We start from the raw sequence: 144,179 nt of genomic DNA, 5'->3' as shown, positions 1-144,179 counted from the left end.
TGAGCAGGACATGAATTTTGTGGGACTAGAAGTGGAATATTATGAACTAAATTATGTCCCTCCAAAATTCATAGGTTGAAGTCCTATCCCCCAACATGACTGTATTTTGGGATAGGTTCTATATGAAGGTAATTAAGATTAAATAAAGACATTAGGGTTGGGCCATAATCCAATAGGATTGCTATTCTTATAAAAAGAAGCTCTCTTTTTCTCTTTCTCTCTACATGTGCACAAAGGATATGTGAAGATGCAACAAGAAGCTGGCCATCTGTGGCCGGGTGCGGTGGCTCACGCCTGTAATCCCAGCACTTTGGGAGGCCGAGGCAGGTGGATCATGAGGTCAGGAGATTGAGACCATCCTGGTTAACATGGTAAACCCCGTCTCTACTAAAAACACAAAAAATTAGCCGGGCGTGGTAGCAGGTGCCTGTAGTCCCAGCTAGTCAGGAGGCTGAGGCAGGAGAATGGCATGAACTCAGGAGGCGGAGCTTGCAGTGAGCGGAGATCACACCACTGCACTCCAGCCTGGGCGACAGAGCGAGACTCCATCTCAAAAAAAAAAAAAGGAAGTTGGCCATCTGCAAGCCAAGAGAATAGCCCTTGCCAGAAACCAAACTCTCCAACACCTTGATGATGGACTTCTAGAACTGTGAGAAAATAAATGTCTGTCGTTTAATTCACCCAGTCTGTGATTTTTTTTATGACAAGCCAAGCAGACTAAATACATTGTGTCTATTGTCGAACAAAATCCCTATGGTTTACTTTATATGCTGCTATTAAGACATATCTACCTCACATATTTAATGCAATGTGAGAAAGAGTTAGAGGAGAGAACTTGCTCTTTGTGAATGCAAGTGCCCTACACTACCTTTTTAATGACTCACAAATAATTCTTTCAACCACCTGTAATAGAATCTTACCCAGTACCTATGTCAGCTCATCAGATTACAGTTGGTAGAATCATACACTTATTAAAAATGGAACCAAATTTGCTTATCTCCAGGCTTCTGGAACGTCTCCATTCTCCTACCTTTTTCCTCAATAATAATAATAATAATAATAATAATAATGGCACCCATCATTTGGCGTGATGCTAAGTGTTCTGAGGGATTAATCTCTCTGTGCCTCAGTTGTCTCACCTATAAAATGTGGATCAGAATAGACCCTATCTTATAAGGTTGTTGTAAAGATTAAGTAACTTGGACAAGGCTGCACAGCTATTAGTGGCACAGTCCAGGTTCGAACTAGCTATTGAACCTTGAGTAAGTTATTTGTCCTCTTTGTGTCACATTTTTCTTATCAATAAAACAAAGACAATGATAGTACTTACCACATAGGGCTATCACAAGGATTAAATAACATAATACATGTGAAATGCCTAGAACTCATACACTGTCCTACACATCACCAAATTCAGGCCAGCCTAGGATAGAACCGTTAGCTCCATGAGGGCAGGGAGCTGTTTCTGTCTTATTCACTGTTGTGTCTCTGCTCCTTGTGTAGTGTCTGACACACAACAGTCATTCCGTGGATATTTGTTGAATGAGCTAAAGGCAGGTACCACTCAGTTCAAAGCTGTGGAAAAAAAGGTCAAGAATAGGAAAACAGATTCTGGGGAAGATGTTGGAGGAGTCTTTTATCTCCACCTACGATGCCTCTAGTTTTTCACATTTCTTGTTTTCATTATACAGCCCGAGGTTTTTCCTGAGAAATTCTCCCTCCCCTGGGAGGAGCAGTGTCCCAGTTGTGTACTTGTATGGTTTCCCAAACTTCCTTATCAACATCCATGTCATACCACACTTGCCTACTTTTGTCTTCCCTGTTGAACTGTAAATACTAGGAGGACAAGGACCCTACTCAGCCTACTCACCAAAGGATCTCCTGTGTTCTGTGCATGAAAGTTGAACAATAAATATTTACAAAAGAAAGAAATGAAGGCGGGATGGAGGAGCAGGAGGGGAAAGGAACCTAAAGAGGGAAGGAGGGAAGGAGTTTCTGGGAATTTTGTCCAGCAGGTAGGACTCTATGGTGGGAAAAGCAAGGAAGGAAATGACTCAGAAAACAGAGCAATTGATATAGAATTCATCTAGGCTGGGGGACTTGAACTTATTGCAAACAGCCACCTATTCTTTTACACTCACCTCAGTATTATGGGTCTCAGCTTATCACTGACAATATTTGATCTCAATTTTCAACCTGACGATGAGCATCTCACCTTATACTGGATACACCAAAAACACACATGTGGCATGATGACTAATGATGCAACACAGAAGGCAAGCTCTGGCATCCAGGAGAAAAGTCCTATAGGAGTGCAGAGATGGGAAAGATGGCTGTATGGTGGTGGGGTCAGGGAGTCTCCACCAAGGAGGGTGTAAGAGAGAGCTCAAGAAGAGGTCATGATAAAGAGTGAGCAAAGATGAGAAGACTGGAACCTTCATTGTCAGCCTCATAGAGGAAGACACTTGAGGACACCTTGGTGATTATGGAAATGAAATGATATTAATAATGGCTAACATTGGGCACTTACTTTGAGCCAAGAATAGTGTTAAGTGTGTATCAACATATTAACTTCCGTTAATATATATTATAACTATATATACACACATACTTATTTCACGTGTATATATAGCAATAATATGTACATTATAGGTATAGCATATATAATATATGTCAGTTATATATATTATACACGATTATTATCATGACCATTTTACAAGAACAAACCATATCACAGAGGGGTGAGGTAATTTGCCTAGGAGCACTTGGTGGATAAATCCTCCAGCCGGGATATGGAGCCCGATAGTCTGGTAGACAATGAGTACACAGATTGTCCTGGAAGAGTGCAGACTCTGTAGCCAGATATGTCACAAAATAAAAAACTAGCTGGCTCACTTCTGTAATCTCAGCTATTTGGGAGGCTGAGGTTGGAGGATTGCTTGAGCCCAAGGGTTTGAGGCTGCAGTGAGCTATGAATGTGCCACTGCACTCCAGCTCTGGGAGACAGAGGTGGACCTCATCTCTAAACAAACAAACTAGAAATGTCAAGGCCTTGGGGCTTATATTGGAAAACTGGGAGAAGCAGGAAAAGCTGCTTCCACAAAATGAGGATAAGAGGTAGTGGGTAAAAGAGATTAATGTTTACTGTGTGTCCACCTGACCTTACACCCCATGTTCCTGGGGTGTAAACTGACACAGAGACAGAACTAGTTACTCAAATTTCCCTCCTTCTCTCCAGGTTGAGAGAATTTTCCAGTTGTGTGTGCATTTGTCTAGAGAGAGTAACACACAATGAAAGTAATGTCCAATTATGGAGGCACCTGGAAGCATTGTCCCATCACCCCACCTAGCGGAACTGGCAATGCCTTGGATGTGTGCAATGAGAATTTTTAAAGACCAAGCTTCTTTTTGCCTTGAATCCCTTTGGCTGGTCATAGCCCTGTTTTACAGCACAGGTCATGCTCTCTTCTTGTTTAATAAATTGATGAATATAATGAATATAACCAGACAGAGGAACCTATCTAGATAGGCTCAACATTTTGGGTAGGATTCATCTTCAAAAAATGTGAAGTTTGTGGAATAGTGACATGGAGTTTGGTTCAGCCTGAGCAAGGATCTGAATTGGATGCTGTGATGTACCAGCCCAGATCCTCCTTCAGCACTGAAGAACCTCTTCTCCCAGCTGCTGGGGGTTTTGTTGGCACAGTGCCCTTGGCTGTCAGCCTCTCTGGGAAGATCCTGGCTGAAGAGAGCTTCTCTACACAGGACACCTCGTATCAAATTGATTGATGTGTGGTTCATAGGTCCTGGCCCATCTAAGCACCACTCTGAAGAACCATCTTCACTCCAGAGCTCCTAGGAGGTCACCTGAGACATTGATGCAGACTGTATCACAGTCTAACTTCTCCCACTTGCCCAGTCCTCACCCTTCCCTTTCCACGGTTGTTGATCCCCAAAGCATTCCTAATAAACATGCCGTGTATTCATCTCCATTTCAGAGTCTGCTCCTCAAAGGACCTTACTTGTGACAGGATCTGATCGAATTATCTTTATAGAAGATATGTTTTAGCTGCCTCTCCACTCCCCCAGCCTGGGAAGAGTGTTTTAGAAGAAATATTTGACAACTGGGGTAGGGAGGGGGGACCTAGTTGCTGGCTTACCCCATTAGAAATAGATCTCACTTTGCTTTTCCCCCATATCTCTGGTTCTGATGCCTGTTCATTGTATTGCATTGTGAATTGTTGAAGGACAGGGCCATCTCTTAGACATCTTTGTGGTACCCATGGTGGCTAGCAGAGATCAGAAGTGCTTAACACCAGACTCAGTACCCATGTGTCCTTTCACCTCATTAAATTTCAAAGGCATTCATGTCTTATTCCTGCTACTTTCCAGTGGGTCCTCATAAACAAGGTAGAGGCTAAGGTGATTTGGTGGTAAATCATATGAGAATAATTTATATATGCCTTTAATAACTAGAGCCAGACTTTCTATGCTACTGTTTAGAACTCTTGGGACAGAGATTAGGTGTACAGAGCTGAATGATGCCCCTAAACAGATACGTCCACATCCAAATCCCTGGCACCTGTGAATCTTACCTTACTAAGATTGAAAAAGGGATCTTTGTAGGTATAGTTAAGTTAAAGGTCTTGAGAGGAGATCATACTAGATTACCAAAGTGGGCCCTAAATCCAATAAGTATTCTGGTAAGAAGAGAAGACACAGAAAGGCAGAAGAGGAGGCAGTGAGTGACCACGTCAACAGAGATGGGAGTGATACAGCTGTAAGCCATAGAACGCCTGGAGCCACGGAAGCTGGGAGAGGCCAGGAACAGAATCTCACCTGAGCTTTTAAAGAAAGCATGGCCCTGCTGCCCCCTTGACTTCAGACATCTAGCCTCCAGAATTGAGAAAGAATGTTTCTGTTAGAAAGAATAAGTTTCTATACCATCCAATTTGTGGTCATTTACACAGAAGCTCTAGGGAACATTAGGATTGGAGGGCTAGAGAATCCAGAGTGAGTTCCACCTATACTATGAGATCCATATGTTGAGACTTGGATTTCTACTCTGACACCCACCAGACACCACCCTGTGCCTCTCCCATCGCAGAACAGACCTCTGCAGTATGTTCATAGGTAGGACATTGAGATCACCCAGAAGTCTAGAGTAGTGACTCTGAGGCCTGTGGCTCAGCACTGGCCATGCCAGGGCCTGAAGAAAGGCCACAGCCCTAAACACACCAGAGGAGGGAGATGGAGCCTCATTTGAGCAACTTTCCAAACGTTTAACAAAGATGTCCTTGAATTCATGATCCAACTGCTCAAAAAACTCTCAAGCAAATGCAATCCTATGAGATAATGTAGGATTTACTGGAGTAAAAACGAATTCTTAGCACTCATAGAATAACTTTCAGTTTAGATGAGAAAACGAAGGCAGCAATGTTTTAATGTGACCTATGGCCGTAGTCAGAGGTGGAGTCTGAAGTCGAATTCAGGACATTCTTCCACCATGCCATACCAATGTACGTTCTTAGAACATCTCTGTTTTTGGTTGTTCCAACATTTTTAAATTACCAAAGATAATTGCTTATCTATGCATTTTAAATGAGTTATATAAAAGTCAAGTATTAGTCCTAATTTTAAAATAGCTGTGTTTTGGACAGATATTTAGAATTCCAAACCAGTTTGCATCCTGGTGACATTCAGCTAGATGGAAATAGAAGCAAACAAACAAAAGGAAGGCTTAGAGAACTGACCTCCCAGCTGCACGGAAAAATGGCTTTGAGGCTGTTCACCCCAGCTAGGAAGAGCTGCGGTGAAACAGCGTGTCTACACCATATACATACATATTCAGACGCTTTGTCAAAAAAGCCCAGTGCTAGAGCATTTCAATTAACAAAGTGGGATGGTTTACCTGATAAAATGCTCCCTGTGTGAGTGTAATTACATATTTATACCCCACAGAGATTTTTTAATTTCTGTTTGGTTTGTTTGCCTTGAAAGTGTTTGTCACTGGGAGTGTTCTTCATGTGCAATTTTAAAGCAGTGTTGGCCAACTGTGTGGCTTGTTTTCATTTTAGATTCATTACAATTTGAAGATGATGCTTTTCCCCCTGTATACACACAATATTGATACTTCCACAAGAAGACAATACATCAAGGGACAGGAAAAGCATTAAAGGAAATCTGTCAAGTACCTGTTTTTTGGTTCTCCCCTTGTTGCTTTCTCTTGTTTAACTCAACCAGAGGCTACTAATTGAATCTGAAATGCTTGAAAACATGTTTTCTTTCTTTGCAAGTATGCTTGTTTCTCATCTTCTGCACATAAAACTTTTCCTTCACTTCACCTCCCCGTCATCAATATAGCAAATAAAGCTGGAGAAACAGAGGTCATTTCTGTGGTTCTTCACCCTGTCCTTCCCTGATGAGTACAGAGACACGTGGATCTACATTGCTGATTAATTGGGGCTGTTTTCATTCCATCAGTAAGCCTCAGAGTCCCTGCTGTGTCCTGGGTACCACTGTCCAGCTTTGGGTATACAGAGATAAGTTGTAGCCCCTGATCTCATGGAGCTTGTGTGCTAGTAGAGAAGCCACGCATGGAGAGAAGCACTTACAGTCCAGCAAGGCAAGTGCTGTAACCGAGGTGTACCTGAGGCATGGGGGGAGGCACTGTGGAGGTGGAAATCAATTCCGCCCAAGGCAGGCTTTATGGAGGAAGTGGTGGCTCTGGAGGTGGGTCTTAAAGAGATCACTCACACACTTGAGAACTCATCAGTTGCTCAGACCAGAGATAAAGCCCTGAGTAAGACCAGAGTAAATGCTAAGATTTACTACATTAAACCTGTAGACTTACAGATCACGTAACATGCAGCGAAGTTTGATGGCCACTATTCTCCTTCCACCCTGGGTTACACAATTTGTGTTCATGTCAGATAATCAGATCTTAGCTGATCTTTCTCATTGTTCCGCCTCAGACCGCAACACACTCCAATGCATTCTTCACAGTTGCCAATCAGGTCGTGTTGGGCCATGATCAGAATCCTTCACCAGGACTGCCTGGAGAATAAACTCTCCAGATAGATTCTCCTCCTTCCTCTCTGCCCCATGCTCTGGGAATCAAATGACCTAGAATTCCCCATTTCAACTGTCTATGCTTTGCACAGTCATTTCTACCTGAATGTCCTTCCCTCCATGAGATGTTTTTCAACTGTTTGCTCTTTAGCGTGCCTGCCAATGCCATCCCCCAAAGGAGACTTGCTGGGTTCTTCCTTCCAGCCACCGTGATGTCTTGTATACAATCAAACTTGTCTTAGTTGGCTCAGGTTGCTATAGCAAATATGTCATAGACTATGTGGCTTAAACAACAAACAATTATTTTTTACAGTTCTGGAGGTTGGAAATCCCAAGATTAAGATGCCAGCAGATTCACTGTCACTCATAATCCATATATCTCCTTTACATTTTGCTCACTTTAGGAATGTGATTGAGTAGAAATTAAATATCCACATTTATTCTCTTTAGATGTTCTATTTCCCTAACACAATTGTAAAACTTAGAAACCTACAGCCCTCCAGAAATGAAAGTCCACGTTCTGTGCATGTGCATTTCTTTCACATTTTCACTGGCTCTAGGTGTAGGATTTTCTCCCACTGACTCCAATTTAAGGAAATGTTCAGTGGTCCCCTGGCTATTGTGAAAAATTGACTTAAGGTCTCTCCTATTGGTACGCAGGCAATGACGTCATTTTACCTGGTAGTATATGAAGTTCAAATGCTTGGGAAGTCTGCCGTATAAATCAATAAATAACAATAGTAATTGCATATTTATCCACTAGGCCACCTGGAATATAGTCGTGTGATTTTACTCAGCATTCAGGGAAATGCAAGGTTTTCATTTTCTCTCTCTTTTTGGAAGGAAGCACACTGCTGAGACTATTAGAGAAAATGCAAATCTCCTCGCTGTTTGGGAAAGCTCCAAAAGAGTGAAAGTGAGCAGTTGTTACCAGCAGTGTTTGGATGAAAATGTAAACTCTTTGTCTTTAAAAGTGTTTATTTAACTGCGGAGAGTTTACACAGCTTGTGGAGAATTACAGTGGAAGAAATTACATTTCATTTCCACCATCGTCAGTTTTCTCCACCTGCCAATGGTCCCCACTTCAGTATGCTGGGGCATTAGTAATACTTAAAATGATTACAAAGAAATACCAACATTTCCTATTAAGATGAGGAAGAATGCAGTGGGCTCAAAATGAGGAATTTGCATCCCTCCTGGTCCCTACACACTGAGAATAATTTCTTCTAAAATAAGTTTTCCTATCAGATTTATGTTCTACTTTCTCCTCACCCTGTTGCTAATGAGGAGGACAGAGAAAGTTGCTAAAACCACTGACCCCTTGACAAACAGAACTCTGCTCCATAAATATGTGCTGAGTAAATATTTTTAAAGTGAATGATTACATTCATTAGTGATCGATTAATGATTACTGATTAATTAATGGATTTATTCAAGTTATTTTTGAGAGGGAAGATATTCCATTTGAGGCAGAGGTAAGGTAGGGAATGTTTAGATTTCCTATCTCCTCCTACCTAAACTCTTTCCCTACTTTCTGCCAACCCTAAACATGGGTGCCACAAGTAGATGCCAATTAATAATGGGTGAGCTGATGATCACCAAAATGACCTCCCTGCTTTGAGTTTCTAGAATCTAAGTCATAATACTCACATTAACACTTTGTTCTTCTCCTATTAACATAGAAATTATAAATCTCAGAAAAGCATATCCACTCCTTATCCTATTGAGATGATGATGTGGCCAAAAGGAAACATGCAATCATACCACATCATGTTTTCAAATTGCAATGAGTGAGGCCTCTGATGGTTCCTAAACCAGATGGTCAATTCATGTGGGGAAGCTTTAAAGAAAAAAACAAAAACAAAAACAAAAACAAAACCCTCATAATTCTTGGGGCTATCCTCAAAAAAATCCGATAAAATGGATCTTCATGAAACCTAGAGACCTATATTTTTTAAAACTTCCCCAGATGATTCTTGCGATCAGCCATGCCTGGCAATTGTTTCTTCACACTGCAACAGTGTGGTCCCCAGCAAACATTCAAATATGTGTGATATTTGGATGACAAATACAAAATGAAAGATATGGACATGTTATAAAGAATATATTTGGTTTCCTGTGCAGCAGATGCTTGGCCGACTAAAAGGCTGATGACCAGATTCTTGATTTCATTCACCTTACGTTGATTATTCTGCAATGGCCTGGAAAATCACCGAGTTGTTTTGAAATAAGCACCTTTACACTCTATCAAGGTCAAACCTTTTACTTGATGTACTTAACTAACCATGTAAAATATTACATCAGCAAGCCTACGAGGCACTTAGAGATATATTCACATTTGCATAATGTCCTCTGTAAGTTAGTCTTTGGTCCTTAAGGGTGTTTAGAATAACTGCATGCAAGAATATATTTAATCCAATCTCATTTTAGCTTTTGCTCTTTTAAGATTTCAAAATTAATAAATCCTCCTGATACTCCAAATTACCATGAGCTTTTATAAGCATAACTTTGTAACTTTAACCCATTTATGAACATACCCCACAGGCAAATGTACTAATGAATAAGAAATAACATTAGAAGTTTAAAAGATGGTCTCTTTATGAAGTAATGTAAGAAAATCCTGTTAGCTGGATCAAGTACAAAAGTGCGATTTCTTAAAAAATAGAAAATCCGTCACAAAATTACATGTAATTACAATAACCAAAGGATAGAAAGTAAGAATAGTTGAAGTACCATGCATTATTTAACTTAGTACATGTTATCACTTGCTTGCATATGGATGAAAGCAGGGGAAAAAAGGAACTGACATAAACTCTCCGCCTGCAGCTAAAGAAATTGTGGTATTTTGTACCTGACTTCCTTGTATGTGAATTCTTGGCCAAAACCATCAACACACCTGATACGTAGAATATGCTTCAGGTTTCTTCAGTCATTACCTGCTGGCTGCTTCTCTTCTTTAACCCCCTTCTCACTGTCTACCTTATTCTAAGGTTACATTACAAAATAAAGTCAGTGTTCAGAGCTGAAGAAAATACTAAAATCAGCTTGGTCAACAAACTAGGCCACTCCTTCAATCTGGGCAACAAAATTACGAGCCATATCTTATTATCATAGGCACACTTACATGTGAATTTATATCTTCCAAATTATTTCGTGGTGTTTTTATTCCATTTGTTGGTACTAACTGCCATACTGCAAAACAGCCTCTCTCACACCCTCTAGTTCACTGAGTAGGACACTGTCGCATACAAGGGATAAATTGCTTGCCCAATGTCACATGCTAGTGCCTGCCTGGGCAGAAAAGAGAATTTAGATTCACTGAGATGCTAATCTTACATGGTTCACTAAGGAGATGTCTGAAAAAAGGATGAAGTACTGCCTTAAAGCATTTGAACAGAAGATTGTGAAGAGCAGGAAATGATATTATGTGATAAGCTGCGAATACGGAGAGAGTCTTGCATGTGGGCCAGCGGAGTCTTCACGGCAGAATGTCTAGTATGTTATCTGCAGCCGAGGGCATGAGGAGAGGGTGGGGAAGCAGTGATGGGTGGGATGTTTCCAGATGGAAAAAGTGGGGCTGACTTCTGCAAGCCATTCCTGGAATGGGTGCCCTCTGATGTTGCTGGCAATCTTCCTGGAAAGCGCCACAGCATCAAAAGTTTCTATTCTTCCTGTGTTAAGTAGAACTGAAATGTTAGCAAAATCCTATGTTCAAAAATTAGATACAGACTTATGTTTATGATGAAAAATTAGGAATAACTTAAATAACCAACAAATGGAAAACAGTAAATGATGGTATATTTATGTGATAAAATATTTAATGTCATGGGCAAGTGCTTTTTCTATAATATTATATTTAAAAATATAAGTGTATCAAGTAAAATAATCCCCAATGAAACACATTAAATTGTTAGTAATGATTTTATCTCTAAAGGGTAGGGTTAGGACAGGGTTTAGTTTTTTTGTCATTTTTTATGTTTTTCAAATTCTTTATAATAAGCATGTATTACTTTATAATCAGAAACATAACTTTTTTTTTTTTTTTTTTTGAGACAGGATCTCACTCTCGCCTGGGGTGGAGTGCAGTAATGCAATCACGGCTCACTATAGCCTCAACCTCCTGGGCTCAAGTGATCCTCCCATCTCAGCATCCCAAGTAGTTAGCACCACAGGTATGCACCATCATGCCTTGCTAATTTTTATACTTTTGTAGAGATGGGGTTTTGCCCTGTTGCCAAGACTGGTTTCAAACTCCTGGCCTCAAGTGATCCTCCTGACTCAGACTCCTGAAGTGTTGGGGTTATAGGCATGAGCCACCATCCTCTGGCCACATTTTTAAATTACTATACAAGATTCTTTCACACAGTTGGTGGAAGGATGAATTAGTATCATCACTTAGTGTGCAAAGATATATGTAAGGATGTTTATTTTAGCATTAATTGTAAAAATAACAAATTGGAGAAAACAAATGTCTACCAGCAAGGAAACGGATAAATAATCACTATAAATATTATAATTGTTATTATTATTAAATAAGTAACATTTATTGGTTCTTATTAAGTGCTAGACATAGTTCTAAGTATTTAAAGTGTCTTAATCTTTTTCATCTCCACCATAATTTTTTGAAATATATACTATTATTATCCTCATTTACAGATGAGATATTACAGACATAATATTCATTACATCTAGCTTTTAAAGCTTGAGATTCTGATGCACTGGCATGGATGCCCATGATAAAGCAAATCACAAAAGACAATATTTCAGATAATTATCTTTTTGTTTTTAAAAAACGTGTATACAAAAATGTAAGCATTTGTGCATTTAAACAGGTCTGAATAAACAAATCAGATTCTTGATAGGGCCTTCTGGGAAATAAGTGTAGAAGTGATGAAGGAAGTTTTACATGTTAGTTCATATAGTTCTCAATGTTTTATATTGATTCTTGTAATTAATATATTATGTTTTTAAAAGAACAATGGCTTGGCAATGCCTGTAATCCCAGAACTTTGGGAGGCTGAGGTGGCAGATCACCTGAGGTCAGGAGTTCGAGACAATCCTGGCCAATAAGACAAAAACCCATCTCTACTAAAAATACGAAAATTAGCCAGACGTGGTGGCAGCCGCCTGTGATTCCAGCTACTCAGGAGGCTGAGGCAGAAGAATCGCTTGAACCTGGGAGGCTGGAGGTTGCAGTGAGCCAAGATTGGGCTGCTGCACTCCAGCCTGGACAACAGAGTGAGACTCCATTTCAAAAAAAAGAAAAAGGAAAAGAAAATTACACTATCTTTAGACAACTTACATTGAGGAAAACAAAATGCAAACCAGCTAGAAGAATTCACAAACCACCAAACAGAACTTGAGCGTGCAAACTACAGGATGGTTGATATTATCTTAGCCAACACTACATGGATAAGAATAGTAGGGGCACATTTGAGCAAAGTTACTCAGAGAATAATGAGAACTACAAGTTTGGGGTCACAAAGGAAATGGCTTAGTTAAGCAAAAGGTATATATTAGGAAACCAGCAAAATGAACTTGGTAAGGTAATATAGTCTGTTAATGGAGATCCCTGAATAGCAGGTTCACAATGTGGGGCTTGATTCAGTAAGAGGTAGTAACTACTGTAAGTTCTAAGGCAAAGAAATAACATGTAGGACACAGAATATTTTCAGATTCATCTTACAGATGATTCAGATGGATTAGCAAGAGACAAATCCATAGGTAGTTAGGGCTAGATTAAAATCAAGGCATAAAATAAGAAAGATCCAGGACTAAGGCAGAGACTTGGGGAAAGGAGAGGAAGAGCCATCTCAAAACAGCTCCACCCTTAATCCAGGCAAGAAGGTCCCCGCCTGGGATCCAAGGTTTTAGAAGCCTCCACATATTGCAAAAATTCAAACAACTAAATTTAGTCAATTTAGTAATGAGCACATGGACATGTCTTTCTGGGTTGAATGTTCTCTAAAAATCCACTCTGTAGGCCTCAGGGAAATGCTTTTCCACCCTTTTTGTCCTATTCCCTTAAGGTGAATGAAATGCAGTGATGTTCAGGCATCAACCATGAAGGTTTGCGGTTTGCACTTCTGCCAACATTAGAAACATACTGCTTTGCAGTACAAGAGGGCCTGAGCAGCAGAAGTGCTTGCCATCAAGAAAATGCAGTCACTTCCTCGCCACACAGAAGACACAGATTTTTGCATAACAAAATATTTTGCTCAGCAGCATTGAGCGTGCGTTTTTGTGCTTCTCTTTGTGTTTCCATCCATGGTTTCAGAGTCCTCATGATTAGTGAGAGCTGAGGAATATTTTGTATTAAATAATTTATATAACTCTCACATTTGAGGATCTAGATATAATATCTATGTAATACACTAAAGATTTTGTGCACAGTTTCATTCTTACAAAATTATTTAATAAACTTGTTAGAAATGTAAATAAAAATTGAATTAACCTGTCAGTTTTATCAAAATAATTTTGCTTTAAAATATTTATATTTACTATTTGTATTTTAGCTTTTAACTTTAATAAATTTAAATATTTTAGAAAAAACCTTTTTTGAAAACACATTGATAAATAAGTTTTATTTTTGGTAAAAATATCTTAATTTGTCAATGTCTACCTCAAGTTATACTTTTTCTGAAAATGCATTCAAATGTATTCTTGAATACAACTTCATTTTATTTTTAATCTTTCAGGTAGTTACTATTAATACAAATTGCATGAAAATCTTGATTATAACAAAATAATTGGTGATTTGACTGAAAAGAAGCCAAGAAAAATTAATTGTATTAAATTCACACATAATGACTTATGAAATATGTATATCTTTACTTTATCACTCATCTAAACAGTGCCAGCCCATCAACAGAACACCCAGACATGTATAATTACAATTAAATTCTATTGCCTTCGACATTTGGCCAACTTTCAGTCATATGTAAATTATAGCTTTACCCAAACCATGTTATCATGAAGGTATTTTTCAAGGGAAAAAGGAATGTAATTTAGTCAATGGTTTGTAAGCTTGATTTTTTATAACTTTCAAATGCTTAGATATGGAGTATACACGCCACTATTATATTCTTGCCCTAGGTCTCTAAGATGACACAGACGTCCTGGATTAAAGAGACATTAAAAAGAAATGTCTAATAAAGGACATGGGAGCAAAGGAAATGGAGGCATTAATGATAAAAAGATGACTAATCTGGTGTCCCCACCGACAGAAGGAGGGAAGTTGGAGAGCGCAGCTTGAATCCACCTGTCCTTTCGTAAAGCCTGGTGAGTATGAGTGGTTGTAATCAGTCATAAACCTCAGGCGTCAGCTGAGGAACCACAAACTCAGAATCAATAGTATCAGTCAGGAGTAGGAGGGTCAGCTGACCCACATCTGACCCAGCCCTGTGAGGACAGCAGCTGTGGAGTAGTCCCTGAGCGTGGTGGCTGGAATGGACAGCACTCTGCTGGATGGAATCAGATTTCAGTACTTCTACTATGGACAATCTCACAGTGGATTTTAAACTGAGATTCAGAAACCAGTATTATTTCAGAACACCTAATCACATCATAAGGTTGCCAGAAGCAAATTTTATTAAATAAAATCTCTAGATCTTTTGTGTTACTGTTCTCTAAAAATCACTTCCTTCTCTCTCAGCTGGCCTACACATCTGGGCATTGCCTCACACTGTGGTGCTCTGCTGACCTCGTCTTCATGTTCTTTAGGCTTTGTGTTAAGGTTACCTTTTTCTTTTAGGTTATCTAACACTTTAAAGGACCAATCACTCTCTCCTCTTGGCCTCAGGCTACTTTTTCCTCCTTGTCACATTCACCACCCACATAGGCATTGCCAGTGGCAGCGGGGCCAGCACACTGACCCTTCTCACGGCCTGTATGACTGTTCTAACCCATCTCAGTCTCCTCTGGCTCTGCCCTACATGGAGCAGGTCTGCATATGACCCTCTCAGATTTGAGTGAAAAAAAAGATTAGGATTTTAGCAAAGAGCCATGAGGAAGGCTAACCCCACCCTAACAGTTGATTTCAGCTTTTCCTTCCTTTCAAATTCCTTCCCTTCCACCTCAGCCACTTCTACCACCTAAGGCATTAGGAATCTTCCGGGGTCAAAGCAGTGCTTTCCATAACTGACACACACACAGTCTTTAAATAAGACTTTCAGGCTGGGCGTGGTGGCTCACGCCTGTAATCCCAGCACTTTGGGAGGCTGAGGCGGGCGAATCACCTGAGATCAGGAGTTAGAGAGCAGCCTGGCCAACACGGTGAAATCCCATCTCTACTACAAATACAAAAATTAGTTGGGTGTGGTGCTGCACACCTGTAATCCCAGCTACTTGGGAGGCTGAAGTAGAAGAATCGCTTGAACCCAAGAGGTGGAGGTTGCAGTGAGCCAAGATCATGCCACTGCACTCCAGCCTGGGAGACAGAGCAAGAATCTATCTCAAAAAAAAAAAAAAAAAAAAAGACTTTCAAAAGGTCTTTCAATACATTTGAACATTTTGTAGACTGTCTTACTCATTTTATGAGGTTAAGATGTAGTGACACTCACCCCTACCCACATTCAATTCATGCTATTTTAAAAATTCAGTTCAAGTCAATTAATCATGCATAGGATAAGACTTACTAATGTATTCCCAGTCTCCATTCACCACCAACCCCCCACCCATCCACACACACATATCACCCCCTTACCAGCTAAGAGACTGTTGTCCATTTCTCCTCATTCTGTCATCCTCTAAGCACATTTTGGCATTTGCCAAACCAGTTTGGGCTCTTTGTGGGACAGAATTTGAGGAATGAGTAGACAGAAAAAAGACCTGAGAAAGAGAAAAACGGGAAAAAAATCTTGCTAGCTGAGCCACTTCCCTTGCTCTCCTTTGTTGTTAAAAATTGAGGTGATAGGTAAAGCTGAAAAGGAATTTTTTAAAAAAAAAAAAAAAAAAAAAAAGGTCTGAGCTATTTATTTTCTTACTTTTCCAAATGGAAAGATAGAATTTCAAAAGTCTTTTCTTACATGAAAAATTTACTATAGAGAGGCTTCCAATATTCTATTTCTTGGCTTGCTGGTGGATCCACAAATGTTCTTTGTGATGGATCACTGAGCTAAATATTTTTTATTTTTGCATTTTTCTGATATGAGAAAAAAGTTAAAAGTTATTAAAAGCATGACTTTCTGCTGTGTTGTTCACTAATAACTGAAACTCAAAATGTTGGGAAAAGTGTAAAACGATCTTTTATTCTTTTTGATAGTCTCAGAGTTGGGGAACAGCTCCTAAATTTGGAAACATCTAGATTTGCACATTCACTATTACTGTCTCACCCATTAAGAAAAGACTGACTCATTTAAAAGCTACTTTTTACATATTTAGAATTTAGGGAAATCCTGGAAATAATTTACCAAACACTATCCTGCTCCTCACTTTACTATTGAAATGTATTTACATTTTAAACATAATACTATCCAGATATTTGCTCATAATTCTGCCATGCTTATTGTTCCAAGAAATGTGGATTTCCATCCATCAGAGAGTTTGAAATCAGGTTCCAAAACAAGGAGCCTAACTCTGAACAAGAACCCATCATTTATCATGAGGATATAATTCACCTCAAGAAGTTGCCACAGTTTAAGTATGCCAGATTTAGGGATAAAATCCCTTTGGGTCTGTGGAGAGGGTGGAAATTTTAATCAACTATTTTCTAGCTCATAGAATCCCATATGGTGTTGGGTCATTGTGAACATGGGAATGCTTTGACATTGCACACCGCTTTTGTTTCTTCCCCTAAAGTAAAGCCACAACATCCTCTGTTTGAGGAGCTGCATTGGGTGGAAGTTACTCCCAAGAGCCTGTTGATATGTGCTGGCAAAGCTACCCAAGCAAGTCACGCGTGAGTAGTCTTCTTGCTAATGTTTTGGCATGTCATGATTATGCACTGCTAAGTCTTTGTCAGGAATAAACCTGTTGCCAATATTTGTTGTTCATGCCTGTTGTTATTAATTTTCTTTCTTCCCCATCCTTATAGCAATCATGCTCTATTGCAAAGGGGAAGGAGAAAAAGGAAGGAAGATGAAGATTGCTGTCCTTCCCAATTGCTTGCAAGAGCACAGGGAGATGAAGTCTGGGAGAAGGAGAGGAGGGTGTATCAAACGACCTCCAGAAAGGAAGGTCATTGGCATGAATTCCTAAGCCTAAAGCAGTTGTACTCTACCTTGGCTGCACATTGGAATCACCAGGGGAAATTTTAAAAGGTTGATGTCTGGGCCCCTCCCCCATGTTTAAATGTGTCTGGAGATGGGCTAGAGCATCAGGACTTTACTTAACTTCCTGAGGTGATGCTGATGTGGAATCAAGATTGAGAGCCACTGCTCTTAACTCAGTGAGCAATTCCTGCCAGGATCTACTCTTCAATGGTTCCTTGTCTTCCATTCTGACTCATGAAATTATCCCCTTTCAGATGTTGTAGGATCACGTGATATTAGAGCCATCCAAGATCTGCAAGACCAGTTCATCTTGCCCTCGCTTTTGAAGTAGCTATGATGTGCCTGGATCTGGGTCACTCTTCTGCCTCTTACTTAAATGAGCTATGACAAGTCCCGATGTCTCTCCCAGCCTCTTTTATCTAAGATACTGGACATTTGAGAAATTCAGTGGCCATTATAAAGGCATCAGATTCAGTTTCAGGCATAGTTGGTTAGTAAATGATCCCTGTTTCTGTTTTTATAGATGGCAGTATACCCCAAAGGGGTAATTGTCTGGAGCTCTTTCTATTATCACTGATGCTGTCAGCAGTTTCTTGCTCAAGTGCTGATTTTTTGTTTTTTGGTGGTGTTGTTGTTGTTGTTGATGACAGAGTCTCCCTCTGTCATCCAGGCTGGAGTTCAGTGGTGTGATCTCAGCTCACTGCTGCCTCTGCCTCCCTGGTTCAAGCAACATTTGTGCCTCAGCCTCTCAAGTAGCTGGGATTACAGGCATGCACCACCACACCCATTCAAATTTCGTGTTTTTAGTAGAGACAGGATTTTGCCGTGTTGGCCAGGCTGGTCTCGAACTCCTGGCCTCAAGTGATCCACCCGCCTTGGCCTCACAAAGTGCTGGGATTACAGGTGTGAGCCACCGCACCTGGCCTGTTTCTGTTTTTTAATAGGACCAAGTGAAAACACATCATTTGAACTCTATCCATTGGTCATCTCTCATCCCCTTCTCCCATCACCAAACAAACACACATACCCACAAACTTGGTTCAAGAAGATTTATAATACAGGGGCAAACAGAAATGTTAATACTGCCTTGGGATTTCTAGGGCTGGGACTGCTCACTGACTCCAGCTCTGAAAATATTTCCACTTTGGAGTCCCAGACAATCTATCCACACCTTCTCTGTTATCTCCTCCATCGACAAAATGGAAAAATTCCACCAGAGATTAATTCTTGCCTGCATGGCACTTTAAAGATTAAAATGCACTACATTAAAAAAGCAAAGCATAAACCATAGGGAGGAGTAGACAAAATCACCAAGGGAAGAGGTAATAACAAGTGAATCAACTAGAAGGTAAGCCTTTACTAAAAATGAGTTACACAATTGCTATAAACTTAGATTTCCTGTCTTGATCCCTTGAGTATCTGTAGTTTGCCTGATTGAGACTTAACTGAAATCAAAATTCCAGGCAAAGCTGTTGTGCTTATATAAAAGGAAAAGCCTGGTTTTTTAAATTAAAAAATCCAAGATAAGTTAGTTCTTAGGTGAATATTGGGATTCTCTCTCTCTCTCTCTCTCTCTCTCTCTCTCTTTCTGTGTGTGTGTGCATGTGTGTGTATGTGTCTTTCTCTCATTTGTTGGGCCTTACATCCAAACATGTCACAGTTGATGGTGTCTTAAGTCATGGATGGATACAGCTAAATATCTACCCGTGAAAAGCTTTTTCTCTACTGCCAAAAATTTTAAAACACTATCAGGTACCAATATAGACTCTTGTCTATATTGGAATCACTGCATCTTTCCTGGAAGTCCTGCCCACCACAGGACCCAGATGCTTTCCACGTATCTTTAAGCTGGAATGGACACGTGCCACCAGGTGACACTAAACTGTGGCCAGGATCAGGACGGAGGTAGACGGCACAGACCGCTGCAACTCCCAGATGGTTGGCTAGTTGGGCAACCTCATTCTAGTTGTTTCAGTAATCTTGCATATAACATCAGATTTTAAGTCAGTGAATTTTCTGGATTATGCTTTTCTTATTATGGAGAGAGTTTTACTCTACTTCTTCTTCTCAATTCTATACAGTATTATTTTTAAATTTGTATGTTTTAACCTTCAACCAAATTGCAAGTCCACTGAGAGGAAGAATCATACATTCTATGGCTCCTGCATACCTCAAGCCCAAAGCATCTAGCGTGGTATGGATAAAGGAGAGACACTCAACAGCTGCTGGTTTCGTTGCTTGTTGAAGCTTTAGTGCACTATGCAGTATCTCCACACAGATTTCTTTAACCGCCTGGAAATAAACCTGTCTGCCACAGATACTCCTCTCTGAAATATACCCCTGTATACACAGGAGGCTCTTGCAGTTAGCTCTATCATTGGCCAGATTTTCAGAATACAAGTAGTACATTCCTTTATCAGAGAAGTAAACAAAAGTACAAAATATCTTTGTGATTCAATTGCTTGGTTATAAATACAGGCATCAACTTTTTCTGATTATCTGGTTTTCCACATAGCTACTTATGAAACCTCTATTTATTTTTCCTGCCGATGCTAAGGTACTAGGGAAATAGAACGTCCCCCACAACACACCTCCCCAACACACACACTAGCAGTGTGTCCTTCTCAGGGGGAGCCACCAGCATAAAAGTCTGGAATGTGCTTGGCTTTGCACCCATCACAGCAAGGCATTAGAAATATTGGATTTAGTGTTGTGCGTCCACAGATATAAAATTAGGCCGACAGAAGTCTGGATCTGGGCCTCACTCCATACTGCTAACTTGTAGAGCACCAGTAGCCAAAAGGGTTTGGAACGGTTGTCTCTCTACAGATGCTGCCATTCATTTCTGTGGGAACAAGACCACTTACATCTAATTACAGTTTCTGCTTAAATTAACAGGACAGATATGACAGCAAAAACTTCTTCAGACTAACTGGTGGGGAGACCTTTAGCTGACACAGCTTATGAAGTAGTTGGCTTGCAGCAAAGCAATGTCAATTTTTAAAAGTAATTTAGAATTCATATGATTCCACCCAGCAATTTGTGGCAGCAAAATACTTGGGGTGGGGAGGTGGGGCGGTAGGTGGGCAGGCAGGCACACACAACCTTTTAGAAAGAATAGACTATCTTACAGAGTAGATGATTTGAGAAAGATTGGGTTATTTTATACATTACCATTACACACTAATAAGTGGTGGAGCTGCCATTTGAACCCTGAGAGCCAAATGGCAGAGCTCTTGCTTTTAACCTTGACTGCCTCCAGGGATACCTCAACCCCTAATACATGTTGAAAATGCCACTAACAAACAATTAAAGGAGATTTTGTGCTTAATACTGGTTTGATGACAGTTTTACCAGCGTTCATTCTGGCCAGTCCACTTTATTCTATGGAATCCGAGGTGAACTGGATCCCTCAGGAACCTACAAATCCCTAGAATGGGTCACTGCATAACCCTCAGGATAGTCCTTATGAAAGCCTGCCTCCAGTCAGGAAATGGTGCCAGGACAACTTTGCAAAGTGATATCCCAAAAGACATGAAATTCAGGGTTCACAGAATTTGCCTCTGAACTGCTCTCTTACCAGTATTACACCTTGCTCCATCTTCCTTCTTTCAGTTTGCTAAACCTCTCTTATCCATCTACCTAACTTGTCCATCTGATAGCCCTTACCAGACTCCAGTTCTTGCATTCATGACCTGAGCTCTGACTACCATCTCTTTACTTTGATCAAACAACTGAGCAAATGACCACTTTGGCAGGGGGCAGTCTTAGCATAACAGATACCCACATACTGCCCTGTGGACAGCTCTCACCTGGAGCAGACCAACTCTGGAATCAGACATATGCTGGATTTGGGATGTCTGTTTCACTTGGTGCCTAGAGAAGGACAAGGAGGAACCCAGTCTTGTTATTTGTGAATGCAACTAACAAAAATAAAGTTTGCAGCAGTCATTATAGAGTTTCCAGCATATTAGACAGGTATATTTTAGAAGCATAGATAACTGTATACAATGGAGATATACATATAAACATGTACATATGTGATACATTTTTTATGAGAAACAAACCCCATTTAAAAGTTGTATTTTTAAATGAATCACTTAAAATTCTCTTAATCACTCATTCTAATTCCTAATTCAAGAGCAGGAAGTCTCTCTTGTTAAAGCCTAGTTCTGGAGACTGAATCACAGAAGTCAGAGTTGTGAAGTGATAGCTTCTTGTCTACAGCTGACTGACCTTCATATTTTTCCTCCAAAGCAGAATAATATAACAAATTTACCCGAAAAAATTCTTAGATTAGAAGTCAGCAAACCATGGCCCTTGGGCCAAAATCTAGCCCACTGTTTTTCTTTGTAAATGTTTTATTGGAACACAGCCATGCTCCTTTATTTATATATTGTCTACAGCTACTTTTGCACCACAGTGACTGAGTTGAGCAGTTATGACAGAGACCTTATGGCCCACAAAACCTAATATATTTACTATCTGGCCTTTTATAGAAAAAATTTGCTGACCTGTGTCCTAGATGAAAAATACAGGACACAGCTTGCAACATGGATTTTTATTATCAAAAAGAAGCTTCTTAGTAGGTCTACTCTAAGCCTAACAAAAACACTACACTTGATGTACAGAACTCAGGACACACTGTTCTAAACAGTTGATTTTTTATTCCTATACTTTAAAGTCAAATCATTGAAAACTCAACCTTGAACTCAGATACTAAGATATTTTTACCAGTTTACTTTCTGCAGAGTGTACTCAAGTTATAAGATCAAATCATTCATTCTTTATTCCCATAGTCTCAGACTAGAAAGATTAATATTTGCCTGGTTGATTTAAATAATAAAGAATAAGTGAAGAAAAGCAATTAACAGGTTAATATAAAATCTTGGCTAGGCGCAGTAGCTTGTAATCCAAGTACTTTGAGAGGGCAAGGTGGGAGGATCATTTGAGCCCAGGAATTCAAGATCAGCCTAAGCAACATGATGAGGCCCAGTCTCTACGAAAAATAAAAAAAATTAGCCAGGCATGGTGGTACACACCTGTAGTCCCAGCTACTCAGGAGGCTGAGGTGGGAAGATTGCTTGAGCCTGGGAGGTCAATGCTGCAAGGAGCCCTGGCCGTGCCACTGCATTCCAGCCTGGATGACAGAGTGAGACTTCAACTTAAAAAAATATATAAATCTCCATTTCTTTGAAGGTGAAGATAAAAGAATTGGGGAAATAAATAGTGATAAAATTGATTCTTCCTTAGAGGAAAAAAAATACTGCTTTGGACTACTTTAAATAATTGCTCATTTAAATAGCATTTGGCTATGTGATAATGAGACAGGTTAATGTTTTCCAATCCATTCCAATCTCTCCTAGACACAAAATAATTTCAAAACATTCTCAGTAAACAAAATGAAACACAGCTTTACCTATCAACTTAAAGAAGGTAACAAGGGGGACTTCTTGAGGTTGAAGCACACTGGGGTTGAAGAAGCAGAGCTTGGGAATTACAAAAGCATGTGCTGGACTCATGGCCATGAATAAAACCATCTCTGAAACTTTGGGCACATACATAAAAATTTGTCACCTTTTGAGTCCAATTCACATTTGTTATTTTAACAAAGTGTTTCTGTTTTTATTAATGCTAGACCATTGTTTGGACTACTTCTTTGTGTGGGGGAGGAGAAAAAAATGGTCAGCATCTCAGATATATAACTGACATGCTACCTGACATTCATTGCTTCAAAGTACAGGTGGAAAAGGATTTGGGCTAATCGCAAGCAGTTACTCTCATCTCATCTCCACTGCTGTCTTGCTGTGTTATCTTGGACAAGCCATTTGCCTATTCTGTGCCTCAGGTTCCTCATCTGAAAAAAAGGAGATCATGAAAACGGCCACAACCTACCATCATGTAAAGCTGCAACAAGAAAATGAGATAGAGAATAAATTAAAGGTTTAATTAAAATTAGAATTTTTCTTTCAGGAGTATGTTACTTGTATTTGCAACTCAATTTAAACATAACTGAAGCATTTTCTTACCTCTAGTTGTGCTAGCAGTCTAAATAGAGAAAACCCTCATTAGTTCGAATATACCAAGATTGGCAATGAGGTCCTGTCTTCCCCCAGTCCTCATGCTCAGATGGGCCTGGGCAAAGTTCTTATCTTCCCTAGGAAAAGGGTGAGGCCTCAGGGAAAACTCTGGGAAGCAGGGACATAAAGAGTGGGACCCCACCTTCCAGGAGCCTCCCAGGCCAATCTCGAAACCGGCCAAAGAAAGGAGAGGTAATTATCTGGGAGAATTTTGGAACTGCTGTCATTGTCCTGTCAGTCCTACACAGTCACCAGACCTAAAATTATTCCTATTGATAACATAAGTCAGAGTGAAAAAATCACCACAGGTGGTGCCAACCAAAGTTGGCAAAGGGATGGATGTGGATGGTTCATTTTTAGTACTCAGCAGCTAGTCGAACAAGCTTGCTCTGGCCATTTTCTTGTAACCCTGTGACCCATATTTTAGCCAATTTACTTTTTTCAGCCCCCACTTGTCACATTATGATGGGTAATGATGACAAAAGAAAGGCTTAAAATGGGGTGAAAGCCAGGGATCACTGTCTCTCTCCCTTAAGTATTTGTTGGCGAAGAAATGAAAGAATCTAGTATTTTCACTTTGCCATTAAAGCTTTGATACAGGGCTTGTTACCACACAGCAGAGTCTTGAATTCATTATTAAATGAAGAGGGAAATCTTACTTAGTCCTGGACTTATCTCATAGAATCTTAGAGTTGAGTAACATTCAGAAACTGCCTTTGAATTTGTAGGTCTTGAATTTCTCTTTGTCTTATCAATTAGAACCTGAGAAATAATCTTTTAGGACTCAAGAATAATAATAAAGTAAGAAAAGTGTTTTTCCTATGTCTCCCTAATGTGACTAGTCGGATGTTAATATCAGAGGGGTGATCATATGCAAAACAAGAAAATATACATTATTAGCTATTGCTAAAAAGTGCCATTTTACACAGATCTCTAGCACATTCTGAAAGCTGAAACTGACACAGAGCCCTACTTAGAGAATATGACCAGCAGTCCTTCAGATAGCCACTCCAGTGAGTAAAGTGATAGAAATGGAAATTTTAGCCTTTAGCACACTGGTACTATCCTCCTTGAGGCCACCAATATGCGTTATGATCAAAGGAAAGGCAATTTAAATTTGTTGGGCTGAATTCTTTTTCCCAGCCTATGGGCAAACCTGTTTTATTTGCTTGACCCTCTCTACTCCTAAAACTATTTATGGTCAGATATTACCAAACGTGTGAAGAGCCACAGAACAAAATTACATTTCTTTTAACCAAGGGTAGGGGAAAGAAGTTAATTTCATGCTATTTCTTGAGGTCAGATAACAAAATGCACATTTACCCAGGAAGAGAAATGATAGGCTTTTCTTCCCAAAATTGTGAGTCCTGAAAGTAAAAGCAGCTGAACCCAGGAAGTTGATGAAACTACACTTTGAGAGAACAGCTCCTCAGATGGAGAATCCTATGGCAGCCATTAAGTTTGTGCCATTAAGAGGGAAGCAGACAACTGAGATGAGTACCAAGTACTTTTGGGACATAGAGGAATTAATCCATGAACTTCAGAGCTGGAAGAGAGACCTGAGGGATCGTGGAGTCAAACCCCTTTTTACAATTGTGGGAACAAAGGTCCGGAGAGCTGCCTTGCCCATTATACACAGCAAGCTGGTAGGAAGGCAGGACTAGAACACATGGCTCTGCACACAGGTCAGTCTTCTTTCTATCAAGTTACATTGTCTCTAGTTCAGGAAGGTTAAAGTGACTTTAAAAATAAAGGAAATGCTTTCTACTTATATAACATTCTGATCAGAAATTAAACTCAACTAGGCAGGCTGTCCTAGCCTCTGTTCTTTACATGTCTAAACCTTGGAACTGAATCAAAATTATCACTCTATTGGTGGGAATGTAAACTGCTAAAGCCATCATGGAAAACTGTATAGATATTCCTCAAAAAAATTAAAAATAAAATAATCATGCAATCCAGCATTTACCCAAAAGATTTTAAATCAGTATGTGGAAGAGATGCTTAAATCCCATATTCACTGTAGCACTACTCACAATAGCCACGTTATGGAATCAACCTAAGTGTCTGTCAACAGATGAATGGATAAAGAAAATGTAGCATATACAGACCATGCAATGCTATTCAGCCTTAAAAAAGAGAAATGTTATCATTTGCAACAAAATAGATGAAATTGGAGAACATTATGCTAAATGAAAAGAGCCAGGCACAGAAAGCTAAATGCCACATGTTCTCACTTACACATGGAGTCTAAAACAATCAAACTCATAGAAGCAGAGAGTAGAATGGTGGCTACCAGGGGTGATGGGATGGGGGAAATGTGGAGCTAATGGTCAAAGGGCACAAAGCCTCAGTTAGATATGATGAATAAGTTATTTTCTTTTGAGAGCTATTGCACAGTGTGGTGAATTTCAAAATTGCTCAGAGTAAATTTCAAATGTTCTCATCACAAAAATAATAAGTATTTGAAGTGCTGGATATGTTACTTAGCTTCGCTTAATGATTCCACATTGTATTCATAAATCACGACATTACTTTGTACCGCATACATACAACTATAAATTAGATCCATTTATAATAAAAATAAATTAACTAACTTAAAAAAACATTTTCTTTTTTGAAACAGAGTCTCGCTCTGTCCCTCCCAGTTCAAGCAGTTCTCCTGCCTCAGCCTCCCAAGTAGTTGGGATTACAGGTGCGTGCCACCATGCCCAGCTAATTTTTGTATTTTTAGCAGACACAGGGTTTCACCATGTTGGCCAGACTGGTCTCAAACTCCTGACCTCTGGTGATCCACCTGCCTTAGTCTCTCAAAGTGCTGGGATTACAGGCCTGAGCAACCATGCCTGGCCTAAAAAAACAATTTATGACTCTAATCAAAGCCATGCTTTGTCACAGCCAACTATCCAAGTAAACAGGACCCACAACTTCTTACTTCTCTGGCATCCCAATCATCCTCCCACTCCTCAGTGGATTCATTTGTGAACTACAGAATTCCTCACTTTTTCCTCCTAATCCTGTCTTCTTCTCCCACTACTACCAACCAGGATGAAAATTTTGCCCTGGGATTTACTAGATTAAAAGAATTGAGGCATACTCTAAGAAAAGACACAGTTTGCAAATTCAAGTAGTTTACAACTTTTTATCAATATAGTATACAGCAACCAATACATTTCAAATAAAGCTCAATTCCCCAAGGGGGTGACTACAACGAAGGTACCTGAGAGAATACCCTGAAGATCATCATCTCTACTTCTAAAGAACCAAGAGAAAACACAGGTGGCAACAGCTTCTAGATCAGTGGTTCTCAAACTTTAATAAGCATCAGCATCACCTGGACGGTTTGCTGAACACAGCTGAGCCTCACCCTCAGTGTTTGTAATTCAAGAGATCTGGGGGTGGGGCCAGTGATTTATTTGCATTTCTAACACATTATCTTGATGTTGGTGCTGATGTTGATGCTGATACTGCTGGCCTGGGCATCATACTTTGAGAATCACTGCTGTTTCAGATCAACACTAGGAAAGCCTTCGAATGGGAAAATATAAACTCCTGTTTCCTCCTGAATCGTATTTACGTGTCAGATTCCATCATATAATATTGATGAACAACCTCAAATCCTAACAATAAAGCTCTTGCTTGAAGTTTGCTTTGTATTGAAGCCTTGGTAGACTCTCACATCCCCAGGGAGTTATATATCAAGAATGGGGTCCTTTAACGGCTGAGAGACAGGTAGACTACAGCTAAGATGTTGATTCTAAGAGGAAACTCTAGTCTGACATCCTCAAAATCTACACAGCTCCCTGTCTGATTATCACAAGCTAGAATGACTTAATCTAGAGCCCTACCTAAAGTCAGATCAACAAAACCCAGTAGCCCATACAAATCTGATGCCAGATTCTGGGGCAGAGCATCCAATGGATGATGTTCCCAGAGGCTGGTGCCAAGGACCCTTGAGCTGTGACCTCAGGCAGGCTAGACGATGATCTCAGTAATTCTGTTCTGAAATGATGCACAGACCAGGAGCTGATGCCGTAAAAATATCCCCAAACAATCCAGGCTTTTTTCATGTGCTTCTGAAGAACTTTTAACAGTTCTTCCCTGTGGGATGGGCCAATGAAGGGGGAGAAAAATCCCTTGCACAGCATGCTATGGTTGACAGAGTAATTTTCACATGTATTCTCATTCAATTCTTACGATTCTGTGAGTGTTAGTGTTAGTATCATTCCCATTTTACGGATGAGGAAATAGAAATCCAATAAAGTTTGCCCAAGGTCAAAGATCCGAGATTCAAACCCAGGCCGCACAAGCTTGATGCATGATGCCACACTGCCTCTCAGAGGCCGAGGAACAGATGTACAACAGCAGCCCTGAGAAATGGTTCTGAACAAGTCAGGAGAGCAACCAACAAAACTCACTAAAATTCTTCACGCCAAGCAAAGTAACAAGACAATAGGGCCAGGGGCAAGCTGTTTGGCCAGCAAATGATGGAGAAGTAAACAAAAACAAGATATAACTGGAATGCTTTAAAAAAAAAAAAAAAAAGACAGATGTTTACATAGTCATTTCACAATAATAGATTGAGACTTATTTCTCTGAGAGCACACTTAAAGGTTCTTACATAAACTATCCCGAGAGATCCGTAAGCAGAATGCTCACCACTCTCCCAGAGACATACTTTAATTCTCCATTTTGCTAAAATTTTTTAGAGTTATCCAGGAAGAACAAGTGCTATAGGAACTAAAACTGCTGTAGTTGAAGGTGGTCAGTTTCCAGTGCTGGAAACTCAAAGAATAATTAAAAGAATACTTATTGAGACAGATTTAAATATGTATTCATGGCTGGGAGCAGTGGGTCACTCCTGTAATCCCAGCACTTTGGGAGGCCGAAGGAGGCAGATCACCTGAGGTCAGGAGTCTGAGACCAGCCTGGCCAACCTGGAAACCTCATCTCTACCAAAAATACAAAAATTAGCTGGGCATGGTGGCGAGTGCCTGTAATCCCAGCTATTCGGGAGGCTGAGGTAGGACAATCACTTGAACCCAGGAGGTGGATGTCGCAGTGGACCGAGATCACACTACTGCACTCCAGCCTGGGCAACAGAATGAGACTCCCTCTCAAAAAAGAAAAAAAAAATGTATTCATGAAAATGCACTTTTCTCATAAGCTCATTCTCCTCCTTGCTTCTTATCACTATTATGTCCTGAGTCGAGCCAGCCCTAGGCAAAACTGACAAACAAAAGTTTATTTTCAGCACTACCTCTCTTCCTAATCTCCACTTTCCCCATCTCTTATAAAAATCCCAGGTACTTCTTCCTACCTCCTTTTGGCTAAAGACTCAGTTTTCTTTCCTTCCCAGTCAAAATCTGCCCTCCAGGAAGAATATGATGTTTTTCACACTCTAGACCAATGGGTCCCAACTTTGGCTGCATATTAAAAATCACCTAAAAACAACAACAACAACAATTTGTTGTTGTTCTCCACCCTAAACTAGTTAAATCAGAATCTCTGACAGTGAAGCTCTAGCATTGGTATTTAAAAACTAACAAACAAAAAAACAACTCCTCTCTTCCAAGTGATTCTAATATGCGGCCAGGGTTGGAAATCACTATACATACATTGATAAGAAGGCTTATTATATGACTCTTTCCCAAAATATTTGTATTTTATATCATAACAAAGTCTTAGTAGTGGGACATTTAGGCAAGCTACATGATCAATGAAGAAAAGAGGAAGAGTTAGAGAAGACTCCTTTGTTGAAATTACTCCCTGCAGGCCGGGCGTGGTAGCTCACGCCTGTAATCCCAGCACTTTGGGAGGCCAAGGCGGGCAGATCACAGGGTCAGGAGATCGAGATCATCCTGGCTAACACGGTGAAACCCCGTCTCTACTAAACAAAATACAAAAATCAACCGGGCATGGTGGCGGGCGTGTGTAGTCCCAGCTACTCGGGAAGCTGAGGCAGGAGAATGGTGTGAACCCAGGAGGTGGAACTTGCAGTGAGCCGAGATTGCGCCACTGCACTCCAGCCTGGGCGATAGAGCAAGACTCTATCTCAAAAAAAAAAAAAAAAAGAAAGAAAAAAAAAGAAATTACTCCCTGCAGAGGTGGATGTCATCTTAATTAGTGAGCTTCATGAGTTCAGCAATGAGGTCATTCAGACACCTGCCTTTGGTTTAGAATCATTCTGTCTCATGGTTTCCCTCTCAGACACACCATCCTTTGACTGGTGTTCATGTTGGTGGCAAATAGACCGTTCAGTTATTTCTTTTTTCTCTCCATGATGGCAGGCTGTTTTCCTTCTTAGGTCTGACCAAATCCCTGTCTATAACTTTTAGCATTCAGCTAAGGGAGTAAAGTGCCCTGATTTATTTAACATAGTAAATGCTTTGGAGATGGTTCCCAGGTCATTCTCTAGAAGAGATGATCTGAGATGGCTGTCCTTTTCTTGACAAGCCTCATAGGATAGCAATTTGTTAGGATCACTGAGAAAGCAAGGTGTGGTTCTCAGTTTTGCAGGCTCTGAACCAGAGTTTTACTATTGCACCAGAGGGTGATCAGGCCCTCGTGAGCTGGCTCATACCAATATACCACATAAGTCATAACCCTGCTGTACTCCCTTTTACTGAGATCTCTGACTGTCAAACGGACTACTCCTCTTGGTCAGCCTAACAAAGTCAGGAGCTTACAAAGTCAGGAGCTCTCTTTGTGAGAATAAGGATGGAGCAAAGGTACATTTAAAAAAGTGCCTCCACAAAATCTTCCAGAGGTCCCATCTAGAACTTCTAGAAAACCAGAGAGTCCAACATTTTAGCCATACTCACTGCACTCCTTTCTTCTTGCCTTTGAAACAGAGGCCTGCTTATTGAGAGTTAGGCTTCGAGAGTGGCAGAAAGAGCAATCCAAGAAGATACCTTTGTTGAAAGGAAATTGCCAAAAAGAGTCAGTTATTCCAGGTCTAATGCAGTCTCTTCAACCAGACCGGTGGTTCTTAAACTCTTCTGCACATTAGAATCACCTGGGAGCTTTCAAGAATCCTGATACCTGGGCCACGCCCCCAATCAATTGGATCAGAATCCCCAGAGATGGGAGCCCGTGGCATCAATATCTTAGGGATGCTAAAAATACTACAGAAATGTGTTGCCAATGAACTCAGATTATGGTTTTTGCGGATTTTTTAAACTACCATAGGTGATTCCAAAAAAAAGCCAAATTTGTGAAACCACTGAATTATGTCTGTGCAAATGATTTGCATAGCCCCAGTCAGATTCCCCTCTCCCCCAGACAAGGCTGGAAATAAATCCTTACTGTCTTTTTCTATCTGCCATCCTACTTAGGGAGTTTCAAGGTAAGGAAGGTTTGTATTTATATTTATATGCCAGACACAGAAGAGGCCTCTATGTACTTTGTCTCCTTAGTTCTGGACACAGTCTTCTCATCCCGATTCATAGGACTGAGTTACTTTAAAGTACATGTGTCAACCGCAACCCTCCAGTTCTCCTTAATCAGAAACTCTGAGATTGGGTGCTGGGAATCTGAAGATTTTTTAAATTCCCCAAATGAGCTGATTCAAAACTAGGGCTGAGAATCTCTGAGCCAAGTAGATCACCTGGCATTTGAGACATTTTTTGGCACTTGTCATAATATCATTTTTTATTCAAGGCCAGATTATAGGGTGGTTCAATCAGACAAATGCCTGTGGCACTTATATATTAGAAATGCTAAAAAAAAAACCACAAAAAACAAAACAAAACAAAAACATGGAAATATGTTGCCAGTGAACTCAGTTCTTTATGCATCCTAACACAAAGGACAAAATATAGCATGGTCCCATTTCTACTAAAGTAGATCACCTTTCAGAAGAGATTAAAATGGAGAAGGGAAAAGAAAGGAAAACAGGCCAGGCACGGTGGCTCACGCCTGTAATCCCAGCACTTTGGGAGGCCAAGGTGGGTGGATCACGAGGTCAGGAGATCGAGACCATCCTGGCTAACATGGTGAAACCCCGTCTCTACTAAAAATACCAAAAAATTAGCCGGGCGTGGTGGCGGGCACCTGTAGTCTCAGCTACTCGGTAGGCTGAGGCAGGAGAATGGCGTGAACCTGGGAGGCAGAGCTTGCAGTGAGCTGAGATCGTGCCACTGCACTCCAGCCCGGGCAACAGAGTAAGACTCCTTCTCAAGAAAGACAAAAAAAAAAAAAAAAAAAAAAAAAAAAAAAGGCAAGACAAAACATCCTTGCTAGTATTGATCACTTCTCACTAAATAAATGTTGAACCATGATTTTCAACATACTTGGTGCTTACATATCTCAATCCAGCCCTAATACCATGTCTGATTTTCAATGATGCTATTTAGACTGGTTGTTCTGAGGGAGACCATACGATAAAATAACAAAGCCAATAGCACTGCCATTTATTGAGCACTTGCTATGCACCTGGTGGTAGATGCTTACTGTAACTTCTTACTTACCATAGCTTCTTTAATAGAGGGGAAGCATTCATCACTCATTCATTCAAGTATTGACTGCCTCCTGTAGAAAAAGGCAGTAGAATGTTTAATATTGCCAAGTACCTAAGCTTTGGAATAAGACAGCATGGGTTTGAGTGCCTGCCCTGTGAGCTATTGGTTGTTACCTCTTCTGTAAAATATGGATAGCAATAAGATGACCATAAATGAGTAATTCATTAAAGCACTGAATGCAATGTCTGGTAACTACTCAGTAAAAGTAATAGCATCAGAGATGGTCATTGCTCCTATGTGTACTATGTGCTAGACACATGCTGGGTGGTGGGTACCCTTATCTCATGAGCAAATTCAACCATCCGTTTGTTTATTCATCTATTTTAGTAAGTCATTCAGTCAACAAACCATTTTTTAATGCTGTGCTAGACTGTGAGAGCTCACAGGTAAGGAGGAGACAGACAGTAAACAAATCATGGAAACCAGAGGTGATGAGAGCTGTGTGGAGGGGGTGTGTGTGTGTGTGTGTGTGTGTGTGTGTGTGTGTGTGTGTGTGTGTGTGTAGTGCCCTGGCAGTGGAGAGGAAGGGGCCAGGACCTTGGGGAGGGGGTAGTAGCCAAAAGCTTCATGGAGACACTTGAGCAGTTTCTGGAAGGAAGAGCTGCAGTGTGAGACCTGAGGGTGGGAAGTAGGTAGGAGAGCATTCTAGGCAAAGGAAAAACCAGGCAACAGTGTAGGTTTCTAGGATGATGGCCATCGCTGGCTGGAGAGAAAGGGCCTTGACTTTTCTCTGGATTTGGCAGTCTAAGGGGTTGGGATTTGATTTTTGAGCTGTAGATTTAGATCCAACTACTATACTCCTCTATATCCAATCTTCATTAAGATTTAATGAATTACCTATGTTGTCATTATGAATTAATTAAGCAAAGCTGAGGCAAGCAGTGTTTTCACTGTAGCAATCACCCAGTCATTTACTGGCACGAAACTATGAGTACAAAGGCAAAAACAAAATTTGGTTTGAAGAACATTTTGCAATGAATATATCAATAACATTTTCTTACTATCACTTGGATTTATTAGCTTTTAAATATCAAATGCATGATACTACAGCAAAACGGGCTTTTGAAATGTTAACAGAAAGAGGTATTATCAACATGCACTTATTAGGTTAGAGTATATTCTAAACACAAAGGATCCCATCACTGGGGTTTTAATAGAAAGCTCTGCTGACGCAGCTTACAAAACACAGACCAAACCTGTAGCAGGTTGTGTCACTCACGTCAACTCCAGAGGAACCCATTTTGAATGCTTCTACACACTCCTAGCAGCCAGGACATCTCCTGGGAAGTACATTTTAGCCCTGAAATCTAAATATTTGCAACAAAATATAAGAAAAATAAACAGAAGACGATTCACAATAGTGACTGTTGGGAATGAAGGTAATGTTTATTTTCTTTTCATACTTTTCTGTATTTTTCAAATTTTTCTGTAATGAATGCATTTAACTTCTTAAACATTTTCCAAAAACTACATAATTTAAAACATCATGAGAATACAGGAAAGACACTGTATCACTTGGGCTTCACATGTAGTCTATTTCGCTTTGTCGAATGGAACTGTGACAAAGACATTGAACGCAGAGCTTAAGTGCCTCAAAAAAAAAAAAATCACTCCTGTTAATTGCTGTAAAATTTGTCTGTTAACTTTCATTCCTGTATATTTTCCTTTCTTAATGATATCTTGTTTTGGAGTTTATGATTTAACTAATTTTATTTTAATGTGTGATCAAATTATTGTCACAGCTGATAAAACAATTGTAATATAATGGCTTAACATTGATCTGTTCCTTAGAAAAGCTTTGCTAGAAACCTAATAGGAGCAAGAGACTTGGAGGTAATTCATTAAAATTTCTCCAAAGAACTTATAACAAACAAACCACATGAAGTCAATAATGACAACATTTTAATCATTTATAAATACCAATAGCTAATATCATAGTTTGATAATCAAATCAGGATTAATATAATCTTATAGACTGCTTCTTTTCTCAAGAAATTAAATTATACAGAAAAAAGTCATCTCCTAGTCATACTCTTACACAGCAAGAAATATTTTAATTGTAAATGTGCCTTTTAGAACCTTTAAATTTCAAAAAGATGAGGAGGAGGACAGATCCTGTGTACTTACTAATCTGTAAATAGAGTACCAGGCCAAGAATCAATTCTGAAATGCGGCATCAATTGCACAGGCTTCCACTTAGTTTTAGTTGAATAAAAGCCCTACTAGATACGCAAATAACATCAAACTTGCTGGATTAAAGAGCGGCCCCTCATACTCTAAATCATGATTGTCAATCATCACCCAGGATTAAGGGATATATTTTTAAAACCTAAAAGCAAGCGCTTCCTTTTAACTTCTGCCTACTGCGCATTTTGGATTATCGCCCAGAAATAGTATTACTTGAAACAAGACTGCCTCCCTCCTACCATCTATGAGAAGTGCATTGTTACCATCTGCTGTTGTCTATTTGGAATAAAACTCAGCAAGGCATGCAGCTTAATGTTCAGAGCCCTTCAGCAGACTATGCTTGTGTTTAGAACGCAGCTTCACATTTAAATGGAGCCGATTTTCGGTTTAGTCAGTGTTTTCTCAACATTGCTATCCTCCCCACCAGAAAGAAGCAAATTAGTCTAAGAACTAAGACGACCACAACATATTTACATTGTAAAGTGGAAACTTCCTTTAAACCCTGCAGTGACCAGTGAAGCTTTACTTGTAAACTCTCCAGGTTTATTCAGGTGAATAATTTCCCCATTTTGTATTTTCTCATTAGCATTACCCTCTCCAGGCATCCATATTACTTTCACTATTAGGAAATATTCTTTTAAAAAGCATGTGTTCTTAGCAAATAAAACTCAAAAGACGTAATCATCAAAGGGCCTTGAAATAGTTGAGGCCCTTGTAGGCCAATAGTTAAGTGCAAATAATATCTCTAAAGTATCCACAACAAACCGATAACAGGTTTCTTCATCTAGAGGTAGAAGGAGACTGAAAGTTTGGAGGGGGAAAGACATTTTACTTGTCTATTATTTTCTTGTGCTTTTTATTAACATGTAAATGTATTAATATTTTAAATGTATTAAATATTTTTTAGTCATAACCAATAAGAATATTTAAAATTGTGAAAAAGAAAGAAAATATATACTGGTTCTTTAAATTAAAAAAAAAATCACATTCCAGGACTAATCTTATCAAGAAATAACTTTTTAATAAGATTATTAAAACAAAGTATTAATTTCTGAAAAGTTCAGCATTCTATTAAAATACTAACAAAACACTGAATTACAACCCAACAGTTTGCTTCATTGAATTCATTCATCTGCTCCTGGCAAAGACATTCCAAATTTGAACTTAATTAATATTCCTTCTCCTGGTTTCCATAGTTTCTTTTTAAACATGAGTACCAGCAGAAACTGGTGGCAACTTTACCCATATTCTCAATAATAACCCCCTCTGGCTGTCAATACGTAGGAAAAGGAAAATTTTTTCCATACCCAGAAGAGCTGCCATTTTCATGTCTTTTGTTTGAAAATATGCTGGTAACATTTCTTTCTCTGTTATTTCACATATGCAGTTTGACATACTTAATTCTTTCCCTGCCTGCGGTTCACTCAATGCTCAGCTGAACAATAAATACTTAAGAGTAGTGTTGCAATTCCTGGATCTGAACAACACCCTCCCATTCTACCTCTCCATACCCTCAAATCTGCAGTGGTCTACAAAACTGGGGCCTGATAATTAAATGTCCTGGTTGGAATCAATATTATGGCTTGAAAGTTTGTTGGGTATGAAACACTTCTTTGTTTCTATTCTAACATCCGAATGAAGATTTTGACCACAGTAAACAAAGGAATTTGTAAGAATATCTGTATGAGTAAATGACAGGTGGATTCACTAAAGTGATTGGTTTAGGCACCACTAAAACACTGTATTCCATACATTTTCTCTAATGCTAGGTATTTTCTCCTAGCCCAGAGTGGATAGTCAGTCTCAGACCTAATCTTGGGCTTCCTTTCTGTGCCTCTCCTCCTCTCGTTATCCCTGCATGTCCTAGCCTGGCTGATTGCTTTTGTGAATCACTATGCTGGAGGGCTGTAGCAGCATACTAAGCATTTCTGTATCCACTTCATTTTAGTCTAGAATGTCCACGTCTTTCTGCCATGATGCTGTTGCTCTTATTTTTCATCTAGCTTTCCCAACTCTGTGCCTTGGCACATTTCACACTGCCGATGCAAAATATTTCTGCCAAGTAAATGTGTCTGTTGTGGGTTACAAGAAGGTTTACAGCCTTGATCTGGCATGAGCTCCATTTCCTCTGGTTTGCACAAATCAGGTCTGGACCATACATCACATCAGCTCTTGTGGCCCCTGCTTGTGCTGCTCTTAGCATTCACTCCTCACTGGCCATCAGTGTCAAAAGTACATATGTAGACCCCACCCAAGAGGCCACAAGGTCAGTGACCTCTGGTTACTTCTCTTTGGTCTTGTTGACAACCACGGCTATAAGAAGAAGTAACCACACAAGGCAGTCTGTTCTCCTGGCCAGTATTGACCTTGTCTTATCCATTGCTACTCTATGAAACTTACTGATCCCTTTTCCTCTGAAAGGTTTTCAGTGAAAAAAATAAACCTGCAAGCAAAGGTCAGTTAGAAAGACAACATGCCAGGAAACAACAGACTACTTTGTTTCTCATTGTATATTTCTATATGTCAAAGGACAAAATGCTTGTTTTTAATATGAAAAAGATGGGGCTTGCATTGAAACAACTGTTTCCCAAAAATCCTAAGAATAAACCCAAATGGAATTTTTTATTTATTAATTTAATTTTTTTTTTTGAGACAGAGTCTCGCTCACTCTGTCACCCAGGCTGGAGTGCAGCAGTGTGATTCCCGCTCGCTGCAACCTCCACCTCCTGAGTTCAAGCCATTCTCCTGCCTCAGCCTCCTGAGCCGCTGGGACTACAGGTGTGTGCACTACAGTGCTGGCTAATTTTTGTATTTTTAGTAGAGACAGGGTTTCACCATGTTGGCCAGGCTGGTTTCGAACTCCTGACCTCAGGTGATCCACCTACTTCAGCCTCCCAAAATGCTGGAATTACAGGTGTGAGCCACCGTACCCAGCCCCAAAGAGAATTTAAATTCAAATAAATTTAAAATGTGCTTACCTTAAATTTAAAAAAATCTAAACAATATCACTAAAGAACATAAAACCAGATGAAAAGATATACTATGTTTTATGATAGAAATAACTTAATATTATAAAAATACCAATCTCCTCCAAATGAATATACCAATGTAGTTTCAATTAGAATGTTAACCAACATGGCAGACATGCATACTGTGCATATCTCCTCTGCTTGCTTACATGCTCCATTGTGCCATCAGACTTCATTTAGCAGAACACAATTTCAAAGATAAAATTATCAAGAATTTCAAGACGATGACAGCAGAGCATTAAACCAAGTATAGACTCTTCTGGAGGCTAGTAAGCCCTGGGCAACTGCACAGGTCACACAAATATAAGGCTTACCCTGCCATTCTGGTCACCATATTTAAAATTGAAACTCTTTCTCATCAACTCCTTTTTTTTTGCTGTACCTTGATCTATTTTCCCCTCCCAAAACACTTACCACTTTCTAACGTATTATAGAATTGGTTTATTAATTATGTTGATTGTCTGCTTTCAGCTGCTGGGATGTAAGCTCAGCAATGTCTGGAGCCTCGTTCACTGATGTACCTCACATGCCTAGGACAGTGCACAGTAAGTGCTCAATAAATATTTACTGACTTGAACAAATGATAAGATAAACCCTTGAATGCTAATTGGGCATCTATGCTAGGATAATAAGACCCTGTGAGGCAGAGTCTTGTGGTAATACTTAACTGGAAATGTGTGCATTGACTTCTGAACTTTTCGCACCCTTCCATGGAGAGCAAAGGAGACATTGGGGGCTCTACACACACACAGACACACACACACACACACACACACATGTTTCGTTGCTCATTTGCGGGTTTGTCAGGTAACTGAGTAAAAGCAACCTTATACTAGGGCCAAGTTGTCGTTATTGCTCATCTTTAAACCTGTACCAAGCTTGAGGGTCTGGCAAACTAATAAAGCAAACTTCAGATCAGGCTCTGGGGCTGGCCTAGTCCAACATTTAGGCAACATTATTACCTACTAGCCCATTAATTCTTACCCACTAGCTCAGAAAGGAGCTTACTCTCTAAGTAAGGAAAGGCTTACTCCCTAAACTCTACATGTTTGTGCAGGTGTTTCTAACCTCTGCTCATGCTATGAAGGGCCACATTGGTATTAAACATGCTGCATATTTAAGCATGAAAAGCATGGATTTTCCAAGAGTAAGGAAGTGTTTTGGAAGCTATGTCAATTAAAATTTGTGACATGACTATTAACAGGGTTCAGATCTGAGAGGATTATTGGGATTTTTCACTTTTAAAATTTTAAGTGATCTGCTTTTTAGGAGATTGCTGGATAGTTTGGGCTTCTGATAGTAGATACATCCATTATACTCTGAGAAGTTCAGTTTGTTTGAGGAAATTTATCCAGAATAGGCTCTTTTGTTATACAAAGTAAATTTATTAATTCATTAGTTGATCTTGAAGGAACATGTGAAGTCACAGAAAATCCAAATCCTGAAATTACAATCTGAGCAACTGATTTTGCAATTGCAGCGAAGTGTTCCATAGAACAGGTGCCAATCTTTGCCCATGTTCAATCCTCTACCTGGTTGGATTCGCATTGGGTTTTACCTTCCTCTACCTGGGTGGATTCGCATTGGGTTTCTCCATGCCTCAACTCATGATAATAATGTTTGCATCTACCTCATAGAATTTTTGTGTAGATCTAATACAAAATCATTAAAATAGTATCTGGCACAGAGTAAATGCTCCATGAGTGTTAGCTATCCTTATTAGGAGTTCCGTTTAGTACCTGGATATGGAGTTGGCTGTCCTGGGCTCTTGAAGCTCTGGAGATGTACTTTCCTATGTGTAGATTTAGATAGTGTTCCTATGTGGTGATACTAAAATGCACTAAGTTGAGATATGAGAAACCCACTCTACTGTGACTAACCTTCTGGTCCCATCTCAATCATTTTAAGGCAGAAAAATGAATGGGTCTTGAAATGAGGACTGACGGGATACGGCAGAAAGAGCTTTTCTGAGTCTGGATTTGGAGCATAAAAGTTCTCGGAGAGTTTTATTGGTGGGCATTAAGTTGACCTCAACATCTGGAGCCTGACAAACTCCAGGGGGTCCCTGATACTAAATTTGGGGCTGTTGAACCTAAGAAAAATCATTGCCAATGGCAAAGTAAATCACTTTGGAGGTATACTGTGGTTATCCCCCAAGCATGCAGTAGAATTTTATTAACCACTAAAACCTTAGGTTTAGGGGGAATTCAAGGTGTTGGATTGGAGTTGTTACAGTTTTAATATTTGTTTAAAAGTTGAACTTTCATAGCCCAAGCCAATAAAGCAGGAAGACACTACACTATGTATTTCTGGTTATATTATACTGCATATTTCTGTAATGTTTGGAGTACTTACAGCAAGTATAATGAAAGCATAACAGGAAAAAATATATTATTAATATAAAAATATTATATATACATGTTTTAATCCATCTACAGGGATTACTACAATAGTTCTTATGATTTGAGGTCAAATTATGTTAATTATTAACAAGCAGTACAAGCTAGAAGTTGTAGTATACCCAGAAAGTTCTAGAAAATGTGCCTTTAGGTTCTATAGTACTTTTTACAGCATCATTAATGGCTATGAAAAGCTGAAGTAGTCATGTTTCAGTTACTTTTTAAAAATAACCCTTTTATTAGAAACTAACTTAAATAAGTGAACAAATTGTAAATGTATTATCAATGAATTATTACCAAGTGAACACACTCATGTAACTCTGCTCAGATCAAGAAATAAAACATCCTAGAAGCTACCATCTTGCCCTCCTCAGACACCATCCTTCTCTTCAAAGGAAAGAGTGGAATTGCTGGGTATGCATATGCAGTAGAAACAAACATAGTTATCCAAATAGCAATATATCTATCTATTCTCACCAGAAACATATATATATACATATATATGAATGAGTTCCACTTGCTTCACATTTACAAACACATGGAATTGTTAGGGCTTCTTATTTTTTGCCATTCTGGGGATGTGTAATGGCACCTCATTGTAGTTTTAATTTGTAATTCTCTGGTGACCAGTGAGATTGAGGACCTTTTCATATGTCCATTGGGCATTGGATATTCTCTTTTGTGGATCAAGTCTCAAATGTTTTGCCCATTTTTCTGTTGGATTGTATTTTTCTTAATGACTTACATACATTTTTCATATATTCTGGATATGAATCTTTTGGCAACTATATTTTATATTGCAAATATTTGTTTTCCCTTCAATTCTTAAACTCCTATCAACAAAACTTTTCAAGAATCTTTATACCTCTAAATCCAGTTCCCCAACCTCTTGGCCCCAAAGATTCAGAGGCTCTTTTGCTCCCACTTCTTCACTCTTAATTCCAAAGTCTATTCATTTTCTGCCTTAGGATAACTGGGAGTGGGAATATTTTTTTTCCTTCCAGATGAAAGCTTCTATCCCACCCACTCAGTGGGGGATCTGATTCCCACAGTCCAAATGGTAAAATTCTACCAAAGTAGAAGGGATTTTTCAAAGCCAAGATGAGTCTACAAATTGATCTAAGCATAAGTTCCTAATTTTAATTTAGTTTTGTTGGTTTTGTTACCTATAAAGATATCTTTGTTTACACCATAATGAAGATATTTGCCTATGTCACCTTCTAGGAGCTTTATTGTTTCATCTTTCACATTTGAGTGCATTATTCACCTAGAATTTATTTTTGTATATGCTATTAAGAAGGGTCAAGATCTACAGTGAGAGACAGTAGGCCATTTTTTAAAAACTGCCTCTCCCCCACTACTGTGCAGTGCCAATTATATCATAAATCAAGTATCTGTGCATTTGTCAGTCTATTTCTGGACTTCCTATTTTGCTCTATAGTTTTATTCTTCCTTGGCCAACATCAAATTCTTTTATTTATTGTAACTTTAAAATAAGTGTTGATATCCAGTGGCTATTATTGGACCTTTGCATTTTCACATGAATTTTAGAATCAGCTTGTCAATTCCCACAACAAACCTGCTAATTTTGATTAGGATTTTATTAAATGTATGGGTCACTTGGTAGAGAACTGAATTATAATATTGAGTCTTTCAATTCATGAATATGGCCTTTCACTCCCTTAATTTCTCTCAACAATGTTTTATAGTTTTTCACAAACCTATATATTTGATGTTTTGGTGCTTCTGTAATCTGTATTTTTTAAATTTTATTTTCAAGTTGTTTATTGCTGGTGTAAAGAAATAGTTTCTTGTATATTGATTCTGTATCCAGCAATCTTGCTAAATTCATTTAATAGTTTATCTTATATGAACTTTATATGTACACAATCATACCTGCAAATAATGAGTTTTATTTCTTACTTCCTCACTTATTGCATTGGCGAGGATCTCCAGTACACTGCTAAGCAGAAGTGGTAGCAAGGATCCTTGCTTCATTACTGACTTCTGGAAGAAAGCTTTCAATATTTCACCATTAAAATGTTTGCCATATATTTTTTGCAGATATTCTGGCATATTAAGGAAATTCCTTTTGATTCCTAATTTGCTACATTTCTTTAAAATAATAAATGCATATTGAACTTCACTACCTGTTTTTCTCCTGCTTCTATCGAGATGATTTTTTCCTAATTCTTTAAATATGGTAAATTTCATTGACTTATTCAAATATCTAATCAACCTACTTTTGAAATAAGTCTGATATGGTTTCAGTATATTCTCTATTTTATATACTACTGGGTTTGGGTTGCTAATACTTTGTTTAGGATGTTTGCATTTATGTTCACAAGAGAGACTGCTCTGTAATTTTTGTTTCTTGTAATGTCTTTGTTAATTTTTCACATCAAGTTTATGCTGGTTTCATAAAATGTGTTGGGATGTTCTCTCTCCTTTACTACTTTCTGAAAGGGTTTAACAATACTGGTATTATTTTTCCCTTTAATGTTTGGAGGAACTTATCAGGAAAGTCATTGGAGCCTAAATTTTCCTCACAGGAAAGTCTTTAATTATGGATTCACTATTTTGGACATAGACTGTTAATATTTTCTATTTTTATCTTATATCAATGTTGGTAAATTAAACTTATATATATATATATATATATATATGCCAAATTACAATACCATTAAAATTTCAAAATCATTCTCCTATGTTTCAAAGCCATAGATGGAGTTTTTTTTCTCCTGCCACAATTTCTAGCAGATTATGAAGTTTAAATTTTTTGCATGAACTGAACCAAGTTCTGGCAAAAGAGATGTTCTTTCAGTAGTCAGTGACATTCCTCCTAGACCTACTTTTCCTAATGTATATATTTTAAGTCCATAGTGTTGGTATTCACCAAGATATGTAAACTAAGAATCTCGGAATCATCTTTGATTCCTTTTCTTGCTTACTCCTCACATCTAATAAAGCAACAATTAATAAGTCCTATTGGTTTAATCTTCCAAATATTCCAAATATTTCTTGAATGCATCACCTCCTCTTCATTCCTGTGCTACTCCCCTAGTTCAGGCTTTCACCAGATTAATGCAGTAGCCTGGTTTCTGTCCTCTTCTCTCCTGTAGTCCACTGCATACATTCTGACCAGTTCTTTTTCTCTAAAACACAGAATTGTTCATGTCATTCATTTACTTAATTTTCAATGGTTTTCTGGTTTTATGATCATGCCTAAATTAATTGGGATACCATTTTAAAGACTTTTTTTTTTTTTTTTGAGACTGAGTCTTGCTCTTGTCACCCAGGCTGGAGTGCAATGGCACAATCTCGGCTCACTGCAACCTCCGCCTCCTGGGTTCAAGCAAATTCTCCCGCCTCAGCCTCCCGAGTAGCTGGGATTACAGGCACCTGCCATGTGTATTTTTGTAGAGATGGCGTTTCACCATATTGGCCAGGCTGGTCTTGAACTCCTGACCTCAGGTGATCTACTCACCTCGACCTCCAAAGTGCTCGGATTATAGGCGTGAGCGACTGCACCTGGCTTAGACTCTAAATAAGCTAACCCCAATCCAAATATTCGTTTTAACTTGCCCTTTTTGATGGACCCCACACATTGAGCTCTACTCACACAGCAGTTTTTCCATTCAGTGATATACAAGTGACTCATGCCTCCACACCTTGCAAGTTTAAGTTACTTCTGCCTAGAATTCCCCTTCTCCTTCCCTACTAATGAAATGCTACTTGCCTTTTTAAAGCACAGCTGAAATGTGACCTCCTTTGTGAAATCTTCTTAGAGGTAACAGAGAGCAAAGTGGTTAAAACATAGGCTATAGAAGTCTAAGGATATAAGTTTGAATTCTGATGATATTACTTTTTAGATACATAATTTTTGTGAAGTTATTTAACTTCTCTGTGCCTCCATTTGACTCCTATTTCACATTAAGTTTATTGTAACATCTATTATAACAGATCTAGCCCAGAGACTCCTTTCTCACATTGTCTTTCTTAGCATATATATTTTCTAATGGCCTACAAAAACAACAATTGTATGATCATTTTTCCTTTGAACTTTATTAGTAAAAATATCCTATTGGTATTCAGTACTTAATGGTCAGGTTTCCATTCATACAGTTTCTCTGATGAACTCTGTTATTAAATAGCAATTACAGTAGCAAGGAGATTATATAATAGAAAAACATACGGTATGCATTTCAAATTTAATTCTTTCAAAATGTAAGTTCTGTATCTTGGGCATAACACTTTATCCCCTCTTCAATTCAGCTTTACTAATTTGCTCACTACATTAAAACAAACAAACAAACTTCCACCAAAAATAGTTGTTTCTGAGTGATAAATTGTAATTTTTAAATTTAGTATTTTAAAATGTTTACATGATTTCTGCAATGACCATCCTTATTCCCTCAATTTGGTCCTAAAGCCAAAACTTTAAGAGCTATGTGAGATGAGGATGGTCTCCTCCTGAGAGAGGTGAAGCCCAGTACGGGGTATGGAAGCTCAAGTGAGGTGGGGAAGATGTTGCAGAGGGGAGCATGTGTGCAGGTGTATATTTAAAATGTGTGTGTGTGTGTGTACACACATGAAGCCCCCTAGCATTATCTATTGCGAAAGAGTAGGGCTGGATATCTCAATAACAATAAGCACATCTCATGCACAAATCTTGGTTTCTAACTGCCAATTTCACTAAAAGGTAGAGGAATGGCTGATTCCAGAGCTAGGGCAAGTTAAGTACAAGATGGAACTTGGAAAATCCTGTTGTGCCCAGAAGAAAGTGCTGTAAAAATGACAGGAACATGCCAAAACAACACAGGAGACAACCTGAAGAGGCTTCTTCTGACCAAACTGAAATAATTTGAGATTTGGTAAAATGACAGATTATAATCAACTGAACAAAAAACTATGAATACATAGTGATACCAAGAGAATTCTGATTAGAAGGATACATACACACACACACATAAAGGATGGCTGGTTAAGGTGGCTCACACCTGTAATCCCAGCACTTTGGGAGGTTGAGGTGGGTGGATCACTTAAGGCAAGGAGTTCGACACCAGCCTGGCCAACATGGCAAAACCCCATTTCTACTACAAATACAAAAATTGGCTAGGCATGGTGGCATGCACCTGTAGTCCTAGCTACTTGGGAGACTGAGGTGGGAGAATCACTTGAATCCAGCAGGCAGAGATTGCAGTGAGCTGAGACAGCGCCACTGCACTCCAGCTTGGGAAACAGAGCGAGACTCTGTCTCCAAATAAATAAATAAACTAGGGGGATCTATATATGTCTGTATCTATTAATTAAACCTACCTCCAAAATATTTACAAAGGGAAAAGTAATAAAGTGCAGAAGCCTGGTAAACAGTACCTTAAGAAAGTGATAAAAATGAACATCATCAGAAATGGGGCAAATTGAAATTGTGTACTATGTGATAGGATGCAACAGTAACACAAAATTGCATCTGTGGTACTCCTGCCAAAAAGCACAACCAGAATCTAATTACGGGGAAACAGAAATCCAAATGTAGGGGTATTTTACAAAGGAACTTCCCTATAATCTGTAAAAATGTCCGGAGTCACAAAAGTCAAGGAAAGACTGTGGAACTGTGTCAGAATGAATGAAACTAGAGACACTACAACCTAAAGCAACACATGATTTTGAACTGAGATCCTCAAAAGGAATTAGGACAGCTAGTATAACTCGACTGGGGTCTGAGGATTAGATAGTAGTAATATGTCAATGTTACCTTCCCAATTTTCATGTATTGTAGTTATACCGAAGCATTCTTCTTGGAAATACAAAAGTATTGGAGGATGGTGCAGCATCATGACAGTGACTTATTCTCAAAAGGGAAAATTTTTATTTGTACAGTATTTACAACCCTTCTGTTAAGTCTCAGATTGTTTCAAAATTTTTTCTTTAAAACATAGAATTCAGAACACTGATCAGTAGATTCTTATTAGAGCTGATAAAGAAATTCAATATGATATATAACTAAGAAAACATAATTTTAATCATGGTAAACTTTGTTCAATTCCTGTGTCCACTGTGCACATGTTTTTCAAAACTGTTTTGGTTTTATTATTAATTTCCTTTGAAATTTTTCCCATGCATGACTTTCAGAATCTTGTTTACACACATGCACACACACACATAATTAGGAGAGCAAAATGTTCATAGATGCTGTAAAGTTATGTGAGTTCTATTTTTAAAATAAAAAAAGTACATATTACTATAAAAATAACTTCTCCCCCTTGTGGCAAAAATTGAAAATACATTCTACTGGAGAACTATAATGGAGAGGCACTTGGGTATTATTCCTTATAAAATATTCTCACATAACTTCATGTGAAATCCCCCATGTTATCCTCTAAATGGTACACAGTATTTACAGACAATATACTTAGAGGTAGCTTCACAGTTTTCTTTACATCCAGCATTGTCCAGACTCTATTTGGATATTTTCTATAGCAAAAAGCTAAGGGTTATTTTTCTAAAAACAGGGACTCACTATGTTGCCCACGGTGGTCTTGAACTCCTAGGTTCAAGTGTTCTTCCCACCTCAGCCTCCCAAGTAGCTGGGAAGCTGCAGACTTGATAAAAGTGCTACAATAAAAGGCCAGTTGAAAGGAACCAGTTACGGTATAAAGATTAAAATGATAGGCAGGCAAAGAGGGATGGCCTCACTTAAAGGCACCTGCCAACTTAAGATGACAGGGGCATCAGGAAGACTTCTCACCTCTCAAAGTTTAATCTCTGGAAGTCCACCATTGGAGACTAATTCCTTTGTTAGTTCTGTCCAACCATCACTTAGTTTATTAACATAAAGATAACTGGAAAGGATACGACACTTTCTTCATTTAAGATTCCCAATGGTGAAAACAAAGAAAGTCACTCATCTGAGCTATAAAAGAAACTTAACTTTCTTATTCCAGGTTCCTACTTCCTTTCTCAACCCTCCATATTTCCTCCTATTAAGTCACTAGGCACTTATGATTCTACGTTTTACTGACCTTTCACTGATTATAAAGTAATTTAAGTGATTTTTGAAAGTAAACTTAATTCCAGTTTCAGAGTTTTAAATTAAAAGTGGCTCAGTTGGATACTGTCTCTTAAACACAGTAATATAAATATTAGTATCTTGGCTAAAATGAATTATTGACAATTTTAATACATGTTGCACAGTACATATTAATATAGAAAAATACATGTTATCAGCAGCATAATGTTGACCATGTTCTAATCCATTCCACCTGCTCAAATATTAGTGCAAATAATTATATATTTGTAATGCATCACTGCTGTCTAGCAAAATCTACGCCTTCTGAATAAATGACTTTCCTCTGAGGTTGACTGCTATTTGAAGTATGATGTGATATATTCCTATTTAAACTGGCTTTGTATGGTGAGGCAGACTGCGACCTTCTAAACCACTTAGAAAATGGGCGAGCGTGTTTAATTACTCATCTTTCCCCCCAAAAGTAGATATTTAATCACAAAACAAAGGTTAATGGTACCTATTAAATAATAATGATAAAACACATTGCGTCTAGTTCAAAAATAGGAATTTTGTTAGGCCCAGGGGCAGCCTAACTGCTCTAATTTGGCAATTAAAATCTCTATTCTCTAAATGTCAGGTTTCTGTCCCCTATACATTTGAACAGTTGTTTCTTCCCTAAAATTTGTAAAGAGAAATGATTGATCAGTGGTAGAAATAAAAGGTAAGAGTTATAACAGCTTTTAAAACCCTTAACATGCAATTCTGATTACATGAAAATGACTATCTACTGTTAATATACTAAATATTTTGCCTTACATTTTCACTCCAGCATTAGTCATTTAAAAACTACCAACGTATTAAATAGTTAACACAATTGGCAAGCCTATGACATTTAATAGTTTTTGAACATAAAAACACTGATTTCTTCATATCTTCCAAGGTAGAGTTGTCATTTACTTCTATGTCACAAAATATAGTACCAAATATTTGGTCTCTTTCTATTGTGAAAATTATCAAGCTAGAAAAGTATATAAAATAATACCAATAAAGATTTGTGATAGACATATTTCTATTAGGTACAAACTTAACATTAAAGTTTCATGACCACTTATAAAATTTAAAAAAATCAAATTTAGAAAGTATGACCACACATTGAACATATTAAGAAAAACACAACGGTAAATTAGATATTGACCCTGTATGCCAACTCTGTAATATAAATGCTACAATAAGACTCATATTGGAAGAAACAACTAAGCAAAACTAATGAACCTACCAAACTAAAGGATCTATTTAATGTTATGTAAGGAGAATAGCATATAGAACCTAAAAGTGAGCGAGAAAAGATTTAGGTTTCAATCTGCGCATTTTACTAGCTGTAGACCTTGACTGGTCTACTTACCTTTCTATGCATTAGGTTTTTCATCTGTCAAATGGAAATAATAGTACCCAAATCCTAGGGTTGCTCTAGAATCAAATAATGTATGCAAAGGACTTATTAGCACAGTGTGTGAGACTTAAATCAATACATGTAACTATAATTATCTTTATTATGCAGTAAAATTTTTTAAATTGCTAACTTTTAACTTTATATAGAATTATTCAGTCTGACAATATGAACTGATCTTTTCTTCTAAAGTACATAATAATGTATTACAGGATAGGTCAGAGAGAAATAGTACAGAAACTGAATACAGTTAAACTAATTGAATGAAAGCACAAAATGCTTTGTATGTAAAATTCAGTAATATATGGGTAATATGCAGAATATTTTTGCATTAAAAAAAGTTAATCTCCCAGATGTTGGCTTTGTTAGTCATCAATAAATTATGTACCGACTGAACTGCTGTCTCTCAAACACAGTTCAAGCATGCCTTAACCACTACCTTGAGAACTTGACCACTTTAAGGGGTTTTGTGGCATTTCAAAAATCAACATCTCTTTATCCAGATCCTTGTAAATATTTACCATCATAGGTAAGAAAAACGCATTTTAGGGAAGCAGTCAATTCTCCACTTGGAATCAATCTACTGATTGATAATTAAATTATTTCCCTGTGAACCAGAAGGTTAGTACTTAGAAAGCAAAATACTCAGAAGTGAATGAGGGGGAAAAAAACGAATGATCTACAATGTAATATAAATTAACCTAATTTAAATTAGATTTTAATTTAACTTACTTTGACAGTTCTTTTTAAAATAAGGAAGATTCTAAGGACTTGCAACTATGGCAATCCTCAAAATGGGACTAAATATTGTCTTGGAATGGTCAGGTGGTCATCTGTCTAAAGATCCATCCAGCTACTATTTAATAATTCTTCATAAGGACACTTCATCTACTCTGGGTGACTGTCATTTTCAACACCATAATTTATATAAGGTAGGCTTCCTTTACTAAACTCATATTCTGCATTTCAGATATTTCTCAATTTTAGAAAAACAATATGCAGTGTGTTAGAGCGTATTTTCAACTTCATTCAATGCATTATGTAAATACTGCATATTAGCTCATGTGGTATTGTGTAATACTGCAAAGATTGCATTTATGTAAATGTTGGTTAAAGCTACCAATTATACAAAGCTCCATTCTCTACCTAAAATTTTACCATGTGCAAATGAAAAACATTTTACTTATTGATCATCTCTTCTGAGCCATACACTTTGGACAAAATTTTGTGATGGCTATAAATATGAAAACACTTAAAAAATCAGAATACAAAGAATGCATATTGCTTCACATGACACATTTTTTTTTTCCCCTTAGAGAAAGACCATCTGTTTAGGATAAATTTCTAGTCTTATTTATATAGTCAGTATTTTTTGCTAAAAAAGAAAGTGAGAAGACCTATGCTGTGAAAAAATTTTAAAATCTTAAATTTTTAAATAAAAAATCATTTATAAAATTCAGGATGGATGGCTCTAAAATATAAAAAGAGTGAAATAAAAAAAACAACTGCAGGGAATTTGTTTATTGAGCATTAATGTTAACACTTCTAAATTAAGTATTCACTTACGAATTTTGCCACTGTCCTATCAACGGACATAATAGAAAATATTGCACAGAACTCAAGCATGAAAATAATTAACAAAAGAACTAAGCAACAAGTATATGTTTACATTTTAAAAATTAATCCAAACAAAATAATTTGAAGCACTTCTCTGATTTGGAAGTCTTAAAATGTTATCTCATGTTTTATTTGAGATTTTTTTTCATTTTTTCTTTTTTACAAATTGACACTGTACAAAGAGCTTAAATGGCCAGTAAAACTACTGCCTTAAAATTGTTGGCTTTAAGTAACAGAGGTAAAATTTGAATTCACATCAGAGCTTTCTAAAATGGCAATAGTACAAGCATATGACTTTCTCTAGTATCCAAAACCTGTTCTGGCTTTTCCTTGGCTAGAAAACAAGACAGCCTTCTAAAGCTGTCATATATGTCCTAAAATTCTTTGAAAAAAGTTGGTATACTTCATTCTCTTGCTTACCTTGGTAACACTGAACTAAACAGAAAATGAAGAAAATTCAGTCAATAGTAACTTAAACAGTACTAAGTTAGCTCTGGACTTAGAAGGTTTGGTAAAGTTGATGACATTCAGATTAAGGTTCTCAGAAGAAAAGCAGTTTTCCAAAAACAGGCTTAAAAGCCTGTATTAAAGAAAAAATGCCAAGAGTGAGTAACACTTAAGTTTATCTGTTCCTAGAAGACTATGAACAACACGATGGGAGCTGAAACATTACATGTAATTTAGAATGCATTCTCCCAGAGCAAGTTTACAAGGTTTATAGAATAGCAATGGCCTTTCTAAATTTTCACTTGATGTTCAAAATTTTATAAGTGATTTAATACGTCATCAAATTAAGTCAATTCCATTAACTATATCCAAGTAGGAATAACTTCAGAAATGCTTTGAAAAAGGACAATGACAGACCTATAGACATGAAAAGCAACCAGTCTTTGCAAAGCTCATCTCCAAATCTATCAATTCCTCTTAAAATAAAAGACTAACCACATATTCAGCCATTCCATCTTATTCAAGTTTAGCATTACGACAGAAAATCTTAAAGGGCTGCATTGTTGCTAAACACTGTCAATATTTCTTATATGCACTATTTAGACTATACCTCACTTTTTTTACTTCCCTTATAATATTAAAATAATGAATAAATATGGTCCTTTAGTTAAGGTCCTCCACCTTAAGTGAAATATAAAATAAGGTAGTTTTATCAATTTCTTACTAGAATTGGCTTAAAATCTATTTACCAAATAAGAAATAGTAAACTTTTAAGTTTTACCCAGAAAGCAGAAGTATTCTGATCCACTCCTAATGTCTACATAAAATATTTCATCATTTTAGTTCAGTTTATGACATTTTTTGGACTAGTACTAATGTTGTCCCTCAGAAAAAAATCCAATCAACCAACTACAGAAAGTAAACTTAATTGTTAACCTTTTGAAAGAGGCAAAAAAATTATTTATGAAAACCTAAAATAACCTGATTAACAATTGATGCTGAAAAGGTCATTAAAAACTGAGGAATAATAAATGTAGTTTTCCTGCATTTTGCCCATTATTAATGGAAAACAGAATGGCAAAATTTCTAAATGGAATATGTTAAAGGTACCAGAACCGAAAACACTGGTAACATTTCCTTTGCCTTCTGACAGCAACATTTTCTAGGATGAAAACAGTGACATGTAGTTTTAAAGAATCTGAAATTTCTACATTCAAGAATGGAATTAAAATTCAACATAAGGGGAAAAAAGCAAAATATAGTTAGTGGTATCCAAACTTTAAATAAAACCTCAAAGGTAAGTATGGCTGCTGTTTTGTTCCAGTCACTGTTTCACAAAATGTTGGCTGTGTCATAAGGTATCTCCTGTGCTTTCTATCAACCAAGGCCTGCTGAAGTACAAGAAATTCCTCTGTAAAGGAATTGACATTGAATTCCTTTGTAAATTCAATCTCAGCTGAAGTGTCGAGCAAGGCGGGCAGATCTATAATCAGCACGAAGTTGTACGAAGGAGTGAAGTATATTCTTGTCCAGATTAGCAAGTTGTTCTCCTGAGCAGACTTGCTTTAAATTATCTGGGGCAACTACCAGAAGATTGCAAAGAGCATGCAGAGTATCAAAAAGATGTAATACCATTGGAATCTGAATTGAGAGAAGAAAGAAAGTAACATTGAAACAAAACAGTTTCCAGTTTTACAATTAGCTTCTAACTTCTTACATACTGTCAGGTGGGACTTACTATAAGTGTGCGTGGAGTTCAACATATTAGAATTTTTTAAAGATCACAAAGCATTAAAACTTAAAGATTTCATAGTTAAATAAACTTACTATAATATTTCAAAAAGATTCATATGTCAATTCTCTTCAATATAACAATCATATATACTTCAGTGGACTAAAACCAGTTATTAATATATAGCATTTTTCATAATTTAAATGTTACAGAAAAATTCAGAGGGACATAAATGAAGACAACGTTATTTTCCTAATGTGTGACATATACAGCATTAGTCATGGATGTCAATAAGTCAAAGACTGTGGAACTGAAAATACACCGTGAAGCAAAAATGTGTTTAATATTAAATATGTGGGCCACGTGTGGTGGCTCATTCCTGTAAACCCAGCACTTTGGGAGGCTGAGGCAGCGGATCACTTGAGCCCAGGAGAGACCAGCCTGGGCAACACTGTGAAACCCTGTCTCTGGAAAATAAAATAAAATTTAAAATTTAAAATTAAAAGAAAATGACTGGAACAACACTGTTTCAGGTAGAATGTGTTAATCTATCTCATACAGTATCAACAAAAGTTATAAACCTTTCACTAATTATAAGTAAATAGTGATTTTTAATGATCTGACTTATGTTCCTGGGCCTATTTGCAAGATTGATGTTTTTGTGTATACATACCTTGAAGTCTTTGGCACACTTCCTATATTCAGCTACATCACAAATTGCCAACATGCCACCCATACAACTGTAGGAATATTGTTGAAGATGCTCATAGATAAGTCGATGAAAACGTACTCCAAGTTCCATCAAAACCGTATCCACATTCTTCCCATCCATGGAATTTTTAATCTTCTCCACTTGTTTTCTTACGTAAGCACAGACTTTTACACAAGCCTATAAAAGTTTTTCTACACTCATTACACAGAAATGTATACCAGCTTAGCTAAAGAGGAAATACATAGTTTCTCATTAATCTGTAAGTATAAAAGAAAAAAATCTAGGGCACAGTAGGATACACCACTGAAAATGTTAGCAAAGTATTAACAAATTGAATCATTTTACTCACATTAGTATATTGAATCAAAACATTGTTTTCATCTTCTGGCTTAAAATCTGTTTTCTTTTGTTCTGCAGCCAAAATATGCTTCATCTGTCCAATCATACAATTTAATGTCCTAGAGAATTGAGAACACAACATTCTTTAACTCATCTAACTTATTCTATGTTTATATTTAATTATTTTATGCTAAATTAAATCAGTTATTTAATATCCTATCACCATAAAACTCTTTCACTATTGGTGAACTTTAGATATTAGAAAAAGTCAGCTCTAGGTCTTAATATGAAAGAGCTCTTGGTTTTATTATCTTTCTGCTCAAAACAGTGAGCAAAAATTCTTTGTGCAATACTTCAAGATTCAAAGATCTCAGAAGCCTGTCACTAGTTTAATTTCTTAACAACTAAGGATCTTCAAAGGCAAAAACTACATACAAGTTAACTATCCCTTTCTCAAAATTCTTGGGACTAGAAGTGTTTTGGATTTTGAAATTTTTCAGATTTTGGAATATTTGCATATACATAATAAGATACCTTGGGGATGGGACCCATTCTAAACACAAAATTCATCTATGTTTCATATACATCTTATACATGTAGACTGAGAGTAATTTTATAAAATATTTTAATAGTTTTATATATGAAACATTTATGTTCACTGAGCCATCAGAAAGCAAAGATGTCACTATCTCAGACACCCATGTGGACAATCCATGGCTGTCTGGCATCACCATCATTCCTGACTCTGAATTTATATGCTACCAGTAGGCAATCATTTTCTTTTTCTTTTTTTTTTTTTTTGAGACGGAGTCTCGCTCCGTCGCCCGGGCTGGAGTGCAGTGGCCGTCACTGCAAGCTCCGCCTCCCGGGTTTACGCCATTCTTCTGCCTCAGCCTCCTGTGTAGCTGGGACTACAGGCGCCCGCCACCTCGCCCGACTAGTTTTTTGTATTTTTTTAGTAGAGACGGGGTTTCACCGTGTTAGCCAGGATGATCTTGATCTCCTGACCTCGTGATCCGCCCGTCTCGGCCTCCCAAAGTGCTGGGATTACAGGCTTGAGCCACCGCGCCCGGCCTAGCAATCATTTTCTTACACTTATTCACACATAAGTACTTAACAGTAAAAAAGATGACATGCCATTCATACAGAGAAAAAATAACGTTTAAGGTAACCAAACAGCACAGTAACATCACCACAATACCTGTATTGCCTATTAAACAACAACAAACAAGGTAGCAGGTTTTCAGTCTCCACCTACGATGCTGTGCTTTCATGAAAAGGTTACTCTATCCTACATTTTATTTTTTTAGGTGACAGGAAACATCAGAAGCAGTTGAGAGACCAGAAAGCAGGACCTCTTTGGATGAGGAGATATTCTGCTGGATGGCTTCTTAAAAGTTTCCTCTGGAGTTATCTGCCTCATTAATAATGGTTTTTGTCTTAGAAGTCTCTATTTGATTTTGTAAACTGATATGACTTCTTGTTCTGTTATGAATGTACACTGCTGCACTTTTTTTATAAGTCCATTGCACATTTTCACCATATAACCTACAGGCATTTTTTCTGCAGTGTTAGCAACATTACTTTGTCACTATTATCACAATCACCTTGATTTAGAACCATTTTGGCTATTTCACTACCAGTCCATGAATGAGCAACTGGAGTCCCACTGATGTTAAAAATTATTTGATATTCACTTCATCCAACTTACTGATAGACTCTAAATGTATTATTTTTTGTATACGTAAGAAGTCAGACATCACTTTTTTCTCACTTGAAATATGGAAATCTTCAAAGTCACTACCTTGTTCATCCTCTTCACTGAACATAGCTGAAGGCCAGAGGTTGTGCCAGGCACGCATCACTGTCTTTAGTCACTGTGTTCCAAGCACTGGCAACAGCATATACAGCATCTTTCATGCTCAACTCATTTTGAAAACCTTCCATACTCCTACCTCTGTTCACCGTTGCTAGTATGCTGTTCAAGAAAGTGTTCTGAGACGCCGAGGTGGGAGGAAAGCTTGAAGGCGGGAGTTTGACAAGACTGGCCAACATGGTGAAACCCTGTCTCTACTAAAAATACAAAAATTAGCCAGGCGTGGTGGTGGGTGCCTGTAGTACCAGCTACTCAGGAGGCTGAGGCAGAAGAATTGCTTGACCCGGGAAGATGAAGTTGCAGTGACCTGAGATGGCGTCGCTGCACTCCAGCCTGGGCAAGACTCTGTCTCCAAAAAAAAAAAAAAAAAAAAAAGAAAGTGTTCTGAGACAGGGTCTCACTCCATCACCCAGGATAAATGCAGTGTGATGATTGCTCACTGCAGCCTGGACATACCAGGCTCAAGTGATCCACCCAACTCAGCCTCCTGAGTAGCTGGAACTACAGGCACATGCCAGAACACCTGTCTAATTCTTAAATTTTGGGCGGGTAGAGACAGGGTCTTACTATATTGCCTTAGGCTGGTCTCAAACTCCTGGGCTCAAGTGATCCTCCTGCCTCAGCCTTCCAAAGTGTTGGAATTATAGGCTTGAGCCACCATGCCCACCCAAGAAAGTGTTTCTATATTTACTCTTCATTGATCTAAAGATACCTTGGTCAGAAGACTGAATAAAGTCACATTTGGGAAAAAGTATGACACGAACAGTTGTCAAGGAATAACAAAATCTTGTAGTTGTTATCCAGTCCAGCTTTTCTGCAGTATGTGCAAGCCACTGGTAAAAAACGTTTGTAAAACCAATCAGAAAAGACACCCTTGGTTATCCATGCCTTTCTGTTAGCGTAACAGTGGACCCAACAAGAAATTCATTCCTTGGAAACAATGAAGATGCAAGCTTCAGCCTATTACAGCAAGCTTACACTTCTACATGCCTGCTGCATTAGCACACCCCAGCACAGTTACTCTGCCCTTGGCATCCTCAATTTCTGTAAAAGCCATCTTATCACCTGTATTGTCAGTGCCTTCCTGGGGCAGTAATGCCGAAATAGTAGTGTTTCATCAACATTATAGACTTATTCTCACACCAGATTTTCATCAGCAATAACCTTGGCAAACTCATTAAGGAATTTCTCTGCTGCTTCATGACCAGCAGATGCTTTATCACAACAAACTTTTGAAAACATAATGCCGTGTCTGTTCTTAACTTTTGGCAAACAGCCTATTGAATAGCCATGATTCCCTTCAATTTTCAATTCATTGTGATAGATCTTTGTTTGTTTCATCATCACCATACCATTAAGTGGCAATGTATTCATTGCAATGCGGACAGATCCACTCTTTCAATACATAATCAAGATCTTCACTTTTAGCTTTATGTAGTGTTTTTATATTTTTCATTAACTTCCGTTCATCACTTTCAGCACAGACTTTCTCCTTCTGTTTCTTCAGGTAATATATGGTGGTCATTCCAACACCATACTCTTCTGTAATACATTTCACACTTACACCACCATCCTTTTTGTCCAACAGCTTTGATAAACATAAGTGCTGCTAGGTATGGTGACTCACACCTGTAATCCCAGCACTTTGTGAGGCTGAAGTGGGAGGATCACTTCAGCCCAGGAGTTCAAAAATAGCCTGGACAACATAATGAGACTCTATCTCTACATTAAAAAAAAAAAAAAAAAAATGGCTGAGTATGGTGGTGTGCATCTGTGATCTGAGCTACTCAAGAGGCTGAGGTGGGAGGACTGTGTGAACCCAGGAGTTCAAAGTTGCAGTGAGCTATGATTACACCGCTGCACACCAGCCTGTGTGACACAGTAAGACCATGGTCTCTAAACAAATTATTTTTATTTTTATTTATTTATTTATTCATTTTTTGAGATGGAGTTCTGCTCTTGTTGCCCAGTCTGGAGTGCAGTGGCGTGATCTTGGCTCACTGCAACCTCTGACTGCTGGGTTCAAGCAATTCTCCTGCCTCAGCCTCTCGAGTAGCTGGGATTACAGGTGCCTGCCACCATGCCTGACCAATTTTTGTATTTTTAGTAGAGATAGGGTTTCACCATGTTGGCCAGGCTGGTCTCGAACTCCTGACCTCAGGTGATCCACCCACCGTAGCCTCCCAAAGTGCTAGGATTACAGGAGTGAGCCATTGCACCTGGCTACAAAAATTTTTTTTTTAAAAGATAAACAGGCTGAGTGCAGTAGTTCACGCCTGTAATCCCAGCACTTTTGGAGGCTGAGGCAGGTGGGTCACTTAAGGCCAGGAGTTCGAGACCAGTCTGGCCAACATAGCAAAACCCTGTCTCCACTAAAAATACAAAAAATTAGCTGGGCACGGTGGCGTGCACCTGTAGTCCCAGCTACTTGGGAGGCTGAGGCAGGAGAATTGCTTGAACCCAGGAGTCAGGGGTTGAACAGAGCCAAGATCACGCCACTGCACTCCAGCCTGGGCGACAGAGAGGGACTCCACCTCAAAAAATAAAAACAAAAGGATAAACTTCCTCTTTTTCTTATCACTGTTAACCACAGGGGTATCTGCAGGCCTTTTTGAGATTTCACATCTTTATACCACAGAGCACAGAATAAGGAGAAAAAAAAAGCACACACACAGTGAGTAATACACACAGGTCTTGGCTGCATGTGGGGCATTGTGAGCAACCTACCACTGGCATGTCCAGCCTACACACATGCCATTTTATTATTCTTTGTAGGCATGCTTATTGTGGGGGTGGGGGCTGGAATTCGGACATGCACAGAAAATATTTATCACAGCTGAAGAGGGTTGGGAGGGTCTTTTTTCCCTTGGGGTTACTCAAATAAACCATGTGCTGTGCACCTGTATTTTGACTGTGCCCTGTCACATGAGATCAGGTGTAAAATTTTCCACTTGTAGGGTAATGTCAGCACTCAAAAAGTTTCAAGTTTCAAATTTTGAAGCATTTTTATTTTGAATTTTTGGATTAGGGATGCTGAATGTGTACAGAATGCTTCCAGTGGAGATAGGGAACTTACGAAGAATTGACAAGGTTGGGAAAAACAGGTAGGAGCAACTCTAAGTCGCACTATGTAAGGACAATCAGAAGGACGGATAAGAGGTACTAAAGACTCAACTGAGAAATGAAAGCATGGATTTGCAGTGGTACTAATAACGTACATGTTATGTGATATTCTCCAACAGCGAGGAGCCAACCGCCAACCAGTTATGGGAATAAAAGAGACTGCACCTATCAGAGGTTAGGGTCTGTAAGACAGTTGTGTTTGAAGGAAATGTACTTTAGGGTATTTCAAGAAAGTAATTCAAAAGATGGACCAAGTGATATAAGCACAATAACTAAAGAAATAAAGCTAGGAAAAGGATAATAGATTGGCAGAAGATGAAGAGATTAAGAGACAGAGTTCCTGCTGAAGTCAGAAAAATCCCAGGACCAGATGGCCTTACTAGTGAATTCTATCCAACATTAAAAGAAGAATTGGCTGGGCGCGCTGGCTCACACCTGTAAGCCCAGCACTTTGGGAGGCTGAGGCGGGCGGATTGCCTGAGGTCAGGAGTTCAAGACCAGTCTGGCCAACACGGTAAAACCCCATCTCTATTAAAAATACAAAAAATTAGCTGGGTATGGTTGTGTGCGCCTGTAATTCCAGCTGTTCAGGAGGGTGAGGCAAGGGGAATTGCTTGAACCAGGGAGGTGGAGGTTGCAGTGAGCCAGGATTGCGCCACTGGTCTCCAGCCTGGAAAGATGGAGACATCGTCTCAAAAAAAAAGAAGAAGAAGAAGAAGAATTAACACCAATCGTTCTCAAACTTTTCCAAACAATGGAAGAACTTGTAACACTTTCAAACTCATTTTACAAAGACAGCATTACAGTGATACCAAAGCCAGAGAAGGACAATACAGGTAAGAAAATTACGGGCCAATATCCCTGATGAATAAAGATGTAAAAAAAAAAAAAAAACTAGCAAACTAAATTCAATAGCATACTAAAAGGATCATACCCCATAATCAAACAGAATTTATCCCTGAGATTCAAGGATGGTTCAACATATGCAGATCTATAAATGTGACAGACCACATTAACAGAATGAAGGATAAAAATCATATGATTGTCTGACAATGTGGAAAAAAACCACTTCTGGTAAAATTCAACACTCTTTCATGACAAAGACTTGCAAACAAATTAGGTATAGAAGGAATATACCTAAAGATAATAAAGATCATATATGACAAGCCCACAACTAATATCAAACTCCATAGTGAAAAGCTCAAAGCTTTTCCTCTAACTAACATCAGGAACAAGAAGGATGTCCACTCTCACCACTTCTTTTCAACACAGTAGTGGGTATCCTAGCCAGAGCACTTAGGCAAGAAAAAGAAATAAAAGACATCTAAATTGGAAAGAAAGAAGTAAAACTGTCTCTTTGCAGATGATATGATCTTAGAGAAAACTCTAAATTTTAGACTCCATCAAAAAATAGAATAAAAGAATTCAGTAAAGTTGCAAGATAATCATCACACAAAAATCAGTTGTTTTTAAACATTATCAGCAAACTATCCAAAAAAGAAAGAAAAAAAAATCCCATTTACGATAGCATGAAAAAGAATAAAATATTTAGGAATTAACCAAGGAAGTAAAAGACTTATACACTGAAAAAACTTCAGAACATTGCCAAAAGAAACAAGTAAATGGAAACATATCTCGTGTTTAGGGCTTGAAATAATATTGTTAACACGTCCATACTACCCCAAGCAATTTAGAGTCAATGCATTCCCAATCAAAATTCCAATGGCATTTTTCACAGAAATAGAAAAAAAAAAAAAAACACTAAAATTCTTATGGAACCAGAAAAAATCCTGAATAGCCAAAACAATTTTGAGAAAGAACAAAACTGGAAGCATTGTACTTCTTGGTTAGAAAATATATTATACAGCTACAGTAATTAATGCAGTATGATACCGTCATAAAAACAGATACACAGCCCAATGGAACAGGATACAGAGCCCAGAAATAAATCCATCCATTTATGGTCAACTGCTCTTTAACAAGGGTGCCAAGAACACACAATAGGGAAAGGATAGTTTCCTCAATTAATGGTGCTGGAAAACTGGGTATCTACACACAGGAAAATGAAATGACACCTTTATCTTACACTACACCAAAAAAAAATCAACTCAAAATGAATTACATTTAATATAAGACCCACAACTATAAAACTAGTAGAAGAAAACATAAGAAAAAAGTTTCTTGACGTTGGTGTTGGCAATGATCTTTTGGATATGGCCTCAAAAGCAGAGGCAACAGAAACAAAGACAAATGAGATTGCATCAAACTAAAGAGTTTCTGCACAGCAAAGGAAACAATAAACAGCCTATGAAATGGAAGGAAATATTTGTAAACCGTACATCTCCAGGGGTTTAACACTCCAAATACAGGAACTCAAACAACTCAATAGCAAAAAAATAAATGATCCAATGATTAAAGGCAAAGAACCTGAATAAAAATTTTTGAAAGAAGACATAAAGATGGCTAACAGGTATATGAAAAGGTGCTCAACATCACTAGTCATCAGGAAAATGCAATCAATTATCACTTTACACCCGTTAGCATGGCTCTTTTCAAAAAGGCAATAGATAACAAGTATTATCAAGAGTGTAGATAAAAGAGAACATTTGTACACTGTTGATGGGGATGTAAATTGGTACAGCCATTATGGAAAAGTACGGAAATTCCTCAAAAACTTAAAAACAGAGCTACTATATGATCCAACAACCCCACTTCTGATTATCCAGGCATACCTTGTTTTATTCTGCTTCATTTGATTGTGTTTCATAGATACTGTGGTTTATTTTGTTTGTTTTTTTACAAGTTGCAGGCTTGTGGCAACGCAAGTCTATCAGTGCCATTTTTCCAACAGCATGGGCTCACTTTGTGTTTCTGTGTCACATTTTGGTAATTCTTACAATATTTAAAACATTTTCATTACTGCTAAATCTGTTATGGTGATCTGTGATCAGTGATCTTTGATGTTACTATTTTAATTGTTTTGGGTCACAAACCATACTCATATAAGACAGTGAACCTAACTGACAAATATAGTGTGTGTTCTGATTACTCCAGTTAATGGTTATTTCCCTGTCTCTCTGCCTCTCCTTGGGCCTCCCTATTCCTTGAAACACAGTAACATTGAAATTAGGACAATTAATAATCCTACAATGGCCTCTAAGTGTTCAACAGAAAAACATCACATACTTCTCACTTTAAATCAAAAGCTAGAAATGATTAAGCTTAGTAAGGAAGGTATGTTAAATGCCAAGATAGGCCAAAGTAAAAAACTTCAGGATCCAATAAAAACAACATTCTAATAAGGATGAAGGCAATATGTAAAAATAATTTTTTTTTTTTAATCAAATGTTGTAGCAATATGGTGGAATTAAGATAAATATTTTTCTTCTCTACAAAGTATTTGCATGCTGCTACAATATGGTGTTTTTATAATTTTAAAAAATGCAAGAGACAAAACCAACAACTTGCCTGTCAATGCCAGTATCCAATTTCATCTCCATTTGTTCAATTATTTCTTTTTTCTTCTGAAGGCATTCAGATAACTTAGGAGAAGAGCTATTGTATATTTAAAATGGAAAAAGAGTCATATTAATAATCTGAGATTTTCTAAAAGTTTTTCTTACATCGATGTGTATTACACTGTATCCATTTATAAATACATCCATATACACGCATTAATATTGTTAACAAATCCAAGAAGCATATAAAAAGCAAAGTAATTATTTAGCATTCACTATGCCCAATTCATTATAATAGACTAAGGAAGAGGACCACTTAAATTTGTTATTTTGATCTCTGAGGAGACATCTCTCAAGAATATAAATGTGACTTTAAAATTGTGGAATTATTTGGTTTTCTTTATAAACAAATATCTAGTGTAACACCAACAAAAGCTATAGACTAGCATTACCAGAGTTTTAAGAATACAGTAAATCATACTACAAAATTTGGAGGGAAACAGCCAATCCACTTGTATTTTTAAAAACCTGACAATCATATTTGCCTTCTGAATGCTATCAGAATGTCAAAACATTCAAAATATTAAGAAATAGGCAACCCTAATAATTGTGTGAATTCTCTGCTATGTGGTATAACAGATCTTGAAAAGTAAGTTTCCTTTCAAAGTATGACTCAGGGATTACAAGTGACTGTTATCTTTGAGACTGTTTCTGGACTATTCTTGGCATGTCAGTGTTTATAACAAAAAGTCAAAAAATTTTATATGAATATTTTTCCTCTTACATAATAGTGCTAAACAGAATTTTGTAAAGCATGTTCACATATACACCATCTTATTTGATTCTCAAATGTTTTATAAGTTCACATAAATTGATATGAAGATATAAACCAAACTTTACTTAATGCCTCATTAAAATCTGTCCTATTAATCTTATAAAATTTTTTGTATGTCTTTATAACAAGTGGGTACATGGACTTTGTCTATGAGATCTTTTAAAAGATGTCAAATTTGCTGAGTTTCACTAAGCTGGAGGTCCTCTTTCACATGAGATTTCAGTTTTAGGTTTGTGACAGATTAAATCTTTTGAAATACACCAAAATTAATAATATAGTGGAAAGAGAAAACAGAAATGCAAGAAGAAGCAATATTTAATGTTTTATTTCCTAGGAATTTTTATATTTTTATTTCATTCCACTTGTCCAGTCTGACATTTTTGTGAACATGTACTTTTTAAATTTAATGAAAATACACGTAGAATATTATGTAGAATGCTGTAACAGTCACTGAAATATCAATGAAAATCAGATAATTTGACTAACCTTATTAGTGGCATAAGGTGATCATTAAACTGTTTGTCAAAAAGATGAAAAATAGTATTGGCCTGTTGCACAACATCCAAAAAATAAAGATTTGCATTCCTAGAATCTGAAGAGGGAATTCCTAAAACCAGAAAGCATACATATGTTAGAATCATCCTTGAAGAAATTCATCTTGGCAACAGAAAAAAAGAATGTGGTTTTTTAATCTACAACATAAATGAAACCACTGTTTTAATACATCAGTAATGACTTCTGTGGACAGAAGAGGAAAATCAAGCTAAGCTTATACTAGTAAAACTCATCCAAAGTTATTTTTACGCCCAATGTTCACTATCTATCTACTTTGCCTTCATGATTCACGTGAGCCATGAATACATCTCCACATATTTCTTATAACCAGGCCTCTTTATCTTTGATAATAGTTCGAATAATTCTCTCATTGGTCTTCCTCATTCAAGTCTCTTTATCTTTTATCCTAGATACTGCTGCCATAGTAATATGCCTAAACTGACACATTTCACTTACTGTACTCTACACTATTTTCTCAAAAATACTCAAAATGTTCTATCTACAGATTACATACCTGATTTTATTCTGGAATTTATTCAGAATAAAATAAAAAGGGAATCAAGCCACTCCATATTCTGACCTCAAAATGTCAGCTGACCTCTGGATTTCCATTTCCTCCTTTTTGTAAAGAATAACAGATGAACTCTAAGGTCCTAGATGTTTATGTTTCTAGCTAAAAGTAAAAGACTTAAGAGACTAAAGAAAATATGCATAGCTAATGAGAAAATACAGGCGTGATACCTAGAGTTCTTTACAGGACAATGATTTTTTTGTCTTAATAATGGAAAATAAAGGTGTTCCCCTCCCCCACCCAAGTAAAAGACAAGATTACCAACTGGTAAGAAAACTGAAGGCTCCAATAACAAATAAACTTTACAAGAGAAAAAAAATCAATACATGTGTAGAAAATATGAATCACTGTTATTAATGAAAGACATAAAAATTAAGGTAATACTGACGTACTTTTTTTCTTTATAGGCATCAGAACTCAGCTATGATGTATGTTTTTAACCATGAAATTAAAATTTTTAAAGAATATTCAATAATTACAGAAAAACTGGCACACACAAACAGTCCAGCAGTGGCATAAGTTAGTAGGAAAAGAAACCTTTAGGAAGACAGTTTAAATCAAAACAAAAAATTATTGAGAGGCTGAGGAGGGAGAATCGCTTGGAGTCAAGAGTTCAAGAACAGCCTAGGCCCCCATCTCTACAAAACAGCAAGACCCCATCTCTACAAAAAAAGAAAAAATTAGCTGGGTGCAGTGGCATGCACCTATAGTTATAGCTACTCAGGAGGCTGAGGCAGGAGTATTGCTTGAGCCCAGGAGTTCAAAGTTGCCATGAGCCATGACTGTGCCACTGCATGCTAGCCTGGGTGACAGAGCGAGACTCTGTCTCAAAAATAAAAATAAGGGCATATCAAAATTATTATATATACACACTGTTTAAAATTTTTTAATCCCTTACTCAGTTTTATTTTTCTTCATTGCACTTTCTAATCATTTGTCTATCTTCTCCATAAGCATGTAAACTCCACAGGTGCAGGAGTAGGCATTTAATAAGCATGTGTTAAATGAATGAATTCTGGTGAGTGGAGGCAGGCATTAACAGATAAAAATTTCATTGTGGTAAGTGCTATAAAAAAAGTTAATGCAATGATAAGATAATGAGGATAACTGGGCTGGGAGAAGAGGGCTACTTTAGCTACGGTGATCAGCAATGGTCTCTCTGAGAAGATAACATCTTAGCTGGGATCAGATGACTGAAAAGCCAGCCACGAGAAAAGCTGAAGCAAAAGGATTTTGGGGATAGGGAAATACCAAGTGCAAAGAGACTAAGCAAGGAAAAACAATGAGGGTCAGAGTGACTGCTCAGTGAGAAGAAACGCAACGAGAGATGATGAATACATACCAGGCCAGATAAAAAGTCATGCTTCTCTAGAGTTTGCTGTTGTTTTCCCCTTAAGAGTAATAGGAAACCACTACAGAGTTTTAAATAAGGAAATAATTAAACTGGCTGTCACATGAAGTCAGTAATGTGGAGAGGCAAGAATGTACACAGGGAGACCAGTCACAAGTTGTCAGAGAAAATGGTGTTTAAATTAGGGTGGCATCAGTGAAGATGGAGAAAAGTACATGAATCTGGCTTATGCCTGCAAGTATATTAACAGGATTTGCTGATGGATTGGCTATCAGGATTGATTTCTGAAAAGGAGGAATTAAGGAACTCCTGGGTTTTGTTGGGGCTTGAGCAAGTGGTAAATGATTAGTAATGCCTTTCAAAAAACTGACATACACTAATCATGCATATTGGTAATGCCTTTTAATGACATGGGAAGAACGGGAAAGGAACAGGTTTAGAAGGAAGATAAAGAGTTTCATTTTGGATATGTTAAGTTTGAGATGACCATTAAACAGATGAAGTAGACAACTGAATTAATGAGACTGGACTCAGGTTATTATTATGCTACTAATACTAACTACTAAGACCAAAAGACCAAAAGCAAAATAAGAATTTTAATTTGAATCTATTTTTTTCCAGACTTAGTTTTTAATACTTCTCTTTCTAAATCTAATTACTCAATTCCCCAATCAGAACTGTTTTTGCCTTCATTTTTGTTCCTTGACATTTTCTAAGTTACAGCATTGTAAGACATTGTGTCATACATTGTAGTGACTTAGGTAGCTTATTATTCTATTATGCCGTATGTAAACAATATGAGAGAACCATTTTGTATAGCTTTTAGCACCTGGCAAATCTTTGCATTATAAAAGCTCCAACTTCATTGCACTGAACTGAATTTGACAAACAGAGATGATTATATGCAAAACATTATGCATATAGTTTAACCAAGCAGGATCAAAGGAATTTAACACAAGTGTAACACAAATATACTTACCAGCAAGTCCTGTTTCCAAAGCATAATCAATATGCTCAATACATAAAAATTCCACAAGAATGGTAAAAATTCTGAAGGCATTCCTTGGTAAGTCAGAAGGATCAGAGAGCTTAAAAACAAAAACCAAACAATTATCACTCAAGTCTACCTTTTGAAAATGCCAATTTTTTAAGCAATTTTTTATAAGATGTAGTCAGTGTTTCAGGTATCAAAATAACTCACAGCTCCCCCCATACTGCGCACGCATGCACAAACACACATACACACAATTTTAACGCTCCATATTTGCCTATAACTCTCCTGACTTAGAGCAACGTTTTTCAAACTTGGACTGCAATCCATTAGTGAAATCCAAGTACACCTTCATAAAATGTATACCTCCCCCATTTAAATATGTATACACAGGGCTAACATGTAAAACGCATTTCTTACTGTGGGTCAGAGGTTTGAGAGCCACTGACTGAGCAAAGAACAGTCTAGTAAAACTTAGAACAAAAAGAATTCTTTGTTTCACTGGGGAGTGGAGATGGAGAAATTAATAATAGATGCACCATAAAATATGACCGGCTCAAATAATGGTTTTATCATTTCCTGACTAAGTGAACCTTTGAGATGTTATTTAACCCTACCATGCCTCAATTTCTTCATTTGGAAGATGGGAATAATATTAACAGTACTTACATTCTAGCCTTGAAGTGAGAATAAAATACGAAAATAAGCGTAAAGTGTTTTTAGCACAGTATTTGCACATAGTGAGCTTACAATATTCATTTTGGTGCTGCTGTTGCTGTTAAACTAGCTATTTAGTAAAATAATTATTAGTTATGCTGGGAAAATAAAATCCTTTTTTAACAGAAAATTACTCTTGACTTCTTATAATTGCTTTCCATATTATTTATACATTGATTTCTGCTTCTGTCAAACCTATTTGTAGTCTTCATTCACGTATTCTCTTGGGGTTAATACTTATTACCTGATGTATTAAATTAGAAGTTGATAGGAATTCTATAACCCCCTTTGAATTCCCACTGATTATAATTTGGTATTACTCAGCTTCCTTCCTGGTCTTATTAATAACTACCCCAATCTTTACCCCTCCTTCATCAGTCTCTCTACTCCAATATTCACCCTCCTCCTCTAATCACTGATGCTCAAAAAATGCTCTTACTTTCTTCACAAGCCATTCTTACACTCCTCCTATTTACATCCAAACATCCATGAATAATAGACAGAAGAGGCAGATGGAAAATTGGTAAAGATATAGAAGACTTGAACAACATAATCAACTAAGCCTAACTGACATTTATACAATACTCCATCCAACAACATCAGGATATATATATCTTTTCAAGTGCATACAAAAAAGATGGACCATATTCTGGGCTAAAAGAAAACCACAAGTCTTAATAAATTTAAAATGGGTTCACATCATACAAAGTACATCCTCTGACCACAATGGAATCAAATTTAAAATCAGTAACGGAAAGATATCTAACAAATTCCTAAATATTTGGAAACTAACATATTTCTAAATCACGTTTGGGCCAAAACAAATCAAAAGCAAAATTAAAAGGATTTGAACTGAATGGAAATAAAGCACAACATACAAAAATTCTGGGGATGCAGCTAAAGTAGTATTTACAGGGAAATTTGTAAAACAAAACACCTGCATTAGATTAGGACAGAAGGAAGTTCTCAAATCAATGACCTCAAGCTTCTACCTTAGAAAACTAAAAAAACAGGGGGGTTGTGGTGGGGGGTATAAAACCCAAGTAAGCAGAATAACAGAAGTAATAAAGAGTAGAAATTGATGAATATAAAACAGAAAAACAACACGGAACAATTAATGAAATCAAAAGCTGGTTTTTTGGGGGGAAATAAATCAGTAAAATGAATAAACCTCTAGCCTGACTGATCAGAAAAAAAAAAAAAAGACACAAATTACTAATATTAGGAAAGTGGTCACATCACTACATATTCTACAGATATCAAAAGGATAAGAAAATATCATGAATATAGTTTTATTCCAATAAATTCAACAACTCATGTGAACTACACAAATGCTTAAAACATACAAACTACCAAAGCTGACTTAAAAAGAAGTGGATAACCTGAATTGTTCTGTATCTACCAAAGAAGTTGAATTTGTAGTTTAAAATCCTCACACACAAAAAAATTCAGGCCCAAATGACTTCACTTGTGAATTTTACCAACCACTTAAAGAAAGAAAGAATACCAATTCTATGCAAACTCTTCCAGAAAATTGGGAGGGGTGGTGGAAATATTTTCCAACACATCCTACGAGGCCAACATTACCCTGATTCTAAAACCAGACAAAGACATAAAAAGGAAAAAAAGCCAGGCACGGTGGCTCACATCTGTAATTCCAGCACTTTGGGAAGCTGAGGCGGGCAGATCACCTGAGGTCAGAGATTCAAGATCACCCTGGTCAACATGGCGAAACCCTGTCTCTACTAAAAATACAAAACTCAGCTGGGCATGGTGGCAGGATCCTGTAGTCCCAGCTACTTGGGAGGCTGAGGCAGGAGAATGGCTTGAACTCGGGAGGCGGAGGTTGCAGTGAGCTGAGATCATGCCACTGCACTCCAACCTGGGCGACAGAGTGAGACTCCGTCTCAAAAAAAAAAAGGCCAATATCCCTCATGAACACAGATGTTAAAATTCTTTACAAAAGTTTAGCAAAACTAATCCAACAATATATAAATATGACAAAAGGTCAAAGGTCAATTGATGACCAATTGGAGTTTATCAAAGAAGGAATGCAAGGCCAACATTTGAAAATCAACCACTATAACTTACCATATTAACAGAATAAAAAAGTTTTGCACAAAATCTAACAACTAATCCTCATAGTTAAGTAGGATAAAATAATTTTCTCAATCTGAAAAAGAACATCTATGAAAAACCCAATTAGTATCATACTTAATGGTGAAAGATGAAATGATTTATTCTTAAGATCAGAAATAAAGCAAAGTGTTCACTCTCACCACTTCTATTCAGCATTGTACTAGAAGTCTGGCCAGTGCAATAAGGCAAAGGAACAAAATAAAAGACATCTATATTGGAAAAAATAAGTAAAACTGTATTTATGGGCTGATAATATGATAATCTATACAGAAAAGCCAGTGGAATCTACAAATAAAAAAAAAAGGCAAATAGAACTAATACGTAAGTTTAGTTAGGTTGCAGGGCTGAACCCAAAAGTATCTGAGACAAGTCTCAATCAATTTAGAAAGTTAATTTTGCCAAGATTAAGGACATTCCTGTGACACAGTCTCAGGAGGTCCCACTGACATGTGCCCACCTAAGTTGGTAAGGGCACAGCTTGGTTTTATCCATTTTAGGGAGACATGAGACATCAATCAATAGGTGTGATGTACACTGGTTCTGTCCGGAAAGGCGGGACAACTTGAAGGGGTAAGAAGGTACTTCCAGATTACAGGTAGGTAAGAGACAAACAGTTGTATTCTAAGTGTGATCCACCCTTTCACTGAATATACAATTTGCATGTCAGAGGTGGGTAGAGGAATAATCACTTATACCTTAATCTGACTCAGTGAATCTACATTTTTACACAAACAATAGGACAGAGGAAACAATGAGATATGCATTTGTCTTAGGTAGGCTGAGGGATGACTTGAGTTCTCTCCTTTGTCCTGCAACTGTGAAGACAAGCTATCAATTTACATTGCCAAGGTGAAATTCAAAAAAACTGTTTTAGGGGAAAGATCTTGAGGCCCACAAGGAATTTCCTTGTGGATAGAAGAGCAACATAAAGAAATGAATTGCATTTCTATATACTAACAACTAAGTTAAACTAGAAATTAAATATAAATTTTAAAAAGACCATTTACATATACTATAATGGCATCAAAATATGTCAATTCTCCCCACGTAGAACTATGGAGTCAATGTAATTCCAATCAAAATCTCAGACTTTTTCAAAAACGGACAAGCTATTATAAGATATAATACAAAATGATTTATATAAAAATGTTAGAGGACTTACACTACCCGATTCAAGACTTATTATAAAGTTACAGCAATTCAGACAGTATAGTACAGGCATAAAGACAGACCAATGGAACAGAAGAGTCCAGAAACAGACCCACATATAAATGGTCCATTGATTTTTTGACAAAGGTTCTAGAGTAATTCAGCTGGGAAATGATAGTTTTTTCAATAAATGAAACTGAAACAACTGGATGCCTAATTGTAAAATTATGAACTTTGATTCACAATACTGTATAACTTAACTCAAAATTGATTATACATCCTAACATAAAGCCTCAAACTATAAAACTGCTAGAAGAAAACACAAGAGGAAAACTTTGTAACCTTTGGTTAGGCAAAGATTTCTTATATGACACCAAAATCACCATCCAGAACAGAAATGTATTATTAAATTGGATGTCATCAAAATTAAGAACATCTATCCTTAGAAATACTGATGAGAATAAAAAGACAAGCCACAGGCATAAAAAAAATGTGCAAATCACATCTGATAAATTGTAACAATACAGAGTGCTCAAAAAATAAGAAAACACATGACTGATTTAAGAATACACAAAAGATTTGAACAAACACTTCACCAGAGAGTATATATTGACGGCAAATAAGCACATGAAAAGATGTTCAACATGAATCATCACTGCATTAGGAAAATGAAAACTAAAACTATAATCAAATATCACTACACACAGTTTGGCAGTTTCTTAAAAAAAAAATACCGTATGATTCAGTAATACCAATACTAAGTATTTCTGAGATTTATTCATGTTGATACATGTAACTCTACTTCATGTATTTAAATTGTTGTATAGTTTTCTACTGTATGAAAAACACCAGTTTAACAATTCTCTTTTTGATGGACACTGAGAGTTTGCTTTTAATTTTTCACCATGACAAAAACTGCTGTTATGATGTTAGACACATCACATGAACCTATGAGTTTCTCTAAGAAACTGCCAAATTAATCCTCAAATTAACCGTACCAATTTCACTCCCGTTGGTGGTGTGTGACAACTGCTATTGCTCCACTTCCTTAACAATACTTGGTCATCAGACTTCTCAATTTATCCCAACCTAATGAAAATGGGATGGTAATTCTCTTATTCTAAGTTGCATTTCCCTATTAGTGAGTCTGAGTATTGTACTAGTGATTTACATTTCTTTTTTGCAAACTGTGTATGTGTATCTTTGACTTGTTTTCTACTGATTTATATTCACATGTATAATTTAATTTAGTCTCAATATAAATGTAGATTATATACATCAACATAAATAATTAAGACTGCCTCAACTCTCAATCCACTACTTAAAAGTCATGTATTTCAGTTCTTTATTTGCAAAATAACAACCTCACAGGGTGGTTATATGATGAAATAAGTTTACATACATATATATACACACACACACACATCCCCGTATGTAAACTACATACAAACAAGATATACACACACACACACACACACTCCACACTCTCTTAAATGCTTAGAAGAGTATCCGGCACTTCTCAAAAGAAGACATTTATGCAGCCAACAAACATGAAAAAAAGCTCATCATCACTGGTCATTAGAGAAATGCAAATCAAAACCACAATGAAATACCACCTCATGCCAGTTAGAATGGCAATCATTAAAAAGTCAGGAAACAACAAATGCTGGAGAGGGTGGGGAGAAATAGGAATGCTTTTACACTGTTGGTGGGAGTATAAATTAGTTCAACCATTGTGGAAGACAGTGTGGTGCCTCCTCAAGGATCTAGAACCAGAATTACCATTTGACTCAGCAATCTCATTACTGAGTATATACCCAAAGGATTACAAATTATTCTACTATAAAGACACATGCACACATATGTTTACTGCAGCACTACTCACAATAGCAAAGACTTGGAACCAACCCAAATGCCCATCAATAATAGACTGGATAAAGAAAATGTGGCACGTGTATACCATGGAATACTATGCAGCCATAAAAAAGGATGAGTTCATGTCCTTTGCAGGGACATGGGTGAAGCTGGAAACCATTATTCTCAGGAAACACACACAGGAACAGAAAACCAAATACCGCACGTTCTCACTCATAAGCAGGAGTTGAACAATGAGAACACATGGACACAGGGAGGGGAACATCACACACTGGGGCCCGTTGTGGGGGGTGGGGGGGCTAAGGGAGCACTAGCATTAGGAGAAATACCTAATGTAGATGAGGGGTTGATGGGTGCAGCAAACCACCATGGCACGTGTGTACCTATGTAACAAACCTGCACGTTCTGCACATGTAACCCAGAACTTAAAAAAAAAAAGTGTCTGGAACATATTATGTACTATAAAACTATTGGCTACTATTATGTTTCATACAATCTCTTGCTAGTGGTATCATTTACAAATACTTTATCACTCTGACTTATCTGTTTATTTTGCTAAACTGTGTTTATTAGAGAAGAAAATCTAAATTTTAATGGAGCCAAATCTTCATTCTTTCCCTTTGATGTTGATGCTCTTAAAACACTGTTCTTTCCCTGATGCACCATTTCTTCAAGAGAAAAGTCTAACTGTCCTTTTCACATCTTCATTTAATCTTACATAACAAAAATTTGATCTGGTCAACTTTAAAGTTATTTTAAATGCGAATTTAAATTCACATTTATTCCTAATTTTAAAATTATTCTGATCTCCAAAACAAAAATCCTATCTTTTATTACAAAAAATAGTTGTTCCTAATCAGAGAGTAAATTTGTATCTTAGTAAAACAAGGTAAGACTTAAAACACACAACCATATAGTCAATTCTCCCTATCTGTAAGTTCTGTATCTGTGGGTTCTGCATCAGCAGATTCAACCAGCCACAGATAAAAATATTTAAGAAAAAAAAAGAGAATGGTTGCATCTGTACTGAAGATGTACTGTCATCATTCCCTAAACACTAAAGTTACAACTATTTATGGAGATTTACATTGCACTAGGTAATGTAATAATATATATAAACAATTATAAGTAATCTAGAGGTGAATTAAAGTATAAAGGAGGATGTGCACAGGATATATGCAAATACTATACACTTTATACAACAGACTTGAGCATCCACGATTTTGGTATCCTTGGAGGTTTTGGAATCAACTCCCCACAGATATCAAGGAACAATTGTATATGTAAAATAAATTTACAACTACTCTTACCCTATGACATCTTTCAAAGGCTTGTTTGGTTTCTTGTAAAAGATTAACCACCACTTCTTGGGATAGAAAAGTCTCCCCATGAGTATCGATACTTGGCCCAAGTGGTAAGTTGGTACGTTGTCTAATTCTCTCCTTCAAATCCTGAATACTAGTACATCATAAAGAAAAATGAAAAAAAGAAAACATTTTACTTAGATTTCAACTTCGAGTACTTCCAAACTTAGTATATATCAACAACAACAACAACAAAAATGGACCAATAGCCAAGAGACCTAATTTCTAATTCCAATAACTAGTTTTGTGAAATAGAGTTAGCCTTGATCTCCAAATGGAAGATTTTCATCTGATAAATGAGTAGATTTGGACTTCTACTTTCTGAAGCTGCTTTACAATTCAGCCTTACAATTCTGACTCAATAGTAAAACTTGTTGGGTTTCCTTAGAAAGTGAGCTATTCCAAACAGGTTAGCATTCTAAGTGACTAAATAGTCCTGTTTAAAAAGAAAACTTTAAAAGTTTAACAATTTTAAAATATAGTCATTTTAAGATTCTGCACATTTACTCATGATATTAAAGAAGATATATTAAACATAATTTAGCTATTCTTAATTACTGAGGGTCACCTGAAACACTTATATGGGGTATCTTTGGAGGGTTAGACATTTTTTGCTGTATCTTTGGAGGGTTAGACATTTTTTTGCTCCTAGGGTATGTAACTCCAGACTACTGTAAACTCTCACACACACACACACAAAATTCCTATTACTCATTAGTTTTTCTCTTCCCTTCCTTGCTACTACCTTTCAGGTATACCTCTTACTACTAATTTTAACTCTCTCTAATCATTATTTAATACACAACAAAATGGGAAACAAGAAACTGGTTTGGATATATATGTGTGGGGATTCTGGACTCTCAGTCCACCAAAGTCATTCTGTCTCTTTTTAGAATCTGGTTTCCAGGCAGTTAAAGCCTGGTAGCTGAGTTGCCAACTATCCTTGGAGCAAGTTACTTTCTTCTAGTCTGTAAATAATTGCAGGCTTTAAGGTATTCATTTAATAGTTTTTTTATGCTAAAGTCTCTGAACAAAACTCACCAATTCAAGGTACTTAAACTGCAAACTATTTTCTATTTTTTTCACACCTGCAACAGTAACAAAAAAAAGATGTGTTTTCTGGTCAATAACCTGGAACTTATTCTATCTAGAAAAAAAAAAATGAAAGAAACTATGGAACTTTTTATATTACTAGTGTTCTGCTTGATAGTTTTAAAAAATTATTTTTTTATTGACAAATATCTGCTTTACTTTTTTTTTTGACGTAGAGTCTTGCTTTGTCGCCCAGGCTGTATGTAGTGCAGTGGTGTGCTCTTGGCTCACTGCAGCCTCTGCTGCCCGGATTCAAGTGATTCTCCTGCTTCAGCCTCCCGAATGGCTGGGATTACAGGTGCCTGCCACCACGCCCAGCTAATTTCTGTGTTTTTAGTAGAGATGGGGTTTCACCATGTTGGCCAGGCTGGTCTCAAACTCCAGACCTCAGGTGATCAGCCCACCTCGGCCTCCCAAAGTGCTGGGATTACAGGCGTGAGTTACTGCACCCGGCCTACATTTTAATCATGTTATGTTAGGTCATTTCAACATGTGGTTTAAGAGCAAGGTTTGATCAATAATACAAGAATCTGGATTAAAAGAACTCTTCATAAAAAATTCTAATGATAGTCAACATTTGATAAATTTGCCCAAATATAATGAAGTTATTAATGTCTTCAGTTTTAACAGTAGTATTTAACAAAAATACTCACCCTCCTGTGCCAATGGATCTCTTTTGATGGTTTTTCGAATCATAATAGCGCTGAAGGATCATAGCACTTCTGCTTTTCAAATATCCAGTCTCCACCTCAATATAGTTCTCCAAATAGGAAATGAAAATGGATTTGATAAGCTTAGACAAGAAAGTCTGTTTATCAGTACCTAAATTAAACTCCATCAGCTTGCTGGAAAGATTGGTGGTTCTTTTCATGAAAAAGGGGGAGAAAAAGATTAATATATGTTTTAGGTATAGTAACAGTATTAAGGAATACAAATTTTTACAATGTGACTTTAATGACTTATGTTAAGCCACCATTTCTTAAACTCCGGGAGAGTACTTACGATGCAGAGATCAACTCTACAGGGTTACATGTAAAAGTACAGTGAAATATTATGAACAACTTTATGGTTTTGAGAACTGTTACAAATTCCTAGGAAAAGAAATTGTGAGGCAATGAACTAGTCCAGAAATGGCGACAGTGGCAGATTGGCCTCAAGTATGTCTAATGCCATTCATCACATGTGACCCAAAACAGAGTACTGAGAGATCTACTGTCTATTCACCCTCTTTTGTTTTGTCCCTGTGGACTTTCCCTCTAATTTTCTATTTCCCGTTGCTGAAGATAGGGTCAAAACAGTGTTGTTGTTGAGATGGACTTCCTCATTACAATAACTTTGGAAAAACCTTCTCCCAAAATGAAGACACTGAAGAAGAGTAATAGGGTGGGGAAAAGTCAAGGGAAAAAAAACCCCACAAAATTCCATATGAAGCTTCTGAGATAATCTCTAAGAGTAACACTGACATTTATAAAAGCACAAGAAAAGTTCCTACATAAGACTTAGAGCTGAAACTATCGTTTAAGATTACATCACTTCCTTTTGCAGTTTCTAAAGTTTTGACTGCAGATAAATGTACACTAATGCTTAGAGAAAAGATAAAGCATAACATCCAATTCCTCAAGTTAATGTATTAAGAATGTTGTACAATACAGTCTTGTGCAATAACTAGTCTATACAGCTAAGCATTTAATGCTAAAAGGTAAACTGGTGACAAACTTATTCAAAAATACCTGAATACTTCCTCATTTTCTATCAAAAAAATAAGAAAATCTGTTATCTATTGTTTTCTAATCATTAAAAATTTACCTTGTATAGAGATCATAGAGATTTTTGAGATACTGCTCTGCATCAGACTTCCTACATTCTTCTAATTGCTCTTTCACAAAACTCTAAAAGAAAAAGGTTAATATTCTGTTAATTAGGCAAACATTAAATTCTGTAACTTCTCAAGATATTCTTTTAAAATTCACTCCACAGTTTTGAACCTTTCTGACTTACAATCCAATCAAAAAGGTAATGTACAGAAAACAGACCAATCATAAAATATTTTAAAACAGGTTTTTAAATTTTACAGCTTCTCATATTTACCTGTAGAGGATCTATATCAGTCTCAGGAATAAGTATTAAGAATTTAGAAATACCTTTCCTTTTAAATTGGCCTATTCTGCTCTGTGAGGTAGATCAAAAAAACAAAACTGAGAGTACAAATAATAGAGTCAATTCCTTAAAGCAGCATTTCCCAAACTGAACTCCAGGTAATACTAGTGTTCTTTCAGACATCTATAGGCATTACTATAAAACAGGGTTTCTTAGTAAATGTGTGAAATGCTATACATTACATCCCCACTTCTTGAGAATGACAACACTATCAAAATTCCTGAATTGTGTTAAAAAAAAAAAAAAAAAAGCAAGCATTTATTGAATGTTGTTTAATCCAGTAGTAAACATAGTTGAGGAAATGTTATCTGAAAGTACAGTGATATGTGGGTAAATTAAATTTCTGTGTTTTCCCTTTTCATGTTAGTACCATATTATTAAAAATTCTACAGACTGGGCCAGGCGCGGTGGCTCACGCCTGTAATCCCAGCACTTTGGGAGGCCAAGGCAGGTGGATCACAAGGTCAGAAGATCGAGACCATCCTGGCTAACATGGTGAAACCCTGTCTCTACTAAAAATACAAAAAACTAGCTGGGCGCGGTGGCGGGCGCCTGTAGTCCCGGCTACTCGGGAGGCTGAGGCAGGAGAATGGCGTAAACCCAGGAGGCGGAGCTTGCAGTGAGCTGAGATCTGGCCACTGCACTCCAGCCTGGGCGACAGAGAGAGACTCTGTCTCAAAAAAAAGAAGAAGAAAAAAAAATTCTACAGACTGCTCTTGGAATTCTTGTTCAGTTTCACAAATGACATCTATTGGTGAAGGCAGGGACCAAAAAAAAGAAAAGTCTTCAAGGCTATCTTACCACAATATATTATATTACTACTACGAATACTACACAAATTTCAAGCATGTTCTCTGATAATACTTACTGATTAGCACTTTCTTCTTGGTGGATAACAAAACATTTTTTAAAAAGCATGAGGATTCCTTTCTCCTTAACTAGCTTACTATTTCTAAGGTTATTACATAAGTAAACTAAATTTTAAAAATACTTTTAAAATATAGGAAAAAAATTACATATTGCCTTAAGAACTATTTACTTTGTTACTATTTAAAATTACCTGTAGTTTGATTTCAAATACATTTTGAATAAGTTTAGCCAGGACTGTTTCTGGATTACTGAAGATATCTCCAACTTGTTTGTTCACTCGTTGACAGAGTATTGCAGCATCTTCAAATATATCGTTTCTCAAATAAGCACCCTAAACAGCAGAGGCATTTTACACAGTGAACATATAATTTCTAAATGATTTTAAAACACCAAATTAGCAAAAAATAATATCCAATAAAGTGTACTGTTACGTTACCTCCTGGCACTGCTTTATATAAACATCAACACAATGGGAGTAACCCTACAAGGAAGAAACACATTGTTATTATTCTGGTTCAATTATAATAATTAGTATTTCAATAAAAGAAGTGTTATATGTCATAAAGCTATGTCTATTTACCAGTAAATGGCTGATAGCAACACCTGTTGGACTTAAATAAAATTAACTGTAGAAAACCAATAACTTGATAAAGTTATCGTCTCCCTAGTCACTTTCTATGATAAAATTTATCAGTTGGTACATATCCTTGTTGAACTTTAGACTGAAACAAGAAAGATGAAGTATGTAACTGAGTTCTTTAGAGTGATTTTTGTCCTATGATCATTCTTTAGCCATCTCCTCCAACTCCAAAACATACCCACTCACACCCACCCACCCACATGCATACACACAAACACACACACACAGTCAAGGTCTTGGGAAAAGGTTTTACATATATATATGTATGTGTCTTATATACATATAAAAATATTTATATATATTAAAACATGTGTGTATATACATATATATGTATTTCATATACATATATATATATATGTATTTCATATACATATATATATGTATTTCTTTTTTTTTTTTTGAGACAGGATTTCACTACCGTCACCAGGTTGGAGTGCAATCGTGTGATCTTGGCTCACTACAATCTCTGTCTCCCAGGTTCAAGCAACCCTCCTGCCGCAGCCTCCCGAGTAACTGGGACCACAGGCGCACGCCTCCCCGCCAGCTAATTTTTGTATTTTCTGTAGAGACAGAGTTTCACCATGTTGCCTAGGCTGATCTCGAACTCCTGAGCTAACTGATCCACCCGCCTCAGCCTCCCAAAGTACTGGGATTACAGGTGTGAGCCACTGCGCCTGGCCTTTCTCTAGCATTTAGTTTTCCTTGCAAGAATCTGGACAGTTGTATTCAGCTGGCAGTTTGGAAATTTACTTTTTAAACTGAATCTATTTTAATAAAATGTGTTTAAAACAAACTAATTTGTCATTAAGCTCACTATAATGAGATTTTTGCCTATTAATAAATCATACATAAAAACCAGTAAGGAAAGCAATATGAAGTGCACTACTGTCTCAAGAGCCATTCTCAATACTCATTCAGATTTTACCAAAATGAAAAGTCCAACAAATAGGCTTCCCTTTCCCTAATCTGATACAAATCAAAGAAACAGACTGAAGGAAGAACCATTTCTTTAAGCACTTTCTTTGCAGAAATATACTCCTACACAGGGATTCTCTCCCCAGTTCAAATTCTAGGAAAACAATTGTGTAATACAAGGTCCTGAGGTCCCCTGGATTTAACTCTCTTACTAGTCATATGCCATCTACTCTCTGGTTCCTATATTCTACCAGATATTTACAGTCAAGTTTTCTTTCTTTTCACCTGTATCATAATATGTGAAAGTAAAAAGGCAGACAGTATGATTTTATCAAACTACAAAAATTCACCAATATGTAATTGATCAATTAATTTTAATTCAATATTAATATTGAATATAAAACCTTAAATATTAAATATATAACATTTAATACCATTTACAGAGTATAAAATGTGCAAATTACTCAAAACAATGAAAATTATCACTGTGATATAGTTACATAATGATGGGGGAAGTCAGAAACTATAATATATAGAACTTACACAATTTCCATAGCCTTGAACACTAGTCTTCATTTTTAATTCTTAGTATTTACCTTAAAATGAAGTAAAACTGCTGCTACTTCTCTCATTCTGGAGATTTCACCTCTTCTTTGAGCACTGGTAAACTCCTGAATCAGCTGGCATTCTAAATCATGGTATTTACCTAAAAATAAAGTCATTCAGCTACACTGAAGCATACAAGGCATCCACGTCATTTAACAGTATCTACATTATTTACAAATATAATGACTATGAATATAAATTTACTTTGAAGGAATTACAAAAACTAATGAGATTATAGGCAGTGAACCTAGCCCCTATAATACACTGTGGCATATAAATCTATATTTTCAAGACAAAAAACTTCCAAACTGGCAAAACTACTGAGTGTTTCCAGAGTCTGATTGTCATATGCCATTGTTACTTAAACCAGTAGCTAACTGGAAAAAATCCTCCAGATGCTATTTCTGATAGCAATGCACATGAAAAATCCTACATACGGAAAGGGTGAAGAGGACTACAGAACTCTTTACTAGAGTTCTGATGCCTCTACCTTGAACAATAGTGGACTGATGACTGAACACCAAATCTCATCCGGATAATATGCAGTATTTATATTTTTTTTCTTTTCTTTTCTTTTCTTTTTTTTTTTTTTTTGAGACAGTTTCTCTCTGTCACCCAGTCAAAGTGCAGTGGTGCAATCTCGGCTCACTGCAACCTCCACCTGCTGGGTTCAACCGATTCTCCTGCCTCAGCCTCCTGAGTAGCTAGGATCACAGGCACCCGCTACCATGCCTGGCTAATTTTTCTATTTTTAGTAGAGATGGGGTTTCACCATGTTGGCCAGGCTGGTCTTGAACTCCTGACCTCAGGTGATCCACCCACCTCGGCCTCCCAAAGTGCTAGGATTACAGGTGTGAGCCACCATGTCCGGCCCTATTCACTATATTCTTGAGGCTAGTATGGTTCTCAATGAACACCTGAACTTCACACTAATCTATTGTGATCAAAAATATTCCCAGGAAGTCTAACTAGCTGTGTCACCCTTATTCTAAGACTTTTTGGGAATACAGATGAACCTTTGAATCCTCTATGCAGTGGCCTACTCTAAATAGTGACCCTGGCTACCACAGAGCCTGCAAATTTAGTGGTATTTTCAAAAACCTAGAATGATCTAACCTAAAATAAAATCCAAGACTGGCAAGAACCAAACTAATCATGTAAGGAGTTAAACAGATACTGAAATGCTTACATAATCTTTAAAAAAAAAAAAAAAAAGAGAATCTTATTCAGAGAGAGATGTATGGAAAGCACACAATTTCCAAAATGCACTGTTAAATTAAAAACGCAAGGCATAAAGCTATTCATGTAGTATGGTAGCAATTATTTAAAAGTAAATGAGGACAGAAGTACATACAAATATCTATACACACACATATATATGTACACACACATATATGGAATTTATGTCTTATGCTTGTATATCCATAGATTATTCTGCAAGAATATCCAAAAAATTCGTAATGGTTGTTTCCAGGGAAGAGAAATCAAACTCAGGGATCTTGTATGCAGTGGCCTACTGGGGTAGGAAGATGACATTGTTCCTGCTTTTTCTCCTTTTGCTATTTGTTTTATTTTTACACACGTAGTTTTTTTACTTATTAAAAAAAGGTAAAATAAATACATCACTTACTTGCAATTTTGGATTTAACTTCTGAAAATCTGAAAGACAAAAACCAACGATGAGGTTTGTTAGTTGTGACAAACATCCTATAGCAATGTAAGATGCTAACCAAAGGGGAAAAAGGATGCAGGGTATATGAGAACCATCTGACTATCTTTGCAACTTTTCTGTAAATCCAAAACCATCATAAAGTTAAAAGGTTATTGTAAAAAGAAAAAAGACCAAATCAGACGAGAGAATACCGATAGGAAGCATGCCAGGTGATAGAACTTAATGTAGGTAATTCAGATGGGGTAGTTGGTTCTCATTTAGGAAATTTACATTGAAAATCAATTCTCTTTTTAAAGAATCAACTGCTCTGCATAAGACATTAACAACCCAGCCAGTCCCAAAACTGACTTACTGTTCTTACTTATATTTGCTGGCATTTTAAACACACTTTATTATTTGTCTCCCTCCCCACTCCCATGGTTGGTATTTTTAAAAATAAAGTTCAATCATTATTATTCAAAAGAAAAAGATGATCAAATAATATACTATATGATAATGATGTATTAATGACAAAAGATAAAAAGACCCAGCAATGTGCCTAGCAGAGCAGCCATTCGATCTTTACAAATTAAAAAACTAAAATACCACACAGTAGAATTTTTTCAAGTTTCAAATATCTAATTGAAATGCATAGCATGAAAAAGAAGTGTTTTAAGATTGTGTGCAATTGTTTGCAGAGAGAGGAGAGTGGCTGGCAAAAGAGATGCCAAAGACAAATGAAGAAGAAAATAAAAATCTAGACTGTTATACAAAAATGATGTATCAAAGTCACAGTAGATCAGATCACATATAAGGCCATATTAATCTGTGTGAAAAAAACTGAATCTAATTAGGATATATATTCAACTCCAAGGCTTGGTGAAGAAGCTAAAACAAAACCATAAGAGAAGTATGTTCCTGAGTGGTGGTGAATATGAGTGTGTGTGTGTGTGTGTATAAATATATATTTATATATGAAAGTGTGTTCTGCAGTAGAAAAATAGAATGAAGACAGGGGAGGGGAATGCAGTCAATAATTATTATGAGCCTATTTTGAGCTAGATATTTTACCCATTTAAGTAAATAGTTCAATTCTGAAATGAGATAAAGTTAAAGAGAAGTTTTGGTGGGTGGCTTTAAAAATTATTACAATAAGTTAAATCATAATGCTGGGCAACTGCCAGATTATTATTAAGAATGACAGATGATCATTGTTGCTAATTCTTCATGATAATCAGAGTTGAGAATAAAATAGACACTTTTTTAGGGGGAATTCATTACATGTTTGGGAGATAATGGTTAAGCTTTAATTATAGCAATATGTCCATACTTCATCTGTTCCTGAAGATCTTCAAGTATCAACAAAATAACATATGTCTATTAATATGTATCATTTGTAATATAGTAAATCATATTTCTTTCAAATATTCACATGGAGGAAGTACTAATTTACCAAGAGTTTATTAAAGAGTCTGACATTCCATCACTAGAAGAAATCATGAAAAAATTTCCTTCTCAGTGGATAGTTTATTTTAGGATGAAATCTAACTTAGTAATGGCTCTGGGGCCTTGTATTTAAAAGAAAAGGGGGTTCTTAATGTGAAGTCCCTAGGAAGAGTTCTGTGGATAGGCTAGAGTCTAAAACACCATGAAATTGTATACAATAATCTGTGTGTATCTTAATTTCCTGAAGAAAGGTGATAGCGTTCATCAGCTTTTCAAAGGTGTCCAAGGCCTCCAAAAGCGTAAGAACCTTCATCAAGAAATAGGAAGTGTTCTCTCTATCGTCTACCTGCTTCTCAAAGTCCAAAATATGAAAATCCAAATTTTACCTCAGTTGATTTCAAAATTCTCCATCAAATTTTTTTCAGAAGACAGGGATTGAAATTATTTCAAGACCTATCATTAAATTTAGATATTAAGAAGAGACTGTATTTTTTCAATAAATTATTTTACACTGCATCTTGTACAAAGTGAATAAACTAGCAAGTAAATGAACCAGCAAGTGCTCAATAAATTCCTGTTTAATTAACGGGCAAAGAAAATCATACAGGAAAAGACACAATTTTATTTTATAAATTATACCATACATTCAAATTAGCTCTTGAGAAATGAACTTGCCTATCAAAAGGTAACTCTTGGGCAATTAGGTGCAACTTCTGAATGATGTCTGCTGCTTCCTTTATCTATTAAAAAATAAAAGCAATAATTTAAAAAACTTTTAGGCATATCAAAAAATAATTACGTATTTGAAAGTAGTAATATCTCCCTGCCAATGCCCACAGTCCCTTCCCTAAAAAAATTTCCTTTAAAAATCCACAACAAATAAAACTTTATGAGCAACAAGAATACATTTGGGGTGTTATCAATAATTAGTCAATAAAATACAAACATTTATCTTTCTGGTACTGAAATTCTGTGATTTTTTTTGATGCCATAATCCCTTCCCAATGAAACCCATAGTTCAAGTTTATTCCAAAGAAATTCAAATCATTGCTTGCTGAAAGCCAAGTGTAAATCTCAGAATTCTAAGTTTATGAACCCGAAAAGGATAACAAGATTTATAAAAATAATTTAGAGTATACTGCCACATATATCCTACTTTAAGCTAAATGTCTGTCATTTACTGACCATATGAATTTATAACACTTGTTCTAAAAGAAAAGATAAAGTTTAATGTAAAGCCCCATGATGAAATATAATATAGAAATGTGTATATTTCTTTTCTTTCTCTTTTTTTTTTTTTGAGACAGAGTTTCACTCTTGTTGCCCAGGCTGGAGTGCAATGGCATGATCTCTGCTCACTACAACCTCTGCCTCCCAGGTTCAAGTGATTCTCCTGTCTCAGCCTCCCAAGTAGCTGGGATTACAGGCGCATGCCACATGCCCGGCTAATTTTTGTATTTTCAGTAGAGATGGGGTTTCATCATATTGGTCAGGCTGGTCTTGAACTCCTGACCTCAGGTGATCCACCCACCTCCGCCTCCCAAAGTGCTGGGATTACAGGCATGAGCCACCGAGTCCAGTCAGAAATGTGTATATTTATTCAAGTTGTGGAAGTAAGGAACTTAGGCAAGAGTTCTAAAATTCTTTAATGCAGATATCTGTGCTTATTTACACAACAGTGTAGGGGAGTTCTATAATGTTCATTTATTCTTTAAATTTCAAATTAGTTCTCAGTTTTACTTTGGCACAATTTTAATAATTCACTTTATGAAGATTCATTTTCTTTTACATTTGAAAAGACAGTGAGACTCATAAATATGAAGGAAGAGCTAAGAACATCTATATATATATTTTTTTTTCTCTTTTTTTTTGAGACAGAGGCTTGATCGGTCACCCAGACTGGAGTGCAGTGGCATGATCTTGGCTCACTACAATTTCTGCCTCCCGGGTTAACGCAATGCTCATGCCTCAGCCTCCCAAGTAGCTGGGATTATAGGCATGTGTCACCACACCCGGCTAATTTTGGTATTTTTTTAGCAGAGATGGGGTTTCGTCATATTAGCCAGGCTGCTCTTGAACACCTGGCCTCAAGTGATCTGCCCACCTTGGCTTCCCAAAGTGTTGGGATTACAGGCTTGAGACACCATGCCCTGCCCAATATAGATTTTTCTAAGTAGGCATATCAACTCTGACAAACAACTGTGAATAACAACAGCAGACCCTCTTCTCCCTTCTTGCTCCAAATTATAGTGAATATAGCATTTCTGCTTCAGTCATCTCTTTTCTCCTAGTCAGCAGGTCACTGTCATTTTCAACTACCAAACACTCACTCTGTTCTGCTGTATATGGGCACAAATATTACTGCAGTATCTGTCCTCATCATGCCATTTAGTTGTATTAGTAAAGTCCATCATTTTCTCCTCACCAATACCCCCTTCAGAAATAATATACTAGGCATATAGCCTGCTCTATGCTTCCATAAGGAGTTTGCTCATGTTCTTTTAAGAAGTTGTCATCATCATTGTGCTGTCTGCAAACTTCGTTTAATGTACTAAGTAGAATAGAGGTAAATGCACTTGTTTATATTGAATTTCCATAGCAAATTATTTTATAGAAATTGTGTAAAGCACAGGTATCTCTTAAGGTTACAATATATGACATTTAGTCAGTTAAAACATACTACAACAATAGGTAACAAAAGCTGTCAAAACTATATTCTAATAGTTACTGATATTTGGGCGACGTGAGAGACTACCCTTGCTAATAGTGTTAAAGATAATCACAGTCATCAAGTATTATCCACATGAGGTACAGTAAGCTGTCACTCTAGGTAGAAAAGAAAAACAAAAAACAGAAAACAACATATATGCAAGGACAGAGGTAAACAAATAATAGGGTTTTTTTTTCCCAGAATATGAGAAGATTCCTTTTTTTTTTTTTTTCTTGAGACAGGGTCTGTCTGTCACCCAGGCTGGAGTGCAGTGTGGCAGTCACAGCTCACTGCAGCCTCAACCTCCCAGGCTCAAGCAATCCTCCTGCCTCAGCCTCCTGAGTGCTAGATCTATGGACGTGTGGCACAACGACCAGCTAATATATATACACACATACATATATATACACATCTATACACACATATATATGTATTTTTTTTTTTTGTAGAGACGAGGTTTCACCATGTTGCCCAGGCTGCTTTCAAACTTCAAAGCCCAAGCAATCGTCCTGCCTCAGCCTCCTAAAGTGCTGGGATTGCAGGCCTAAGCCACCACACCCAGCCAAGATTCTAAAAAAGAACAATTAAAAAAAACAAAAACGACTAGGGGGCGAGAAGAAAAAGAATATGATGTGTTGATATCTTAACCCATTCTAATTCCTCCTACAATCACACATTGGTCTAGCTCTGTGGGTGCTTTCTCCTTTTCTTTCCATTGGGAAGGTGACTGGTACAGAGTCCAGAAATTGAGATAGCTAGGAGTTTATCTAATAATTGGCAATCTAATACTACATAAGTTCTTAAGGATGGCTAACTGGTAGAACCAGGCCAAAAATTAATTTAACTGCAAATATATGGAACCAACCTAAGTGCCCATCAACCAACGAGCAGATAAAGATAAATATGGTACATTTACACCATGGAAAACTACTCAGCCACAAAAAGGAACAAAATTATGTCTTTTGTAGCAACTTGGAGAGAGCTGGAGGCCATTACTCTAAATGATGTTACTCAGGAATGGAAAAACAAATACCATGTTCTCACTTACAAGCGGGAGCTAAGCTATGAGGACAAAAAAACATACAGAGTGATATAACGGACTTTGGGAACTCTAAAGGCAGAAGTTGAGAGGGGAATAAGGGATACAAGACTACATATTGGGTACAGTGTACAATGTTTGGGTGACAGGTACACTAAAATCTCAGAATTTAACACTAAACAACTCATCCTTATAACCAAAAAACCACCTGTACTCAAAATACTAAATTTTTCAAAAACACCTTTTCTTTAGAGGAATTATCTGTACACACATAACTATTTTCCAAAGAACTCTAAAAATTATAAATTCTATAACCCTATAGAGTTATATTAAAAAAGTGTTGCTTAATTCAAAGTGAGTGTCAATAATACTTAGCTTTTACATTCCAATATCTGAAATATTCTATGGAGTAAGTCTGGAATAATTCAGGAAGACTGTATTCAATGAGTGGACAATGTTGCTATGTACACCTAAGATCCATAAGAATGTCCATTTTCTCACACATTTTGATTTTTTTTTTCCCCTGAGGGAAAGAAAGTGAGCGAAATTACCTTCTTTCAAGATTGCAGAGCAACCAATACCATGTACCCTTAGACCAGGAGTAAGTGACGAGTGCTATGAAAAGGATTAACATAAACAATTAATTCAGAATTTTTTCAATTCTCCTTGGTCCAAACTGCTTTAATTATTTATAAGAGATCTTTATTCAAGTAATAAAAACCAGAAGTTCTGAATTCCTTCTTCCTTTACAGAAAAGCATCTCAGCTTATCAATGATTTAGGTCAGACCACCCCACCACCACCCAATAGACTGTCCCTATTTAAAGACTACAGAAATTCTGTTAATATTGAAAGAAATGTACGGTAAAGAGATACTTATGAACACAGTTACCACAGCATTTTTAAGCCACAAAAAAATTCATTTAAAAAAATGCCAGGAAACCCAATTAAAAATCTCAATATTAACACTTCATCAGCAATCTACAAGTGACTGTATTAGTTTACGTTTCAGAACAATAAAAGCTTTTAATAAGTCAGCTTCTCAGTGATTTGAAGTCTAACTCTGGAAAGCAATTAGTGCAGTTCATAATTAGGGCACTGTTATTAATGCTGTGATTTGGTTTTATCCTCTGACAGTACTTACCTTTTCAGAATTTGTAAAAACATCAGATTTCAATTCTCCATCTAGAAACTCATTAAAGTATTTCATCAATTTCTGAGCCTCCACTGCCCGTTGTCTGGGTGTGTTTACCCCCTCTAACTGGTCTCCAAGGTGACAGACTTTAGTTGCTACATAGCTAATGTGCTCATCTAGTTCTTGGAAATGTTGGAAGGCAACCTAGGAAAAATGTGCATAAGCATAAAATACAATCAGTGTGCTCAGTTTATAATCTAAACTACTAATCTTATTGCTACTAACTAAAGATAACGGAAGATATATATGAGATGATCTACAAAATTCATGCTCATTAGTGTGACATGATCTGAAAATCTGTTAACCAAATTGCAAACTTTTATACCATTAACTATTAAAATAATATTTATCATGAGTACATTAATCAACAAAAAAGCAAACAAAAAAAGCTATTTACTCCTCATCCTGTTTTAACAAAACACTCAACACCATTTAGTCCCAAATAATGATTCTGAAAACAATTAGCTAACTAAACTGAAAAGAGTAAAAAATATGTCAGTAGGAGGCCGAGGCAGGCAGATCACTTCAGGTCAGGAGTTAGAGACCAGCCTGGCCAACATGGTAAAACCCACTCTCTACTAAAAATACAAACATCAGCGGGGTGTGGTGGTGGGCCCTGTAACCCCAGCTAGCTGGGAGGCTGAGGCAGGAGAATCGCTTGAACTCAGGAGGCAGAGGTTGCAGTGAGCTGAGATCACACCACTGCAGTCCAGCCTAGGTAACAGAGCAAAACTCTGCCTCAAAAAAAAAAAAAAAAAAAAAAGTCAGTAGTAAAATATACCTATTTATTTTAAATATTTTAAAATGTGATGTTTATATATAAAGTAAAATAGTTCTTTCCCAATTTTGAAAACAGAAAGGTAGCAATTATTCTACTAAGGCAAAGGTATATTACTTTCTAGAATATTCTTTCCCTTCTACCCGGGTACACTGATTGTCCTGTGGCATATCGAAATTGAATGCAATGAATGCCTTGTAATTGCCAACAGCAGAATTGCTGATAATCTAGTGTGGGACTTTTTTTCCAACCTTAAATTGAGGTGGGGAAGAGCTGTAAACATTTATTGAGGACTTCTCTGTGCTACACTAGACACTGTACTAAGCATATTACATGTATTTACTTATATAATACTCTTAACAACACACTTTACAGATTTAAAAAAAACTGAGTCGTGAAAAGTTTAAATTGCTTGAGATTACACAGTTCATAAGTGGCAGAGCTGAAACTAAAACTCAGGCAGACTGGTTCCAGAGTTTATTAGCTTAACTATTAAATTATTATTATTAGCAAGGGAAAACTGCATTAGAAGTGTTTGGAAACTGTGACCTTAACTACTTAAAAATGCATTCCTTACCTTAAATTACTGCCTTATTTCTCATAGCCGCATATGTTTAAGTAAAGCAATCTTAAAAATTGAAACTTTAGCAGAAATCAGTTTGCTAATCCCTAACACTAAAGAATTAACGATCCCTGGGAGGCAGCAAAGCTAAACAATATCCCAAACTACACTAAGGGCAATCAAGGCCAGTAGCAGTAGCTCACACCTGTAATCCTGGCACTTTGGGAGGCCGAGGCAGGCGGATCACCTGAGGTCAGGAGTTCAAGACAAGCCTGGCCAACATAGCAAAATCTCTACTAAAAATACAAAAAAAAATTAGCTGGGTGTGGTAGCATGTGCATGTAATCCTACTTACTCAGGAGGCTGAGACAGAAGAATCACTTGAACTTGGAAGGCGGAGGTTGCAGTGAGCCAAGAACACACCACTGCACTCCAGCCTGGGCGACAGAGTGAAACTCTGTCTTAAAAAAAAAAAAAAGAAAGGGCAATCAAATTCCAGATAAGGCCCAGCCTGTGAAAGGGATTCAGAGGTTCCAGATTAAGTCTAGGACCTAAGAGTGACTAAGAAGTTTGGTCTGCTTAGCCTCAGGACCAATCTAATGATCTGGTTTTACTCCAAAACGGATCAAGGCAGTTTTTCCTATAGTTACACTAGAATTCTCACTGAAGCATATACCTCATGACTTTTGTGAAAGTTCCCAGACCAGGTTTTCTCTAGGGAAAACCTAATCCAGACAATAGTTGGTTTCATATTACTTTGTCTTATGATTAAAGAGAATGCAAATGACTACCTAAATATCCAAGCTAATAAAGAGTCCCTAAAACTAGGGGTCTATTGAAGTGTCATTCTTGAAAGTTTGCATTATTAGAGGAGAATCAAGGACCACACTCAACTGGATACCACTCTATCCTGAGAAGAGTACCATGATCCTAAACCAACACTATGGAAAGCCAATGCCAAGAGTATTTGATAACAATTAATTAATATTTTACCCCATGGGACTGAAGCAGTAGAGAGAAATCTTGACAGTTACTACCATGTGACTAGACTTTTTTAAGAGTTTAAAACTGGAAGGAAATAAAGATATTATAGCCTATATAAAATACCCATTTCTTAACAAAATGTTTACCTGATTGCTTTTCTGGAGCTCTTGTACCTTCTTGGCAAATTCTTTCGCTTCTTTCTGACATTGTTGCTCTAGTTTCTCTACTTTTCTTTGAATCCTTTCATCCATTATCTGGAGTTCCTGAATATGATTTACAAATTCTTCTAATAATCTAATAGAGGAAAGTTTGAATATGTATCAATCTACCTATTTTTAATCCTTAGGAACTGACCAGTTAACTTATAATCATAAAGTCTTAATAAGAAGTGTTCCTTGAGCTTGAAATGATCATGTTAATTTTTTCTTTAGCATCTTGTTAGAAATTTCTTCATCAAAAGATCAAGTCTTTCTGTAATTTCATAACTTCCTCATAGTTGTGTCCAGGCCACACGGCTTTAAAGCAAACATGACGTTTGAAAATACGGCCAGGCTTTAACTATTGACTTTTTGGTGGAATATCTCAGAGGTGAATGAAAACCTCACCCAGAATCCCCATTAAACTTCTACAATAGAAATACATTTTATAGCCTATTTAAAATAGTCAAGAAGGTAAATGTACTGTATAAAAATAATAATACATATTTTAGAGTTCAGTGACTCTGTTCCCCTAATTTACAACTATATTTAAAACAATGTGTTAATGTTTTTATTTTAGAAGTATAACCATTTCTAGTTTATGACTCATTAGAAGAAATGTCAAATTCTTACACTCAATAAAATTACTTCCTGCATACCAGTAAAACTGCTTCATTAAAAGAATGTCAAAGAAAAAACAAAATCTCAAACTTTTAATGCTCTGCTGATTTATGTCTTTCATTGGCCAATTGTTAACTAAAATCCTTGTAGAGGAATGTTGAAAGCAATCTCAACAGTTATCTCTATTCTAACACTAATGTGTACCAGATTAGATCTGTGGGGAAAAAAATTTTTTTTATTTCACCTTTTAGGATCAAAAGCTTCAGGTCCACCTCTAGAGCCTCCTCCTGGGGTTCTCCATACAAGACGTTCAATATATTCATCTGCCACAAAAGGCTCCTAGTTTACAAAATAAATAAGCTTTAACAAAGTTTCACACACAAGTACTTAATATTATTTATAAAATTAAAACAGCTACTAGGTAAAAACTTAAAATGAAATTACTGTTTAAATACATCTATATTAAAATGTACAGTTTTTTTCAATTAAAAAGTCTTCAATAAACAAAACAAACTACTTAATGAAAATTAGGATATTAAAATACTAGAACAGTATTAATGACCAACTGGAACAACTCAACAGAAAAATGAGCAAAGTAAACACACAAGTAATTTATAGAAGAAATAAAATGGTCAAAAAATTATTTTTAATGTACGGCCTTACTAGTAATCAAATTATCCTTTTTTTTTTTTTTTTTTGAGCCGGAGTCTCGCTCTGTTGCCCAGGCTGGAGTGCAGTGGCGCGATCTTGGCTCACTGCAAGCAGCTCTGCTTCCCGAGTTCACGCCATTCTCCTGCCTCAGCCTCCTGAGTAGGTAGGACTATAGGCGCTCGTCACCACGTCCGGCTAATTTTTTTGTATTTTTTAGTAGAGAGAGGGTTTCACCATGTTAGCCAGGATGGTCTCGATCTCCTGACCTCATGATCTGCCCGCCTCAGCATCCCAAATAGCTGGGATTACAGGAATGAGCCACCGCACTCGGCCTATCCTTTTTTTAAAAATCTCACAAACTGACAAAGTTGTTTTTTTTTTTAATTATAACAAGCAAGGCAGGAAAGGATAAACTGAAATTTATACCCTCATTATTGTTAGAAATGTCAACAGTTACAATCTTTTTGGAGGCCAACTGGTATTAGGTAACATCAATAGTGTTACAAATGCTCGTATACCCTAACAGTAATTTTATTTTTAAAATCTAAGGGAAAAGCATATATGAATGCAAAAATTTCTGCAGAATGTTCATTGAGCATTATGTATATTACTAAGAAATTGTTTACATAAATAATATTCACAAAGCCATAACTGACAAATTTCGGTAAACTTACAGGATGAAAAACAATGTTCCTATTAAAATCATGATCATGTAAAGAGTTTAGAAACGAGAAAAAGTCTAACACATGATAGCCGATGAGAAAAAGTAAGATACGAAATCTTATAATTTTCTTTAAAAAAACCATTTTTTAAAAAAGGATATTAGAAAAGGCTCAATCAAGAAAACTTCAAATGTTCACCATCAGCAGATAATACATTTTTTAGACTAATACACACTAATTTACATACTTTTCATACTACCCTCTTTCATGTAAATGGATACCACATATTGCCTCCTACCTAGCATGTAACTTAGTGATCAGCAGCAATTGCTGGTGATTACAATTTGAACTTTCATATCTGCAAAGTTTTTTCTTAAACTTTTAAAGATATAAAGTGCTGACATGTTTAAGAATTAAGTTCCAAGGATGAATTAATATCCTTACAAAGAAAAAAATATGGCACCCTGAAATAAAATGAACGCATTTAGCAACACATAATCATTTAGATAATCAGCCTCTAGTCTGCCTCACTTCTGTCGAAACAAGAATTGATGCGAATCTAAAGATTTTTAACATCATCTAAAATTGAGAAATATGAACTCAAGATGAACTTATATTTAGAACTAATTAGAACTTTAGAAACTAAGCTACTTAAAAATTTTAGAAAACTTGGCCATCACATGAAATACTCCTATACAATAAGATGGTGATGACAGCTAAAGTTTCTTAAGTACTTACTATGTGCCAGGCATTGCCTAGTATTTTACATACTTGATCATATTCAATATGTACTATGGTAAGTAGTAAGTCTACAAGGTAGGTTCTATTAATACCAATTCAATTTACAGTTGTGAAATTACTTTAGGAAGTAGTCAGCCCTTTCAAAAATCTACAATACTTCCAGTAAAAAACTTCATATAGTAATCATGTACCTTTTCCCTATCATTTGCTTGGCATACACATTTGTATAAATACTTAATAATCTTAGTTCTTGTGTGTTGTTAATTTGTTGAGTAATCACAGTTTTCAATTAAACACGTTATACTGTTCATCAATTTTAATATATTAGTTTTATTAAATGACATATACTAAAAACTTATAAATAGCAGGTATTTACTGACATAAAAAGTTAAGCTAAGCATTTTTTTATACAAAATATTTTCAATCATCTGAAAATACAGTATTCCTTCATTCAGCAAATATTAATTGAGCACCTACTACATGCTAAAGACTATGCTAAATATCCAGGAAATAGTAAAAAAGGAGCAAAAAAATCTCTGCTCCTCTGGATCTAGTGGAGGAGAGTGACAGACAAATGAGCACAAAAAATGATAGCGGAATAAGAACCATGAAGAAAATGAAAGAGGATACAGAATGATGGGTAAGAGTGAGATGATGATGATGAATTTTTTTTTTTTTTTTTTTGAGACCGAGTTTCGCTCTTATTGCCCAGGCTGGAGTGCAGTGGCGTGATCTCGGCTCACCGCAACCTCCACCTCCTGGGTTCAAGCGATTATCCTGCCTCAGCCTTCCTGAGTAGCTAGGATTACAGGCATGCACCACCATGCCTTGCTAATTTTGTATTTTTAATAGAGGTGGTATTTCTCCATGTTGGTCAGGCTGGTCTCAAACTCCCGACCTCAGCTGATCCGCCTGTCTCAGCCTCCCAAAGTGCTGGGATTACAGGCATGAGCCACCGGGCCTGGCCAGAGTGAGATTATCTTTGAAAGAATGACTTCTTTCAAAGATCAGGCAAGGCCTTTCTAAGAAAATAAATTTTGAGTAAAGACCTGTATGCGGCCAACTAATAAGCTATCTGAGGGAGGAAGACTCTAAGCACACGGAACACTCTTGGTATACAATCAATGAAAAGAGGCCAGTGTGACTAAAAGAGAGTGAATGCAGGGGAGAATAAATGTGGATGAGGTCAAGAGAGGTAATGAGAATCCAGAGTTTATACCAAAGTCTTATATGATGTACTATGATATATTCCCTGTTATTGATTGAAGAAAAGGCCAGGTTCTCAAGAAGATAGGTATTACCTTCTTCTTGGGAATGCCAATACACAATAATAATTCTCCTATTCCTTCTTCCAAAAGAAGCTACAACCATTTACTTTAGTACGCTAAGGAAAGAAAAATATGCAAATATTTTGAAGTCTGTTGGACACAGGGTCCTAATTGGCACTAGCACTTGGCTGGCCCAAGGCATCATGGACCGTGTCAGAGTGAGAACCTATGGGGGCCAGGTAATAGATTCCTGGCCAAGATCTGGCAGAGTCAAACCAATACGTCCATGAGCATATCTAGTGGTGATTTCTGCAGTCTACAAATGTTTAACAGGTATAGACACACTTAAGTGGCTGATATGACTCCAACACTGGGTCCTTGGTCTACAAAATAAGAACTATTATAATGAGGAAGCCCAAGTAAAAATCCCTAAAATTGCCCCTGTCCAGTCAAGGTAGTTAATCATGTAGGATGGCAAAAAGTAATGCCACTCTTAAGAATATAAAGTAGAGATCGACAATTTTTTCTTAAAAGACCAGATAGCTAGTATTTTAGGCTTGCAGACCATACAGTCTCTGTTAAAACCATTCAACTCTGCCACTGTGGTGCAGATGCAAACATACACAACACATGAATGAGCATGGTTATGTATCAATAAAACAGACAGGATTCTGGGAAGATGGTGGAGTAAATCTGTCTCCCCATCTAGGTAACAACTGCACTGGCAGAATCTAACTATTTTGGAACTCTGTAGGCTAGTGAAGGCTTGTATCTTCCCAGGTGAAGACTTAGACAAGAAAATGTGGTAATTTTGGTCAATTTCAGCTCTTAGCACAATAGCAGCTACCCAGGTCCCACCCTAGCCCTGTGGGAGAGTGCTGTACACAAATTTCTGGAACATGCACACAGGTTGTAGAGGCCAGCATGACCAAAAAGGACCCTGTCCTCTAAATATCTGGGATCCCTGCGCTGAGGGCTAATTGCTGCTTCAGACCACAGAGGCATAAAAAGGCCTTTGTTGTTGCACCGTCCCCATTTTTGCAAGCCCCTCTCCCTCTGGATAAAGTGACTGTCAGAGGATTTAAGTAAATGGATCAAAGAAGAAATTACAAGGGAAATTGTAAAATACTTAAGAAATGAATGAAAATAAAAACACAATATACAAAAACATAGGACACAGTGAAGGCAGTGCTAAGGAGTAAATGTGCAACTAGAAATATTTATATTAAAAAATAAAAAAGACCTCAAATCAACATAACTTTAAAACTTAAGTTACTAGAAAAAGAAGTATAAACTTAAGTAACCAAGAAAAAAAAGAAAAACTAAAGCCAAAGCTAGCAGAAGGAAGAAAATAATTAAAACTGGAGCAGAAATTAACAAACTAGAGAACAGAGAAACAATAGAAAAAAAAAAATAATGAAACCAGAAGTTGGCTTTTTGAAAAGATCAACAAAATTGAAAAGCCTTTAGCTAAACAGACTAAGAAAAAAAGGGAGAAGGCTCAAAATACTAAAATCACAAATGAAAATGAAGACGTTACTACCAATTTTATAGAAACAAAAAGGATTATAAGACAGCATTACAAACAATTGTATACCAACAAATTTGATAACCTAGATGAAATAGAAAAACTCCTAGAAACATAAAATCTACTAAGGCTAAATCCTGAAAATATAGAAAATATGAATAGACCTATAGCCAGTAAGGGGGATGAATTAGTAATCAAAAATCTCCCAACAGAGAAAAGCCCTGGAACTCATGCCTTCACTGTTGACTTTTGCTAAACATTTTACAAAACTAACACCAAGCCTTCTCAAACTTTTCCAAAAAATTGAGGAAGAGGAAACACTTCCTAATTCACTGTATGACGTCAGCATTACCCTGATACACCAAAGCCATGCAAAGACTGTGCAAGAAAACTATAGACTAATATCCCTTTATAAACATTCATGCAGAAATCCTCAATGAAGTATCAGCAAACCAAATTCCATAGCATTATTAACATGATTATATACAACCTACAGGAGAAAATATCTGCAAACTATACATCTGATAACGGGTTTATCTAAAATATATAAGGAACTCAAACAACTCAATACGAAGAAAATAAACGACCTGAATTTTAAAAATGTGTGAAGGGCAGAAACAGACATTTCTCAAAAGAAGACACATAAATGGCCAACGAGTATACGAAAAAATGCTCAACACCATTAATCATCAGGGAAATGCAAATTAAAACCTCAGTAACGTATCACCTCACACCTATTAGAATGGCTATTATCAAAAAGACAAAAGATAAGTGTTGGTAAAAACATGGAGAAAAAGGGAACCCTTGCACACTGTCGGTGGGAATATAAATTACCATAGCCATTACGAAAAACGTTATGGAGGTTCCTGAAAAAACTAAGAACAGAAATACCATAATGATCCAGCAATCATACTACTAAATATATATCTAAAGGAAATGAAATCAGTATGTCAGAGATATCTGTACCACCATGTTTACTGCAGCATTATTCACAATAGCTGAGATACAGAATCAATCTAAGTGTCCATCAATGGATGAATGGATAAGGAAAATATGGCATATATTCACAATGGAATATTACTCAGCCATTAAAAAGAAGGAAATCCTGTCATTTGCAAAAATATGGATGAACCAGGAGAACATTATATTAAGGAAAATAAGCCAGGAATAGAAAGACAAATACCACATGACCTCACTCATATGTGGAATTTTAAAAATGTGATCTCACAGAAGTAAGAGTGGATTGGTGGTTACCAAAGAAAGGCTGGGAAGGGTAAAGGGGAGGGGAGGAGGAAGAAGACAGCCTGATTGACAGATACAAATATATAGTTAGATAAAAGAAAAACTGAAAAATTAGTTGCCATTTCTATATACTAACAAGGAACAATCTAAAAAGGAAATTATGAAAACAATTCCATTCACAATAGCATCAAAAAGAACAAAGTACTTAGGAATAAACTAAGAATTAGCCAAGGAGGCTAAAGACTTGTACAATGCAAACTATAATACTTCGAAAGAAATCAAAGAAGGCACAATTAAACGGAAAGACATCCTATGTTTACAGACTGGAAGACTTAATATTGTTACAATGTCAATACTACCCAAAGTGATCTACAGATTCAACTCAATCCTTGTGAATATCCCAATGACTTTGCTCTATTCAAAAACAGACAAGAAACCCCAAAGAGCCCAAAACAATTCTGCAAAAGAACAGAGCAGCAGGACTCACACTTTCTGATTTCAAAACTTACTACACAGCTACACTGATCAAAACAGTATATGATACTGGCATAAAGACAGGGATACAGAACAACTGAACAGAATAGAAAGCCTAGAAAAAAACCCTCACATATTTGGTCAAACAATTTTTGACAAGGGTGCCAAGACCATTCGAAAGACAAAGGACAGTCTTTTCAGCACTTTGGGAGGCTGAGGCAGGCAGATCTCTTGAGGTCAGGAGTTCGAGACCAGGTTGGCAAACATAGCAAAACCCTGTCTCTACTAAACACACAAAAATTAGCTGGGTGTGGTGGTGAGTGCCTGTAGTCTCAGCTATTTGGGAGGCTGAGGCAGGAGAATCACTTGAACCAGCGAGGCAGAGGTTGCAGTAAGCTCAGATCACTCTACTGTACTCCAGCCTGGATAACAGAGTAAGTGAATCTGTCCAAAAAAAAATGCCCAACATTACTAATATTTAGGGAAATGCAAATCAAAACTACCATGAGATGCCACCTTACACAGGAAATGGAAAAGGCCTAGCTATCAGAGAAGTAAGATTGGAAGACCAAGGACAAGGAAGTCTAGAGTAGAGGCATATGGACGATACAATGAAAGAACTGTCCTGCCAAAATTCATAGGTTGAAGACCTAACTCCCAATGTGATGGTATTTGGAGATGGGACCTTTGGGGAGGTAATCAGTGTTAGATGAGGTCACAAGGTACAGACCCTCATTATGGGATTAATGTTCCTACAGGAAAAAGAAATCTCTCTCTGCACACACAAAGAAGAGATTACGCAAGCACAAAGTGAGACGGTGGTGCCTACAAGCTAAGAGAAAAGGCCTCAGCATGACAACTACCTTGCTGGCACTTTGATCGTGGACTTCTCAGCCCACAGAACACTGAGAAATAAACTTCTGTTGTTGAAGCCATTCAGTCTATGGAACTTTGTTATGGAAGCCTGAGTTGACTAAGACAGACAGATATATGAGACTGGATGAAAAGTATGAAGTTCTTTGTATAACACGTTAGCACCAGAAAACATATACCATGAAAGAGGAACTAAGCAACCAAGCAGAAAAAATGACTCTGCTTAGCATTAGCACTCTGAGCACATGAACAAAGCAGACACAGTACAGAGACAACATGACCCCAACTGCAAGGGGTCCTACTTACCAAGGCTGATTCAGCTACTGTGAAACCAAATATCTAGCCTAACAGTGACAAAGACCAACTCTAAGCCCCTAAAATAGCCCCATTCAAGACTAATCACATGGTTGGCAAGTTGACTACACTGGGCCCTTCCCACTCTAGAAGAAAGAATATTTTATTTTGATAGAGAAATATTTGAGTTGGATTTGCCTTTCCTCCGAGGGAGTGTTTGTTCCTCTGGCACAGGACTTCACATACCACACCACACCAAAGGACCCAGGCACCCAGTTTACAGCAAAGGAGGTAACCATGGGATTCACTGGTCATATCATAAACCACACCAAACAGAGGTAGGCAGACTAACAGAGCACTGGAACAGCCTGATGAAGGCACAGCTGAAGCACCAGTTCAGAGGGTGTACTCTATCAAGATAATGCACTGGTCGGGCGTGGTGGCTCATAACCGAGCTCAGGAGTTCGAGACCAGCCTTGGCAACACAGTGAAACCCTGTCTCTACTAAAATACAAAAAATTAGCTGGATGTGGTGGCGGGTGCCTGTAGTCCCACCTACTTGGGAGGCTGACGTAGGAGAGTTGCTTCAGCCCGGGAGGTGGAAGTTGCAGTGAGCCAAGATCACACCACTGTACTCCAGCCTGGGCAACTGAGCAAGACTCCGTCTCCAAAGGCAAAAAAGAAAAAAAAAAAAGAAGCACTATCCTCCAAGATGCAGTATATATTCTCAATTAAAAGGCTTTATATGATGCTTTGACTCCAATACGAAAAACACATGAGTCTGGCAACAAGGGGTAAAAGCAGAAAGTAGGTTCACTTATCATGATTCCCAATTTGTGCTTGGGATCCCTGTGACTCTAGGTTCTTCAGGAATAGTCTTGGTCCCCAAAGAATGAATACTTTTGCCTACGAACATAGTATAAGAGTATCATTAAACTATAACTACAAGTACCGCCTGGTTATATTGTTTCCTTATACCTAGGGAATAAGAAGAGGAGTGATCATCTTTGGCTGGGGCAATCAACCATAATGATCAGGATGAGGCAGGGCTGCCCACACACAATGGGGGCCGAGAGCAGTATGTTTGGCACACAGATGATCCTCTTGGGGATCTCTTGACACTCCCTCAACCAATTCTGAAAATGTATGGACAAGTGTTACAACCCTGGCCTAAAAAGGGTATTGTAACCAGTTAAAATACCAAGAACATCAGAGGTAGTAGCTGAAGGTAAGGCAGAGTTACAATCGATAGTAGAGGTGAGAGATAGTGAATATCAGTTGCAACTCTGAGACCAGCTATAGTAGTGGGGGCCACAGTTCATCTCACTAGCCTTCTTCTTCGAATTTTCCTCCAGGATAAGACTCAACCAGAATGTCAGAAGAGCTACTCCCCAAATGTATATGAAGAAGTGAAGTCTAGTAGTGGAACAAGGGTGCTCTGTGGTGAACACAACTATGTGCCATCCAGCTTGCCCTTCAAGAAGGGACTTGCCCTAACTGCTAACAGTGCTGCCAACAAAAAGGCTTCATGGGCAGTATTTTCAGGGACTTCATCAGATGCAAAGAGCCACTTCACCCAATGTCATGCCTTTCCCAATGTGATCCATAGCCAATGACTGATTAAGATGGGAGTATAAGGGCCAGACCACTTTGGTCCAAAGCAGGACAACTCTGACAGGTCATTTCAGTTTCAGACCTCCCCACAGGAGCCATCAACACTGCCACTGGACCAAAACTGTAACTCTGTTTCTCCACATGCCCCATCTTGTATCCTTGCTCTGCCCCCTCATAAATGTTTATCCAAGGTTACTTCCTAATAAATATTCTGCATGCTAAACTGTCTCAAAGTCGGCCTCCCAAAAGACCCAACCTGCAATACCTTAGTAGTCCAGTCAAGAGACGGCAGTGACTCAGATGAAAGTGGCAGTGGATGAGGTGGTGAGAAATAGGTTCATGACGTTTTAAGGCATGCATTCATATAAGTTGCTGATAGATTGAATATGTGGAAAAAGAAAAAAAAGGAATAAAAGATTACTCATAGAGGTAGAGGTTTGCAGCCAGGACGACTCTGTGAATGGTGGTGCTAATTACTGAGATGGGAAGATCAGGGAAAGAGATGGATGAGGGAGCAGTGAAACAAGAGTTTTGTTCCGCATATGTTATATTGTAGATGCCTATTAGATAAATAAGACAAATATAGAGCACATAGATGGAAAAACAAGTTAGTACTACACGGAAGAAGCTGGAGCTTCACAAAATTTGAATCATCAACACATAGATGGTTACCAAAGGACTGGGTGAGATCATCTAGGAGGAAGAAAGGCATGCCAACATTTGGAGATAAGAGGAAGAAAACAATCCAACAAAAGAAAACAGGAGGCACCAGTGCAAGCAGAAGAAAATTAGAGGTCAGTGTCCTGGAAGCAAAGTACACATTTTATCCTCAGAGACAAATTATCACTAGGGTTTAAGAGAAGTCAGCGATTGATCCCCAAGGGATGGAAGTTCCAAAAAAGCAAAAAATAAAAATAAATAAATAAATAAAAATAAAGAATTCTGCTTATATAAGCAAATAAATCCTAATGCCTTGCTTTCTAATACTTTACCTTGCTGCAAAGGCACTTACAGTGAGAAAAAGATAGCCAAATTAACAAATCCTAAGACCTCCAAATGACCAAGTCCTCCCAAGAGACTTCTCAAACAATTCCCTATAATACAAATACCTGTAAAAATTTTTTTAAATCCTTTAGAATTTTATAAGCCTGACAAAGGTTTAGCTTCACTTTCTGTTTGCTACAGTAATCAAAAGCAAAAATCACCAAGCCAAAACAAAAATCTAGAACTATGCACTAAGATACTATCATATGAAACTTAGCTTTACATAATTGGTTGTTATATTGCTCCGTTAAACTGATTTTAAATGCTTTACAAATGTTACCAATTGTAATATTAAAATATGGTGTTTGTCATTGTGGAAGACAGTGTGGCGATTCCTAAAGGATTAGAACCAGAATTACCATTTGACCCAGCAATCCCATCACTGGGTATAGACCCAAAGTATAACAAATCATTCTACTATAAAGACACATGCACATGTATGTTTACTGCAACACTATTCACAATAGCAAAGATTTGGAACCAACCCAAATGCCCATCAATGATAGATTGGATAAAGAAAATGTGGCATATATACATCATACTATGCAGCCATAAAAAAGGATGAGTTCATGTCCTCTGCAGGGACATGGATGAAACTGGAAACCATCATTCTCAGCAAACTCACACAGAACAGAAAACCAAAGACTGCATGTTCTCACTCATAAGTGGAAGCTGAAAAATGAGAATACATGGACACAGGGAGGGGAACATCACACACCAGAGCCTGTCAGAGGGTGGGGGACCAGGGGAGTGATAGCATTAGGAGAAATACCTAATGTAGATGAGGGGTTGATGGGTGCAGCAAATCACCATGGCACATATATACCTATGTAACAAATCTGTAAGTTCTGCACATGTATCCCAGAACTTAATGGTGTTTGTGGTCATTTCTACTGAAAACTCCCTTGGATGGCAATCTCTTGGACAGGAACATAAATCCCTAATTTAAATAATGTTGCTTCCTTGACAAAAATTCAAATTTTTGTATTTTCTTATATCTCCATTCCCAAAAGTAGATCAAATACAATGTGTTGGAATCACCCACAAACTCAAAGAAACTAGGATATTTACCCCAGCCTAGGTAAAAAAAAAGTAAGTCTCAGATCATTTCAGATAGGTATTTCTGTATCTTGTTAAACCAACTAACCCATCGGTTCAAAAGTACTGCCTATCATGTATTTTCCTTAAATTTATTATGGATACCACTATCCAACAGATCATTAAAACACTACCTCCTTTTAGTGAGAAACTTCCCTATATAATTCCTATTACACTATCGAATTCACACACCTTTTTTTTTTTTTTTTTTTTAAAAGATATAGTCTCACTCTGTCTCCCAGTCTGCAATGCAGTGGTATAATCTCGGCTCACTACAAACTCTGCCTCCTCATATCTCAGCCTCCTGAGTAGCTGGTATTACAAGTGTGCGCCATCACGCCCGGGTAATTTTTGTATTTTTAGTAGAGATTGGGTTTCGCCATGTTGGCCAGGCTGGTCTCTAACTGCTGGCCTCAAGTGATCTGCCCGACTCAGTGCTTGGATTACAGATGTGAGCCACCACACGCAGCCAAGTTCACACTCTTATATCTACCCTTTAGGGTTCTTATCTTGTACCACCTACCCAAATTTCTCTGTACCTCAAAACAAATAGCCACACTTCCATCAGACTATGCCAGTCTTCTTTTTAAGCCCATGTTACTCCTGTTTCCTAACCTGTGGCCAGGTAACTCACCCTACTAAGTATGCCCTTTCTCCTCCAAAACTTCAAAGACTGCTATACCATTACTTAAAGCCTGGCTCCATTCCCTTTTCTTCTTTGAAGGGTTCCTTCCCTACATGGTCTCCATTAATTTCTCCACTCTTAAACCCCTATGAAGCTTAAAAATTCAAATCCCAACACAGAATATTACTGTCATTTTATCATTTATTGATTTAGAATCATTTTCATAAGTTTCACTCTTTTCTCCATACTTAAATTGAAAGCAAGGGGAGGCTGTGTCATACATTTCTCTTGCTTTCCAGCTGTAGTCAACAGAACAATGCTGAGCATACCAAAACACTAGCTAGTTGGGGCCATGGCTGAAATCCCTGCAGAGGGTCTTGAAAGTCATGCTCTTGATCCATATATCCAAAACCAAAAGGGCAGGACCACTACCCCACAACCCAGAAATAAAGAACAGGCATTACATGGTACTATCAATCCAAGATTCTAACAGAAACCAAATATGAGCCTAATACAATTCTGGCACTACAAAGAACTAAAGAATTTTACAATATTTGGCCTCTACTTGCTAACCCCATTTTCTTTGATTTTTCAGTGAGATTCTTTACGTGTTTTCTGTATATTAATAACTTATATTTATTGACTACTGATTTTTTTTAAAAACCACAAAATATTTTGTCTCCAGCTAACAAAATGGATTTCAAAAGTAGTATGAAAAGGTAGAAAAATAAAGCATTTTAAGACACAAATATAACTAAGGCAAACTTTGAAAAAGTATTTTGAAAACTACTTGCACAAACACTACAAAATAAATAATTTTACTTTTTAAAATTAGTCAATTTTAACATTCAATCTTGAAGCCCTTTAAACTATGAAATTGGTCAATTAATCATGTCATCAAAATTGTTTTGAAGACTACCTGAATGATGGTAATTTAGAATCTTACAAAATATTTTAGATTCTCTTAAGCAAAATATTTTTCCAGGATAGAATATTTCTCATTTCGAACCGTAAAGTAATATATATCATGTGTATGTCCAAAAGGGAGAGGTAACAAAATGTTACAATTTCTGTTATACTAGGCTCAGCAGAATCATATAATCAGATTTAAAATTTGTAATGCAAGAATGTTCTTTAAATATCATCACAGCCCAGCTCTTTCATCTCATTTTTACATATGAGGAAACTGAGGAAATGAAATTTAAGTCTTATCAAGGTACTAAACCAGTATTCTAACCCAGATATTTTTCCCACTCTATTATAGAGACTTTAATATAGACTGTGAAATTACTTTAAGTATTTAATAAAATCTGCCATTAGCATTTCAAATCAAATTAAGTGTATTTACAAATACACACGTTAAATATTCTTACAGGCATTTAATAAACACCTTGGAAATAAAATTAAACAAGTAAGGAATCATTGCTTCTTTCATTTATTATACCCTGAATAAGCAAAGATATATAAATAACTGTATTTTCTTATTTTCATATTTCAGCTTCAAGGAAATAGCATCAGAAAAGTTTGCTAAGTTTTAAATATATATATATACATAAAATATCAACCACCAAACTTTTAAATTATTTATCACTCAACTAGAACTTTCATTTAATTTGTAGGTTATATGTTTATTTGCCGGGTGTTACGTGCAGTTGCAATCCACTTTTAAGAGAACAAGGCAATCACTCTTTCAAATCTCTCTCACACATGTGGGCACACACACACCTCAACGATTTAATTTCCTGGGAACACCAGGGATTCAGTATTTTAAATTAATTATACACATGTGCAGTCTATAATACTGTCCTCAATTTAATGACTTGCTTATTCCAGAAGTTCACTTTCAAGTTGGTTTGACTGGACAACTCCAAAGCATAAAACACTTAAATGGAACTCTATTACTCTTAAGCATCAACCTCTACCTCTATCACTCTCTCCACTAACACCAATAGAGGTAAGAAATTGATCAGCCTCTGTTTCAGTTATCTATTGCTGCCTAACAACCACTCAAATAGTTAGTGGCCTGAAATAACAATAATCATACTGTTCACAAATCTGATTTGAGGAGGGCTCAACAGGGAAATCTGGTCTCTGCTCCACATGAAATAAGCTGGGGTTGCTCAATTTGGCTAGAAGATACTCTTTCAAGATGGCAAGCTGGTGTTTACCGTTAGCTGGGAGTTCAGCGAGAGCCAAGGGTGAAGGGCCTTGGTTCTTTAAAAGGGCTGCATGGGCTTTCTCTTGGTATGGTTGCTAGAGTCCAAGAGGTTAGGTCATCAAAGGTAATAAATCTGGCCCTCTATGGGGCCTAACCTTGCGAATCACTACGTAGCAACACTTCTATAGTCATAGGCCTGTACAGATTCAAGAAGTGAGCAGAGACCCTACTTCCCTATGGGAGGGGCATAAACATCACGATGTGGGATGGCAGATCTTGTGACCATCTTGAAAAATATAACCTTCCAAAGCCCCTTTTTGTAATCCTCTCCTACTATAATCTCCTACTTCTTGGATCATTTACTCTAAGTCAGCTGAGACCGACAAGGCTGAAGGCTTTCTCTCCCTGATAGATCTTTAATCTAGTTCTCATCTCAATCCACTTAAATTGAAAGTGGCCGACACCTAATTTTTAAAAATGGATACTACTCTTTTGATAGTACGCTAAGCAATTTAAATTTCTCAATTCAATTTAGTCATCAAAAAAACCTTCTGAAGTAGATACTACTATTTCCCCCATTATACAGATGAGAAAATTGAGGTACAAAGAGGTTGGGTAACTTGCCAAGATCACACAACTAGTAAGGGGCAGAGCTGAGAGATGTCATCCACCTCCTGACTAAATTACCACCCATATAAAGTGATACTTCCTAAACTGCTATCTCTAACTGTGATCTCTTTCTGAGTTACTAATTCATATTTCCATTTGCCTAGTGGACTTCTTTACCACGATGTCTTGCTAAAAACTCAAAGTATAAAACAAAATATATATATACATATATAAAATAATATATATATATTTTTTTAATGAATATATTATTTCTTTCCCCTGCAAAGGTCCTTCTAATTTTCTCTGTCACAGTTAATGAATCACCAACCACCTACTTTTCAAAGTTACAAATTTGGAATTTTAACTCCTCAGTAATTGAATTATTTTAATTCTTCCTCCAAAATGTCTTTTCAAATTTCTTCTCTGTTGCCATTGAATTAGGTTAGAATTTCATCTGGCAAGATTAATCAGTCAACAGATAATTCTGGAACACTTACCAGATGACAACAATTATGTTAGGCTGCCCATGATCCCAATTTTCCCAGCTAACAATTTCTTCCCCCATCGAAGGCCATTCTTCACGCTAACATTAAAATTGTCTGTCGAACGAGAGCCTGGTCGGCGATATGAAACTGCTCACCCACAATCTGCTGAGCTCGCATGTGCAGGGGGTGGGGTCCTGTGGCTTCCCCCTGCGCCTCCAGGCCACTGAGGTCCGTATCTGCCCTGTGGAGTTCAACCCCAACTTCGTGGTGCGTATGATACCTAAGGTGGAGTGGGCGGCGTTCCTGGAAGCGGCCGATAATTTGTGCCTGATCCAGGTGCCTAAAGGGCCGGTTGAGGGATATGAGGAGAATGAAGTTTCTGAGGACCATGCACCATCTGCTGCTGGAGGTGGAAGTCATAGAGGGCACCCTGCAGTGCCCGAAGTCTGGACCTATGTTCCCCATCAGCCGCGGGATCCCCAACATGCTGCTGAGTGAAGAGGAAACTGAGAGTTGATTGTGCCAGGCGCCAGTTTTTCTTGTTATGACTAATGTTTTTGTTGATGTATACCCTGTTTCCAAATTCTGCCGTGTGTATCCCCAACCCTTGACCCAATGACACCAAACACACAGTGTTCTTGAGCTCGACATTATATATTTTTTTCTCATTAAAGGTTCAAAACCAAAAAAAAATAAAAATAAAAATAAAAAATAAAATTGTCTGTCTTCCTGACCCTTACCCAAAAAAAGTAAGGTCAGCCCTCTTGCATGATCTATAAAAAGCCTTCTTAAAAATTCCCCCGGGGCTGGGCCCAGTGGCTCATGCCTGTAATCCCAGCACCTTGGGAGGCCTGAGGTGGGAGGATCACTTGTGTCCTGGAGTTCGAGACTAGCCTGGGCAATATAGTGAGACCCCATCCCTACAAAAAATAAAAAATTAGCCAAGCATGGTGGCACATGCCTGTAGTCCCAGCTACTTGGGAGGCTGAGGTGGGAGGATTGCCTGAGCCTAGGAGGTAGACATTGCAGTGAGCTGTGATTACACTACTGCACTCCAGCCTGGGTGACAGAGCAAAACCCTGTCTCAAGAAACAAAAAAACTGGCCAGGCACGGTGGCTCATGCTTGTAATCCCCCAGCACTTTGGGAGGCCAAGGCGGGTCAATCATGAGGTCAGGAGTTCGAGACCAGCCTGGCCAACACAGTGAGAGCCCATCTCTACTAAAAATAAAAAAATTAGCCGGGCATGGTGGCAGGCACCTATAATCCCAGCTACCCAGGAGGCTGAGGCAGGAGAATCGCTTGAAACCAGAGGCGGAGGTTACAGTCAGCCGAGATCATGTGACTGCACTCCAGCCTGGGCAACAGAGCTAGACTCCTTCTCAAAAAAAAAAAAAAAACCAAAAAAATGAAAAACTGCCCTCAAACTCCCATGGTCTCAATGCCTTGCCACCACTCCCTGTTCTTAAAATATGCACATACACATCCTAACTCTTCTCAATTGCCTCACCTTACAACAAACTGGAGTCATCTTGTGTGTCTGCCTTGGAATGCCCTTCTCCTGTTTGAAAAATCTCTACTCATTCATCAATATCCAATTTCTATATGCCATTACTAAATGAAACCTTTCCTAATAATCCCTGGAAAAGATTCTAAACTCCCACTGCACTGTATTAATGTATTAACATGTCTGTCTCCCTCAATCAGATGCTTAACTCAACATCTTTTAACTCTAGTACCTGCAATAATGTCTGGCCTACACATTCATTCAATGTTTGCAGAATGAATACATTTTATCATATACATGATACTACAATTGGTAGCCAACGTCTATAAACACTTAACAACTAATATGGTTAAAATAAATAGCATTTCAGCACCTTGACAGTTAACGGGGTGCTCCTTACTTGTATATCTCATGCTCATTAGTATACACCTGGCTAGCTAATTGAACAAGAGACATCATTTTCAACAAGTCCATTTTTAAACAGCTTTTGTAATTTAGTTTGAAAAATTAAGAGACAAATAAATGTGGGAAAATGTGTTCTTCAATATTCATACTCTAATTTGGAAGTCAAACAGCCATTGCTATCACAGCCAAATTACCTGACCTCAAGCACTATTATCAAGGAACCTACATTTACAGAAAGAAAAAAAAAATGAATTTTTAATCCTGGCATTTAGGACCTCCAAAATTAAACCCCAATTTACCTTACATGCCACTCCTCCTCTTTATGTGTGCTATACTCCAGCCAAAATGAATGTTCCCCTTATCTCCAGGGCCTACAACCCTCCCTTTATGTCTTAGCTTTCATTGTCTGCTTTACTGAAAAGTCCCTTCACCCAGTTCCACAAACTCAAATCTAATTTTTCCTCTGTAGATAATTCAAATGATAATAATCCCTCTGTAGATAATTCTAATCCTTTCTTTCTTCTAGAGGTAATCTTCCCATCCTCTTGACACCTATGGCACTTTATCTAGACTTCTTTGAAACCATTCATAACCTTATTTTTAAGAGTATAGTATCATATATCTACCTTCTCTCCCTCTATTTGCTAAGGACAGGTTCTATACTTAACATTTTCCAAAATATGTACCTTGTAATTCACAAAATTAAGTTAACAAGCAGTAGAAAATAAAAGTCTCTTAAAAAAAGAAAAGAGTCTCATGGTGAAAAAAGTTTGGAAAATGGACTTCTCATCATCTTTAACATATTAAGGTATACTGCAAATCTCCAACAAAACAGACTATGCTCATTTCCATAAGTTATTTGGCCACTGAACCCTGTTAGTTTTTTTGCAACACATCTCGTAGGACTAATATTTCTTTGGCATGCCCTTTGAGGCATGCAGATAAAGTTCAAGAACTTTACCTTGAACTTAATCGGTATTCAACAAATATTTGTAGAATGAATGAATAATTAACCCTAGTTACTAACCAAGAACTCTCCCATAATGGTAGTCTAACCAGAGAAAAGGGAAGATTCTTGAAGAATTATGGGGAAAAAATAAGCAAATGAGAAAAGAATGTCCTCAGTAGTACAATAAAAGGAGAAGGAATATTTGCAACAACATAAAAAGAACTTCTGGCGGGGCACAGTGGCTCACACCTGTAATCCCAGCACCTCGGGGGGCCAAGGTGGGCAGACTGCTTAAGCCCAGGAGATCAAGACCAGCCTGGGCAACATGGTGAAACCTTGTTTCTCCAAAACAATTTTAAAAACTAGCTGGGTGTGGTGGCAGGCACCTGTAGTCCCAGCTACTCTGGAGGCTAAGGTGGGAGGATGGATTGTGCCTGGAGGGTAGAGGCTGCAGTGAGCAGTGATCACCCAACTGCACTCCAGCCTGCGCAATAGAGCAAGATCCTGTCTCAAAAACAAAGAAAAGAAAATTTAAAAAGGAATTTCTGAGCCCAGCCACTTTGCATATGTAGAAGATACAATTTATCTACACCACGTAACAATCCTTATTCAGAATGTCTATCCTGAGAAGATTTAATAACACTGTACATGGATCTTTTCAGAAAGATCTGTCAACAAAAGTTGAAACTAAGAAGGTATTCTGAGAAACTTTCAGGATATACACTATTACAATAGCCAAATCATCTATTACTAAATCATTTCGGTCAATTGAGGAAATACATTACAGTCTGATTTTGTTATATGAAGTTGTTTTCATTAAGTGTCATGGGACCAATAAGATTTTAAAAGAAGTATAGTCAACACAATGAAATTTCATGGATTCAAAAGCTTAATTTTGTTTTCATTTAACTTCTCTTAATATGAAAAGTGAAAGTACAATTCTATTTAATAGTGCATGAAAATTAGGATGAATAAAAACCAAACATCCTTGACTACATCCTGCCTTCTGTTTTCCACAGTTCTCCAGCTGGGACTAAGAAAGGGAAGCAGGGGGAAAAGATACTTCCTTTGACTTGTACTACAATCTAGATGCTATGGCAGTAGCTACAGGAAACTGAGCAGTGACAAGATTTGTTTTTCCTCCTCCCTCCAACGCCAAGAGATCAACTTTTCACTTGGGGATGAAAACTTACTCAAGAGTAGAGTCCACTGTAGGGCTGGATTCATAGCAATACCAGAAAAAATAAACGCACTTCTTAATTATAACTACTAAAATTTAATTATAACTATTATGCTTTTAATTTTGACGAAGCAACAATCTACATACAGTCAAGAAAAAAAGTCACATAAGTTTTACGATCTATACATATGTTTAAATTTGTTCTAAAAACCCTCTGGCCTAAGAGTAGTGTAAGGGCTACTGTCTCTATTATCACTGAATCTTACTGGCTACCATATAACTAGAGTCACTAAATTACATTAAATCCTAATCTGGTTTAACTACTCAACCTAATGGCCGGACCCCAGAAAGCAAAATATATATTTCCCCACCTCCTCCCTTTCCCCGCCAGGGAGAGGGAGAAAAAAAATCAAACATATTTCCAAATAAGTTACCGAAATCATGCGGTCAAATATTTAAATAAAAATATACATAAGATGGTCTAAGGTACAACTGGAACTGGATTAACTCAAAGGATAATGTCTTATGAACTGTATGACAATATATATAATACTTTTCTGTTAAGACCTGGCTTGTCAGCAAATACATTAATTGAAGATCTCATACAACTTCATCGTGTTCTCCCTCTATAAGATGTGAAAAATAAAACAAGGAACCACAGCACTACTTAGTACCCAGGGACACAGTAAAAGTTCCTAGCAGGAAAAGTCTCTCCCCGATCTTGTGTCAATAAACAGATGGCACAATTTTGGAATTACAGAAATTAATGTAGCTTATCTCCCAACACTTAACTGAGAAAATACAGTATCTCTGAAGTCTTTCTTGTAATTACGATCCTTCATTCACAAATTACTGTCTTATTACAAATTATTATAACAATAACATATATTATTCCTCTCAAAAAAAGCACTATCGATCCGAAAGCTGACTGATACGCAAAATATAGTAACAATAACAAATGTAAAGTTCCATTTATCAAAACTGTGGCATTCAAATTGTAAGCCACAAAAACTGCTGAATCTTAGGCAGAAAAAGGATACCATTTTCACTTATGGAGAGGTTCCCTATTGTGGATTACAGTCTTCTCAATTATTACACTTTTGTTATTCAATGTGAAACACAAGCACACACACACAAAAGGGGTCTTTTCCTTTTTCTCATGTGTTTTCATTTATTTCACACGAGATGCTTTATAAGTTTCATTGTTTTGTAGTCCAATTAGTTTTCCTATTCTATTATCTCAAACTTTTATCACAGCTTCTTACACCAGACTTCACGAAATTAAATTTTAAGGTTTAGATACTGAAAACGCTCGAGGAAAGACAGTATTCTCACTATTACGTATTAAGGATTCTCTAGCTTGCAGTTTGGTGATTTTATAATACACGTAAATGAATATAATACACTTAAGGTGCATTATATATATGAAACGAAGTGTTCGTTTTATAGTGTTCATTTCGGTTTCATTTTATAATACACGTAAATGCTTTCAGTGTATTATTACATGAAATAAAGTGTTCACTTGAATTTTGCCTCCCTTCAGTCGAAAGAGATAAGTAGGCCTTTATTGTACAAAAAAAAAAATTGTCCCAGCCTTTTCAAATGTAAGGTTAAACTGGCAGGCCTATGAATGCCACCTGCAGCCTTACTAATGGAATAATTATTCAAAGCGAGAAGCCTCCAAGAGTCCCCATCTTAAGTGGCTTCCTGCTATTATTCCCACAAGAATCCCAGCGACAAGACTCGCCCAACCTGAGCCTCCTGGCTCTCTTTCCTCGTCCTGAGTCAGCCCTTCCCACTACTCATCCCGAGTAGACATCTTCCAACACCCGAACCTTCCAGACTCCCCCTCTTGCCCCCACAGAGAAAACCAACCCTCCTCCCTTCGGACACCCGGCTTCCCCTCTCGGCCGACCGGTCGCCCAACCCACCTCGGCCCCAAGCACCCCTCCCCCATTTCACGCTCCGCCCGCGCTAACACGGAGCTGCCACCCCAACCCTTCAGTTTCGCGTCTCTCTCCCGAGGGCTCCTCCTGGGTAGCCAGCAAACGCCCGCTCCTCAGCCCGCCCACCTAGCTGCCTGCAAACCCCGAGCCTGCCACTCCCTGAAGAGCCGCCGGGGCCCACCTCGAAGAGCTCGGCCGTGGTAGCCATCCCGGCCGGCTGAGAGGCTCGCCCCGCACTGGATGCCGTCTCCGCTTCACATGCTGCGCCTCAGAGGCGCGGCGCACAGGTCTCCGCTCGGCTCGCCAACCCTGGCTCCGGGCCGCCGCGGGCTCCCCCACTCCCCACAGATCCCAGGCGGGGCGGGAGAGCTGCCATGAAGCGAAGCCGCAAACGCCTGTCAGCTGCCTCCCGGCGCCACCCGCGCTGCTCCCATTGTCACCGCCTCACACGCCGGAAGTGGAACTGCGCGCGTCCCGGAGGTTGTCGGGAGGAGCCAGTGAAGAAAACCAGCTGCTGGCGATCCGAAAAGAGGCTCGACGCTACGGTATATGAGGAACTTTGATCCTTGCGGGCCACCGTTCCGGAAGTGGAATTTAGAGGAAGAAAGTACCGGAGTTGCAGGGGATAGGTAAATTTCTCAACGTTATAGGTTGGGGTTCTTAGAACTTTTTGTGGTGTGTGTTGAGCTAGAGCGACTCAGAAGTGTTAGTTACCTCACCTAAAAATAACCTCTCTGCTGAGCGCGACCGGTTTGTGGCGCAAGATGAGCCTTGGGGCTTCTGAGAAAGCCGGTCTGCACTGTTCCTCGGTGGCGACCTTAATTATGAGATGAGTTAATGCTTCACTGACTTACCATGGCGCAGCGGGCAGTGTGGCTTATAAGTCACGAACCGGGAACTCCACTTTGTGGCACCGTGAGATTCTCCAGGTAAATGCAAATCTGAATCCTGATCGATGAAGTAGCATAGTTTTGTGGTGCTTCGTGGCCCAGGTTTGCCACGAATAGCTGCGTGACCTTGGACTAGCCAGTTAACAGACCTCTGTTTCGTCTGTTAAATAGAGATTTTAATAGTCTTACCTTACAGTGTTGTGAGAATTGAGTTGATGACTCGTACATATTAAGTATTGCGGTGTATGTTTTCTATTAGTATTGGATTTTAAAATGACTTCCGTCTGCTTAGGATTAAAATGGAGATGACTAAGGGAAAGATAGAAAATTTACTGAGCACTAAACATGTTTCAGATTTTCAACATGCATTGACAAAATCATTCAGGAACATTTTATTCTACTGAAAAATCCATGCTAAGTTACATCAGACTTTTTTGTTGTTGTTGTTGTTATCGCTATTTTTTGGAAACGGAGTCTTGCTCTGTCCCCCAGACTGGAGTGCAGTGGTGCGATCTCGGCTCACTGCAAGCTCCGCCTCCCGGGTTCACGCCTTTCTCTTGCCTCAGCCTCCCGAGTAGCTGGGACTACAGGCGCCCGCCACCACGACCAGTTAATTTTTTGTATTTTTAGTAGAGATAGGTTTCGCCGTGTTAGCCAGGATGGTCTCGATTTTCCTGACCTCGTGATCCACCCGTCTCGGCCTCCCAAAGTGCTGGGATTACAGGCGTGAGCCACCGTGCCCTACCCAGACTTTTATTTTTATCTTGTAAATTTGTGTCATTGGTAGAAATCATCTGTTTACAGTTCCTAATTGTTGAAGAAAATAGAAACACAAAAAAAATTAATTCACTTTTTCGTATATTGTGTTAAGTTGATCTGGTCCCACTTTTAGAATTTGCCCTGTGTAATCAAAATAGCTCTGTTAAGAGAATTATACAATAACTCATTGTAAAATGTTGGTGGCAATCGACTGGGTCTGTTCACCTTCTGTTCTCTGGCCGTTGATAATTCTTTTTTGTCCCAATTCGTTCTTCCCTGAAGAAAGTTTATAGTGAAGTAGCACCATAGTAGAATTGAGATCGAGGCAGAAAAAAAATAATTGTAATTTTAAATGAAAATTGGTTGGCAATGAGGATATGAAAAATTCCTTCTTTGCAACCTAAACAGTTTTTGTTCCGAAGGGCATCAGAGTTGGAGTTTACCATATCCCCGCAGGATTTCTGGCTGACACTAACCCCAACATTTGTTGTTGGACCTCAAATACAGGAGATTATATATATTCTTTAGTACATACTTTACCAGGCGCATCAGTCCATCCAAAGTATCTCTCATTTTACTTTGGTTACATATTCCCTTTGGTTACCTATTTCTAACTGCCGTTCCCCTCCCCTTGACAGGTAGCTCTTATATCTTCGATGTTACCCTTTTTCATTGTATGCATTTTTCAAATTACATAATTAAATGTGCTTTAGACTTCACTTCCTAATGTTACATTTGTCAGATTTCTCAGTACTATTTTAAAGAAACATCCATGATACTTTGTGTTCCTCTAAGGCAGCATGCCCAATAGAATTCTTTATGATAATGGAAAGGAGAAATGTTCTTAATTTGTACTGGCTAATACTGTAGCCACTAGCCACAAGTACCTATTGAGCTTTTGAACTGCAGCTAGCATAACTGAGGAACTCAATTGTTACTTTTGGGTAATGTTAATTAATTTTTATTTAAGTTTAAATAGCCACATGTGGGTAGTTCTACTGTGTTGGACAGTGCAAATCTAGGCCATTGTTTTTTTTTTGCTCTATATTACTCCATGGTTCACATCCTACACATTTTACCTGTCCCCTTTCCCTAGTGACGACCTCTCCCAAATTTGCCTCCAAAGAACACTGCCAAAGTATGCATCCTCAAATTGGTCCATTGGGCATGTCTATGCCGATTTTGACTAAAGACTGCCAAATAATCTGCACGTTCACCCACCTACGCACTCACTAGCAGCAAGAAGGGGTTCCCATATCTCCATTCTTTCCTAACATTTAATTTTTTCCAGTAAAGGACATCTTATTTTCGTTTGCATTTCTGTGTGTAATAATGATTGTTAGTCCTTTAAGTTCCTTTACTGTGAATTGCCTGTACATGTCTTTTTTTTCTTTCAAAGTTGCTTGTTTTTTCCTCTGAATTTGTAGGAGTTTGTTTTGTATTCTTGATATTAGTTCTATGTCATTTTTAGAAAGTACTGATATTTTCTTTAATTTTGCCATCGTCAATTAACTTTATGTTTCCCTTGGTTAAACAGAAATCACTAATTTTGATGCAATTGAAGTAGTCGCTTTTGGGAATTTGTTGAAGTTGTTTCTTACCTATATTTCCCAAAAATATCTTCCTACAGTACCTTCTCTTAACTTTATAATTTCATCTGTTACATTTAGGTCTATAACCCATATGTAGTCCATCTTTGGATATGGTGTTAAGTAGGAATCCCATTTTGTTTTTCTCTGTACTGTGGATCAGTTTTTCTGACACCACCTTTTAAGCAGTATGTCATGTCTTTATTAATTTGTGAGGCCATTGGTAATGTTAGTTATGTCTTCTCATATAAATGTTGGTTTGTCTCAGTTCTAGTGCTTTGTCTTTCTTGTGCCAATACCATATCTGTTGCTTTTGTAGCTTATCTTAATATCTCATAGAGGTAAACTTTTTACTTAAAAAGAGTAAACTTCTTACTTAAAAAGAGTAAACGTTTTATCTTAATATCTCATAGAGGTAAACTTTTATTTTTACTTAAAAAATAAGTTTCTTAAATCCTAGTTTTCAGAATGACTTTTAACTGTGCTCAGGATATTATTTCAGAATAAAAAGTCAGACATGTTTGGATGGGCTTTTCAATACATTTATGGAGGTAGCAAGTTGGGTTCAAATAATTTAATTCTGTATCATTGAATGACTTAGTTAAATTTTATTGTATTTTCAGTTTTCTAACCTCTTGGGGCAGGTGTTAGAGCTACACAGATATGCACTGACATAAGTGTCAATAAGTGGCCAATATTTAAGATTTAAGAAGGCAAATGATATTTTCTCTATCTAAGTACTTATTTACCATGACAAAACTTGGTTAAGATTCTGGTTTAAAGGTTTCCTTTCCAGATAATAATAGCATCCAGTTACATCTGGCTTAGGCCGGTATCATACCCCATAGTTGTAGACCCATTTAAGCTTTGAATCCTGTTTTAGAAAAAGCATATAATAAATTAGAAATGATAGGTTGAGTCATCCAACAAAATATTCATTGAACACATATTGAGACATTGTATAAGGGTCCCAGATTAACTTATCTTCACAGTCAGTTGTGAAATTTTTATACTTAAGAACTTTATCCTCTAGAAAATTAGATAATAAGAGATTGGACTACAGTTTAGTACAGAGATCTCTACTATTCATATACAGAGATTTAGATTAATAAATGGCATTAACCTGCTATGCCATGTCATTACTGGTGTGCTACCTGATTCTTCCCCTTTCTCAATCAAGAAAATGCATCAGAATGTAAGTGAGATTTACCTACACATGGGTAACTGCTTTTGGGTTTTTTGGTTGGCTGGTGGTTTTTTTTGTTTGTTTGTTTTGTGTGTGTGTGTGTGTTTTTTTTGAGATGGAGTCTCACTCTGTTGCCCAGGCTGGAGTGCAGTGGCAAGATCTCAGCTCAGCTCACTGCAACCTCCACCTCCCGGGTTCAAGATTCTCCTGCCTCAGCCTCCCGAGTAGCTGGGACTATAGGCGCCCGCCACATCGCCTGGCTAGTTTTTTTTGTATTTTTTAGTAGAGACGGGGTTTCACCGTGTCAGCCAGGGTGGTCTTGATTTCCTGACCTCGTGATCTGCCCGTCTCAGCCTCCCAAAGTGCTGGGATTACAGGCTTGAGCCAACGCGCCCGGCCTTTTATTTTTTTTAAATATTAATAAACATCAATATTTTTTAGCAAAAACTGTTTTAGCCAGGTATGTTTTTGACTCTGGTAAAAACTGCTGATTTGTTGCCACCCCTTTATTTACAAACAAGAAGATAGGCTAAGGGAAGTTAAGTGATTTACTCAAAAGTTAACAGCTGATAAATGACGTTGTTCTGGACTTTGGAGTGGAGGTAGAAGGAATGAGGAAAAGTACATATTTTGGAACTGAGAAACTGTGATCTAACAGATTTCTGTAAATAAGCAAAAGCATCTTCTGTTTCCAACCAAAGAAAAGATAAATTAGTAACTGCTTACTGTTCAACTCAGCACATGCAAAAACATTCTGATTTTATTCTTTTTTATTACCTAAAAGTATCTTCCAGGGCCATAGAGATAAACCGTTATTACTAAAATGATCTTCCTTGTGTTTGTAGGGATTGGCAAGAAGACTCAGGGTACCTGTCATTCACTATAGGTTGAGTAGAATAGAACATTCCTTTTAAAATTATACCATCTCAACTAATGAATCCAAAATTGTGGAGGGTTAAATTGAACCACTTTGTTAGTCCTACTGTAGCTGCTAAGACAGAATCAGAAGAAAAAAAAAGTTCTTATAGATGCCTAAAATGGTTCAAGTATATACTGCTTGCTGACCAAGGTGATATGTGAGTGGCTGAGAGACAAGGATTTTGAATTAGAATCATGTACTCTACCTAAACTGAATAAATGAATTGAATTAAGCATTTTCAATAACAGATTATATACCAAATATGAAAGTTACTCTAATAGTAACTTAATGGGCATTATAATTTTTTGGTTGTTGGCATTTGTGGTTGTGTGTATGTATTTGTTTCTCATGTATTTTATTATTATTACTGTTTGCCTTATATTTGGAAGTTTTTAAAAAATTCTTTCATCTTGGTTTTACTTGGAAGAATCACTTATAATGTTTCTGTTTCCATAATGCAGGCGGTATCCAACGGTTGAAAAACGAGCCAGAGTCTTCAATGGAGCAAGTTATGTGCCTATTCCCGAAGATGGTCCCTTTCTTAAAGCACTGCTCTTTGAACTTAGATTATTGGATGATGATAAAGACTTTGTTGAGAGTCGTGATAGCTGTTCACGCATCAATAAAACATCCATTTATGGACTCTTGATAGGAAGTGAAGAACTCTGGCCAGTTGTCGCTTTTCTGAAGAATGACATTATATATGCTTGTGTTCCACTAGTTGAACAAACTCTGTCCCCTCGTCCGCCATTAATTAGTGTTAGTGGAGTTTCACAAGGCTTTGAATTTCTTTTTGGGATACAGGATTTTCTTTATTCAGGTCAAAAAAATGACTCTGAGCTAAATACAAAATTGAGCCAGTTGCCTGACTTGCTTCTGCAGGCTTGTCCATTTGGCACTTTATTAGATGCCAACTTAAAGAATTCATTAGATAATACCAATTTTGCATCTGTGACTCAGCCACAAAAACAGCCAGCTTGGAAAACTGGAACGTACAAAGGAAAACCACAAGTTTCTATTTCTATCACTGAAAAGGTAAAATCCATGCAATATGATAAACAGGGTATAGCGGATACATGGCAAGTTGTTGGAACAGTGACTTGCAAGGTGAGATTTTTCTCTGGTATTTGCTTTATCACTTTATTTAACATATGGAGAAAGTTAAATTTGCTAGTTGTGGTTTAAATAACATTTTTTATTTTCATCTTAAGCAGCAGTTGTTAAATGGGAGAGTCATGTAAAATTTTATGTTGTCTTTTTAATTCCTTACCAATTATATTAGTTATCTGTGGCTGTGTAAAGAATTGTCTCATTGTCCCCAAAGTAGACATTTATTATTTTCTTAGTTTCTGTGGGGAAACTACACTGGGAACTTTCAGTGTAGAGTCACTCATGAAGTTGCAGTCAGGGTTTCAGTTGAGACTATAGGCATCTGAAGGTCTGACAGGCTAGAAGATCTACTTGCAAGATGACTCACTCACATGGCTAACAAGTTGGTGCTAGTTATTGGAGGAAAGCCTTAGTTCCTTTCCACATGGACTTCTCAACTGGCTGCTTAAGTGCCCTCACACTTGGTGACTGGCTTCCCTCAGACCAGATGATCTGAGAGAGAGAGAGGAGAGAGAGAGACAGACAGCCAGGCAGAAGCGATTATTTTTATTACCTAGCCTGGGAGGTTACACTTCCACTACTTTCTGTTCAGTAGAAGCAAGTCATTAAGTGGTCCATATTCAAGGGGCATGGAATTAAGCTCCACCTATGAAAAGAGTAATGTCAAATAACTTCAGAACATACTTTAAAGTCACCACTCCTATTTTCCATTTTCTTTAGGGGGTGAAATTGACATCTCTGACATATCTAAAATTATATTGAAGGATTCTTATTTAAATAAGTCATTAGATTAATATTGGGTTCTTTGTAGAAATAGAAAATAGGAAGGAAAAGACAATGGAAATAACAATACAGTTAGTGGTGAGTCATGCCATGTTAAATAATGATTGAAAATAAAATCCTCCAGGTAAACTTTCTACAAGTTTATATTAATAGTATTCTCGTTTCTTTATTTTTCTTTCTTTATTCCCTGCAGTTACGTATATTTTTTATATGTCAAATTTAATGTGTGGCTGTATATAAATCTGATAGATAAAACTAGAGTTCAAGAGCAGAGAATTAGAACAGTCCTGACAGAAATATTGGGTCTTTTTTTTTTTTTTATCCTGTTTAACATTAAAGTTACGTAAAAGTTTTTATGCCTATTTTAAACTCATATCTATCGTGGTCAAAAATACACTCCAGTTACTCACTTTCTTAGAAATAACTATTGTAAATGGCTCCAAAATTGAGGTGTTCATGGATTATGTCATTCTTAAGTTTTAAAGTAGTTGAATCTTTTTTCTCATAAGTTCAATGAAATGAAAATAGAAAAATAGGGCCCGGCGCAATGGCTTATTCCTGTAACCCAGCACTTTGGGAGGCCAAGGCAGGCAAATCATTTGAGGTCAGGAGTTTGAGACCAGCCTGACCAACATGGCGAAACCCTTTCTCTACTAAAAATACAAAAATTAGCCAGGCGTGATGGAGCACGCCTGTAATCCCAGCTACTCAGGAGGCTCAGGCATGAGAATCGCTTGAACCTGGGAGGCAGAGGCTGCAGTGAGCCAAGATTGTGCCACTGCACTCCAGCCTGGGTGACAGAGCTAGACTCTGTCTTAAAAAAAATAAAATAGAAAAATTCACCAGTTCTGTTTTTTTTTCATTCTGTAGCAATAAATAGGGAATATGTTATTTTTTATATAATGCTAATTAATACCATGGCATTTAATGTGTCTGTTCATTGATAGGCTGACTGCAGTTTACTCTTAGGAGAATTTCAGATTGGTTCCTACTCTTAGTCCTGATACAGATTATCATGATGGGCAATTTTCTTATTTAAAAAATGTTCTTAAGGGAAAAAAAAGGGGTATACCTTAACCTACATGCTAAATGTTTCTTTAAGGTTGTAGGTACATAACATAACTGTTAGCCAGACATTCTTTAAGTACTTCCAAAACTTACTGTTTAAAGGAATTTTATCGTGAAGCCCATTGTAAATGGAAATAATCATCTTCATTTTATCCTACTCTGGTAGAAAACCAGAGCCAAAGGCCAGTGGTCCAAAGTTCTAGACCTCATTCTTCCACTAATTTTCTGTATGTCTTTAGAAAGTTACACAATTTTGTGAATCTTTTCTCATTTTTAAAATGAGATAAACTCTTAGGTGCCTTTTTTTTTCTTTAATAACTTTTACTGCTAAAGTTGGGTTTACATATGCCAGATTGGTTTAAAGGGTAGTACACCAATTCCTTCTAGAATGGATGTTCTCATCCTATAGTAAATAACTGATGATCTGGCATTTTAAGTGCCCAGATAGATTCATTGGCAGGTTCCATGATGGCTGATGTTTCTCTGACCCTTTACGAACGTTAAGAGATTAATTTACTAAGTATAAACTGAATATTATTAAATTATAATGGTATTTACTATTGATGTTTGCTTATTTTGTCTCCATAAATCAAAAACAAAACTACTTTTCATTTGTTCTTATTAGTTCACATATAGAAAATAGCAGATGGTTTAAAAGTTAAAACCCTAAGTTTTTTTTTTTAAGTTTTAAAGTAAGATTATATGGCATATTTATTTTTAATGTGACTGACATTGTTGTAATTGTCACTGACAGACCTTATAAAGGCACTGATTATATGTAGTACTCTTCATAATGCCTGCCTGCTAAGTACTTACATTGTATAGCAGATACATAATGAATTCCCACACATGTCAAATAGTAGATAAAACATTAAAAGTGAAACATTTCATATTAGAAATTGAAAACAAAAGTAGGTTTATAATTAGAAAAAGATAGCCACTCAGCAAACATTTCTTATTACTGTTTTCTATGCATAGAAATGTGTCAGGCACTAGAGATACTAAGAAAAATGTAACGATTCTTGTTTCAAAGAATTTAAAACTTGAAAAGAGAAATGGACCAGATACCTGTAGATAGTGGACAGTTAATGCATGGTGCAATGTATGTATATGATAGTGCATTAGGAACTAAGTGTTATGCTTTCAGAGTTCACTAACTCTAAAATATTGTGTAGTTCTGGTGAAACAGAAGATACTAATAATTCTTATGGGGCTCAGTTGGTCAGTTTGATCCAGGCTTTAATAGAGGTGAATTTCAAGAGAGAGGTACAAAGACCCTGGCTACCTATACAAACACAAGTAAAGTATGTCAGTCTGGTTGGGCCAGAAGAAGCCACTATAAGATTTATAGGAGTAAAGATGTTTAACATAGAAATTAGGGCTTATTCAAGAAGCACTGAGGAAATAAGTCTTTGATCCTCTAGCTATAGCCTTTCAGAAACAGTCACTGAGGAGATAGTCAAATCAAAAGTTCACAAAGAAGTCTGAGAAACTGCCATGTCTGTCTGTTAATGACCTCACAGAGGAAATTCAAGGAAAGGTCCGCAGAAGTGTAGCATCTGGCCACTTTGGCCTTGAAGTAGGAGTTCAAGGACAGGTTTGAGAAGCTGACCTATCTGGCTTCAAGGAACTTTCAAGAAAAGTTACTTCCTTTTCTCTTTTCCCTTGTAAATCTCTCATGAGTACCTCTTATTGGCAAACTAACCCAGACTACATAGGGAAGAAGATCCTGGGCTTCTCTGCATAGCAAAGGTAGGCTGTAGAGGTGATACAGAGTGTAAGACTTCACGGAGAGCATCAAATGAGCTAAGACATGAAGAATGAAAGCATTTACAGGGAGAAAACATTGCAGCTGGAAGGAATAGCACATGCAATAGCACATGCAAAGGTGCATTTGGAGGTATAAGACAGTGTGGTTTATTTAGGAAAATGCAAGAATCCAATATGACTACATGTAAGTTGCAGGGTAGAAAATTATTAAGGAGGTAGATTAAAAAACAACCCCATTAAAAAGTGGGCAAAAGGCATGTACAGACACTTGCCAAAGGAAGACCTACATGCAGCCAACAAACATGAAAAAAAGCTCAACATCACTGATCATTTGAGAAATGCAAATCAAAACCACAATGAGATACCATCCAACACCAGTCAGAATGGCTATTATTAAAAAGTTAAAAAACAACAGGTGCTCGCAAGATTGCAGAGAAAAAGGAACACTTTTACGGTGTTGGTAAGAATGTAAATTAGTTTAACCATTGTGGAAGACTGGCAATTTCTCAAGGACATTGAGGCAGAAATACCATTTGACCCAGCTATTCCATTATTGGGTATATACCCAAAGAAAAATCATTCTGCTATGAAGATACATACACACGTATGTTCATTGCAGCACCATTCACAATAGTAAAGACACGGAATCAACATAAGTGCCTATCAATGATAGACTGAATAAAGAAAATGTGGTACATATACACCATGAAATACTGTGCAGCCATAAAAAGGAACGAGATCATGTCCTTTGCACGGACATGGATGGAGCTAGAAATCATTATTCTCAGCAAACTAATGCAGGAACAGAAAACCAAACACCACATGTTGTCACTTACAAGTGGGAGCTGAATGACGAAACCACACGGTCACGAGGGGAACGACCACACTGAGGCCTGTCAGTTGGGGAGGTTGGGGAGGGAGAGCATCAGGAAGAACAGCAAATGGATGCTGGGCTTGATACCTAGGTGATGGGATGATCTGTGCAACAAAATACCATGGCACGCGTTTACCTAGGTAACAAACCTGCACATCCTGCACATGTACCCCAAAACTTAAAAGTTGAAGGAAAATAAAAAGGAGGTAGATGAGAACCAAACAATGAAAGGCTTTACAAGTAATTCAGAATTGAAGTAGAATCACTGAAAGCATTCGAGCATGGAAAAAGTATAATAAAAATTATGTTTCATTAAGATAGCTCTGGCATGGAGAGCTAGGAGGATGGAGGATTAGAGGACTGATTATAGGAAAGCAAGTCCAGAAATATTTAGTGGGCTGTGGCAGAAATTGTAAGGGCCCGTATTAATGTGGTTCAACAGGAATGGAGAAAATTCAGCAGATTTAAATTATCTTTGTAAGAGCTTTAGAGATAAGCAATGGAGTCTATGAGGGCCCTCCTGGTCTCTGGCTTGGGTGTGTAAGAACATGATAAAACCATCAATAAGAACACAGAAAGCAAAGAGAACAATACCTAGAGAAAAGTGAGTTAATTGGGGAAAATGACTTTGGTAAATTTTGAGAAGCCTGAAACACATTTGCTTCTGAGATTTTGGTGATAATCTTTCTGTTTGCATTTCAGTGTGATTTGGAAGGAATCATGCCAAATGTTACCATCAGCTTGAATCTCCCCACCAATGGATCTCCACTTCAAGATATTCTAGTTCATCCTTGTGTAACTTCTCTTGACTCTGCAATTCTGACTTCTAGTAGTATTGATGCAATGGATGACTCTGCATTTAGTGGGCCTTACAAATTTCCATTGACTCCACCTTTAGAGTCATTCAACTTATGCTACTACACTTCCCAGGTAAACAACCCTAGAATAGTTGAGAGTTTGCTGATCTTTATATTCATAAATACTATTGATAAGTAAATAATTCACACTCTTGGTATGAGAACTTAGAAAAAGTTCTATTTATCAGACAATAATTGATGAATGAAGATGAAGATTTAGGCCGGGCACCGTGGGTCATGCCTGTAATCCCAGCGTTTTGGGAGGCTGAGGCGGGTGGATCACTGGAGGTCAGGAGTTCAAGGCCAGCCTGCCAACATGGTGAAACCTTGTCTCTACTAAAAATACAAAAAGTTAGCCAGGCATGGTGTCGTGCGCCTGTAGTCCCACCTACTTGGGCGGCCAAGGCAGGAGAATCACTTGAACCCAGGTGGCGGAGGTTGCAGTGAGCCAAGATTGCACCAGTGTACTCCAGCCTGGGTGACAGAGCGAGACTCCATCTCAAGAAAAAAAAAAAAAGATTCACTTCTTTGAATGAGATATCTCTTATCTTTGGTGTCGGTAACTACTTGTAAATAGCTTTCAAAATAATTGAATTTTTTGTTTTAATGTTCCCTAAAAATGTTCACGGTCATGGGATAGATTTTGGTATGATTTAGTCGTGGTTTTAACCATGAACGTAATAAAATACCCCTCATCGCAGGCAACCTGAATTACAAATATATATTATTACTCATATCTATTTATTAAATAACTGCTTGTGTGTTAGACATTGTCCTAAGCACGTTACATGTATTTTCTCTAGTACTGTAGTACTGGTAACAACCTTTAATTAGACATTATCCCCATTTTACAGCTCAGGAGAGTCACAGAGAAGTGAAATGACTTGCACCAGGTCTATAGTTGATAAATGGCACTGCCTGGATTTGAACCCCAGTTTTTCAGACTCCCAAACCTCTTTTCTACTATACCATTTATCTCTTGTCCTAGTTGTGGATGAGTAGGTTAGAAAAACCTACTCAAGCTAGCTTAAGTAGAGCAAATTTATTTTGAGAATGCAATAGGCAGTCTCATTGCCATTTAAGAATAAGAAAAGAAGCAGACACAGTTCTTACTGGGACTGGAACCAGAAAATTAATATCAGCCTGTACTCAAGGTCCACCTTGTCTGTCACATGTCTGCTTCTCAGTCTCCTCTTTCAGCTGGCTTTCTCTGCTTACACATGACCTTACAGCTCTAGGGCTTGCACTGTATAAGTAGTCTTTCTGTGTCTTACTTCACATGTACCAGAAATAATGATTGGCTCACCCCAGCCTACAAGTTGTTTCCCCTTCAGTCAGTTATTGATGACCAACCAAGTAAGTTACTGCTGAACGAGGGGATTGGAGAACTCATGGGATTCAATTGGAGAACAGGAGCTGTGGGCAGATTGGCAGTGCCTGCTGCACGCCTACTGTATACCCTATGCTGCAGGTCAGAGAACATGGAGACGGGGAGCCTGGATGAGCAAGTATAGGAACAAGAATGCATTGTACACCTTTGTAAAGCACTTTTCTCATCTCTGAAAACAGAAAGAGAAGAATCCCTATCCTTAAAGCGAATATAGATTCATCATTGCTGTTACTAAAACAACCTGGAGTAACCTCTAAGTCATTAAAAGTAACTCTTCTCAGTTACTTTTGGTGTTTTAGACCCATTAACCTGAGAATTATATAGACATTTATGTTTCTTTTTAGGTCCCTGTCCCACCAATTTTGGGATTTTTTCAAATGAAGGAGGAAGAAGTACAACTAAGAATAACCATTAATTTAAAACTTCACGAAAGTGTGAAAAATAATTTTGAATTCTGTGAAGCTCATATACCTTTTTACAATAGGTAGGAATAAAATCTGTATTGCCATAATTTCTGTCTTCCTTAATACACTCCCACTGCTCCACAATAAATTGTCTTTCTCTTTTACCTTATTTTTAAGGTCTGAATAATTTTATTCTATTCAAATGAATGCTGATTTTCATGATATAGTCATAAAAATAATCTGTTTATCTTTAAATATGCCTTTATCTTTCTAGTAAAACTTACTAGTAAATTATACACTTAAACCAATGTAGCTTCCTCAGGAATTATTTTTCTAGCAATTTTTCCATATACAAGTCAAACCAAACTATCAACAACCTGGTGAATTAGCCAATTATAATATTACTTTATTATCAGTTCTACTTTTAAATTTATTCTGCAGCACAGATTTTTGTCAAAGTATATCTACATATGTAGTAAAACCATAATCTTAATGTTATAGCAACCTATGTGACTGTATTAATACATTTTATATGATTTCATAGTTGTCTTAAGAACTAATAATGAAATACACATCATCACCAAAAATGTTTATGTGTGTTTTATTGTTTTTCAAGATTTAATATTCATTATTTTTTCTATTCTGGAAACTTGAATACAGATCTGCTTTTATGCTGTCCTTGTATTAAGTAACAGTGGCCAAGTTTGACTTAGATCTCTTAAAACTGTTATATCTGTGATCTTTTTCTATTTTATCCCTTTCTTTTTAAAGAGGTCCAATTACACATTTGGAATATAAAACTAGTTTTGGCCAGCTCGAAGTATTTCGAGAGAAAAGCTTACTGATCTGGATTATTGGTGAGCAAGTTTTATTTATTAGTTTTTTTTTCTTTTCATTTACTGTAGAATCTACTTGATTTAGAATAGTTGATTGGTATATTTGTGTTTTAGGCCAGAAGTTCCCAAAATCAATGGAAATTAGTCTTTCTGGAACTGTAACTTTTGGAGCCAAGAGCCATGAGAAGCAGCCATTTGACCCAATTTGTATTGGAGAAACAGCATATTTAAAGGTAAACATATTTATATGGCTTACTACAGTAGAGCCCTTCCTTTGTTTATAAATTGCATATTTCTAGTTGATTTTTAATGTTTTCCACCAATTGTTTTAAAATTCTATTCTTTTTGCCTGGTGTAAGTTCTCTTTTGGATTTTTGTTTGATTTTTTATTGTTGTTTAGTATTAGTCACTTCTATTTCACTTAATACTTGAACATTTTAAAAAGCCAGGCATAGTGGCGGGGTGTCTGTAGTCCCAGCTATTGGGGAGACTGAGGTGGGAGGATCACTCTAGCCCAGGAGTTCAGGGTTACAGTGAGCTAAGTTGTGCCACTGCACTGCAACCTGGACAACAGAATGCAACCAGATCTCTTTTAAACAAGGGTTTTTTGTGTTTTTTTAAAGGGAACCAGCTAACCTAAATACCCCAACTCAGTCTAATTCCACTCAGCTCTTGGTTATCAAATTTGAGATTTGGGCCAGGCCTGGTGGCTCCCACCTGTAATCCCAGCACTTTGGGAGGCCAAGGCGGGTGAATCGCTTGACCCCAGGAGTTCAAGACCAGCCTGGCCAGCATGGTGAGACCCCACCTCTACAAAAAATAGAAAAATCAGCTGGGCATGGTGGTGCACACCTTTAGTCACAGCTTTTTGGGAGGTTCAAATAGGAGAATCACCTAAGCCTGGGGAGTTCAAGGCTGCAGTGAGCCATGATAATGCCACTGCATTCCGACCTGGGTGATAGAGTAAGACTCTGTCTCAAAAAGAAACAAAAAATTTGAGATTTGTGTACAAAAAATAGAAGATGTAGTCCTTACCCTCCAAGAATTTTTCAGTGTTGTACATCAACAATTTATCAGTGCTAACAGCTTCGATATTTCAAGAAAAAGGTGCTACAGCTGAAGTTATTGTGGAAAGCTTTACAGTGGAGGTGAAGTTTAAGCCAAACTCTTGAGGCCTAGATATGCATGAATATGAAGACTTGAAGACTGACTAACAATTGTTTAGATAAAGAAGTTACCTAAAAGAGTAAAGAAGGATAAACAAGGCATGCTTAGAAACCAGTGCTAAAAGTAGTAGTACTATAAGAGACTGGATACATAATTTAGATTAAGATTATACAGAATTTGAATCTGACTTTTATTCCTTTGGTTGATGGTGTACTTTTTTAAGTAGGGGAGTAGTCTTTCACAAGTGATACTTTATGAATGTTAATCTGGAATGGACGTAAGCAAGGTGAGTAAAAAAACTAGAGACAAGCCAATCTATAGCATATTAATATTCCATATGAAAGGGTAATATTATAATAAGTTAATAATGCTGAGTTAGTGTAGTGTCAACAGAAAGAGAAAAGAAGGGAAAAGGGAGAAAAATGAAGGGACTGCTGTAAAAGCTGTGATAAAAATTAAGCCTTGACTACTAAGTAAATACAGAGACAAGAAATGTTGTTGTTCAAAGATGATATTGTTAAAAAAAAAAAAAAGGAACTTAAACCAAATTTGACGCTTTTGAAGAGGGTAGAGACATGTGAATCTCATTCGTTCATTGTTTTATTCCAAATATCTAGTCCAGGACCTAGCACATAAATATTTGCTGAATGAATGAATATACCTAAATTATTGATATGAAGAAAATTGGGAAGAAATGGGTTTCATATCATATTTTTGGCTGGTAATAGCAATATAGCCCATTGTAAATGTTCAGTGGGTAGCTAAAAATCTAAAGCTTGATTCATAAGAGAAGGCTCAGCTGTATATAAGGATTTAGGAATTATCCACAGAGAAGAAATAGTTGAGGCAGTGAAAATAAATAACCGAAAAAAGATAAAATAATACAGGAAGATTCAGAAGAACAAGTGAGGCAATTGAAGGAGTGATTAGAAAGGTAGCGAGAAAACCTAAATAAAATGTATTAAAGAAATCAAGAGAAATACAGGCAATTAGGGCAAGTGGTAGTGAAGTCAGAAGTATACTGGTGATAATTCATTTCTTCTATCTTGGCTTCACTTGTGTCCAGAAGCTTTGTTTCAAGGATTATTATAAAAATTCCTACTTCAGATACCTATCAGAAAAAAATGTGGAATGTTACCACACATTGTATGTCCTTCAAGGGTTGGAATTATGATTTTTCTATTCATTACCATCACCAACCAGTTACACTCACATTGAAAGCATGTAGCACATATTTTTGTTGACTGAATGATCTAAGTGTGTTTTACAGTATTTCAGTTGTATGGATATCAGTCTGGTCATAACTTATAACTATACTTAATGTTGTATTGAGAAGTATACCAGCGTTGAGAATTATACCAGCATTGAGAATTATACCAAAAAAACAAGCAAAAGCCCTTTATTATCAGAGATAATTTGAGTGGCAACAGGAAAAAAAATTGCTGAGAAGATCTGAAAATTACATTCTAAATCCCATCTTATGCATGTGATCAGTTAGTTTGGTAATTAATAAAGTTAGGAAATGGGAGAAATTTTGTGGGAATAGAGATAGGAGAAAAAATATATAAAAAGATATCAGGATACTGCAAAAATCGGGAGCATTTAGCAGCAGAGATGAGGAGAATCACAGCAAAGGAGAACAGGCGCTCCATGAAATGTAGATTTTTTTCACAGGTCATGTGAATGTCATTGTAACTTAGGGGCACCCTGGCCACTACACTGCAACCTGGACAACAGAGTGTGCTATGTCTTCAGAGAAGGTGCTAATGATTCACTCTCTTACAGCACAGTGTAATAGCTGGCATGTGTAGTGATAGCCCCACATTGTCAATGAAATCCAGGAATTATGGAGGATGTTTTAGAAAGGTTTTCTAGGTAAGGGAAAAGGTAATTCCTAAGCTTAGTTCTATAAAAGTTAAATTTCACCCTTCTGGAAAATTAAGTAGTACAGCTCATTCACCCTAAACACAAGATAAACTGATGTTTCTGTTTTCATAATTACATTATATTTTGCTAGAAGGTTTACACTTTCCTGCCTGTAAAAGACTTATGATCTAGAGTATATCATAACCACGTAGCCCTAGGGATAGAAGAGAATATACGGCATACAAGACAGCAGCACAGTGGGAGACAGCACCAGCTTTTGGAGTTGGTGTGGTCTGAGTTCAAATGCCAGCTCTGCTGCTTATGTGCTGGGATACCAGTTGCTTCCATCTTTGAACCTCAATTCACTCAGCATACCTTGCAGTATGGATTAGAGCTGTTAGTGAAGTGCATATTGTGTGTTAAGTACTTCATAATGACAGCCTTACAAAGAAACGGCCCTAAGGCAAAGGGAAAAAAAATTATATGTGTGTTTTTATATACATATGTGTGCACACACACATGCACACACACACAATTCTGTCAACTGTGTAAAATAAATTCGCTAAAACTGGGTCAAGGGAAAAAATGTCACCATCCTTTTTACCAAATGATCACCTTAATTTGGTGTATTTCTCTCTTCTTTCTAGCTTCATTTTAGGATCTTAGATTACACACTCACTGGGTGTTACGCAGATCAGCATTCAGTTCAAGTTTTTGCATCAGGAAAACCAAAAATAAGTGCATGTAAGTTATACAGATTCAAACTAACTTAAGGGAACTAAAATGGTGTTTGCAGTTATTACCTAAGGTAAAATTTGAATGTAACAGAATTTAGAGATTAGAGAATAATCCCAATTTATAAAATTCTGGACTGATCCTACCCCACATAACTGTTTGTGTACTTTGCACTGTCCTCTGCCTTCTCCTTGTTTATAAAGTGGTCTGGATGAGCAAAGATTGGGATAGAGGTGAACTTCAGTATAAAATTAGATTTGTTTTTCTCTGGTTATTTTATTCAGAGATGATTCACAGAGACTGTGGTGTTGAACAGACAGGACCTAAGCCTGGCTCAGCCATTTCATTAGGTGTATATCTTCGGGCAAATTAGTGAACTTCTTGAAGTTTTAATTTTCTTGTCTATAAAATGGAAATAATAGTGTGATTTACCTCAGGCTTGTTATGAGATTTAAATAAGATTATATTGACTCAGTATGATACTTAGCATATAGTATGGATTTAGTAGATACTAGAGATGGTTCTTATTTAAAACTTTTAAATATCTTTAGCAAATATTGCAATCAATAAGCATTATTTAGCACCTTCTCTATTCTTAATCAATAGGAAGACAATAAAAAAGACGTTTCCGGATTTTAGTATGTTTAATGGTTGGTAAAGTATAGATCTATATGTGTGTACACACACACACAAAACATATGAAAATATAATGAGACAAAAAAAAATTTATAAATGAATCAAAATTATTTAATTCAGATCAAATGGAAATATGTAACATAGAATAGTACCTAAAATGAGGTAGAGTTACCTAAACTTAAGCAAAACCTTTTTGCCTCAAGGAGAATAAAGCTGTTATATGTGTAGACAAGAATGATCCCAATTTACACACATTTTTATTATTATAGTTAGATTAATATTTCTTAAACTAAGGATTAGGGTTCCTAAAACAGGAAGAAGAGGAAAGGACTCTCCATGGACATTTCAAGAGAATTAGAGAACTTAGAACTACAGAATTTTAAGCAGCTACTGTGCATGACAATATAACTTCTATGTAATGTAACCAGAGTAAACCAGTATTCTTTACTTCCCTAGGCTTGCCCTGTGTTTTCTCTTACATCATTTTTTTGTTGTATATATGGGAGACTGAAAGCAAACAGACCAGTATTTTAGATTGTCTATGGGAAAATATTTTAATTTATTTATGTTAACTAAACATACCACAGTAATTTCCAGAGAGCATAATACAGGATGGGAATATACCTACTTCTTAATACAAAATATGTTGAATGAAAGAACTCATTTTAAATTAATATTATGACCCATCTTCCTCTGTTAGTTTCGGAATCTGACTGCCAGTTTGTGCAATCATGTAAAACTTTATTTTGCCATCATCTTGACAATAAAATCTATTTTCAAAATATACAACTTAGTTTAAAAATAGTAATAATAATACTTTAAATAGTAATGGCTAGTTTAATTAATTTAATAAATTTAAATAATAATGGCTAATATTTATTGCTTACTATATGCCAGGCAAAGTTCTAAGTGTTTTATGTATATTATCTCATTAATCCTCACAGCACCCTATGTAAGTGTTGTTATCTCCATTTTACAGATGAGGACACTGATGGAACTGAGAGATTAGGGTCCCATAGCTAGCAAATGGCAGAACTGGGAGTCAGATACTCAAGCATTCTTGCTCTAGAACCTGTCCACTTAACAGTATGCTGTCTTGCCACTCATTGTTACTGGGTTTGAGTACTTTGAAGAGAACAAAAAAGACAATATAGTCTATATTCTTTTCATTTATGAAGAAAGGCATGAAGAAGAAAGTGAAGGCTGAATTGCGTATTTAATTATATTTAATCGGATATTTAATTATATATATATAAAGAATTTACATATGTAATTCCAAATGAACATTATTATCTCAACTTTACATATCAGAAAACTTTAGTTCAAATAGGTTGCCATTTTTGTAGGCTTTCAAAGCTATTTTTAAAAAGGCTTAAATTGATCAGAACTAGAATAAGAAATCAGTGAAGCAAACCGTTTAGAATGTTGCTAGGAAGTTGGGTGTTAATTTATATCTCTGACATTTTGGGTAAAGAATAGCAAGACCCAGAATCAGGGCCATCGTGATAAGGTTATAGAAGAGAAACCAGTGAAAAATGTTTACTGTTTTTACAGTCAGAGTAATGGTCCATACGAAAAAGATTTTAGAGAAAATGTGAAGATAAAATTGGCAGATTTGGCACAAATGAGAGATATTTCATGTAAGGTCAAAGATGGGTTGTTCAAATATTTAATGAGTCCGTATTTGTAAAATGGTAAAAGTTATAATAAAGTCTTGATAATATCAAATTAAAATGAATATTTCAAAGTATTGCCTTGAAATAACTGCATTGCACAATTTCAAAAATCATGACTTTGCTCTCGTTGAATTTTTGCTAAGATAAAATAATCTTATCATTAATTTCTTTTTCTTTTCTTTAGACCGGAAACTAATTTCTTCTGATTATTACATCTGGAATTCTAAAGCCCCCGCTCCAGTAACATATGGATCATTATTACTGTAATAGTCTCATGTTTAAATGGGATTATATAATGATAACAGTTTGAAGGAAGTCATAATCTTATATTTTTAATGTGGATGCATAGAACCTGTGAGTGAAAAATCACTGAATGATTTAATTGTAAAAGTAGTCTTATTTGGTGTTTGTAGTCTGATAGAACTTGAAAGGATGTTTTAAAAGCTAATGTCTCCAATTTTGTTAACCTTTGATTTTATGCCAGTATAATTCAGAACATAGAAAAGTAATGATTCACTTGGGCTCATTTTAGACTAGTCCTGGGTCACCCTGCCACACTTGTTTCTTAGTGTTTCTGTGTCAGACATTGCTAATCAATTATAGCCCTTTTCTGTACTGAGCCTTGGATAAAGGGTCAGGCTCCTTTTCAGTTCAGAGATTCAGGGTTGTAGATGATGTGCAATATAAAAACTATTTTCTCTTCCACATCTAAGTACTAAGCTCCTAGTATAAGGAGAATGTTGCAGAATACCAGAGGCCATGTTAGAAACAACTACATCTCTTCAAAAAACAGCCAACAGAGACAAAGGAAAAGTATTTAAGTAGTAACCTGTTCTTCTTAATCAGAACTATCCTATTGACTAATAAAGAATCTGCATAATTCTACTTTTTTACTTAAGGTGTGTAATCTCTGTTCGAGAGTTAGTTTTTAAGTAAGCTTGTTAATCTGCCACAGTGACATTTTGCTTAGGATGTCAGTAGCCATATTAAGATGTGTGGAATAGCTTCAGAAGAGGATCATAGTGTTTTGTAATCGTTTAATGTCTGCAGCTAAATTTTTAAAGGTAATTTAGATCTAATACTGCTCTTTCTGTGTCTTATTAAGTTAAAATTAATGAATGAATTCTGGAAAAAAATTCAAAAGGCACTCCGTGGGTAGAGAGTATCATTTAAGCTTATTTTAGTCACATGTAGTATATATCTCCTTAAAGCTGTCACTCTCACTTTCTTACCATTCTCTTGATTTCTTCAGAAACCGTCTAATCATCTTTATTCTCTACCTACTTCTGCAATTATATGTCATATTATATTTTCAGAGCAGTTCATTGTCAAGTTGGACTTTAAGTGACCATTCAAGAAAAGATGAAATCTCACGAACCTCAAAACTTCATTCATGTCTTTTTACAGATTAGAAAAAAATATGCATTAAAGATTAATACTCAATTTGATAATATCTTGGGTTCTGTTTTTTAATGAGTCTTCTGAGGAAAAGCTTAGAAAATTTGCTAACTCCTCAAAAAAGAGCATGATAGTTTAAAGGGATTGTGCATATAAATTTAGGATTTGAAATATGATTTTTTAATTAAGGTCAGTCCTACTCATAAACTCATTTTCTGCAAAGCATTATCATGGCATAAGGTTCTGTGTTCAAAATTATCCCAAGTAACAAAGAAAAAAGAATAATTGCCTGACCAGGACTTTAACTTGTTATTCTAGCTTAATCATAGATAATCAGCAGTGAAAACTTTCCTTTAGAAAGAAGAAAATATCATTCCCTGTAAGTTATTTGATCTCTCTTAAACTCAAATAAAGCTTAACATTTCACTTATGTTGATAAGTTAATGGTAATGGAGCCATTTGGAATCTTGATTGTATAAATGTTTACCAAATACACTAAGGTAAGCAAGAGGCATTTATTTAGTGAGTAGGCGAAGATTTAATATAATAATCCCCTAGGCAAAAGTTTATAAGCAGTTAGAAAAATCAGTGAATCTTCTATTTGGCATTTCTAGAAACCGGAGGAAAATCTAGGGTGTCCTGGAAAAGTGATGAGGTGTTGGGGAACCTGATGCCATCTGTTGCCATTCCATTCTAACATAGTGCTACAGAACTGAACCAACTTAGGTTTTCATCCCATTGAGATCAGCTGGGCACACTGTGATGCTTTTGATTTTGTCTAGAAACCTGTCACTTCAGGATAATTTCTGAAGACAGAGTCTGTTTCCCGTTTGGTAGGTGACCTGTTTAATGTTTTCCCTGTGTCTGGGAACTCCTTAGTGTAATTAGCGACCTTTGAACTCCACAACTAATCCTGAGCTATTTTGTATTCCTTACTCATCTTTAAGGCTGGACCTTTCTTTTCTTCAGAGTCCGCTGCCACAATTAAAGAAGAAACAGCTGCATTTCAAAGGGATTCCGATTCCAGAAGCTTAATCGTGATTGACATGTTCTTATTCTAAGCTATAAGACACTCTAAGAGTCCTTTCTTGGGTTAAAACTTCAATCATTTTCTAAAAAATTATCTCACTATGGATTTTATTCATTTTCTTTGATAACTATTCTTTGCATTTTTTAACTTGAAAGATGCTTTGCGTTTGCAGTGCATATGAGCAACTACTTCCAGTGAAAGATTTGGATAGTGTCAGACCTTCTCTAGATGCAAAATTGCTAAATTCCCTTTTAGTGCCAAAATATGATTATGAAATCTGATGTCTATCACATAGGTAATTATTCTTCAATAAATTCGAAAGGTTAAAAAAAAAAGTGTTAAATTTTTTAGAATGAACTCCAGAAAAGATGGTTCATGATTTTGTAAACCCTTTTCTCCATTTTTTACTAAACAATATTTTAAAAACTTTTTAAAGCCAGCAATATAGTACTCAGGCAATATACCCTTACAGTAGTGGCATTTTTTTTTTTTTTTAACTTTTTAAGCAATTGATTCAAATGTCAAGTTTGAAGTAGTCTTGTCAGGAATTCCGATGACAATTATTTGTTTAAAAAAATTTTTGTATTAAACATTAGTCTGTCCCATAAAATAGTTTTCATTTTTTCATACCAATTCAGTATTTCTACTGGATTAAAATTATTATGGTGTTTTTATACATTGTATGATTTAAGATCTTTCAAGGCAGACATTTATACTTAGTCACAATTGCCAATTTTTTTTGGTTTTTGTTATAGTATTTCAAAATACTTCACAGACATTGATAAACTGCTACACTACCCCTGGGAGCTAGGTAGGTGGAATTATCATCCAGGACTTCTGTAGGGACTGCTGCCACAACAGAATGGTTGTTCCTAAGACAAAGGTCAAAAAAAGGGGTGTTAATAAACAGTCCTCAGGTTTAAGGGACTTTTTTAGGATTACATCTTAAATTCCAACAAATCAGATTTAGGAGTTACTGAAAGTGAAATTGATCCATCCCTCATCCAAACTTTGCAATACTTTCCTGTTCTGACATCATTTAGATAGTTAGCTGTATTATCAGATTAGAAACCATTGTACCAGGCTGCTGAAAGGAAAAGGAGGCAAAAAGCTAAACATGGGATGAATTCTGAACCTTTTAACCTGGCTGAAGTACGTTGGTCCCTGTTATGCAAATACCTTCAATCCTCTGCTAAGTTCAGTGGAAATAATTTTCTTGAATGACAGGTTTATTCAGCAAGGATTCAGTTGGTGATTAATCCCCCTTTGATCTAGGGTATTTCACTTAACTACCAGTTACCTCGTTCTGACAAAGTGCAACTGAGATTAGGGAGATCACTAGAACACTACCAGGGTGTGCGTTTATTCTCTATAACCTTTTAAAGCAAGGGCCAAGAATGCAATTTATTTTCAGTATTTGAAGATGTAAAGTCCTGTCTGCTAAGTTAGAAAGTCAATTGAATACCAAATGAAGTTTATTTCTTACGTAATAGAACAAACATTTCTTTTTGCTTTGCCTAACAATGATATTAGGAAACATAGGCTTTGAAGAAAGAAGAAACAAAGACTACATTCTAAGTATTGCTTCTAGTTTTGTTTCATGCACTAGAGTATACTTACTGGCCCTGAGATAACCCAAAAATCAAAGCAGTGGCTATAACTTAGGCTGAGAAAATGCTTCTGTTTTATTAAGCTGCGTGGTTTCTTCTCACCTTTCCCCCTACCACCACCACCACCACCATTAGAAAACGTCATACTGTGTGGTAAAGAAATCCAGTTGAGGAAAATGTGTTGTAGTAAACGGTTATCCACCTTAAGACTAATGATTTTGAAGCTTTGTTAACTATTTCTTTTCTTGAGGCAAAGGAGCTTCTTATGTTTCCATTATAAGAATAATTGCATTCATTTTCAGGACACTTTTTTTTTTTTTTAAAAAGTGACAGCATTACCAAAATACTCGAGTAATTAAATTTTTTCTGCCTGCCTTTCTCTCAGTTATCTGAGTACCTCTTCTTCCATAATTTTAAATTTTGAAATATTACATGGGATTTTGCACAGTATTTTGAGAAAAAAATTTAAGATCATGTTTCATGCTAGGTTTCTCAATTTGCTGTTTAAAACTGTTTCAATAGTAATGTCAGTCTTTATCTTGTAAGATGTCAAATCAGAGGATTTATTCCTCCAGTATATTTTAAGACCTTTAAAAAAAAAAGTATACTGATTTGTCACAAAATATGTTTTTGAAGATTAGATTTTGATTAATGATTGAATTATAAGCAAAGCATTTTAATGCTTAGTAATTACTATTCTAGTAGTATTTTACAATACAAGTGATGTATTTAGGTTATTATACTTTTTTTTGGCTCAGACTTTTTGCGATCTAACTTATAAATTGAAACAATGACTCAAAGAAGTGCATATCTAACTTATGTTTGTGCCAAGCCAGCCTCCTCTAGTTTCAATTTAATAACTAGTTTCAAAATATATTTTGTTAGCAAGTTGCTAAACCACAACAAAATTGCGGATCAGGAAAAATATAAGATGCAGTATTCTATAAAGATAGAGGGCAGGTTCCCATTAGCTATGTTGCTAAGAAACTAGTGTTTTTAATCATTACACTCCATGCAGTTATATTTATTCAATAAAACAGGGTATATTTTGAAATTGACCATCATAGAATATGTATATATACACACAACATACATATACAAGTATATGAATTTATGTAAATGTATACAACACTAGTGTGTCTGACTTGATGGGTTTCCCTGTGAAACATGTCGGTATCATGTAAGATAATATTTTAAGGTCAAATATTCAAATACCTTTCCTCCAAACACAGTATTAGTTAATAGTAGTGAAAGGATTCATTAAACTGAAAATTGCCAAGGAACTCATGAGTTGGTGATTGAAACAAAGTGATTAAAACTCTTATGACCTGAAGTCTTTCCAACTAGCCTCCAACTTTCCTCACCAGCTGTTTTATGGATGTAACATTAGTGTTTGTGTATAGCCTGGAACAATACAAAGCTGTACCTGTATCACTAGTTTCTTGCCTTATAAGCAGGATACTGCAAGGGCTGGTTGATTTTTCTAATGCCCTGGCCAAGCTGTATAATTGACATCAGTGTATTGTTAATGTGTGATGCACAAGCATTTACAGATGGACAAATACTCCACACTAAAAACCACCTGCTGAATTTTTTTTCCAGTAGGATGTGAAAATTTGCATTTCTAATCTGTCAGACATTTAAAGTCAAAACTGCATATTTCCTTTAAATGGCCTCTTTTGAATATTTTATGTTTATAAATTTTGTTATACTGAAAAAATTTTAAATTAGTTATTCCTCTTAAATTTTTACTTTTTCCTTCAAGGGACTTGGGTGCCCTCTGCAGGTTATAAAGAGATAATTAGTGACTATATTTTAAAACCCTGTGATTTTTCTCTTTCATACACATAGCCTGCTTACACCCAATTTCAAAGAAAGTGTGAGCTAATTTATTTAAGTTAACTCTTATTAATTTGCCAGTGGTTGAAGTTGGAGTTTCTTTTCTCCACTAGTTTTATAGGTGTGTTTAGTGTGAAGAATGTGATACCATTGAACTTCCAGACTACTTAGCTGGAGCTCTTTAAATGTTGGAACTGTAGTAATACACATTCCCTCACAGAAGGGAGATTGGGAAAATAGCTATTTTGAAATTTATTGCAAATGTAGGGAATAGCTTGTTTCCCATTACGTTTTTAGAATATTACACATTTGGAGTAAGCCTTGCTTTTTCAACAGTCGTCATGTAAAATTACATGAAAGAAAATAATTTGAAAATTACACAAGATTTCTCTTTCTTGATCTTGTTGATGATGATGATTGTGTTCTAGCTCAAAAAGCAGACCTTCTCAGAATTGCTTATTTTTTAAAAAAGTGAGTACTAAACAGATAATGCGTAGGTACTGCCCATTGCAGACATAGGTCTACTAAACTAGAAAGAGTATTTGAAGAGCAAAAGGCATAGGTTTCCTCACCATCCTGTGGAAGTACATGAGTTACTCCTTTCAGTACGCCTATACTTTCTCAACAGGTGTAGCAGATTTGTTTCTGAAGGACATAGGAGTTCATTTTTTATATGAAACTGTAGAACTGGAGTGGTAATGGCACTTCTGATTCAATTAACTTACTTGGTGAAGCTGCCAGGGAAGCTAAATATGATGAGAACAAGAGGAATGACTGGGTCAAATTAATAGAAATAGATCTTTTTGCAAGCAACATAATGATTCTGATCATCAACCTTGAAAAGTAAATTAGAACAAGCAAATTGCTGTTGAAAAATTCTTTCAGCACTCTGCTGTTGCTACTCAGCTAGTCATAGCTCAGCCAGAGGGAAGGAAAAAATGCACTCAGTTTTGCATTAACAAAGGAAACATTATTAAAGTGAATGTTTACATTGTGTTTATTGAAGTGTTGAAAGAATATTTGTTGCATCTTCAAGCAACCTGCTGCTCTCCAGACTTACAGTGCATGAGTGATAATAAAAATGAGTCAGTCACTTGTACATTTTAGAAAATAAATAACTTTTAACATAATATTTCTCAACTATGTTAGTTCAAAATATTTAAGTGCCAAATTTAATGTTACCTTCTCTGCTAAAGATTTTTGTCTCTAGGAAATATATTCCATCAAAAAAAAAAAAAAGAAAAGAAACTCTCTATTTATTTATTTGAATATACCTTCCAGTTACTTCCAGATGCTTTATGTAACTTTCCTCCCAGAAGCTACAATACATAAGAAATAATAAGCTGAAAATAATCAAAAAATGAAAACAATTGTGAAATTACTGAAATGGGTATGTAATATGTGCACTGGAGAAATACCAGTTGATTACTGTGATAACTTTTGAGTGCTGCAGTTATTTTGAACTATCTCATAAAGACTACATTGAGAATGAAAAAGCCATTGAACAATAGGTGTACCAATTTGACCTTTAAAAGTTCAATCTTTATTATATGCATTGATAAGTGGGAAAGTTAATAATTAAAAATTTAGGAAGAATTTTAGCCTTTACCTTTTTAAAATGAACAATTTAAATCACTCTTACACTTTAGAAATTGAAATATAGTATTTAAGAGGGATTAAAATGTTTTACTTGGTCTCTTAGTGTTATTGAATACAAGTTTAGTATTCTGTAATCCCTTATGGATTGGCTGATTTTTGAAGAACTATTTTCTTAGATTTACCAACAGGACAAGTTGTCGGCCTTTTCCCACATTTCAACCTAAAAATGGTATCTATGGCCGTTATCAAAGATTAGCCCTTAAGAAACTCTTAGCCTGTTACTTTATTACTTACCGTTTCTATAATATGTATGTTTACAGAGCATCATATATTTTAAGTCTAGAATCAATAAAAAGTTGTCTTTGTCAATAATCAAAAAATTTTTAATCTAAAATAAAGTAGATGTCACGCCTCTAATTCTGCTTTTGCTAAGGCAATCATTAGTAGAAGTGGTTAGTAATATTTGTTGCTTGTTAACTAACTAGAGCAAGAGGACTTTTTAATATGAATAACAGTGGTCTCGTGCCATAAGTATTTATTTCCCTCATACATATTAAAATAGCACATTATTTTATTTAATATTTAAGGCCTAAGCAATTGATCATAAGGTATGGCTTGGAATTTAAAACTGCTGAGCAGTATGGTTCAGAGGGAGACCTTAATTTGGTCAATAAAAATTCATAATTAATGTTAAGCTTTGTGCTCATGTTATATGCTACTCTGGATTAGACACAAAGACAACAGTTCCATATTTTGAAGGATATATTCTGCCTCCTGCAATGTATTAGTATTGTAGTGTAGAAGACTATTTCTATATGTTGTTAGTACAGAAACTGCCCAAAAAGGTGATGGTGGAAGTCTACCTGCTAGTTAAAGGGCACGCCGCAGGGGCAGCATATCCCCATGGGTCTATCTCTAGCAAACGGAATCCCGGAAACTTGAGCACCTGATAGAGCAGAAGGAAAGAAAGATTATAGGAAGTATATTTATTCATGAGAGAGAATTTGGTTTTGCCTCCAGATGTTTGAGAGAGAATTGGTTTTGCCTCAGATCCAAACATCTGGATACATAGGGTAAATATAAATGTCTAATGAAAGTGATTACTATTGTATTTGATTTGATATTTAATTTATTATACTGAAATACTAAATTAAATACAAAAAAACTCCTACATACAGAGTATACGTTTCTCCCATTGATTCCCCTCCTGCCTCCTTCACTGATTTTGAATGTGTGCTCAATTTGCTAGTATGAGATTTACCTCTGCCTTATCAGTGAAGAAAATATGATATCTATATAGAATTATAAGGAAAATATATATGTGAAGAAATGTTATGTAATCTAACATTTATATGCTAATGTGTCTTAGATTTACTAACTATCCTAATGTGTAGTCCATTGATAAACTAAATTTTTCTTTAGGATAGTTCACATCCAGTAGAACTTCTACCTTGGAACACATTCTTAGCCTTGTTCATTTTGAATATGTGTGTGTGTGCATGTGTGGAAAACAAGAAAAATACAAGCTCTAGAGCAGTGTCCTCACACTGGTTTATATTAGTGTGCCAGTCTTTCCCCTACCTCCCTAATATTTCAAACCTCTTGTGGACCATGACATTCATTTTCATACCTTCAGATTTCCGGTGCCACCAGAAACACAAAAGCAGCTTAGTGTTGATTTAGTGAAGTAGCAAAATGTTAAATACATAATAAAGCAGATTGTCCTGTCACCTAAAACAAATTAGTGATGTTTGAGTAACTAGGGTTTTGCATGTGTGTATGGAAAGGCCATTGTGCAAACAGTGGTTCATTCTGTATTGGGCACAGGTGAATTCTGCCCTGTGATTGCCATCTTTATAGCACTTTTCAGAGAATTTGTTGCCATTTATGACACTGATCTTCAGACACACTTTGTAGTGCCTTGGCTTAAACTGTCAGACTGGCAACAGCTGAGGCTGCCCATCATAGGACACATTGCTTGCAGTTACGCTTCAGTGAACCTTAAAACATTTGGCACTCGTATGTTAGAAATGTCCTTCTGAAACTCACTCTACAACAGCTTTGTGGGCTCCCTACTATTTGCTAGAGTCAATCCTGATTTTGTTTGGCATAATACGACCTGGTATGCTATGACTCTCCTATAAAACCACAGCTTTCAGCGGTCCTTGTGTACTAATGAAATGGAGTCGCCAGTATCCAAAAGTTCCAAGTGATTATTTAGAACATTTCCATTAACCATAAAGGCAAAGTGGTATAGAGAAAATAATACAGTCTTTGAAGTCACACAGGCCTGATTTCAAATCCCAGCTCTGCCATTTACAAGCTGGGTGGTCTTGGATAAATTACTTAACCTCCGTGGTCTTCAGTTTCCTCCCAACTTTGTAGGGTTATTGTGAGCCTTGAATGATACTAAGTTATAAGTGCATAGGTATTCAATCAGTGTTCATTCCCTTCTGTATTAAAGATTCATAATGGCCTTTTCATGGAACTGTCTCTACCTATAATTATGTGATTGTGCCTTCAGATTATCAAAATTAGATGAATTGTCCATGTGCCCTTGGTTTTGAATGTTCAACTCTGTATTGCAGAATGCCTACTCAGTTGCTTGAATGGGTCTTGGAGTTAATAAAATGGCTGTAGAATTGAGTGGGTGTAAGTGTTTGCTAAAGTTTGCTAAAGTTTAACAATTCATCATTATTCATGGAAAGACATTTACTCAAAATTCACGAATTATAAGAAAACAGTTATATTCTACCCAAAGTGGGACTGAGTGAAAATAAAACTCATCCACAGGAACTTTGGACAAATGTGGTAATAATGCACAAACTATTAATAGAGCTCAATTAACTTCTGGAGGTCTTTTACATTGTCCAACATATGGTCCGTACCATTCATAACACATTGCTATTTGTGGAAGTCATTTCTTTTTAAGATGAACCATGATCATACCTGAGTTGGATGTCTGGTAAAGAGATGAATATGTTCAGAATATTCTAACACACATTACGTAATGTACTGTACTAGGGCCTGGTTGGGGTTGCGGGGGTGGCAGGAATGTAAAATTCGAATAAGTACCTGCTTTCCTAAAATTTACAATCTAAAAGATGTAGAAATGCTTGAGTACCAGCTATTATCTCTTGGGGTTTCTTGACTTTTTTTCCACAAAAAATAGAAAAATATTGGCAATATAAAAATTTTTAATATCAGATTGCTTGATTTATTCATGTGGTGAAACATTTGAGTTATCAAATTTTGCTTCCTGAAAATCTGAAGTTTCCGAACAAGGGCACTTAAATCTCAGTAATGCTAAAAGGAGTGGTAATTTGTTTTCATCTCACTGAAGAGACACATTTTGTTTTGTTTTGTTCTACCAGCATTTTCCCCAAATTTGCTCCATTGAATAAGGTGTCCTAGGCTGCAGCTACATATTTCTGATGGCAGTGGGTATATTCCTTAATCTTCCCTAGGGTTGCATCTCTGCCAAATGCCAAGTTTCTCTCATGTTTGAAAGGAGAAAAGTAAATGACATCGAAGCCTGGATTTGACCCTCAGAAACTCCCGGAGACCACTCCCCTACACTCGAGGAGCTTCCTGACTTCCCAGTCCTGCATAAGAGGGCCCCTGCCCTCCAGGGAGGCACAGTTGGTAGTGCTGGAGAGCTTAGGAACTACATGTATTCCCATCTTTTAATAGTTACTTCTCTGTGTCTTCTGTTGCTGGCAAACACATTGGTTTTACATTTTTAATAGTGATTTAAAGTTCTCTTGAAATAAATTTAAAATGAATTCATATAAAGAAAATTAGTAAATCATTTGGGTAGAGTATAGCTAACATAAAGGTTAAAACTCAAATGAGTGCACAGTAATCTTGGGCCTTTGTGAAAACCAAAGATTGATGCTTAGGGAATCCAAAAGAAAGATAACTTTTTATTATGCTACCTATCGATAGTTTCTCAATAAAGCCTTTAGTGGGTTTAGTAAGCAGTGTAGTCAGTGGAGTATGTATTCTGGCTGTAGCATTAGGCAGGCCACAGTTCAAATGCCATCTCTGTTTAAGGAGGTCTCCTGGGGCCCAGGGACCTCATTTATAAAATAGGAACCTTACCTCTTCAGATTGGTGTATGAATTAAAGATGTAGCATATACAAAATGAATGCAACATAGCTGATACCTTTTCATTCCCTCTGACTCCCCTCGAATATCAATGTCAGCTGTTTCTATTCATGACTTATGAACTGAAAATAGGTCATAATTATTTACATCAAATTATTGTTTGTAATGTATTCTAGTAAAATAGGGAAAAGCCAAGTGTTAAATCCTCATGTTTACTGCAGCACATAGAAATCAAAAGTTTATGTCAATGGCAGAGTCAGGTTTAGATTTTCATCTAGTTAAGCTAACCAGTGCCACTTCCCCTACACACACACACACAAACATTAGTGTATATGTGTTTTGTAACAGATTGTTTTCCTCTCTGGTTTGATAACTAGGAAACTGAGAGCTGAAATTCTGATCTTTATTAGAGTTGTGCAGAGCCTTTTCATGTACATGCTTTGTTAATAGCTTTGTA

The 144,179-nt window shown here is 36.9% G+C and overlaps 2 protein-coding genes and 1 pseudogene across 6 annotated transcripts; 2 read left to right on the top strand and 1 right to left on the bottom strand.

The window, feature by feature from the left end:
- Positions 1 to 46,641: 46,641 nt before the first annotated feature.
- EXOC5 (exocyst complex component 5) lies at positions 46,642 to 112,188 on the bottom strand. 3 transcript variants are annotated; one of them, XM_011989594.1, is made up of 18 exons: positions 111,802 to 112,188; positions 90,513 to 90,607; positions 89,597 to 89,744; positions 87,076 to 87,270; positions 82,859 to 82,923; positions 80,717 to 80,745; positions 79,077 to 79,186; positions 77,362 to 77,406; positions 77,116 to 77,256; positions 75,705 to 75,787; positions 74,552 to 74,761; positions 72,753 to 72,900; positions 65,551 to 65,659; positions 62,581 to 62,701; positions 61,270 to 61,356; positions 52,813 to 52,921; positions 52,425 to 52,640; positions 46,642 to 51,660 (listed from the first exon to the last, which is right to left on the bottom strand). In XM_011989594.1, exons 1-18 carry the CDS (start codon positions 111,826 to 111,828, stop codon positions 51,472 to 51,474), a joined length of 2,127 nt encoding a protein of 708 aa, XP_011844984.1. In that variant the 5' UTR covers positions 111,829 to 112,188; the 3' UTR covers positions 46,642 to 51,471. The 3 variants fall into 3 exon arrangements, with proteins under 3 accessions (XP_011844984.1, XP_011844985.1, XP_011844987.1); XM_011989595.1 differs by having other exon boundaries at positions 46,662 to 51,660; positions 89,597 to 89,713; positions 111,802 to 112,015; XM_011989597.1 differs by lacking the exon at positions 87,076 to 87,270 and having other exon boundaries at positions 46,662 to 51,660.
- Positions 105,757 to 106,327, top strand: LOC105546403 (annotated as a pseudogene). Its single transcript, XR_001007085.1, has one exon. The product of XR_001007085.1 is annotated as a multifunctional methyltransferase subunit TRM112-like protein pseudogene (transcript).
- On the top strand, positions 111,636 to 133,588 carry AP5M1 (adaptor-related protein complex 5, mu 1 subunit). Of its 2 annotated transcripts, none has more exons than XM_011989598.1 (8): positions 111,636 to 112,249; positions 117,425 to 118,070; positions 123,271 to 123,498; positions 125,160 to 125,299; positions 125,991 to 126,076; positions 126,170 to 126,288; positions 129,736 to 129,832; positions 132,320 to 133,588. In XM_011989598.1, the coding sequence occupies exons 1-8, from the start codon at positions 112,170 to 112,172 to the stop codon at positions 132,400 to 132,402; spliced, it is 1,479 nt and encodes a 492-aa protein (XP_011844988.1). In that variant the 5' UTR covers positions 111,636 to 112,169; the 3' UTR covers positions 132,403 to 133,588. The 2 variants fall into 2 exon arrangements, with proteins under 2 accessions (XP_011844988.1, XP_011844989.1); XM_011989599.1 differs by having other exon boundaries at positions 111,676 to 112,549.
- Positions 133,589 to 144,179: the final 10,591 nt, after the last annotated feature.

The sequence above is a fragment of the Mandrillus leucophaeus genome, unplaced genomic scaffold (assembly GCF_000951045.1).
Source record: "Mandrillus leucophaeus isolate KB7577 unplaced genomic scaffold, Mleu.le_1.0 Scaffold359, whole genome shotgun sequence".
NCBI classification, from domain to species: domain Eukaryota; kingdom Metazoa; phylum Chordata; class Mammalia; order Primates; family Cercopithecidae; genus Mandrillus; species Mandrillus leucophaeus.
This window is presented reverse-complemented; position numbering and strand designations above follow the sequence as displayed.

What these genes read in the sequence shown, in the direction of transcription:
- EXOC5 (XM_011989594.1), bottom strand. Translation starts at nt 111,828, where the DNA reads ATGGCTACCACGGCCGAGCTCTTCGAG. An exon ending in AGCTCCAGAAAAGCAATCAG is followed by an intron (nt 87,271 to 89,596) that starts GTAAACATTTTG and finishes CATTTTTCCTAG; the next exon opens with GTTGCCTTCCAACATTTCCA. An exon ending in CTCTATGATCTCTATACAAG is followed by an intron (nt 74,762 to 75,704) that starts GTAAATTTTTAA and finishes TTTCATGAAAAG; the next exon opens with AACCACCAATCTTTCCAGCA.
- AP5M1 (XM_011989598.1), top strand. Translation starts at nt 112,170, where the DNA reads ATGAGGAACTTTGATCCTTGCGGGCCACCGTTCCGGAAGTGGAATTTA. An exon ending in TTGGAACAGTGACTTGCAAG is followed by an intron (nt 118,071 to 123,270) that starts GTGAGATTTTTC and finishes TTTGCATTTCAG; the next exon opens with TGTGATTTGGAAGGAATCAT. An exon ending in GAGAAACAGCATATTTAAAG is followed by an intron (nt 126,289 to 129,735) that starts GTAAACATATTT and finishes TCTTCTTTCTAG; the next exon opens with CTTCATTTTAGGATCTTAGA.